We start from the raw sequence: 144,179 nt of genomic DNA on the forward strand, positions 1-144,179 counted from the left end.
TCATGTTTCAACTACATTTCTTTAGGCATAACTGATTTTGAGACCTACTTGGCCTGCCAGGTTGGATCTTTCCATCTGTTGTGGATGTTTGCTGTACAAAATCTAGGTCTTCAGCAACACTTGCCACTTACCCATGCCAATATTTGTTATCCGCTTCACTACCCAGTCGGTAATGATGCCAAGCAGCAACATCAAGGGAACACAGGCTTTTCACATCAGCAGTCACTTTGAACTACTAGTTGTTTTTTGCTGTTCAGTGGAATTTATGTTGTGGCTTTGATTTTGACTCTTAACAATACTACAGAATCAAACAAACGGGCAATCTACAAAGACAAAAGAAAAGTATAACCTATGGGTATTCATTTCATGACCAAAGTGGGGTATTTCCCATGCCATTCACTCCTCCCTTTCCCCTCTTCCCCCAGCTTCTCCCCCCACCTTCTCTCTTGTTGAATGAGAAGTTTAAATTCATTGTTTTTATCTTACATAAACTGCTCATCTTCAGGATTTTTTATTATTTTATGGTTTTCCTTTAATACCCCAGATTCCAGAACTTCTGTTGCTATAAAAGGTACAAAGGCCCTTAAGGTGTGCCTTTTTTCAGAGATAAAAACAGGCTTCTTTTCTTTAATGGATGGTCCAACAATGCACATCTACAGAGACATGTCTTAACTTGAGGCCAGCCCTTAAGTCAGTATAGCACTAACCAAGAAGAATCTTAGCAATTCAGAAGATGCAGTCATAGAAATTACTCCTTTAACCAGTAGTGTCTGCAAGATCAGAATCTTACTAACTCCAAACACCCACAATTACATTTATCAGCTTATCATTACCATACAAGAGCTGTCAGAGTGAGATTGCTGCATTTGTCCTCCCTGTCAGCACCACAGCTGGGGTGTGAGAAAACTCATGCCTTCACACTGCAGCAATATAACTTGTCTCTTGTTTTGGGCTGTATCTTATGTGTCAAATCTGGGGCCAGAGAGAATCCACTGCACTGGTCTACTGCCAGAAGCACAAAGCAGAATCACACATTAAAAAAGTACCCAGTTGGAAGGGGCATTCCTTGACCACCTATCAAATGTAGTGGCAGCATCCACTCCTGGGATGCCAAAGGGTACCTTTCACATCATGTGCATAAAGTGTGTAACTTTGAGCTCCAGACACTGCATACAAATGATATTACTGGGCACATGAAGTGTCCTGTGCCAACAGGTTGAAAATATTTTCCACGATAAGTGTCTTCATCAATTATGCATTTTTATCACAGTAAAATTGCAGGTAAAATGATCTTCTCCTACTGTGCATTTTTATGCAGTAGCATACTTTCTATTCATTATGGAAGATATTTTCAGCCATTAATCCAATGCCTTGGAACCTTGCTGAATGCCAGCAGACTTGCCAGCAATCTAACATCTGGGCAAAAAATACATTTCCTTTCCAGAAAGCAGCCTCTACAAGCTTGTTCCCATCTATAAGAAAAATTTATGGAAGAAGGAGAGACAATTTTCAAGACTAGCTTCCAGACCACTCAGGAATCTACTCATCTTAGGAACCACTCAGGAATCTACTTAGAAACCACAATGATGTTGCTGAGTAACTAAAGTTAGTCACTAAATATAACTAGCTAAGTCTAGCTAAAGCAGTTATATTATTTTACCAGGCATAGATTAGGGAGTTTTCTTGTGTTTACTTCAGCCATTTCTGGGATCTTTTTCTCATTCATTCTTCCTTCAAAATCTCTGAAAAGGATACATCTTTACATACAAGAAGGCAGTATAAGTATTTTTCCTTATGTCTTATTTTCTGTTAACATCACACAGTTTATAATGAGAAATTTATATTTTTCCCTTATTTTCTTTTGTAACAGACACTGCTCATGGTTGTGCCAACAGATTAATGTGGAGACTACAGAATGAATATTTTAGAAGTGTCATTTAGGTAAAGCCAAGAAGCAAAGTGGCTCAAGAGTTGTGCAAACAGCCATTTTGACTACAGATTTATAGTCCATAGGCAGCAGCTCCTACGCTGCAGCCTTTCAATCTCTTAAACTGCGTGTAGGTTGTATCAGCACTTCAAAGAAATTTTGCATATTGAGTCCAACAACAGATTGGCAGTAGTTCTTATCACTGTGGCAACTACACAAAATTTAGATATAAGCTCAGAGAAGTGGAAAGGGGATTGAGAAAAATATCTGAAACTAAATTAATGGCTTTTCTCTAGTGCTAGTACAGCAGAGTACATGTCCCAAAAATGTTGTGTGTTCCACTTGAATATGAGGAAAAACTTCTTTACTGTGAGGGTGGTTGTGGAATCTCCCTCAATGGATATTCAAGAAATATCCTAGGAAAAGTGCTCTAGGATGACCCTACTTGACCAGGGAGGTTGGATCAGACACTGTGTTGAACTTCACCCATTCTGTGAAAATCAGAGGACTATGAAAATCACCGTCTGACATGCTCATACAGAATGACACAGACTTTATTTGGCCACTCAGATGTTTCATTACTCTGCTTAAGAAATTCTCTACATCCTTCTCCTCTTTAGGATATGTGTGTCCCACAATAAAAGTTCTGGAAAAGCACACACCAAAAAATGTATTAGATTTAATGTTGCTTAAAGAAAAACAACATAGATTTTTAATTTAATGAAACTGTCAGGCTATTTACTCTTCCAAAACTGTAGATCAGAGAAGCAATATTTGTCATAAGGCAGCAGATTTTTCCAGAAACAAATTATTTAAAACCAATGTGAGAAGAAATATGAGTGTAATAAAGCTCTGGGAGGTACCTCTAACTGGGATTCTGAGCAGAAGTGTCCAAGTCTTACTGAGGAAAGAGAAAAAAAGGCGTTCCTTTGAAGTCTTGCTGAATTTTCTAATCTAGGGAAAGTTCATTGCAGCATTTCCAGCGGTTTTAGCAACATTGGAAACCTTAATGAAGACAGGATTGTTGCAGGGGCAGTTGGTTTTAGCACTGTGTCAATTACATTTGCTCAGGCCAATGGTATTAAAGGCTGGCAGCCACACAAGTACTGGCAATGACAGACAGCAGCTGGGATGGTGCAAACTTAGGAAGCCTCTGAAAGCAGCAGAGACCAAGTGTCTCTGTCCTGTAGCACCCTTATGCTAAGTCTTTTACAACAGTAGTTACCGGTTTTAGGCATGCATGGGAAGCTGCTCTATTATTTTCTTGAGAAACTGGCACATATTCTACTATCATTCTTCATGCTTAGTGATATTAGAGCATCTGAGGAATGAACCAGAAAAGATCAGAGTTTTAGAGTCTGTTCTGCATATAGAAAGCATCTAGAGGTAAAACCCTAACCCAGAAGTGCTGTGGTAATTGTAGCATCTGCTGTATCAAATTAAAAAAATGCAGTGACTGGTTTTCCTGAAAAAGAAAAATTATACTCCATCTCCTCTTTGAAAGAGTAAAAAGGCTATTTTTGAATGTGGAGCAAGAGATACTAAAAATAGTTCATCAGCTTTATTTAAATTATGCAGTGTAATACATAAAACATGAAGATTACAACATCAAGCAATATAGCTGGAACAAATTAAAACTGCTTGTGCATATGCATTATAATTCCTTCTTTAATTACTGGTCCCTAACCGCTTTCAGTGGATGCAGAATGAACATGTGGAATTAAGCACAGATACCTAATAGTGCCTGCTCTCTATTCATTGCCAACTCGTTGCTTCTCTCTGCTTATATTAATTTCCTTTAAGAGCTCTCCTATGAGCTGCATGGTTGCTTTTGCTTGTAAAGCACTAAGATTTAAGAAAAAAATATTAAACGGTGTCAAATAGGACTTGATTTCTTGATGTTGCTCATTATTAAACATGTAGAATATATGGTATATTGCCTGTTGACTTAATTTTCACTAGTGAGCTACCCTAAATGAAACCCCAGCTTCTTAAGATTGGCATTGTGAAAACACGTCCCTCAACCTCTTCACAAAAAATCAGATAAAACCTATGTGTTACATGGCATCATACAGAGATTTTTGAAAAATAAAACTTCGCATCTTACAATTTTTTCAGAATTCTGTAAAGAACTGTCAGCAACCTCAGTCATGATCCTGTTCCCTGCCTTATAATTTTCCTAGAAATTTCCAGGGATTACATATAAAATGCCTCATTTTACTACACAGCTCTGCTCCAAAGTAGAAAAATCTATTCTGTGTACTAAAAAAAAAGGCACAGTCTGGTACGCATGAAGGCTAGGCAAGAAATCTGTGCTTAACTTTAGGTTATAATGCACAAAAAGGACGAACTTGTACAGACAACATATATTATGTGCTGGATGTTGCAAAATCAGTACGACTGCACACAATGTAAATAATTTTCTGTTTCCATAGCACTCCCAGGGCCTGCAGCCTGTGCAGCACAGCGGTTGCCATGAGTTTTTCATATTCAGGCCTTTTAGCACTCAGCATCCACACACACATCTAAGCACCTCAGGCAAGTGAAAGTCAACTCCCATTAGAAAATGCAGGTCGGAAGGAGGCCTCTCATTAACCTCCAGCTCAACAGCAAGGCCAGCTGCGTGGTCAGTCCAGGTTGCTCAGGACTGCATCTGCTTGGGAGTGGAAATCCCTGAGGAACCCACTCCCACGGCCCAGCTGTCCGCAGCACGAGTAACTTTTTCCTTCCACCCTGCCTGACGCTCTCCTTTCACCTCACTCCCGTTGTCCCTCGGCAGGACACTGAAGCCCCTGGCTGCCTCTACTCGACCACGTCCCCACGAGTGCTGATCCCGTCCGCAGGCTGCGGCAGTGCCGACCCTCCAGCTCTCCGCACGGGAGGGTCGCTCCGGCTCCGGCCCCGGCCCCGCCACCGCGGGGATCCCGCGGGCTCCCGGTGCCGTGTCCATTCCAGCCGCGCGCGGGGGCCCTGCTGCGGGGAGCCGGGAGGGGTCACCGCCTCCCCTCCGTACCCGCGCAGCCCGCGGTGCCGCAGGAGCTCATTCCACTTGGAGACACCGCGGGACAGCGGCACCGCACCGCGCGCACGGCCGGCGCCGTGTCCGGACTCGCCCGGGGCTATGGCGCGCCAGCCATGCCGAACCGTATCTCTCCGGTGCGATGCCCACGCTACGACAACGCTCCCGAAGCCCGTCCCGGCCCCGGGCTGGAACCGCACCCCCGACGGGCAGCGGCCGCTGAAAACGAGCCAGGAAGAGCGGGCGGGGGCGAAGCGCTGCCCGCGGAGATTGACTACTGCGCTAACCAATGGCGACGCGGAAAGTGCGGGGGCGCGGCCAGCGCCGCCAGGCCGGGAAGGGACGGGGGCGGGGCGCGGGGGCGGGCGGGGCGCGGATTGGCCGGGGGGCGGGGCCGGCGGGGTTTTCTCCCGGGCTGGGCTGACGGCCGCGGCCGGGAACTTCGGGAGCGTGCGGGCGCCAGCGGCTGTTCGAGCGGCAGGTACAGCGGGAACGCTCCCGAGGGAGCGCCGCTTACGGCGACAGGGGGGAGCGGGGGATGGCGGGGAGGAGGGGGTCGGGCAGCCGTAGCGCTGGGGGCGCTGCGCTGGGGGCCGCTTTGCCGCGTATCCGTCGCCGTTTTCACTGGTCCGCTCCGCTTGCCCCGGGATGCGGAGGCTGCGGGCGGGGCCGGCCGGGCTGATCGGGTAGAGCTGCCCCCTCCCTTCTTCCTTCCCTCCTTCTGTGCCGAGCGGCGGCGGCGGGGCGGGCGGATGGGGGCTGTCAGCGCCGCGGCCGGCAGGGGGCGGCAGCGGCCCCGAGGACGCGCGTCCGGGGGTGGCGGGGGCGAGCGGCTCCGAGCCGCAGCCCCTCCGCCCCAGGCAGGCAGCGGGGCTGGCTCCTCCCTCCCTCCTTTTCCCGCAGCCTTGGGCGCTGCTCCCGGCGAGACGAGCCGTGCGGGGCCGCTCCTCGCCGCTCGGTTCCAAGCCTCGCTGGCGGGGCTGCCTGCGCGGGCAGTGCCGCGCCCGCCGCCTCCGGCCGCAGCTCGGGGCACCCCGGCCGGTGCTCCCGCGGCCGCTGCCGTGCCCGCATCTACCGCGCTCTTGGCTCGCCCGCCTCTGCTCTGGGGCCGGAGGAAAAGGGGTGTTTGTCTCCGAAAAATCTGTCCCGCTGGCTCTTGGTGCCTTTCCCGCACCCGTCGCGTGAATGCTGCGTGAAGCGAAGCGGTTGGTTTCCTAATTTCCTTCCTCCCGGAGCACCACTCCTCTCCTCCTGATAACTTCATCTGTTTGCATCTCGGGCTGTTCCTTTCTTTCGTCTCTAAGTTAGCAACTGCAGAAAAATGAGCTAAATAGGCCCCCGCACTGAGGCTGCTTGCCAAGAATCAGATAGGGGGTGAAATCGAGGAACGCTTCGCATCGCTAATTTCCCTTCTCTTCAGGATTAGGGCAAAAATAACCTCTTATATGGTTTGTGTCTACTGTTTTAAAATAAGGCCCCCTTTCAAGTTGTGGTGACCTAGCCTCTGAACATTATGCACTGAGATCTTAAAAAAAAAATACTGTTATTTATAAATTTAGGTCTAAAGTTCTTTTCCTATTATTGTTCTTTTGTAAGGCTTTGATTACAGTACTCTGAAGTCTGAGTACACTCAAAAGAGCTATTAACACTGTGGTAACATTTTTTTAGCATGCAGCGTTCTTCCACAGGTAAAGATTCCACTGAGTTGAACTTAATCCCTTTTGATGTTAATAGTGTTGTCCACACATGTGTATGGGTAGAGGGATTGCTGATTGACATGAAGAGAGTTGTTTTGAGGGTTTGTCAGCTTAATGATTATGATTTCCTCCTTCCAAAAAAAATCACTGCCAGAGAACAAGTAATAGCCAGCTAAAGTAAACTTAAGGTGCTTTGATACCAGTAATAACTGGCAAGTAGTTGATTTGGTGTGTCTTTTACTTCTTGTAAAGCTCTCCAACGCCAGTTTTTAATTTAAATGATATACTCTATATTTGCTTTAAAGCACATGTATTCATTTTCTTAGCTTTATAGCCTTCTTTTCTGTCTGCTGTCATGGGTGCTTTCAGAGTGTTAGTGTAATGCAACAAGCACAGTTCTACAGAACTTAGCCTTCAGCAAATTCTCATCAACTTGTGTGTATCCAGTCCTGCAGAGGCTGAAATGAGAAAATGCTTCTTTGAGAGACTGCCTAAAAGAAAAGCTGTGTCCTTTAGCATCATGTTTTGAACAGCAGAAAAAGGGAGTCCCTAAGCTAAGGAGCCAACCAGTTAGAGAACAGAAGCAGTTTGGTGGCACCCTGGGTTATGCAGCAGAAGCACTCTGCTTCAGCTGCTGCTCTCCTCCCTTCCAAGTTTCCATTTCTGCTGGCCATGCTGCTTTCTGTCCGCTGTTGACCTCTTGGTGGGAAGTTGAGCTGCTTTCTTTTGCCTAAATTGCAACATTCTGCTGAGTTTCATTACCTTTGGGCTTAGAAAATGACCTTCCCTTCAGTGTTTTCCAAGGTTATTGATCTCAAAAATTTCTGTCAACAGTTTGTACCTGTGGCAGATGAACTTGCATTGTAAAACTATAATTTAAATGGCCTAGACAAGACTTCCGAAAATACGTGTATTCTCTCTGCACAGTTGTTGATAGTGGAGAGGAGGGGGAATTCAAACTTCTTAGCATCCAGGGCTGTGTGGAATAAACTTCAAGCTTCATTCATGTGGAAACAGACCTGTTGTTCCACTTCTAGGACAATTTTCCAGTAACTGCAGTTAATTCATAGATTTTTTTTTTTTTTTTTTAGATTCAAGGGCCAACACAAGTAACATTCTGAAGTTAGTTTGGCTTTCTCAGGTACCGGGGATTCAGTGGCAGCACTGAAGAGCTCTCATTTAGAGACTGTAACGTGAAGAATAACTATATTACTTCTAGTAGCCAATATGATCTGAATCAGTTTGTGACTGTGGATATAGGCAGAACATTCATTTTTCATGGGATCCTGTTTTTCAGCTCCAAAGTCATGCCTTTAAAGATGAAGGATATGGATCATAGGTAGAGAATGGAAAAGTGTTCTGGGAAGTACAGACATGTTAAGAAGGCATTGTGGGTTGTGATAAATAATTTGGATGTAAGTTCTCTTTAAGCTAATGTTCAAAAAAATCAAACTAGGCTTATAAGCAATGTTTAAAATATATGACAAAGTAAAAAAAAATCTGTAGTTGGTGATTGTGGGGCTCCTTTTTGAACTGGCATTTCCTTTTGACATTAATCTGGGAAGCATGTTTTAGTACCAAAGATTGATCTATTTTAGGATTAAAAAGGGAGAGAACAAAATAACATGATTGTGGGTATACCTGTTACATGGAAGACAGCTATGAAAGTATTCATTGGCAGAAAAAGGATTTAAGTGGTTTACATTTTTAATAGTTGTGTCTGTAATGTGTAGCTCTATTCTAATTTTTGAAAGAGAACGTTTTCTACATTTTAGTTTACTGTGTGTAAATCTCAGTAGGTTAGAAGGCATTTTACTGAGGATTGTAGTGTGTAACATATTTGCCACTAGATATTTCTAAAGCAAGGTTGAATGCTTTCCTGGGGAAGATGTGCTAAGTCAAACTGTGGTTTCATTCTGGAATTGGTCTCAAGTAGGGGGGAGTGAGAAGAGGGAAGGTGGGCTGTGTTCCTCATAGCAAGCAAAATTAACCCAAGAAAAGCAGTGTTGGAAAACTGTTCATTGTGTACTCACACAATGGGTGGACACAAGAAGGAGGATGGGAGCAAGAGAAGGGGATGTGGAAGCATCTGATTGTTGTAGTCTGGACTATACAAGACGTCAGACTGTATTGTAAGAGGTTATTTCTGGCCTTCTGTTTTGAAAGCAGACTACTTTAAACTTTAAGAGTGTTAGACTTTAAAGTAAACTGCCACACTTCTATTTTGTTAAGAGACAAAATCAAAATGCAAGTGAAATGATTTGGTGTGAGGTTTCTTTCTCTTCCTCTTTGTCAGGGTGTTCACATTTTCAAAATGTTTATCATTTCAGCACTGTTCAATTTCACTTACCTGGTTCTCTAATTTATTTGGTGGGTTAATTTTTTGATGTAATGTGACTCTGAATTATTCCCTTACAGACAAGCAAGATACTGTGCTGATATCCAGTTGTCATAGTTGATTTCACTCTACAAATCTTCAAGATTCCTACTGGAGTGAAAGGTAATTTGTGCTTTATTTTTTTAGTACAGAAGATTCATTGTGTGAATTTACTAAATAGGCAACATTTTGTGTTCTGTTTCCACTTCTCATTTACTTTAGCTATTGATGTGATAAATTTACATGGCTTGAGTTGTCGGTTTTGTGATATTGTATAGAAAAGAACATCTAGATGATACAGTAAATATTTTGACTTCTGCTTAAGAGCTTTGTGGTGCACACTCTTCTGTGAAGGTAAATTTTACTGGTAACTTATTTCCTCCATAGACTTCACCTTGTCTTTGAGAACTTTGTAAAAATTTACAGACTAAGTGAAGGCCATATCAGTAGAATATTGATTAATTGCTATTGGGTAATCCAAAATAGCTGTTGTTTAGCTAGTGAGATGAGGAAAGTATGTTCCATGTATAGTATGAGATTACAGACTTATGTGTACTGCAGGTGGGACAGCTCTGCAAGAATGCAGGTTTATTTATTTTAATAGACTTGGGGGTGGGAAAGGTTTTTTTGCTGTAGTGTCTGATGTCTTAGAGGCACTACACAAACACTGCATTACAACTCTGTGAGTTAGTGTTGTAACCTGTCAGATGCCAGCCCTTTGCTGTGCACATCACAGCTGCCTTTGATGGCATAATGTTTCATGACTGCGCTAAGGTATGGGATGCTTTCAAGGCCTGACTTAGTGAAGTTGGCCTCTTGTGTAAAAACTGATTATCTCTATGGTTTCTCAGAAGCAGGCAGTAGTATTTTGCTTATGTGTTTCTTTGACTGGATTTTTTTCTAAAGGAGATAAGGTACTACTACTGTTCATCTCTGTAGTGCTTTTATTAATAACAGCATGGCTCATCAGAGAGCTCTTGTGAGGAATTGCAGGAAGAGCATCTCTTTTTAAAACTGGTGACTTGTCATTGTCTAGGGGGTTAACTGGGTGTTTTACTTGATGTTGTATCTACCATCAGGCTCATATTTGTCTGTGTCTTGGTTTCTCCTCCCTGTATTCTTTCTGAAGGGTGTGATAAAGCCTGTCTTTTAGCTTACCTTGCTCTTACTGAGTCATGCAGCCTCTGAGCTCTGTAAGGTCATTGTTAGAAGATCTTGCCATTGAGTAGTAAAATAGGGTTAGCTAAGGACAGTTTAAAGAGAACTGTGCATTGCCATGGTCCTCTAGGCTTGAATCTTCCCTTTTACTTTTAACATTGTGTGTGGTTTTCTGTTTGCTAAGCAGTAGCTCTGGAAAACTGTTTCATAGGAAAAGATGCTCAGTAACCAGAAAATAAAAATAGACTCAAAAAAAAAGCCCCCACGGACTTTCTGAAAGATCAGTTTCATCTTAAATTGCTTGCACTGATGACAAAGCAGAGTTTAACCAAATATTTATTGTTGAAATTACTCTCTAATTAGTAATGTTGTACAGCTAAATGTAACACCAGATTTTACTGTAATTTGCTGCTATCCCCTTACTGTGGGTAGAGAAGTATAGACTATAACTGTGGTATTCTTTATAGTGGCCTGGATAAGAATTTGACTACAACATTTTAAGAGCACAGAATGTTATTAAGAGAATGAAAAGCCTCAGTATGTATTTAAAATGCATGATGTGCTCTCTTACCGCAACGGAAAATTGGAACAGCTTTTCCAATTTGAAATAGTCAGTTTTCCTGTATATGGGATTTGAAATATATATTCTTAATTCAAGTTTTTTAATTCATACTAGGCAGACCTTTGAATTCTAACTGATTCAGCATGTATCCTCCTACTTTGGAAAATCAAAACAAAATTAAAATCTGGTGATAAAAATGTCCGTGGGTTTCACATTTGTTGAAACACTTTTATTGCTTCCAGTTACTCACAAAAGCAGGGATTCATCAATTAAAATATATCAGAATATACCAAGTATCTCCTGCAAACTTCTTTGAAGGTTTCAGTTTTGGATCTGAAACTTTCAATTTCCAAACACAGTGTTTTGTACTTTGTAGACATTATTTGTAAACAATCGATTTGCTGTTTGCTCAGCTGAAAGAAGCTGTTTTATCCCATTTGGCTTCTCCCTTTGAAGTTGCACTTAAAAGCTGTGTTTAAATAATACTGTAACTGCTGCTGTTTCATCATCAAGCAATTAAAGAAATATGCCTCTATATCATTGGTCTTCTCTTAGAGGACTGAATCATTTTTTCTTGTATGGCTTTTTTGGTACTTTTCCTGGTAGGGCATTTCATTGTTTGACCTCAAGTCTGAAATAAACCCAGTGTCTGGGAGGGAAGGAGGTGGAGGGAGGGTGAACAGAGTGAGGAACACATAACCAGAACCAAAGAATGCTGTAGCATTAAATTAATTTTTAAGTCTATGTTTTGTCTTATACCTGCCTTGTCTCCTCTGTAAACAACATTTGTCAAAGATTATCTTATACAATGGTTAGAGGCAGCTGTTTGAAACAAGGCTGGGATTGCTAAGTATCAGTGTTACTGCTCCTTCTTTACAAACCCCAATTGTAAGTGATTTTAGTATTAAACGTGTTTTGGACCTCTAATTATCTCATTAGTTAACTTAAGCTGTTGTATTTGGCCTCACTTTCCCAGTGTGCTTTCTTGACTCTGTGTGTGTGCTTAGGAATAAATTACAGAGAGCAATTAATGCTTAATGAAATTTGTGCACTTACAGATTTTTTTTTTGTTCCCCACCCCTCCCTGCTACCCTTGCATTTGCTTATACCAAGACCATTGTATTTCCAAGCATGTTGAATTTTTTTTTCGTTCTGAAGGGTAAGACATGTTTCTGAAGGCTGAAGTTTCATATTCTCCAGATTTTTTTACTGTGTTGAATTGGCAAGGTGAAACATGTAGCAGATTAGAACTTTATAGGTTTTTGTCACTTCTGGATTCAGTCCCAGTGACATATCAGAAAGTAAGGATGCTGTTTAAGTGTCATGGCATAGCTGCAGAATAATGACTTAGTGTTGAGGCTGAATAGTTGAGGTTTTTTTGGGGAAAAGTTTACACTGTCACCAGCACATTATTCTTGTACTGTAGAAGAAATTAAACTATGTAAAAGTGAAGTTAGGAATACTGCAGCCCTGTGTTGTAGGTGAGAAGATTCTTGAAGGAAAGTGCCTTCTCCATAGAAATGCCATGTAAAATGAGTTCTGTTGTGAGATTTCTATGTTTAAAAACTTAATCCAAAGCAAAAATCAAATTATGCTACAGAACACAGTAATAAATGACAGTGTTCTGACTTGGGGAGAGTGGCAGGGTCATGTGGTCAATCTAGTTTCAGAAAAACACATATATAACATTGCTACCCCTTTCATATTCCCTCATATGCCCACTGGTTTTAGCAAATTTAGTAAATTGACTAAAATAGGCAAATGACCCTACATTCTACTTTCATCTCTAGACCATTACAAGGTCAGGAATCCAAATTTTGCAGTCTTAACTAGAGACCAGGTATTACATGTTACCACTGAAGGAGGAGTTTGTACGATTTTAGCCCTGATATGGAATGATGACTAGAAGCTGCTTTAGTTCTTGTTTCTCATGTATCCTGGATTTCTGTTCCTTTTGTTTCAAAAAGCATAATGAAGCTCTATAAAAACACCCACACATTAGCTGCAGTGTATTTTGCCTGAGCTGATTTGTTTGAAAAATCTCAGAAATCCAACTCTGTGTCTTGAGGTATCATGAGATTCGATATACTGGACTAAGAATTAAGAGTTTTATTTACTGCTTCCAATTGGATTTTTAAAGGCTAGTGTGAGAGAGGCAAAATATGTCCCCACAATACTGGGAGCAAGTTTGCTTCAGCCATTTTTTCGCCTAGATAAAAGTGCAGCTTCTTTGCCTTTTTCAGACGTTCTGCTCAGTTTCCCTGATTTTTTATTTAAAGCAACAAAACAAACAAACAAAAAAAAAACAACAAAAAAAAACCCCCACAATATTTTCTTCAGTTGTATTCCAGGGCAACAACTAGTATGAAACTGGTTGGCTTACCGTAAAATTACTCGGTGATGGTTCATCGTGCCTTGGATAAAGGGCAAGACATGTGCTGTACATAGCATATTAACACTTTGGAAGGGAACCAGATGAAAACAGTTTTTATTGGGTGAACTGTTTAGTCACTGTCATGAGCCCTGATTTTCTGTCTTGAAACATCTTGTCTCTATAAACTGTTGAATTATGTGGGAAGATTAATTTTCCTGGTGGAGTCACTTGCAAAAGAAGAGAGGCAAAAAGGCTGGTGTGTTGTGGTCCACGTGTTCAGCCTATTGAAGTCAAAATCAACCTGCTTCATTCTTTTACTCTGAATGACCTTTGCTTGCTCGTAAAGGATACTCATTTAGAAAAAAAGTCTGTGGATCTTTCCTGTTCAGAAGCTCACAAGCGTCTTCTTGTTTTACTCATATTTAAAACAACTCAGATTTTCTTTAATGATTTTGGTTAAATGTTTTAAGACTTGAGTAGTTATGCTACAGATTTTTCCGCAAGTGTTATTTTTACAATCCTCTGTGGGTTTTCATGTTGTGTTATTCCCAAGGTTAACAACAGTACATAACTCTTGCTGGAAGGCTCAGTATATAAGCAGTTAAACTAACAGCTCAAGACACAACAAGTGATTTTATGTTCTGTGACTATTTTTAGATCTTTGGTTATATCAAGAAGGTGAAAGCATAAGCGCTAATTTCAGGGAAACTGTGTTTTTTCTCTGCGAGTTCATTTGGGTGTTTGGCGATTTTTTGGTTTTTTTTTTTTTTTTTTTTACCTGCCTATCTAATGCTTTGTTTCAGGCAACTCAGGCAGTATGTTTGTATGTGAGCACTGGTAAACTGCGCATGAAGGTAGCAACTCAAATTCAAGGAAAATAAAGCTAATATTATCAGCGACCTTATTTAATGTAACTTTATTAATTGGTTAATTAAAATGAAAGTTGTTTCTGTAGCTTGTCAAATTATGCTTGTTCTTTCATCATACTTCTGTTTTTCAGTATAAAATGGAATAAAGATGATCCCTCTGCTTTTGAGAAACAGAGTTGGTTTGTGTTTTTTTCTGGATGTGGAATTTTTGATTTCTTTCAGAGAAGAGCAGCTTCTGCTGACTGGCTTCAGGTTATGCCTCCCACCAGTTTGTTGTAACCAGTCACTTATCTCCTGTTATCTCTATTTGCACTGCATGTGATTCTGGGCAGACTCTGGTATAGCAGTGAGGCATCCTAAAGAAAGTCTAGGAAGGCAATTCCCCAATTTAGTGTTCCCATCAGAAAACTCCAAACTACGTGCTGCTCACTTACTTCCCCCCCCCCCCCCACCCCCACCCTTTCCCCTTCAGTTGGATAGATAGGAGAATTGGAAGCACAAAAGGTAGAGATAGTGGGTTGAGATAAGAGCAATTTACTGGAAATAGCAATGAAATAAGAAAAGGAGCAGTAAGAGCGAGAATATTAATAACAGAGTGTAGGAAGGAGGTGAAAGAGTCACGTGAGTGCTCCCCACACAGGGCCTGGTGAATACCTGACTCCACTACCACACTGCATGATGTAGAAGGGACTCCTTCCCCTGTCCCCATAAAATGATGTGAGGTGATGTAGAATAATCTTTGACTTCTGGCCAGGCCCCCTCTTGGCTACTGTAAAAGTTAACCCTGTCCTTGCTTAAGCCAGAACATTATCCTCCCCTTAGTCTATACGATCCATGTCATGCACAAATCCTACACCTACTAGCTATATATGTACATATATATACACACATAAGCATAAGTGTAATTTCAATAGTTAATGGCTGTCCCTCCAAGATGTCCATTGAGTTAATTTGGTCCATGACTTTGGGCTCTGTACATCCTAGATGTCTTCCAGGACAGGAGTGCTGCCAGGTGGTTGTGATACATCAGGAGCCTCATGTATCTGGAGCAAATCATATTCATTGCCCATGGTAGTTATGGCATACGGTGGCAGTGCCATTCAGCAGCCAGTGTTATAAAAGCTAATATTACAGGCTGTTCTCACCCAAAAATCAAATCCCTTTGAAGTACGCATTGTGCTTCCCCATCCCTCTGCATTACCCAGCAACTGTTCGAGGAAAAACAGTCACACAGGCAGGTTTGCCTTTGCTTTAGGCAGGACCAATCCAAAGTGATATTCCTCAAATGCACCACGGAGACTTAATCCCCTTCTATGGTAGGTGAAAGTTTTGATTGGGCAGGACCAGCTTGATTTCTGGAGCCTCTGGAGTTAATTAAACCAGGCAGCCTTTGCTAAGTGTAGATTCTAGTGTTTGAAGACTCCATTATCTCCTGCTTTCAATGTGGTTTCTAGCAGCCCATTGTCCTGCTCAGTTTCCCCAGAGGCTGGCATGTGATTGGGAATAGGGTACACCACTCAGTCCTGTGCTCTCTGGTCAGGTGTCTGTGAGACTAATTCTGAAATGAGTCCTGTTGTCCAACTCTGTTCTCTCAGGGGTGCCACGTTGCCACAGGACAAGGCCCAAGATGGTGTTCTGGGCAGTAGGATCAGGCACAGGGTCTGTATCCAGCCATCCAGGCTGGATGTTTCCACCATTGTAAGCATGTAGCACTTGCCTGGTGGGTTTTCAGCAGTGTCATCTAGTCCATATGCAGGGCTTCCCCATGTTTGTGTTGCAACCACAGTCCACCACACCAGAGAGGCCTGGTCTGCTTGATTGCAGCCCATGTTTCACAGTTATGGATAACTTGGGCCATAGTTTTGTTCTGGTTAAGTCCACCTCTTGGTCACATGCCCATCTGTGTGTTGCATTGCTTCCCTGATGATGTGAGGCATGATGGGCCCACTGAGCCAGAGATTACTCACCTTTATGCTGCCCGTCCATATCCACCTGAGACACTTGGCAGCATCATCTACCTGCCCATTGTTGCAATGTTCTTTGGTAGCCCAGCTCTTGGGTACATGTGCATTTTTGTGACATACTTTTATGGCCAACTTCTTCACCTAGGCAGTGATGTCTTGCTACATTTCAGCAGCCCAGATGGGTTTCCCTCTGTGCTGCCAGTTTACCTTTTTCCATTATTTGCCGCCATCCATGAGTCAGTGTAGAGGTTGAGCACTGGTTATTTCTCTTTCAGCAATATCTAAAGCCTGCTGGATGGCTTTCAGCTCTGCTCTCTGGCTTGATCCACCTTGCCCCTCAATAGCTTCTACAGCTTGCTGTGTAGGATTTCATATGGCAACTTTCCATCTTCAGTGTGTGGCAGGAACTGTCAGTAAAGAGTGTATCACTTTTCATTTTCTGGTGGTTGATTACATAATAGGGCCTCTTTAACATGTGGTACCTTCTCCTTTGATTATAGTAGTCTGAAATTTTTACCTTCATGCCAGTTCTTGCTGACTTTCAAGATTCCTGGGTGATTGGGGTTTTTTATTTGAGCTTGCTGTGTGATCAACACAAGCTGCCTACTCCATGTGGTGTCAGTGATGTGATGTGATGTGTGGCTGGGACTTTCCCTTTGAACATCCAGCCCAGGATTGGCAGTTGGGGTTCCAGGATAAGCTGTGATTCAGTGCCAGTCACTTCTGAGGCAGCTCAAGCTCCTTCATAGGCTGCTGGTATCTCAGTTGGGTGTAACAGGCCTGGGATCCCTTGCATCCCTGACTGCAGAAATCACAGGCTTATCTTTGAGTCTCCCTGGGTGCTTTTTGCCAAAGACTTCAGGAAGGACCTTTCTTCCTGGCTGCAGTGTTAAGTACATTTTTCACATCTTGTCCTTTCCTGACTGACCCAAGGGCTACTGCATGAACAATCTCTTGTTTGATTTGTTCAAAAGCTTGTTGTTGTTCAGGACAGCATTTGAAATCATTCTTTTTCTGGGTCACTTAATTGAGAAGATTTACTATCTGACTGTAATCTGGAATATGCATCCTCCAAAAACCCACAGCTTGGGAAAGCTCATGTTTCCTTCTTACTGCTTGGTGGGGACATTGCTACTATTTTGTTGATCACATCCACTGGAATCTGACAATGTCCATCTTGCTGTTTTACTCTTAAAAACTGCTTTCTCAGATGCTTCAAGTATAATATTATTTTAGGTAAAGTATTAGTTCAAGTACCTAACTGGTACTTGAAAAGCTGTGTGGAAATTCTCTTACTGAGGTTTTTGGGTGTTGCAAAGGCTCTCTTTCATAACAGAGCAGTTAGCTTGGTTTTAATCCAGAAACAAAGCTGGAAAGTTTTGCAGTGTATATGTCTTTAATAAAACTACAGAGAAGCAAAATCATAGAATAGCAAATTTGTCATCTGTCAAAGCAAAGCTTCATGAATTTTAAATATTCTTATTAGAACAGCAAGATTCTGCTACAATGGTAATTCCACCTGTACCATTTTCCTAGATGTTTGCTATTACTAGGGTATTAGCAATTTTTTATGAAAGACAATTCTGCCGTTAGATTTTTTGCAAGCCTAAAGTTACAGTTATTTCCATTTTTCAGTAACATAAAGTAAAATTACAGAATTTTTTCTTTAACATATGTTTGCAGAGCATTATTAGCCTGAAATCATATGTAAATTATGATAGCATAGAGGGAAAATGTACCACTGTGTAGGAGTGAATTGGAATTGGGGATACTTGGGATGTTTCTGACTATGATTCATTATTTCTTTGTCTGGTTTGGAGACCTTTGAGTATGGCTTTTGTACCTTTGATCATGTCTATCTTATATGTGCAAACATTTGAACGGCAAATTCAGTCACTAACTAGATTGTAATTCTTTTTTCTTCAATACTGATTTTGAGGTTATTGAAGTAGTGATGTCAGTGGGCAGCTCTGTGTCCATGGATCATACTTTTGAACTATTTGCTCCTATTGTGGAAATTTTAAAAAGAAGAATGCACTTAGTAGGCTGAGTATCTCTAGTCTGTATGGAGGTTGTGTTAAGCAGCAGAAGTTGGGCTTTCATTTTCAGCAGTAGATGTACTGTTGCATGGTTTTTCCCTCTCCTCCAGTTTAAGCTCTAAAGGTCTGGTTCACTGTTTTTTTCTCCCCTTCATCCTTTCAGCTCCAAACAAGCCCTTTGCAACCTCTTCTCCCCGCTTGATTTTCTTCTGTTCTTTTTTGTTTTCCCCTTGAATTAAAGTAAACACTGCTGTTGTTTACAAAGTTCTGTGCTGCTGAAGAGTTGAAGATGGCTTTCGCTCTGCTAGTCATAGCTAAAGAAACATTTGTAGTGAGTTGAGAGTGGTCTCATGCTTACATGCTGTGAAGTTATGCAAAACTTTTTGTCTCTGATGTGAGCAGTAAAATGTTACTTGATCCAAAGCTGTTGTATTTTTAAAATGCAACACTATTTTAGTATGGAAGGCTTCTTGTTGCTTTATGTGAAACTGATCACATTCAGGGCTTTAAGTGGAATTGAAGCGGTTACCTCAGAATTCTTTAATTAAAATAGGCAACATAACTGTTGCTACAGTGAGATAAGCTAATACAGGCCTTACATCAACACTATTGTAACATAAAGACTCTTATGTAGAATCAAGCTAAGTTTAATGTGTTCCCATGTTCAGCCAGTGCTTCTGACCTTTTCTTCTGAAAACAGCTGTTGCTTCTTTCACCCCCCTAGACTAGAGAAGATGCCTGGTAGGCTATTAAGGTGTATCTTCCTTTGCGTGAAAAACTTTCAGTTTTCTGATCTGTCTTTGTACTTGAAAAGCACTGCCATAGGCTACACATACTTATCAATAGTATGAATCAATTCACATGACAGAACTGTCTTTGCTGATACCCTTAAGGCTGGTAATTCTGCAAAGGGCTTGAATAGTCTGCAAGAGTTTTACCAGTAATTCGGTGCTTTTCAGCCAAGAGAGTGTATTACTACTATATTTAGTTTTGAAGTTTTTTCCACTGATTTGTTTGTAATTACTGTTTGGAATTATTTTTACGCTTTGTTGTAGTGCTGCTCTTCTTCAAAACACACTTGTAAATTTTAGCATGGAAGTTTTGAAGAACTGAAAAGAAAGATCAAATTCCTCAAACTCTTAGCTTGCTGTTACGCAGGGAGAAGTGGTAACAAGGGAAAAGTCACTGCATGTAGAGTGCATAGTTACAGGGATCCTGGGCTTTGACTTCTACTAACTTTCCATTTCTGATTGTTAAAGAGGGCTTAACTTTTGTGGTGAGGTCTACAAGAAAAGGAGGAATCTAAAGTAGCCTTTTTTTTCCTTTGGGTCACCTATGTTTTTTGTTCTGCAGCCTTTTGTACCCTGGTAGGATAAGCTGTACTATTTCGCCTAATGGGTTAATGCCTGTAGTCTTTTTCTCTCAGAGCTGGTGGGGCTTTGTGGCTGTTTTTCCAGCTTCCTAGTGCAAGTGGTGATACTTAAAGGTCTGACTCGGAGCTAGTTACCAAATAGCATAAAGTGGAGAAAGTGAGAAGTAGTCAGACTTGAGTCTGAAGTAAAGCAGCATTGCTGCAGGTTTGTGCTTGCAAGACATTTGAGGCAGCATAGCAATGCGTGATCAGTAAAATACTGATTTGTTTCCTGTAAATGGTTTTTATTTCCTCCTAATATTGGGACATTTTGACTTAAGCATTTAACTTGGTCTATGAAGCTAAAATATTTCTAAAACATCTTCACTGATTGTCGATGTTGACTTAATACTCCTGTTTTTCTTATATGGTATTTAATTAGAGGAATTAATCTCTTCTGGTTATGATACTGTCATTACCTACCATATTTTTTAACTGACCTCTCAGTTAAATAAGTTCTTGCATCAAAATGGTTAGTTATAGTGATTTTCTGGAATCATCACTAGCAGTTCACACAAGGGAGGATGCTGAAATAAAGCAGTAGATAGACATCTGGAAAATAACTTTTTGAGAGGAATATAATGTGATGAAAATTATGATTCCTTTATCCTCAAAATGTGGAGATGGATGCATTAAGAGTTTTCTGAATGTTTATAATTATTTTCTTTTTGGTGGTCTTGTGACTGTATTATCTATGTTTGCTCTGTAGCTTACATAAGCTCTGGAGACCAGAGTGTTGTTAAGTGAGGTATCTCCTGACCTTTCAGAAGAGTTTGAGATGCCATTGAGTTCTAAATCAGATCTCTCTAATTCTTGTAGTAAGATATCACAGACCCTTGACTTTTTTCTCTTCCCCATAGAGTCTGAAAAATATCGTCCCTTGATTTTTATTTTTATATTCTACCAAGTTAAGAAAATTAAGTGGTTTAAGTTCTACAAAGCTGGCAAATGAACTTGTCTGATGTATGTTGTGTTAGATACTTCTAACATAGCCTACTGAGCTTGGTATGTTCTTCAAAAGAATATATGGAATTTGGCATAGTCAGTTCTCTGGGTGACACCATAGTGTTTTATATACTGTTTACATCTGAAGGTATTTCTGTCTAAGCCATCATTGCATTTTGAAACTGTCCTTTAGTGTGCAGATTGGAAGTAGATGGACTACCTAGCTGTGAGTAAAGGTTATCTTTTGATTTAGGACATGATACTTCTGTTCCCATGCACAACTGATGTGTTCTTTGCTTCCAGGCTTAAGAGGTGACTATGCCCAGTAAACTGCCACAAATTCTCTGTCTTTGTGATGGGACTACAGAAATGATGTCATGAGTTATTTGTAATCTGAGGAATTGTTGCAGCCCAAAATTCAGGGTGACTCTCAAGTTTTGTGTTAGAGTACATTTCATAACCAGTGTAAGCAGAATCAGTTCGAATACTTGCAAAACCAGCATGAATATTTGACCAAAATTGTCAACCTAGCAGTTCAGGAGAGAGAGTTGGGGTTTTTCAATCTACATCATCCTCTTTGCATTATTAGTTCATACACCTGCAGCAGGCACAGCTTTGCAGCTCTATCGGCTTTTATGGTCAGCTAACTATTGACATGTTTGAGTTGCAGATTCTTTGGGTTAAAAGCCCAAATTAGTTTACTTTCTGAACATGTAATGGTGGTGGATGGGGAGGAGATGGAAGAAACCCAGAATGCAAACTCATAAGTCTTGCAAGATGAATAAACTGGATTTGGAGATCCCATCTATCTAATATCCACTGAAATTGTCTTACATTGCTAGATTTTCTTCTCCTAGCTTATTTCAAAAGATTTTAATAATGATAATAATGTGATAAATGCAAGAGACAAGCAGTAGAATTTTGAGATAATAATAATTTTTTCATGTATTTGAAATATTGTTCCACTCATGTACTTTCTCATTTTTCCTCTTTCCATGCTCTTATGCTTCACTATACAATATTCAGTAGTAGTTAGAAGTAGTAATATGGGAATAATGGCTTTAAATTGAAAGAGGATAGGCATAGCTTAGATGTTGGGAAGAAGTTTTGACTGTGAGTATGATGAGGCACTGGAACTGGTGGCTGTTGCCCAAGGATGTTATGCATGTCCCATCCCTAGAAGTGTTCAGGGCCGGGTTGGATGGGGCCCTGAGTGACCTGGTCTAGTGGGAGGTGTCCCTGCCCATGGAAGGGGTTTGAAGCTACCTTTTAGGTCCCTTCCAACCCAAGCAATTCTGTGAATACTAGAATACTAGCCTCTCAAAGCTAGTGATAGCAAATATGTTGTTGACCTTCCTGTAATCCTCCTCAGCATTCATTTCAGGCTTTCCTTGAAAGCATCAGATCTTTCAGTATTTAAAACTGAGTTGCAGTGGAAGAACTTATGAGGCACAATCTTCCATGACTTTTTCATGCTCTCCTTTATAACAAAATATCAGCTTATTCCCCCTGCCACTTATAAATGTTTGTTCTGTCAGTACCTCTTTTCTTTGTTTTGTTGTATTATTCCCTGAGTACACTTGATGCTGAACCATCCAAATTAACACTAGATAGGTATTTGTTTTGTGTGGCTTGTATGCTCTGACAGTAAAACTAGTCAGGCAAATAAAATAGGTTTACTTATGGGTTTATACTAGACTCTCTTCACTAACTGGGATTTCTTTCCTACCAAACTGGCTTTACATGTCCTGTATAAATTAAGTATTATTGAGACCTCTGGACCATTGCTAAATTTAGTTCAAATTGACCATTGAACTTAAACATACCAAGAAGAATAACAAACAGATGAACAGGCAGTATGATTGCATAGATCTTATTTCTGTAGGAAACCAGGCCAACAACTGTAATGTTTCAAACAGCATTCTTGTTGGAGGTCAATATAATCTTTTCCAACCCCTTCCTAACATGTGGTGATGGTTGATATTTCTTGTTCTCAGTTTGATTAGGTTAATAGGTGGTTTTCTGAAATCTTTAGCCCTTTTGCCTGCTTTTTTTACTTTTAAGAATGCTTAATACTTCTGGTAAAAGTGAGTGTTTGTAGAGTTCCTTTTGCTGTCCAGCAAAGTTGTGCTGCTATATAAGCTCTGTTGTTCATAGGATCATATAATTATTCGGGTTGAAAAAGACCTTTCAGATTATTAAATCCAACTGTTAGGTTAACACTGCCAAATCCACCACTAAACCATGTCCCAAGCACCACATCTCCAAGTCTGTTAAATATTTCCAGAGATGGTGACAACCATGTCTGTGGGCAGCCTGTTTCAGTGCCTGGCCATCCTTTCAGCAAAGAGATTATCCTTTCTGTCCAATCTAAACCTCCCCTGGTGCAACCTATTTTATTTGTTGTTACTCAGGAGGCAGACACTCATCTTGCTTGCAACCTCTGTTCCAAAAACCACGTCAACTGCTTTCCTATCCTCTCTAAGTTATGTTCAGGCTGCTGAATATAATTTAGCAACTGAAGTCTCTGACTTGTTATGAGTGAAAGGTCTTATTTCCTCCTTTTTTTGCAAAGAGGAAAAGATGTTAACTAGCAGAAGGATGTTACAAGTTAGGGAAAATACAGTTGTTATTGTTACCTTAGTAACACTTAAGTTATTTGCTGGGTATCTTTCAGTACTTGGAAACTCAACTCTGTTAGACCTAAATGACCATTTTTCGTCTTTGAAATGCTTATTATGAAAGCAAGAGTTTTTTAAGGGCATTATAATTATTTTTGACATAGTGTTTTAATGCTGTATCAGTATTATCAGTATTTCCTTCACATTGTTTTTGCAACAGATCTATTGAATGTATTGTTAGCTACCTCTAATTTTTCCTTAATGAGGAGTCTTTTGAAATTCTAGCCTTGGTTTGTGTTGTATTTTACAAGTATCATTCATAGTAGTATACTAAATAAATTACTGAGCATTTACCAATTACCATGTTACAGTAATGAAGTGAGCCTGAGAGTCTCAGCCCTGTACTGTTGTCTGTTATTTGATTCCCTGATACACAAATTTGCTTTTCTACTACTTTTGCCTTTTTAAGCAACAGAAGCTATCCCTCAACTTATATATATATATCTGGGTTTCTAATTAAACTTTCTGGCTGAAAAGTTTGTAGCAAATTTCCCTACTCCTCATGTTAACCAAGGGTATTCCATGATTCAAGGGTAAAACCCCTAATCCTTCTCAGGTGTTCCCTTGTTGTTTCCACCCAGGAGAGAAGCTACTAGTACAGGATGCTGTGGAGTGAGCCCAGCAACAACTAGGACCATGTCCACCAACAAATCCAGCCCTCCCACATGCTTTGAAGTGTTTCATGGGTAACATGAGGCAGAGACTCTCTTAGATTCCAAAACTTGTCCGGTGATTGTTATCTGAGTTACTAATAAAATACAGAATATGCTCGATCAAATGAACCTGAGTATTCCAGTCAGAGAATTAACTGAGCTTCTTTTAAATGTGAAAGGTGTGCTGTTTCTTTTTCTCTGGCCTTAAGCATGTGGGAAAGAAGATCATTTCTAAGCAAAGGGAAAAGGAAATTGTCTCATATTTATTAAATCCTTTTCCTATCAGGAAGTATGCATCAGGATTATATGCTTGGCAAGCAAGAGTACATATTTTGGCACATTTTTCTCTTTGTAACTTGAACGGCCTGCCAGCATTGCAGGCAGCACTAGCAGCAGTCTGTGTCCCAGACAGTTTTGATTATAAATCCCAGTCTCTGCAGTGGGGCAGAAAGCTCTGTGGGGATGGGCACTGTTTGGTCTCCTTGGCTCCTTTTCCTTCCCAAGTGCACTGGGGAAAGAGAGGGTGGGGGATAGATGGAGAAGGCAGGATGACGGTCATGCTTCTGGTAACTCCCTCTGCATCCTAGTTAAATATCCTGTGAATAAATATCCTGTGTAAATTTGAAGAGAGTCCAGGCTTGTTGTGATGGAACTGATGGTCTGCAATCTAATTGTATCTGAAAGATCTCCAATAAACCATTGTTTGAGTGCACCAACCCCCAGAATTACAAATGGCATTGCCCACACAGGCATTCCAGAAATTGTGGACACAGTCTTTTCTTGGTTATCAAATGAAAAGTTAAAGGGTAAATATCTTATAAAGTTCTATTGGGACCAAATATAATGTTGTGAACTTTAATCCTCCGTCAGTGCTCAGACCTGTATTGCTAATTGTGCCATTTGAGGTGGCAGTGGCTTCCCCATTTACACAAGAATGAGGGAAAAATAGCTGAGCATCGTTGTGTTTGCTGTGAAGATTTTCTGGGAGAGTGATGGCTGTGCTGCTGAAATAACTTGCATTTTTTAAATAAATAAAACTGAATTGCGAAGGGAGGCAAATGAGGAAGAGCAGATGTCCTTGTATGGGAAAGATGCTGAGGAAAAGGCCGGATATACTACTGTCCTTTGGTTTTTCAAGAGGAATTCAATACCTTTAGTGCTTGTTTATTTCAGATACTCAAAGTGATTACATAAGCATGCTTGATAAGGTAGCTAAAGTGTTACGTTTATACAGTTTGAGTGTTATGTTAACTTCTTGTTCTCCCAAGTCATTTGACTAGAATTCTGTTCTGAAATTTTATGGGAACCTTCCATCTACAAATCCATTTTATCATCATTCTGTGGAATGAATACAGAGAGTAGCAAATCGTGGAATTTTGTGTCTTTCCAACTTATGCCTTCAAGCAACTTTTATTGCATTTAAAACTTGTTTTAAAGTGAGTAAAGCTTACATATTAAAATCTAGGATATTCCTTTCAATATTGAAGTTAATGTTTTTAGTGGATGGGAGAGAAATGTATAAGGAATATTTTGAGTCATTTTTGGATTGTAAACTGGTTTTATGAAGCAATTAAGTTACACATTTGGATTTTCGTTAAGATGGGATTTTTTTGGAGATATTTTTTTAAAGCCAGCCAGTTTCTTCTAACACTAAGGAGATTTAAAGTTAATATCTTAACAGAAAATGGAAGCTAATCTACTGACATTCTTTTTAACCTCATGTAAGATATATATATATGGGGTCTGTTTTTATGGCATGTAGATTTCCTGTCTACCTGTTTGGTTGTGTGAAATGCCTGACACAAATTGTTGGTGCTCTTAGCTTAGTTTTATTCTATCTGTTGGTCTGTGGTTTGATCCCAGATGTAGCTTTTTAAGTCTGGAACAAGGAAAGCTGAAGTTACAAAGAGTGAAAACTTTGGTTTCCATGCATATAGAAGCTACTCTTTGTAATGCAAAGGAATTGGTTTAACAAAACAAATTATTTCTTTTTCCTCAAGGGCAAACTGAAGTGCTGCCAATAAAAGGACTCTTGAAATAACTGCAGTCTTCCACAGTTTCCTTCTATCTGCCACATGTGAAGTGTTTTGTACCTTTTTAGAATCAAAGTATTGAAGGAGACTTTGTCATGAAGAAAAAGGAGAGTTGTTTTTTTTCATCTAGCATGGAATCTGTAATTGAGTTCATAACCTTGCAAACATGTCAAAGCTGTTTCCTGAAGATATTTTACAAGACTAGATTTCTCTGTACAGAGATTCAAGAAGTGGATTCCCAACGGCAGTACCGCAACTTGTCGAGATTGGTCTTTAAATCTAGGTATCTAACTTGAATCATGGATCCTGAATCTCATTTCTGAGGACTTGGTATTTCACAAGAGTGTAACCATAGGCAAGGAAAGAAAATTACTTAAATTGTTACTATTTGTCTTACTGGTATCATATAGATCATTCAATGAGTTGGTGTTAATTAGCAGAGAAGTGTTGTTGTGATTTCCCAGACTGAGTCTCTACTGTGTGTACAGCATGAAAACAAACAGAAAGGTTTGATTGATTGCTTTTTATAATTCCTTTGGCAGCAGTTCTTCGTTTAGGAAGCTTCTGCCACTGTACCCAGTTCTGTATTCTGTCTTTTCCTTACCACATTTACAGACTGCTGCTTTAACTTTCTTCACACATCCTACAGAGATTTCCATTTGCTGTTTAGGTGGCTTCTCCTTAAACAACATACCTGAAATAGTTCATTCTAGATATCAGCTGGGAAGTCACATATTAAACCAAAATTTTGATCAGAAGTTGTAGCCTTACTAGGTGGTACCTAGTAGGAGAAGAGAGAACATCCTTCTTCCAGGAATTGCTGTTCATTCAGTCAGTTAAAAAGTAGCTTGGTTAGGAATGGGCCCACTTGATGTGCATTGCAATGAAAAATTTAATGAAAGAGCATGGTAGATGATTTTTGGGGGGGGGGGGCACCAAATCGGGCTAGATTTAACTGGATGGATACCATAATTTAAAAAATGGTTCTATCCTTTCTACCTATTCAGTCATTGACTTGTTAAGTGTTCCTAAATGAAAGCAACAAGACTTACTGCTATAATAATGCACAGAAATAAGTCTTTGAAATTATTACTGAAAATACTTTATGCCTATGACATAATTCTGGCTAAGCTGCAAAGCTCTTAATGACTGACAGATTGTGGAGAGTAGTGGAGTACAATTTTTAAACACTTAAAGAATGAGCCTATGGCTGAGAAGTGCTGGCAAGTTGTAGATACTGCAGATATCAAGAAGAGTGTTGAAGGGAAATGCAGATGTTATTGCAATAGTTTTTATAATATATATGTATGCCCTGAGTCTCTGTAAAATGCAGGTAGCTGATGGCAGCAGTTCAGTTAAGTATAGCTGAAAGCAAAGGGACAGCTGTAAAGGAATGAAGAGTTTATAGTATAGCTTTGTAGAATAATTGCAAGCTTAATGCAGAAGAATGTCGCCTGAGGCGCTTCAGGAGGTTCAAGTGAAATAATTCAGTGAATTTAGCAGTAGCTGGAAACAAACTAACTTCTTGTTTTGTTTCAGTAGTAGTAGCAGCCTGCTTTCCTTCTATACCCACCCTCATCCCCCCCCAAAAAATGAAGTTTAACTGAAATGCTTTAAACCCGTGAGGGCTCATAGGAATGATTATACAAAAATTTGCCAAACAGCTGGGGTTTTATAACCAAAAGTTAATGTGGAGGGCAAAATCATAGTTTTAATGTTTTTGGAAGGAGGAGGTATAAACAAAATTTGCCTTTGTTATATGCTTTGCTTAACAGCTCTTGTCACTAAATTATCTGTAGGTGGGGCTGATAAGGGCAGCAAAACCTCAGCCTAAAACTAAAGGATAAGATTCTCTGGGTGGAGGCTCTGTTTTTTCTGCTTTGGCACAAAGGCTGAAGGAATGGCTGAGGGTGCTGATGCTGAGTGTGGTCTGCAGCTCACTGTGCCTCTGCATCCTGCCCTGTCCTGCCCCTGGGTTTGTGATTTGTGATGGTGAGGGAGGGTGAGACAACCACGTGTTGTTGCAATAGCTCTCTGTTGCGAAAAGCAGAGGCAAGCTAGAGCAAAGCTTAATTCCTGCTGTATCCTTAGCTCTGTTTCTTTTCTGGTTGAAGGTGGTCAGGTTCCTGGGAAGCTGTAAAGGTTGGTAATTTGGATAGAGAGAAGTCAGGAGCACAACAGCAGTAGTGTGGGTGGGGTTGTCACTAAACTGTGGAAGAAAGGATGGAAGTTGGAGCTGGTAATGGTGCTGCAGCAAAAATGAGTTTAACTGGAAAAACCTAGTACTCTTGGGAAGCTTTTAATTTGGGCTGCCTTGTCCCCAAACTTTGAAAGGAATGGTGTTACTCAGTCATGTGACTGGTGCCTCTTAACAGAATAGACAAAAGCTAAATATTAGCTATGCTTAAAGGTATCTTTGTGATTTGCTTTTGAAAATGCATTCAGAATAAGTGATATCATGCATGTCTCTGATAGCTTTTCTTAAAATAAGCTTCCTTTTTATTCTTTGGCTTATCAGGATGTTAGGATAAAGGGTTGAAGGAACCTTGAAAAGCTTTAGTGTTTCAATAATGTGTACAAAACTTAAAGCGAAGGTAATTTGAGAAATGAGGTGCTTGACCTATGATACTGGTCTAGTTTGCTGTTAGAATTGGAGGAACTAGCCAAACCAGTAAATCCACTGTGTAGAAAACAGTATTCTGGAAAAAACCTTCAACAAATCCTTTATAAATCAAATAAATATGTTACCAACTGTGAAAGTCTTCAGTTTCTCAAAAAAGGGTCAGTGCAGAGTAACCGGTCTTATACTGGAATAAAGATGGTTGTGTCATGGCAATAGAAAACTTATTACTACTAAAGATTTCACTTCTCTAATTCGCATCTTTCTAATATTTCTGGAGGTATGAAATGTTCACCTTTAAGACTGTTTTCTACTTACAGTACAACCGTTTAAAATTCATTAATATTTATTGTACCTGCCAGTCCTGGAATTGCCCTGACAATGAGTTCTGAGATGATCAAATGTATCTCCTATAACTTCTAATGCATGTAGTGCCATAGAAGGATATTTCTCAGTTTCTGCAATACAATATGCTTCAAACTGGAACTGATTATATATTTATATTGTATTCCAAAGGCAGCCATGAGTTAGAGATATTGACAAGCCAGTCATTGCAAAGTAATGTGCTGTGTGTCCTTGGATGAAACAAGTTTTCCTTGAAAATTTTATTTCTATGGAACAACTCTCATTGTTGTGTTGCATAGTCGGATGCAAACCATTTTATTATGTCAGTCTATGCAAATTTAGGAAAGGAAATTGGAAGAATCTCGCTTGGGTATGGATTTAGTCACTTCATTTTTTTCCTTATAGCAAGTATTCTTTCTATTATATTGAAATTTTCAGAAATAGCCATCATGTTAAGTGGACCTTGAAAGTTTGTGGTTTAACAGTCAGTAGAAAACAAAATTGTTCATAGTTGTTTAGTGCCATCCTAAAGCAGCACTGCTGTTGAAGTGTCAGTAAACTTCATTGCTCCATGATTTCACACCAAGATTTTTGTTTGCTGAGAATTCAGGAGTTGCAGACTTTCTAGAGAGGGAAGCATCAGCAGTAATCCATGAGTGGGACTGCTGAGTGCAGTGTGTCCACACAGATTCACTGTTACCTCAGGATGGTCCTGTGATGTCCCTATGGCTAGTGGTGATTTAGGTGACCCTGTCTGCCATTGTGATAGCCTGATACTGATAATTAATTTGGAAGAGAATTCTCTTCTAGGCTGTCAGAAGATACATTTACTGTAGTTGTGGACTGTCTGGGACCACGCTGTTGCTCAAGGGTAAAAGTTAGTTAGTTTCTGTAAGTCTTTATATAAATTTTTCTTATGCTTAAGTCCATAGAGAACATTTGAAAAGCACATTACTGTTCAGACAATTCTGAGACAGAAGATTTTTATGAAAGTAACAACTGGCAGTTTGTTTATAGATAGCCTGTATTAAATATCTGTATAAGGGTATATATAGTGAGGAACATTGCAGTCAGTGCTTTCTGATAGGAAACAGCTTGTAGCTGGGGAGGTAGCAGGGGCACAAAGTTAAACAGTTAACAAACCAATGCTCAAACCACCTTTTTTTGAAGAAGCCTGATAGCCTAAATTTGTGGATGAGATTGCTGGAGTGGACTTTTGTCTTGCTTTGTTTTGTTTAGAATTTACATCTATTAATTGAAAAGTGGCAGAATTACATTTTCAGTGCATGAGTCCCAAATGTGAACATTGCTGAGTTAGAGGTTTTAACTGTGGCAGGCTTGGTGTATTTGCTTATTGAGGCACTGGTGTGTCTGACCTAATTGGGTCATAAATTCCAGCTTTTGTTCTCAGCCTTTTTTTGAGGGCTCATCAGACTTTAATACTGATCGCTGCATGAAAAATTGTTTCTCACCAAATACTCTGGAAAAGTCAACAATGGTAACCTTTGGAGCTTGAAAAGATCTTGGAAGGTAATGGCTTGAGTTAGTTACTTCATTTTTTTTGGTAGTTGCAGTGCTGCTCTATTGCTTTACTGTTTTGACACCTACAAGTTGAATGGTATAGCGATTTGTAGCTTAGTGGGAAAGTAACCAGAAGTTTTGCAATACTAATATTTTTGTGCTTATAAAGAAATAGCTCAAAATTTGTAATTTTCATTTAACTGGAAAAAGTCATATTTCATTATACAAAATATATCTAGAGGCTGAGTTAAATTTCTGTAAATGGGAGAATAGGCATGATGCTCTTCACACCAGTTTTTATGTGTATACATACTCTCTTAGACAACTCTGATATACTGTGGGTTTATTATGGAAGTCACTTATTAACTTCAGTTGTAAAAGCAGTTGCATTCAAAGCACATTTTCTTCTGGAAGCCAAAAATTCACTTAAAGACAAGGAATACTTTAGTAACTGCCTAATACACTGGCTCTGTTAATTAGCCGGAGTGCCTTGTATTATATGATTGAGTGCCCATGTGGAGAATTAAATATACTCTGACAAATCTTGCTGTAATGAAAAATAAATTATCTGTGATTTGTCTGGAAATCTTTTCTGTCAGAGTTAAAGAAATACCTAATCTCTGTATGTTGTGAGAATTGCAATGCTGGCTTGGTCAGGTGAATTGCAAAACACAGTGTAATGCAAATCAGAGCATTCCAAATTGTCAGCATATGCAGTACTTCCACAGTTTTTCTACAGATAAATGTGTGAGGCTTTGGCAGACTGTACAGTGATGTCTGCCACGTCTCCCACATAGGTTGCCCTGTAGCATCCTACTGCTGCCAAAAGGATGGGTGGGTGAGGCTTCTGTAACTTGCCAAGAAACTTAATGGCTGATTGCTTGAAGCAAAGCTTCTTTAGTTGGGTCTCTTTTTAAACTTAGTTGTAGATCTTTTCTAGGTTTATCTGCACATCCTGACTGAAAATGTTAACACTGGAAATCTGGGCTTTTTTAACCACAATATTTTAAATTATATCCTGCTTTTAAAGTTAAAGAGATGAGAGAACTGTAAGAATGGATATTGTGCAAGTGTTCTGCACATGGCACACAAAAAGGTAGGATTCAATGAGTTTCTCTGGTTAAAAAAAATTACATATTTGGTTTCAGCAATTACCAATTAATATTTCTTAAAAGACTTTAGCATTTATGATAATCTGAATGATTTTCTGATCAATATTTATTATAACAGAAATTACATGATGTCACATGTAGGAGGGCATTTCCTGAGGAATCCTTGGCTGGATGGCATATTAGACTATAGTATACAGAATTAAAAAATGGCTGGGGTTGAAAGGGACCCTTGGTGATCACATAGTCCTACCCCCCTGCTAAAGCAGGTTCACCTACAGCAGGTTGTACAGGATCATGGACAGACAGGTTTTGAATATCTCCAGATCTGAGTAGCCTGTTCAGTGCTTTGTCACCCCCACAGTAAGGAAGTTTTTCCTCACACTCGGATGGAACTTCCTGGTTTTGAGTTTGTGTCCCTGGTTATATCACTGGGAACCACTGAAGAGTCTGGCCCCAACTTCTTGACACCTGTCCTTAAGATATTTGTGTGCATTGATAAGATCACTTCAGTTGTCTGTAGGCCAAAGTGTCACAGCTCTGAGAGAGATGCTTCTGTCCCCTGATCACCTTCATAGTCCTCACTTTAACTCTCTCCAGTAGTTCCTTGTCTCTTTTGGACTGGGAAGCTCAGAACTGGATGCAGAACTCCAGGTGCAGCCTCATTAAGGATGAGTAGAGGGGCTGGATCACCTCCCTCCACCTGCTGGGAATGCTCTTTCCAATGCATCCCAGGATAGCATTGGCCTTATTGGCCACAAGGGCACACTGCTTGTTCATGGACAGCTTGCTGTCCACTAGGATCCCCAGGTCCTTTTCTGCAGACCTGCTGCAGGTCTACTCCTAACTTTTACTGGTGCACAGGGTTATTCCTTGCTGGCCGTTGTTGAGCTTCATTGGGCTCTCCCCTGCCCAGCTCTCAAGCTGGTCTTGCTGAGTGGCACATAAACATTTGTGTGCAAGCATTAAAAAAATGTGTGTACTCACGCCCAACTCCTCCATCTTGTTGTAACTGCTAATGCATAGTGACAATTCTTGAATTAGCAATGTCTGGATCTCCTAGAGCTCATAGATGTGTGATACTTGCATGACTTTATTAACCTGGCACTGTGAGCAGGGCTTGTTAAATGCGTGCAGATGTATTGGTCTGACTGCTATTTGGCAACTCCTGATTCTCCTACAGACTGGTAGCTCCCAAGCCTTTCCTTCTACAGCTCTTGCACTTTCCATGGCAGTTGTGCTTTTGGTCTCTCAGCGCAAAGAGCTGCTTCTTTCAGATATCCTGTGAGCTGCTATGATGGGGTTAAAATGACATTTTCTTCCATAAGCACCTGATTTGGATGATATACTATCAGTGTAATTTAATATTAAAATTTAAAGTTTTAATTAGCCTGCTGTGTGAGCATGTTTTGAGGTAAATACTAGTACTACTGCTTGAAGACTTACTTTTGTTTCTCCTGTGAGACTAGGATGATGAAAGACTGTGTGACTTCTAGACTTAGCCTATGGATAACCAGAGGAAAGCAATTTGTTTGTTCACAAACTTTCCAGCAGCTCTGTCATGGATCTCTCGTGGCTGATGCATGTGACGATGTTGCTCATAAATTGACCATGCTTGAGTGCACTGATGATAAAATAAATGAGTGGATTATTTTTCTCAATAGGCTATTATGAATGACAGTGATTAAATTATGAGAGAGTGCAGAACACATTCCTTGAGTGACTAAAAAGAGAATTGTCTCTTCAAAGCAGCAGAGAAAGGACATTGGGTTTCTGTGTTCCTATTCTGAAAAACTAAAGTGGTGCATAAAGGAGATGCTCAGTGCTATGATAGCAATATAAATTGACAAAGTCGTACTTTCAGTTTTGGTAAGTGTTAGGAGGTTTGAATTGTTAGATACTAAAGACTCTGAATAGGTCTCCTGCATCATCAAGAATTGAAAATAAACAACACCTATTTCAAGACTTTGCAAGTACCACTTGGCTTGTTAATCCTGTTGACTTTTAGGGAAACTGGTCTCAAAACCTCATTTGTTTGTTTTATGAAAAAATTCCAAACCACTTAAATTTTATTTAATATAGTTAGTCCAGAAATTTATAACCATTCACTTTTAGATCAGATTTTCTCAATTAAATTGTTTTCAATTTCTTTCCACTGTACCGTTACTATATAGTTCAGATTTCCTCATCCAGTGGTAAGGGAACTCTGAAAGCCATTGTAGCTTTTGCATTGCAACAAACAAATGAGCATAATGTGTGTGTGCTTGCAACATGCTTTCCTTACTCTTACATAATATCAGTTTTATTCATAAGTAATGTGATACAGCATATTCGGTAAGTCAAGCATATTTAGAGACGTCATTAAGAATTGCTACTAATCGCCTTAAACTTTTTCAGCTCTTTTGATCTGTGCTGCCCAGCATCTTGCCTTTGTTATGTTCCTGAGAAGTGGGGGTTGTGTGGCACTCCAGCCAAGTGCTTGGAGCAGAGAGGCTGCCAGCCTTGTGTAGGGCTGTGCTGGAGTCAGTATCGTACGGTACTGAGGTATCATGAGTGGAGGAAGGGATTACAGTAAGGAGAGGAACACTCACCTAGCTCTTTTTGTCTGAAATGTTTAATGTTATTGATAGATCTGATGGTTTAAAAATCTAGTTTAGATATTAATGTTGGGAAAAATTCAAATTGTATTGCACATTGCTAGTTAGGGCGGATTAATCTGGGTGGTCCCTCTGCACTGTGCAGAGCACTAAGCCAGCTAGATTGTTGATTCATTTAGCTGTAGCTATTTCATCTGCAAAAAAACACCAGAAAATCTTAACGGGTAGCAAGAAGTCAGGACAAGACAAGCTTAAAATAAAGGGTTGCTAGTGTTCGGTCTTAAATTCATTGAGTAGTCATACAACTCCAATTTAAAGGGAGTAATTTCTTTGAAGTGTTTTGGCAAGGTGGAACTACTATACATGGTTGTGGACCAAGTTGTTCAGTTTGGTTTTATGCTATTCAGTGGCAGAGTTTGTATGAAAAGTTTCCTTGGAGGGCTCCTGATCCTGAAGTAGCAAGATAAATTGGATATTCATGTGACACTTGCATGAGGGGCCCTAACTGGGAAATCAGTTTATGGTTCTTTTGAAACTCAACCCTATTTATTGAGACATTCTAAGAATGGAAAATTTGATTCTATAATAGTTTAGTAATTATTTTTTCCTTAATGTTTCATTCACCAAGAGTGCATACATGATTTCAAGCATGAAAATAAATTGATGTGTTTAGGGAAAAAATTATGGTGCTGTTCAATTTATTAAACATACCTAAGATAGGAATAGAATAATGAATATTAGTGCCTTCTTCTGTTAAATTTTGGGTTAGAACAATATAGAGATTTGGTAATATATCCTCTGGGGATCAGAACTTGCTGTATCTTTTTTGGCACTGGTGAAATCTAGGTTAAAGCTGGGGAGGGTGTGTTATTTATGTAGTAGACATGCTTCTTAGTCATACTGGAAATAAATCTTAGTTGACTCAGTAAGACCACCTTTGAGTCAAGATTTCAGTCAAAATGCTCTTACTTCTGCCCAGAATTAGTTTCTTTGCCTGCTTGCTGATTACAGTTTTTTTAGTTTCACAAAGGTAAGGAATGAAGTTTAATAAGGGAAATGAAATTGGACAGACTGTGTTTCCAATGGCTTTGTTTACACTCTTTTTTGTGTGTTTTTAGAGTGTGTTTATCCTATGGTCAGAAATGGGACTGCAGCTACTCTTAATGTAGTTAAGGATGAGGTACCAAAAGTGCTGTAGCTTGGGGTGCCAGCCCCAAAATATAACGGGTATGTGCCAAACCAATACACTGAGTATTGCAGTTACTCCTTTTGAACTGTTGCTGCTGGAGTAGTTTGTGTGGATACAGACACATACTTGCTGCTTTGAGACACTGGAGAAAAGCAGCTATAAGAACAAATATTTTGTAGAGATTTGTGATTTTAAAAAGGGAAATGTTGGATAAGAAGTATCTTATCCGTGCTTTTCAGCAGTACCATATTTTGTGATACGGTTAGATGAGCAGAAGTATGTCAAGAACTGAGTTCAAGAAGTATGTCAAGAACATCAGTTCTTGATGTTCTTTAGTAGTTACCAATCTAACAACAAGTTTATGTGCTGATGGATGTGACAAGAATAGCACTGTGAATTGTGAGAGAGCATCTTCTGTCTTAACCTGTATGTAGTTTTGTTTGGGAATTAAATTCTGCCTGTTAAGAATTGATGTAAATATAGATATTTTGGATACCACAATTAAATTCAAAAGAGGGATAGCTCACACATCAGTTGGATACATTTGTATTATTAAAGTAACCCATTGCAAGCTTCTACCACGCCTGGAAGAATTTATGATATGTCTTCTTACTCTTCAAAATATAGTGACAGACTTTAAGTGCCATGGCAGAGCTGTAAAGGATCACTGGAATTTTCTGATAGATGTACAAGAGATTAGGGAGTAGGATTGGAGAAAAGACCTTGCTGCTTTGTATACTGTAAGTGACCTTATGGGTTGACCATGTGTGTAATTGAGTAATCACAACAGCAATGCCAAATGTACGATTACATTACTGCTGAAAAAAAATCCATTTTAACAACTATCGAACAAAAAGAAATAATTTTTTTGAGAAAAATCCTGAAAATACCTATGTGCAGGCATATGCTCATAGTTTGGCAGAACAGTAAGTACTGCCAACCAATTGAAATCAGAGGATGATTCTTCAAGATAGTTTTGTCATCCAGTCGGTACAATCTGTGTGTTTAGAATCCTCAGAAATAATACCCTTCTGCAGACTGTGCTGACCTTTTGACATAAAAGGTTTTTCACCCCCTTATTGATGCACTTGGTCAATGAATACAGGCAACTGATATAAGAGTAGGATATGTAGCACAGTGGGTTACCTGTTCTAGTTGTTTAAGCAGTACAACTTCTCTATTTCAGTATGTGGTCAGTTCTAGCTCGATTTAGAAAGTACCTAAAAGTTAGCATCTAACCTTGGGGGCTTTTGTTGCTTTGCCATAGGAACTTAGGATTCCCTGTTATTCTTTTTAGAAAAAAACTCTGTGAAAGATTAAACTGAATACTTTAGAAGGGCTTCACTGATGTTTCAGATAAAAACTTGAAACTCTTTAGAGTGGCTTTATGGAGTATTGCAGTCACTTCATTAATGGACTTGAAGATTTTAATATTTTCAAACTAGTTGTCAGATCTGTTTGACCATCTGTAATTAAAGCAGCCTAAAAGAATTTTTAAAACACAGGAATATAAATTTCTATACAAAATAGTCTATTTTTTTTCCTCTAAAAGTCTTTTATAAATGTTAGCTTTTTTTAATGAACTTAGTTTCTAAATGTTAACTTCTCTTGGATCATTCTCAAAGTGCTCAGAGCTAGAAGGAGAAAAACGTGCTGTCACAGAGCTTGTTAAAATTTGTTTGCATTCCTTTTATTCTTGCTGTGTTTCCTGAAGGGATTAAACACTAAGTAGAAGAAATATTGCACAGCTTCCAAGAAACTTCAGTATTCTCTCTTTTTTGACAGGACCGTAATGCTAGGAATTAATGAAAAGACAAATGGCATCTTTCCCTCTTACAGTTTTTCTTTTGATAATTGATTTTTGTTCCTGCTGGGTTTATTTTCATTTACTCAAGGATGTATTTATTTTCATATACCAAAGGATTACTACGGATTAGAGCCAATTCTCAAAGTAGTGTCATGGTCACAATTGAGAGAAGAAAAAGACTGTGATGTTTCTACCACCTCTGCAGGAGGTCTGCAAGCAGTAAAACCTGCTCCAAGTTGAGTAATGAAGAATACATCTTTTTGCTAAAACTTTGAACTGGAAAATCTACTCCTCAAATAAACCCAGTCCTCCTTTAGAGCGAAGATGAGGGCTATTCTTTGTCTGCTGGGCAGATTGCAGCTCTCCGTGTCTCTTAACGTGTACTGAGATTAACGTAGGCTGTGCAGCACAGCATGCGCTTAAACCTTGGCTCAGATTGAGCAGTCACAAAATGGATTGGTGACTTAGGCTATTCATCCCAGCCAGGACAGTTTAAAGGAGGTCGCTGACAACGTCAACAGAGCATGCAATCCTTTTCTTCTACACAGGCTTTCCCTTGTGGTTTTTGTCAGGCAGAATCAGAGCTATTTAGGTCTGCCACTTTCATCTCCGTTACTCAGGGGCTGTTCTGGAAGAGATTCCTTATGAAAGGAAGTTTGGTGCTCATTTTTGATACCTGTAATCCCTTCAGTTAGGGAACATGAAGGTTTGGATCAAGAACATAATCAATCCATGCTTTTCAAAACAAGATACTTTGGGAGATGTGAGCAGAAAAATCTGGTGATTTATAACATTCTCAGATACTAGTATCACTTTGTTTAAAGAGTATTTCTGTCACTTCCCCAATTATTTGGGATGGTGAAAACGCTCACTGGAATGTATGTTGTGTTGCTCAGAAGAAGAAAAACCGAATCTCTTCAGCTTCCCAGAGTATCTTTGAGATATGTTGGCTGAACTGGTTTCTAGTTGCTTCAGGAAGAAAGAAAATCCCAATATTAGATTGTAGTATAGTTCTCATTGAAATATTAGCTGCAGAAAGCATTCTTTATTCCTGAAGCTGTTTCATTCATATTATGTATTTGTCTGTGGCTTAATTTGTCATTACTTGAATGGCTTTTAAGTACTACATTTGAAATTTTTTTTGTTTTGATCAGTTGGCAAATAAGGAGATTGACATAATTTTTGAACAGATTATTTTGCTTGTTCTTCTGTGGATAAGATTTGAAAGAAAAATCCAGCTTGCATATTTAATTGTTTGTATTATTTTTGTTCAGGTGAGGTCCTAAACTGTCTGGATGTAAGCCAGGCTCTTGACACAGTTTGGCACCCTGGCTTTCTAGCAATGGTGATGGAATTAAGAGTGGAAGACATAGTACTTAATTGATAATCAGGAATATTCTAAAAAAAGCAAGTAAGATTAAGTGAAGGTACTAGAGGGGAGGGAGAAGAAAAGAGGATGAAAGAGATGCTTATACATGAAACTAATATGAAGTAAGAAGGGTTTCAGCATGTTACTAATGGTGAAACCCACACATATCTGAAAACAGTCTTGTTTCTATGTCTTGGAAATTTTAAGGGATCCGTTTCCCATTACAGGATTATGGAAATGTGTGCTCCAACATGGTTCTTTCTTTGCTGTTTTTTATCTAAATGTCTCTGGATCATATGACTATAAATATATTTAAAAGGCCTAAATATTCATTTTAGTGTTGAGTAACATAAGCTGGTAATACATTTTCAGAATAAGCATTATATAAATAACTTGAAACCTTTTTGTATGGTTTAGCATATTTTCCATTTTATGTGATGTATTGTACTTCACATAATATTTTGTATATTTCACATAATCTTTGTGGGACAAAATTTTTTTTCTTTAAAAATTTAAAACTTTCACTTGGAAATCACACCAAATATGGTGTATTACTTATCTGTATATATTAAAAGAAATGCCTTCAGTTTAATTCTCTGTTTCCCTTTTCCAGTAAGTTTAATATTTTAAATTTTTATCTCAAGTGTTACAGTATATTCTGTAGACATGTGCAGTGTAAAATTCATTCTCCTTTGTTAAAGAAGACAATGAAACATTGTTTTAATTGGCATGAGAAATGCTGCAGCTACTCTGTGCGGAAAGGAGACTGCATGTTCATTTTGCTTCAAGTATTGAATTGTTTCTGTGCAAATGTGGTCATGGTGATTAATGAAGTTGCCGGGAATCATGTGATGACAGCAGTACTCCTCATAGGAGGAATCAGCCAACACAGAATTCTGCACCTGATGAGCATTTGGTTCATTTTGTACAAAAATATGGTGAAATTTAATTCTGTTGAATTAGAATGTGTAGTTAATATTGTCTGTTTTCTCGACTTGAACTGGACTTCAGATTTTCAGTGCTGTCCTACAGCATGAATTAGCTTGGAATATTCAACATGAAAATGTATTTCTTGATGTGCACAAACTTTAAGCTTGTCTGATAGTTTTCAGTAGAAATTAAGCTGGGAATACTTCTGTTCTTGTTTCTAACTTTACAAGTAAAAAAGCTCATTTCATAACTTGTAGCTTTCATAACTCCCACGTAAACCATTCTGACACTCTGTACATGTAATGCAATTTTTGAGCACGTTTAGATGACCTCATGATGTGTAAACAGATCAAAAAGACTTGTCTCCACTTTTTCTCTTCTCTGTGAAGTTAGGAAGATTGCCTTTGCCTAAAGAAAACTAAGCTTCCCCTGTGGACTATCACCCTTATATTTTAGGAGAGACGTGACCTCTGAGTTTCAGCTGAAAATAAGTGAAAGGCTATCATTTTGTCTCCTTAAATGGAACAATTAGAAGTACTTGATGTCAGTGTTTGAGAACAGAGGCCTTGGGAACTATTTTTGTTTTGGTTTTACTACTGTCCTAGTGAGTATGCCTCAAGTATCACTTTCTCCTCGTAGAGCTCAAGTTTGTCTAGCTCTAAAATTTTTTTGCTAAAATCAGAAATATTTATTTAGATGGGTCAGTTTTATAAGTGCTACAAAGCACTTAGCTCATGTTCAGATTGATATTTTACACAGATATTTGGTCTTGGAGCTCTTCAACAGAAAGTAAATGAGATGTAATTCATGATCTGTTTTAAACCAGAACAAAGCTTACTCTGTAGGAACTGGTGAGCCAAAGATGTAGTTGAATTGTTGAGATAGTGTGCCTCTAATCTTGATGTTAAATGGAACAAGGATGTGTAGATAAGCCGGAAAAACAGAAGTGAACTAATCAGAATTCTGTCATTTGATGGATTTGGAGATACAGTAACACAGTTTTTCCAGGAAGTACGACTTTTCACTTGGTTCACTAGGCAAAAGCAAGCATTTCCTGCTTAAAAATAAATACATTAAATAATTACAACTGCAAAGGAAGGAGTATTCTTGTTTAAAGCTTCCAACAGAGGAGCAAGTCTTGAGTCTCATCACAAAATTGCTGTAAAAAAGTGAAGAAGCTCCTCTGGAAGAGGCTTAAAAGTGAGGTGTATGTAGATGCTGGATCTCCTACGGCCTAGCACTTGAAGGACCAACACTTGGAGATCTTGTGGGCTGACCAGCGGCATCTGTGATATAACATAGCCTGTACTGAATTCTGGTGTCTTCCCACCCTGCCCCCTCTCTGGCCTCACTGCAGCTTTTTGGCTATTAGACATATCGTGACCTTCTTTCCTGTTTTGTCTTCAGCGTCTGTTTCCTGTTTTTTCCTCCCCTCCCTCACCCCATTTTTTTTTTTACCCCTGACTTCGTCCAGTGGGGTCTACTTTGTTTCATTGCTAGCTTGATTTTTCCAAGTTCTGTCTTTATAAAAGAAAGAGAGCAAGAAAAAGTTGAAAGCTGTAGCTTCAGTCCTTCCTTTTTAGTCAGTTTTTGTATCCACTTTTTAGTGAATTTATTAAATGTTAATTTGCATGGCATTTATACTCTCTCCCAAAACTCAAGTCTGTCACATGGATGTATTTCTCCCAGCCAGATAGACGCATTTTCTAAGTCCTAGAAGCTTTCACACAGTTTTGTTGAGGTTCTTATGTTTTGGCAGAATTCTGAAAGTAGCATGCCTCAGACTTCATCCAGACTAGAGCTCCAGTTCTTCATCTCTGGCATCTCACTTTGAGAAATAATCCTGATTTGTGAAAGAACATGATGTCATTTTAAAGGGTCATAGGACTGTGACTCTTGTACTTTCTGTTGACACATGCTGTCTATTGCTTCCACACACAGGAGTATGGTCTTGCAAAAAACTCCAGTTGTTAACCAGTATACCATGATCAAAAAAAAATTTGAATTAAATTTTGTCTGTACACTTCACCAGTTTCCATTTTCTTATTGCTTCATATTTCGAAGTACTTCAGATTTTAAAAATCTAGATAGGACAAGGGAAATCAATGACTGTGAGCTCAAACATGATTTTGGATTTAACATTAAATGCATAAGAATCATACCCATAGAGAACAGCTGGGTAAATATGCTTTCAAGCATTTCTTCAGTCAGCATGTAAAATGATGAGCCCAAAAGGAAACAAGAAACCCCTCAGCCAATGCAGACTGGGAGTGTCACTCAAAGACTTTTCAGTGCAGAGTTCATAGTATCGTGCTGTGTGTATTTGTGATAATAAAATTGTAAGATGATAAATTACTGTCATCTTGGAGCTGTGTGTGCTTAGGACTCTTTCAAAGCTTTGAGACTTTTCAGCATGTACAGAATGAGAACTGGAAGTGCAGCCCAAGAAAGCAGAATAAAGCCTCTGCTTGGCCTGGAAGCTTACTGTGACAACACACCACCCCCACTTGTATGTGGTCATTAAAAGGCTTTTCTGCAATGGGTGAGGCTGCTTTGGTAAACTGCAGTTTGTGATGTATATTCTCATATTTATATGTGAGTGTAATTAAATTTGTGGTTTGGCAGGACAACATTCCTTTTTCCTTGTCTACAGGACAGTTCTAAATACTCCTCCCCACCTTGTTCTTGGGGTTCACAAATGAATTATTCTTTTAAATCTTTCTTATCTATTGTCATTCCCTAACTCTCCAAAGAAAAGTTTGTTTAAATAGTTACTCCCTTGGGACTTTCATGCATATCCTGTTATCTGTTTTATATTACAATCTTTCATGCTGGGAATGTCCTTCCAAAAAGCACAAAACAGCTAAAGCACTTAGATGACGAATAAACATGTTAAGTGCTGAAGTCTAGACACAAACCCAGCATTATTAGCATTGGGTTTTGCCTTTTTTTTCCATTAAACTTGTTTCTGACCTCTAGATTCAGACATGAACTAGGCTCCTTTCACTTTGTCTCACCCAGAGATGTTGCAGTGGTTTGGTTGCAGTGTTGTTAGTTGTGAAGCCACTGCCATGAAAAGTAGGAAACTTTCAGAAAGTGGCTCATGTTTTCACTCTTCTAATCAAATACCAGCATTCAGAAGAGCCCATGGGAGTGATGAAGTTTTGGCTGCCAGTTTTATTTGCTCAGCTAAGAGGCATCTCTACTGCTTTTTGTTGCTTGGGTTTGGCAGAGCTAACTCCCACAGGAGCAATGGATGCATACTTTTTAGAAGAGCAGTGTTATCTCTAGTTTCAGTACTTCTTATATATTCAGTACATAAGTATGTAGGAAATAGTTTGCAGTGTTGTGCTTTACATATATTATTTGACGTGAGTTATAATTATTTTGAGTAGGTGGGAAACACTCAGCAAATTGTTTCTGCTTTTTCAAGGGACTACTTCTATTCCTGCAGACCATGAAAGACTCAGTTGGCTTTTGCTAGCTGCAAACATAAAAACTAAAATACCAAAACATGACCTCTCAGGTGGTTAACATCTGAGGTTTGGGGAATGTGGGAGAACAGTCAGGTAATATTGGATAGCTTTTATTCATTGAAGCAGGAAGTGAGAATTATCCTGGTTTTAACTATTGTGTTTTTAAATTGTGGTAGTTGTTTATGGTTTGGTTTGGAATTTTTTTTCGTAAATTCTGTTATACAATTAATAACCTGGTGCTTACTTGCATGTGCATTAAGCTCTCCACAGGTTCTTCAACAGATGAGTCACATACTGGTAACAACCTACCCAGCAAAGACACAGCTGCAACTTTCCAAAAATACTTAACCATATACCTTGAGACATTGCACTTACTTGGAATTTGGACTAAGCCAGGGATGTCGTTTAATCAAGTATTTGAAACTGAATTTATTATTGGTGGAAAGTATGGCAGTATCAATTTCTGTATTATTACTTGAATCCTGATTCAGGAAAACAGACACTAAAAAAAGAATTGTGGCAGGAGATGATTCTCCTGACATCTGCATAAAAGGCTTTACAATTTTATTGTCACTTTTTCCAACTCTGTTTCCCTCAGTAAGGGCAAACATCTACCAGTATTGTTCAAGTGGCTTGCCTAAGAGAACTGTGCCCTCTGTGGTGCTTATATTTGGCAATAGCAAAAAGGAAATGCCCTTTAAAGTGGAAATATAGAACTGATGTGGCTGCCAAAGAAGTCATTTTTGTGGTTATGTTTAGACCCTAAAGCTTTGTAAACATTTGTCGATTGAACTCTGGTCTTGCACATGCCAGAGCAAACTGTCTTAATGCATTTGTCAGTTATGTTTTGGCTATGGTTCCTGAGTTGGATGAGCTGAAATAAAAAGCTAGCAGGCATTTTGAATGTGATCTCAGTAGCATCCACATCTGCATGACATTCAGCCTCAATGTGCTTGTGAAAAAAATTTAATGGTTACATCTGTTTATGAAAATGACTTTTAAATGTGTGTGTACTGGTCTCTGTCTCTACTGAAAGCACAGACTAGTTGCTTCTCTTTTTTCCCTGACATCAAATCCTGGTATTGCAGAGATTTCCCTTTTTGCAAGCTGTTGTGCACTTCCTGAACATGTGAGAGGGTAATAATTCTCTATATGACTTCCACTGAAGAGGAAATGGATACTTGTCAAAACAATGATGTGAATCTGAAATTCCACCATTCAGGAACTTTATTAGACTGGGGCCTTCCAGTTTGCAGTACAAAAAATTCTCAGGTACTAGTAGATTATTTTTCACCAAGTTGGCAAGTGTTTTGATGAACTATGTAATTGTAAGTGCCTTGTAAGCATAATGCATGCAAGAGTGAACATAATGTTGTCAGTATAAAAAGAAGCTGGTTTTAATCTTGCCAATACATTATAAATAGAAAGAATGATAGTTGGAAATGGAATTTTTTTATTGTGGCATCTAAAAATCAATCACCTCCAAATCAGAATAATGCAAATAATTTACAGAACTCAAATGGGGTGTTCATTGTCCACCCCCACCCCCACAGCTTCTTCATTAAGAATTGGAAAAATACAAATATTTGCCTGTGCTTCAGTGAAATTGTGTGACTGTCACAGAGCCAGCCATTTGCCAAGGTGGGATAGAGTGGAAGGATAGGAATGGAGATTGGAGGGACAGCTTTGCTTGGAACAAACAAATACTCACTGCTGGTTTTAATCTCTAAAATTGTGGTTATCATGAGGGTTTAATGTGAACAGCCAAAACCCACTGTGAACTTGCAGAGTTGATTTTAAAAACAAGGCAGAGATTTTTCTCAAAATCTGTGTTGATCTTAGTTTGTTGGACAGATAACAGGAAAACAGAGCTGTCTCTTGACCCATGTTCATTTTCTGTCTGCTGGAATGAATTTGGAACTAAATCCCGTTTTTCCACTTGAGCTTGTCCTTCTCTAGCAGCGTCATGGCCTGGGTGGGGTCACTTGTTCAATACAGCTTTTCAAAGTGACTGTTGGATTCTCATCAGATTGCAGCACTTTTTTCAGTGCTGGGGAAGACCACAAAGCTGTCTTGATAAACAGGTTATATTTGTGCTTAGGTACTCTGGCAAAGACAAATTTCTTGATTTGAATTAATTTGCTATTTGAGACTTATTCTTTGCCTTGATATAGCAGTGTGTTTGTGGATTGAAAATACAGAAGGAACAGATTTCTGTTATCTCTGGGTATGGCAGAGATTGCACAAAGAGAACTGCAGGATGTGTATTTGCTTAAATGTGATCTCAGTTTCCAGTGTGGGCATTGCAACTTGGCTACGTGTAGTATTTATGTTCTGATTTTCTTGAAGGCCTTGGGCTTGAGTTTTACATGTTCCATTGGTGCTGTTACAAACATGATGCAGTTTTCACTGAATTTCATTTGGTTTGGAAAACAGCACTTTGCAACATTTATTTTCTTAGTTTTATTACACATTTTTAGACTGCTGCACATTGTCAGGAGATAAATTTTAACAAATATAGCTTTTAAAGAATTCTTATGAGTTTTCATGTCTTGTAGTATTATGTCTCCTTTCTGGAGTTTTCTTTCAACTGACTTAACCATTAAAACTAAACCTTAAAATTGAATATGGATTTCAGTAACCAAGTTATTCACCAGACAAAATGGAGATGGCCTGTGGCAGGTGTTCTATGGAAAGTTGAGGCACTTGGGTGATAAGTATGTATTGTGCTGCTTTAACAGGAAAAAGGATTTTGAGAATTAGTAATGTTCCAGGATGCGATTTGAGTTTACAGAGAGTAGAGGTGACTTCCCCAGAGTTGCTTTACAGAAATTTGTCAGCATAATAGTTTTATTGTGAAAATATTCTATCTAAACTACAGATACTCACTTCGCAATTTTAGACAGAAATAGTTTTTTCTGTCACATTCAATTTGCTGTCTATATCCTTGATATTTTCTTTGCCTTCGCAGCAATCTTCAGAATTGCACTAGTATTTGCCATACACTGTTGTTTCAGAGCTACCTTATGAATTCTCATCTAGGAACTTGCCAGTGTTTTCTGTGTTCTGTGCATTGCAAGGAATGGTTACACAGCTACAATAATTTTATCATAGTATAAAAATGAGTTCTAGGAACTTCAATATTTAAATAAGGACAAGAATGTTTGGGAGGGAAATATTACATGTTTGCAAGTCATCAAGTGTATGATGGCATGGATAGGAACATGAAAGCTCATAAAAAACCTATTTTTTTCAGTAGTGATGTCATTATCTAGATAGAGGGATGCTTATGTGTATAGCTTCTATTAGCTTAGGGGCTGCCATGACATGCCTGTAATTCCCTGGAAACTAGATTTGCTAGGCATAGGATTGATTCTTTGGAAAAACACCACTGTGTGCCATTTCTACTCTTGGAGATAAGCATAGACATTATGTGAATATGTGAAAGTATTTGGACTCACATTGTCATGGAGTCATGATTCACTGTCTGGCTCTGAAGTTATATTTATTAAAATATGTTATGCTAATACTTCTGTGAAAACATTCCATCACTTTGTCTTAATCTGGGAATTACATCTGAAACTGGAGTATTGTTGACATTTGAAGTTTGGCCTTTGAGATGTGCTGCTGACTTTCAGAGCTGTTATGGCACCATCTGCTGACCAATACACAGAGTGGCAATGTCAGCTTGCTCACCTGGTTACCTCCTGGAGAATGAGCTCCCAGTTTAGGAGGAAGCCAAAACAGAATCTTTAGGAGAAAGGGCAAATTTTTTATGGGTTTACATTTGGGAAAAACTTTTACTAGGAGATATTATTACAAAGGCAATGTCAGAATCAATACAGATTTCATTGTCTACTCACCTGAATTATTGCTTAAGCTTCCTCCATGAACTGTGAAACTTTAAAAGAAGGAATTTGGGGGGGTTTTTTGGCTATATGTGGCACAAGATTGTTCTTGGTAGTCGGCTTTTCAATGTGTTACCTTCTGAGCCAGCAGTGAAGAGCCATGACAACAGGAGATCTGTCCAGGGCCCAGCTCTGGTGGTCTTGTCACAACCTGAGAAGCCAATGGACTGTGACAGGCTTCTGCCCTGTGGCTATTGCAGGGACTCACAAAAAAGCCGAGTCTGCAGTCTGTCTCTTCAGCCTCTGCAGTTAACCTTGATTTTTGTGCACTGTGATCATCAGGGAAGGAGCAGACTGGAGCAGTGCTTGATGTTCGGCGTGTGTAAATGTCTAGGTTTGGGTAAAATTGCTAGATGCCGTCATTGATTAATCATTTAAAAATAGGTGATTGGATTTTAGGTGCATAAAGATAATGGATTATATGTATATATTTTATATAGTCTTTGACCTTTGTATGATCTGTTTTGTTTCAGGAATGTGCTTAAAAATGAATGTAATCCAAATTATTTGATTTAGCTTTCAAAGTATGTTTGTAAGTATAAACACTTCTGTGTATTTATACATACAGAGAAGGATGCAAGTTCCTGTGGGAGAACTGGGGTGGCGTTGGGTTGATATTTGACAATATTTAATTGGGAACTCTATCATGTGAATGTTGCAAATTGATCTAAGCCAATTTTAGAGATGTTTTTGCTTTCTTAAGGATCTCAAAATTGAAAACTTCATTCTTTAGTAGAATTTAGTCCTTGGTGTTCAGAGCACTCCATGTCTTTTCAATTGTAGTTATTCATTTAAATAATGACTAAAAGAAGAAATTTTATTTACTTTTTACTTTGTCTGCTTTTAGAATATGTGCAGGTTATATTGGCACCTTCAGCAAAATGATGCTACACAGCATTATGGTATACCATGAGTTATGTTGTTTATATACCAATGATAAAATACGAGTCTTAAAATTAGCAGAAATCTACAATGAAATTATTTAGTTACTACTTTCAGTGAAATTTAAAATATAAATCATTGTACTCTACAGAAAAGAACTGATTTTTGTTTTTGAAAAAATATAGTTCTAGTACCAAGTTCCTCAGATATTGCATACTGTTTAAACCAGATTCTTCTACACTCTCAAATACGAATAACAGTTCCAGCTAGGATTTTACTTCTTTATAGCTTTTATATCAACAAATCTTACATGTTGAAAGCAGCAAGCATGAATGATGTTTCCTAACCAACTGTGAAATGCAGATCAGGCTTCTGCTGAGCTTCAGATCAATAATATGACAAGAAACAAACAACTTTATTTGGGAGCATTTTTGCTTTGTTTTGGGCAGTTGAAATACACATGACCTTGTTTCAGGTTTTCATGTATATTTTTTCAGATAATAGAATTTTCTTTGATAATTTTCTTTGATGTATTTTTGGAATTTTTTGTGTGTAGCCCATGTGAGATAAATATTTGGAATATTTATGAAGGTAGTGATTTAAAAAATAAATTATTAATACTATGGTGATCCAGAAAATTACCTGACTTGCACAGACACACATTGGCTTTTAGTGCACTGAGCTGTAATTTATTTCTGTAAAAGTAGGTTGATGTTTTTTTCCTTTTGTTTCTATGACATGATGGTTTCTCTGTGAATCGTAGTAGACTGATGGAGATAAGACTATCAAAGCGATTTTTGTTCCTTGAGTTTGCTATGAATTTCAGTCACAAACTGAAAAAGGAAGAAACAAGTTTAGGGCTGCTTTTTCTACTTTTATGTAGTCAGAAAATAAGTAAAATGAGATCCAGAAATGTATGGAGCAAGAATCTGGATTTGTTCGTCTGTGCTGATAAATAGGAAATACTGTAACAGAAGCAGTGAATTAAAGCATCATCAAAGAAAACTTCATTTTATTGCAGTTGTTTTTAATATTGTCTGTGATCTTTGAGCTACACTACTTTTTTCTTCCCCTCTCTTCTTTCCCTTTTATTTCTCTTAAACTTCATGTTATATTTGACATGTCTTCTATTTCTAGTTTATCTGTGGTGCCAGGAATCCTTTTGGTCAGAAAACTATATTTCAGGAATTTATGCTAGAAGCTGGAAGAAAAGTATCAACCAGGTGACCAGTCTATACACCTGAGAGTAAAGAGTGTAAGGAAAAAATCTAGCATCCTTTTCTGCTTTCAGCTGTGAACTTGGGCCAGCACTAAGTTTCTTCTCAGTGCAATAAAAAGAGAGAAGGGATGAATGGAGAGAAGTGAGAATTGTTGTCTTCAGTTGCTTCCTGATCAGCACCCTTGCTTGGGGAAGTTGGTAGAGTTATAAATGGGGCAGATAATTTGCTTCCTGTAGAAGTGGGATCAGTTTTAACAAACTCACCTTCTCTTCAGAAAGTGCAATGTGTTTTGCAGTACTTTTTGCCATCCCACCCCAACCTTCATCCTTGCAGTTTAGGTAGTCATTCAGCTGGCATGAGCCAAGTTTTCAGGAGGATTACAAAAGATACAGCTGTTATCACTTGTGGTATAATGTTTATAGGTTTAATGTCAATTGCAAAATCTACCAAGATTGTTCTTTTCCCTGTTCAGACATTGGTAATCCTTTATTTGAGCATCGCCCTAAGGCTCCTTCTCTTTAGTCTGCTCTTGCTGCAAGATTGTTATTCTCCTTTCTCAATTCCAAATGAAACACAGGATTAATGTTACCTTGCAATACAAAAAAGGTGAGATAAGGAGAACCCTATCCTGCTGCAGTTGTTATAGAGCTTACAAAAGATTATACGGGCAAAAATATTTAGTGTGCTCACTCTACGTACTAAGAATAAATGAGAGTTTACTTGAAGACAGGAAAGCAAGGAAACATGCAGTTGAAGTTGAGAATTTCAAATTTGCAATCTGATTTATTTCTTCCCTGTATCACTTCTGAGACAAATGCTGTCTGCTGCTTGTTTCCATTTGCTTTCTGGTGCACTCTTGGCTGTTACACCAGAGAGCTGTGTGAGATCCTATGAGGTCTTCCCTATGGGCAGCAGGGAATCAGGAAAAAGCCACTTTCAGAAAACCTGGTTTCTTGATTGCTTGACTGTAGTGAAGGGTAACATCAGAGGCTTTACAAACTGCAGTAATACAGAACTCCAGTGTTGTGTCCCTCCCTATTCCTGTTTTTTCTGTGAACTACAAAACTGGAGGATCTGACAGAGCATTGAGATAGGGAATGTGAGACCCAATTTTGTGTTTCTCAAGAGATAGCTAATTCTTGTACTAACATGCAACCCTGGAAAAAAGAAATGTATCAAGCTAATGTGGTAGAGAAGGTAGGTGTTTAGGGAAGACTGTAACTTACACTCTTGGTCAGTGTCCTTGTGTAATTAACTCTTCCACCTCTTCACAGTTAATTCAGAGACTACTGGGGGTATAAAGAAATATACAGGCTCAGCAGAGAGGTGTGCTTCCTTTTGTCAGGTTCTTCTGTCTATTCCTCCTCTCTTCCTCTCCCTTCCCTGCACCAAAAAGCACTAAACTTACAAGCTGAGCTCACGAAAGAAATCCCTCCTGCTGTGGGCATCAAATAAAGGCATTAAGTGAACAGGGACAGACCTCTTCAGACCGGGGCTGTAACCAGTTTCCCTTGCTTCTGCAGTATAAAGCTACGTTCTCTGTATAACTTTGATTATGAAAACCTGGACCCTTGAAGATGCAAAACCTTTCTTGTTTTCCATCGAGCAAGTTTGTACCACCCACTATTATCCTGTCTAAATTTAATCAGTTAAGATGTGTGACTTGATATTCTCAGTTTCTTTTATTGTTAGAACAATATCATAGGGATGTGTTTCTAGGGTGACTGATTTTGCTTAGCTCTAAGGAATTTTCTGGAGATGTCTCCTTTTTGGCTATATAATCAAATTGTGATATTAATTTTGAGAGTGGCATATAATGATTTTTTTATTAGTTTGTTCATATATTTCATTAGTTTGTTCATATATTTCAAACAAAAAAGCAGGAAATATAGTGGCTTCCCTATAACTTCTTTGAAGATTTGTATATCAAGTATTATAAAATTGTTTCAGCTACCTTTTGAGAAAAAGTAGGTTCTTTCAGAGATGTATGAAATAAAAATCACCACCATCTCTGTTACTTATGAAGCCTCCCTTATGAATTCATTAAGCAGTGTGGATTGTTATTCTCTGATCAGCAGAAGTTTCAATTTTTCTCAGGGAAAGTTGAGTTTGGTTTTCTAGATACTGTTCATTTTTCATTTTGATAATAAAGTTTTACATTATTATGTGAATAAGATACCTACCATTTGGAAAGAACAGGAGCATTTCTGTATGAGACACAAAGGTGATACAAAATGTAATTTGATTAGTAGCAGCTTGAGAACTAGCATACTAATATATGACTTTAAATAGCAAATTCTTTAATCTCAACAGTCAAATGGAAGCCTGCCTTTCAGAGGCCTGTTACCTCTGAGATAAATGGTAACTACATAATGTGTAATACTCTATCACAAGCTTTAATAGTAGTATTGAAACTTGAAGGGTTTTATAAAAGTGGTAGAAATTATTACATAGTAATGTAGTGTACAAGTTATTACATAACTCTAATATTTAAGCTTGACATGTATTCAGAAGTCTCTAGTGTAGCAGTAAAGGTACTGACTTTTAATTTATTTCCCCATTGGGGAAGGCTTTGATTTTAGATAGTGAAGTGCTAAGTGATGAACAAAAAGCCCCCACACACCATTGTAGCTACTTTGGTCTCAAGTTGCCTAATGTGAATTTGTACATAGTTCAAGGTTCCTACGTGTAGGCTTTTTAGTAAGATAACTGTCAAGATGGTGTTTCCTTTGGCTCAGTTTTGCTCTTTTTGGCCAGAATGGCTTTTCTTGTATATTTAGGTCTCTGTTTCCTTTTTTTATTTCTTTCAAATTGGGAGTTGGTTTAGGTTAACTGTTTCTGACTGCTTATGGATGTGCTTTGGAAACCTGGAGGCAAAGTGTTGCTGCTGCCTTGTGATCTAAACTAGTTCTCAGTTGGCTTCAAATGCAGTTTTAAGTGCTGTGCAAGTTAATTGCATCAAGCCTGTGCTTGATAACCTGCTTGACTCTTTTTGGGCATGGGTGGGAGCAGTGGAGTTCAGCAAGAGCTGAACTAAGAGCCTCTGTCTCTTATGCCACGTATTGAAGATAATCATAATGGAGAAGGTTCCCATGTTATAAAGATATAAATGTGATTGTAGCTAACTGCTAAATTTTAGGCCAGAAAAACAGATCATCAATTTAAATTTAATTGTTTTCAGAAGATTATAAGTAAATACCCATGATGAATAATGAAATCTAACCATTATAAACTTTTGTTGGACCCTTGTATGCTTATTTTTGTTGGCTGATGTCAATAAATTGGAAAATAGTAGTTATACTACATTTTAGAGCAATGCAGCACAGTACAGTGCCACACAGATAACATTTTTTTATTCTAGTTATATTTTTTTTCAACAAATACTAATAATGTTAAGTTGAAAGGTTATTATTGCATATCCTGCTGTTACAGAATTGTGATTTTTCTTTAATTTCACTGAAGGAAGACTAAGCAGAAGCAATGAGAATATAAGAGTTACATATGATTTTATGTTGATTGGTATGAACTTATTCAGAACCCAATTTTACCTTAATTAAAAATGTATGCTCCCCAGCATTATTAGTAATTTCAACAATATCACTGACTTACAATTTCACAATTTTTTATACTCATTATCATGCTCACCTTCCTTTTGTACTTATTCTTTGGTAATCTTGCTCTTTCATTTCTTCCAAGAATTTATTTAAAGTTTGTAAATGTCACCAAATGCTAGGGGGGTTGTACCTACCAGTTCTACTAGAGAAGGTAGTTGCTCTTCTGAAAATTCATTTTCTAGGTCTGCTAAGGAGCTCAGTAAAAAGAAGACGGAAGTTACCTCTGAAATAATCTTGGCCAATAACATTAAGAATACTTTATAATAAAACAAATGCCTTTCAGTGAGCACACTTGAAATTTTATCAAAGAGAAGGAAACCGTAGATCTTTTATCTGCAGAGCACTAAGTTTTAGCTTACTGGTCTTACTTGTGAACTCAAAATTTGAAAAGAAGTATGTCTTTAACCCTACTAAATTTAATACTCTACAAGAGTTTATGAACGACTACAAATAACTGCAAATAATTAGTCAGTAAAAGTAGTGATGCTGCGTATCAAAACTATTTTTATTGTTGCTTCTTTTAGTGTCAGTTGTGATAATGACAACTGAAGTTGGTTCAGAGACTGAAGTCAAGAAGGATTCTGAACAGCTGGGACCAGACAAAGCCAAGGACAAGCCTGAAGAAACATCAGAGACTCCAGGAGATCAAAAGTCCAGGGAAACGTCTTCTGGAGAAGCTCAAGATTCTTCTGTCCCAGCACCAACCAGCCAAAGTAGTCCAAGTAGCCAGAAGAAGGAGAAATCTTCACCTGAAAGCAAGGGTATTTCTCGTTTCCTTCCCCCTTGGCTTAAGAAACAGAAGTCCTACACCTTGGCAGAGCCCAGAGATGAGCCCAAGAAGAAGGCCACAAGGGAAGAGCAAGTAGTTGAAGAAAGTGAAAGCCAGGCACCAGAGGGGGTGGCTCAGCCGAGAAGGAGCTTGGAAGAAGCAACTGAAAACCGGCAGAATGACAAGGAAAAACACTCTGTTAGCAGTGCTGAAATACAGGTACGTGTGGGAAGGCTCACAGGTACTTTGGAGTAATTTTAATGGAACCTGATTAATGAATTATGTAATTCTTGTAAAGCTTTGTTAGGATCATATTGGGGAAAAAATGACAGCTATTCCAGTTGCTAGGTTCCAGTCCTGTTTTCTGTGAAGTTGCATGTCAGCTCTTAACATTCATGTTCTAGGTTGGCAAAGGCAGATAGAGAATGTTATGGATGAGGAGGGGCTGGGACAGTTGACAGTGGTTAGCCTGAGGAAGGGGAATCTTACCAGTATGTATTAATACCTGAATGGAAGGAATGCTGAGTAGCCAGACCTTTCTCAGTGGTATGCAGTGGTATGAACAAAGGCAAGGTACCCAAATTAAACCCATGAAATTACATCTCAAATCACAAGAAATCTTTTTTACTCTGATGGTGGCAGGACCTTTCCTTGGCAAGGGACATGGCCAGGTGGTGGTGGTGCAGATTATAGTCCTCCTAGAGTGGTAAGGGGGTGAGTCAGACATTGAAACAGACAGCCAGAGATATTGTAGAGTCTTCCCCTATGAAAATATCCAAACCCAACTGGATATGGTCCTGGGCAAATTGCCCTCTGTGACCTTAGGGGCATTGGACTAGATCTCAAGAGATCCCTTCAAACCTCAACCATTCTGTGATTCTGTATCACTTGGCAATCATAAGCACCAGGGTTTGGTTTAGTATAACTCCTGGAGCTTCTTAATAAAATTGTTTCTCTTTGGAAGAAAGCCAATAACTCATATTAAAAAAAATGCAAATCTTACTTCAAGGAAAGGGGAAAAAAGGCACCTCCTCTTTTTTGACAGCAAGAATATCTGGTCCCTAAAAGAAGACTTTAGTGCTTATGCTGGTTTTTGTTTCCAGTATGTGCATACCTTTAATGAATGGTTACTGACTTAGTTATTAGTAGCTTATAAAAGGAATGGACAAGTGTAAAATATTCTCCTTCCTGAGTTTGTTTAACTGTGTTTTATATAGCCTTCCAAAGAAGATGGTAAAGAAACAGAAGTAGAGGAAGTTGCAGAGAAAAAGGAAGAAACACAAGAAGAAAAAGAAAAAAGGGAGACAAAAGAAGTGCAGACAGCTGAAATTAAAATAGATAACATTCCTAAGAAGTCTCCAAAGAAAATCAAAACTGTGCAGTGTAAGGTGATGCTTCTGGATGGCACGGAGTACAGCTGTGACCTAGAGGTAAGGCATCAAATCATTATATAAAGAGCATTCTCTGTAGGGAAAAGAAAACTTGCTTTCATTGTACCTAGTGTTTAACGCTATCACTAGGACTAATTTAACATTTCAGTTTAAGATACTATCTTTAAAACCATATCAATTTATTCTTAAAAATGCCCTCTGCAGTACATTTGCTGATTATTTGACAGCTCAAACTTGATTATTTTTCTAAAACATTAAGGTTTTCCTGAAAGTAGTGGGACATGTGCTGATAAAGTTTTCTTAAGTTCATTAATTTTTTTTCAAGTTATCTCAGCTGGAGATAATTTCTTTTAACCTTTGAAGTTTAAAAAGTTTAATTTTTTCTTCAGAAAGAAAAATTCCATTACAGCTATAAAACCACATATTCAACATTCTGTTCTAGTTCCTCATTTTCATGAAAATTAACTGCAGGGTAGTAACCCTGGAGTAGTTGTTGGTTTGGGATTTTTTTTTCCACATAAATGAGGATATTTAAATCTGAATGGCATCCCTGTTTTAATTAAAGGCTGTGTGAGTTTGATCGTCCTGGGCTTTTTCCCCAACCTAAAATGAGACTTAAATGAAGTGGTGGCTTACCACAGATCTAAGAATATGCCATTTTGTATTTATAACTCAGTATTTTAAGTATGTCATGATCCAGTTAAGTCATTTGCCAAGAACTAAGTTTTCTCATTATTTGCGGTAAGAGTTTCCTGTAAGAACAATAGTAAAAGTGATTTAAGAGGGGAAAAAGTTGGGAAGAAACAATTTGTTTTATATGTTAATTTGAATTATTTATAGGACATGAGCAGTGCTGACTGCAATTTTATGGATGAATTAGTGTTCTTAAATACATGTAGAGTTTTTTATGCTCTACTACCATATCAAAATACTTAAAGTCTCAGAAAGCCATATCAACTGAAAACTGAAATTTCAGTTTGTGCTTTCTGCAAAAGATCCTAGTATATTTCTGATACTCTTTTTTAGTCTTCCTTCAATATTTAGTGTTTGGGTAAATGCTGGTTTATTTCTGCTTTTTCAAAGTTACTGAAATGATATAAGAATTAAAAAACAAAGAAACAAAATTTTTGCAGTCAAAGTCCAGTTTACTTTGGTTGACTTCCTCGTACATCAGGTTTAATTTGGGGCAATTGTCATGATTTTCACATTCCTGATGCCTCTTCCAGTATACTGTGAACTGTAAACCAGCTTCTTTATATTTAAAATATATATTCTTGCTAATGGCAAAGTAAAACTGAAAAATACCTTGTTTTCATTGCTGTTATATAACAGCTTTTGGCAGAATCCTGTCCTTTTTCTAATACTCATTCTAAACCTTCATAATAATCTGTAATAAAATCTGAGCTAATACACTATTGGGGATTCTTCTGTTTGATTTCCAATTCTATTCCTTTTTCCTTTTAGGACTGCATCAACTTGTATTCACATAAACTAAAATGAGTGTGAAAGAAAACAAAATATGAAGACAAAACCTCATTAATTTAGTCTCTGTTAAATTTTGCCAGTTGTTCATTCTTACTATATATGTCTTTGTATAAGGCAATAACTGGGTGCAAGCATAAAAGGAAACAAAGCCATGGTGCAGTAGCTTCAGTTTCAGCACACAGATCAAGGCTGATCAGGATTCTCACCAGTAACTAAATACTGAGCATTTTGTGCCCAATTAGTAGATATAATGTTATACAATTAATAACAGTGATGAATCATGATATGAGGACTTAATACTTGAGTTCAGCTATTGTATACCTTAGATTCACTAAAACCGAAATAGAAAATCTTGAATTAATAGTAATGCTTTGTTTCTTAAAAAATAAGTGTTGATGCATTATTCTTAGAACATAAGCTGTTTCAGTCAGAAAAACTTTTCCAGCTTGAGTATGTTCTAATCAGTAAATGGTTAATGGCAAAAGTTTGGAGATGTGATTTGGAAACTTACGGAAAAAGGGAGGGTTATGGTTACATGTGAGAACATTTGAGCTGGAGAGACAAGTCCCATGGGACCTTAGAGAATACACCCACCAGTACTCAGTGAGCTGGCTGATGTTCCTTCAAGGCCAAACTTGACAGTATTGGAAATGTCCCAGCAGTTAGGGGAACTTCCTGGGATTTTTTTTTCTTTGGGGTGGGGGTAGCAAATGTCATTCCTATTTTCAGGAAACTTTTTTTTAATGCCATCTTAGGTGCTTAAAATTCATAGTTTTGTGTATGGCCCCTTTAGCAATATAGTTAGATCTCAGTTATTTATGCTAGGAAAAAGCAGTTGCATAAAACCTCACCTGTTTGTCATGGTTTTCCAAGTACCTGCTTTTCTCTAGGTTTTTGGTGTTTTTTTTTTTTCTTTTAAGTAAGATAAATCCCTAAGTAATTGAGAACTCTTAGGCTTGTTCTGCACTTGTACGATTACAAGCCTGCACTTTAAGACTTCATACTGTCTGGAAGGGCAGATGAGTTCAGGTATAATATCCCTAGCATTTCCTATTAACAGCTTCTAAAATAGCAGCTCTTTTGTTACTGCTCATTGAATTCCATTATATATGCCAGTCTGACACCTCTCTCTTCATTTCTTTCTATTCTCCCTTCTTTTAAAGAGCACTCTTTGTGTAGATTGAGATGCTAGATGAAGAGTTCTGACACGTTTTTATATTTCCATTCTGTTTTCTGTCCATCCTGTTCATAATTTTCCTGATAGAACAGAATATCCACTGACAATAGTCTGTGTGCTTAGGAAGAAATGCCATTTCAGTAGACCAGAAACTGCTCTCTGAACTCCTGTCCACATGATAGTTAGATTTCTATCCTGCTTATATTCCCTTTTGCTTTGAGCTTAATTTAGTTTTAGACATGTTTGTGGTTATGTTTCTTCAGCTCCAGTGATTTAAAACATTTCAACATACTTAAATTTTTATAACATGATTTTGAATTTTGAATAGGGAAAGAAGGAAACACTGTTTTATATAATGTTTTGTACAAAACCCAATTTTTACACATACCCAACCACCCCCTCCCCCACTTTCCATTCCCCTCCAATACTGAAGCTGATTTTATTTCTTATTTTGCAAAGTAACATTTGGTACATCATAAATTAGAATGATTTCTCGAAGATAACTGGAAGAGATTTTTTTTCAAGCTTAAAAAATTGATTCAGGAAAATATTGGTGAGCTTTTACAGAATATGTATAACAGTTGTATTAGAAAGGAGGCTATAGTTTTTGCTTAAGGTTGGTGTTTAATGACAGTTCATCTGGAATTAGTTTTTCAAAACATGTATCATCTCTGAGATTTAGACTAGGCAGCAAAAGCTTTATAGAGGTTTTTCTGAACCAGACTCTCCATGCTTCACTAAACATTTCTAGAAATTTAATATTTACCAAGTGACAAGTGGATATCCTAACTTGCTGTAACTTGAGTTCAGCTATATTCTTAAACATTTAAGTTCTGTAGTATGAAGCTGAGATAGGCAGAGGGATTAATTTAAGTGAATTGGTGAAGTCCTGTAATTGTCATGTGGCTGAAACAAATTTGTGTCTGTTGACGTATTTGTTTTCTGTCCTGGCTACCACAGATTGGTTTGTGTAATAATAATCTTTATATTCTCAAGGATCTTTTTGTCTTGGTATGGCAAGATCCCCTGTAAGCAAGAGGTTAATGCTGCATTATTGTCAGCTGAAAAGGACACAGGTGGAAGTAGGTTTTGGATAAAGAAATCTTATGTCACTTTTTTTTTTTTTTGTACTATTTGTACTCTGGAATTTTCAGATGGGAGTTTTTGGAGCAAATATATGTAAGAAATGGAATATATATGTACTATTTAAGAAAAAAATCCAGTTAAAAATTTAATTATAGCACTAAAATTTTGCATGTATGTGCATTTTTTTCTAACTGGAACTAGATTAGTTTATTTTGGGTGGATTTGGTGCATCTGCAAAATCAGAGTGTTAATAAAAAAGGAATTTATTACAATTTAAAGTCTGGTTAGTATGAAATTGATGTAGCTTCTTCCTAATGTGGCATTTTCTTGGAATCTGTATTGAGTTAAAGCACCTTTTGGAAAAAAGAAGTATATGTGACATACAAGTTGCATTGAAAAATACATCAGAGTGAACAAAAACTGGTTTCTGTGACAAAATATTCTGAAATTGAATTCCTGTGGTGAGTGGTACAGAATAGAAATGGGTAGGAGGTGCTCACATGGAAAGAATATAGCTTTAAGATGTTGAGATAGTATACTTATATATGAAATTGTGGGGAAAAAAAAGTTCACTCCTGGTGAATTAGGATGTTTTTAATGGGATATTAAAACATCTTTGCAAATGACTGTAATTTGATGCTATTCTTCCACAGTTCAGAATTTGTCCTTAAATATTGCTGTAGGAGTACAGGTACATTTGAACCTTTCTTGTTTCTTTGCCACTTGGGTTTTATGTATCGATAATTACTTTAAGTTCTTTTTTGCAGCCACCTAGTGTTATTTGGCAGTGGAGTTATTTCTTCTGGCTTGTTTTTGCATGTCTTTCACATTGCCCCAGGCATGCCTGACATGGTTGATTTTTAGATTTCAGTATAAAGCAAATCTCAGATATTTGTCTTTTTGATGTTACTTTGTAAATTAATTTATCGCCTCTGAGAGTCATCTACTCTTTCCCTGAGAACTCTTTATTTTGCCTTAGTAGATCTTTGAGTGATGTGAACTTGACAGTTTGAACTTAAAGTCAGTAATCCTTTATCTGTGGAACTGTTTGAACAGGTATTTCGGTTTCTTTTGTGATTATTTCTTTTTACTTCTCACCTGTCTTTGTACTTTCATTACTTTTGAAGATGCGAATTTGAAGGACCTGGTTTGTAATCTTTCTGGAGTATAGCTTCTCCAAATATCCTTGTCTGAATGCCAGTATAGACACAACACCCAAGGTACTCCACTGTTGCCTGGAGAAGTCCATGATGTGAGAGCTAAACCTTGTGCTAGGTGAAACCTGTTCTTCAGTTCTTTGTAATTTGAAATTCTCACTGTAGTGTTTTGTGGTTTTTGATCTTTCCCAGAAATGAACTGCATTCAGTTCACCAGTGCAGAGATGCTGATTGTAATCTTGCATGGTTGATGAAATGTGGTCTGCATCTTGGCTGCTTGCTCTAGAAAATTAAAATTTGAGTGGAAATAGTGTTACAAACATTTATACAAGCCACTCTTCAAACTTGCTTTATATTGTTATTTTGGAACCTGTAAAGTTTTATAAGGCAGCAAAAATATCCTCCATTACAATGTTATATTAAATTCCTTTACCTTTAGTATTTTAGTTCCTGAAGTCCATAGGCTCCTTATTAATAAAATAGATTGATTTTCTGTGCTCTGTTGCTTTAAAGGAATCTTCTGAAATAAATCACAAAATAATATTGCATGCAAGTACTTTACTAAACAACAGGAGTTACATGTACACAATATGGGCATTCATAGAGCATGAGCAATTAATTGAATTATTTTAAGCTTAAAACTATTGTAACTCTTAAAGATAACACCTACTTGGCCTCAGAATCTTCCGAGTAATATGTGAATACCTGGAGAGATGGAAAGAGGAAGAAGCTATTGTTGAATAATTCTGGGGGAGCATGACTTAAAACAACTTTCACAGGCTGTGAATTGTTAAAAAACTTTCCGTTACCTTTTACTACTTTAAAGAGACTTAAAGGAATAGCAGCCTGTTAGTTTATCACAGGCAGTTCTCAAGGTACTGAGGATGAAAGCTAATGAGCAGTATTTGCCAAAGACTGTGACTGAACATTTGTGCTTGCTTGAGATGACAGAACCATATTAAAGGATAAAATAACCTTAGTTCATGATTCAGTGGTGTCATATTTAAGATGTGATGGCCAGTTGAGTTTTAATAGCTTGAATGTGCAGACTGTTGTAATATTTAAGACTTAATTTTTTGGAGCAATTTTAATTTTTTTAGCACAGTGCAAATGATGTCATTTTGACCTACTCCTTTCCTGATAATTGATCTCTGTGGGAGGTATAAATTACTGATGTGTTACTGTGAACTACATGTATCTCCTGCTTTTGTGGAGGAAATAAACTTGCTTTTTTCCTCTCATTCTGTGGTTTTCTAGAGAGTTGTGAAGAAATTCTGTCACTGAATTTGGGATCTGCAGTAAAGACTGGTTTAGATTTTCTGTTTGAAATATAAACTGTGTTTCAGTAGAGAATAACACAGTTCAAAGAAACAAAAAGAAGTGCTAAGTGCATAATGATTGCTAGTTAGAAGCAAATGAAGATCCTTTTGGGTTTGTTTACTGCATTCAGTCAGTGGTCTAATTAAATATTTATGACAAAAGGCATTTAAAGGATGCCAGCACTGACCGTGTTTTATGCACGTATGAACAAGTGAAATATATTAGAGTTGACACAGACTCTATGGTTACTTACAGTTTGCTAATACAAAGTAAAAATATGTTTGCTCAATGTACAATTAAGATCAGTCTTTAACCCTGAATTAAGAAAACTCTGAATGAAGCTGATATGGAACAGATGTTTAATTGTAGCAGAGTTTTGATTTGCAAATCTTTTTCTGACTGCTCAGATGTCTAGTCTAGGTTTATTCAAGCACTAAGTGGTCTGTTTAAAGTATGACATCTTTTATTTAGAGAAAGGAAAATAGGGATGATGTTAAATTTGGCACATTCTTTAAATATTTGTCTAGATACAATAGACACCACCAAAAGTAATGTTTATGAGTGAACTCATCTCAGTCCCTGGGGATTTTTTGCCTTCTTCTGCACCATTGAGCACGGCTCCTTGCCAAGGGCTCCTTTGGGCCATTCTGCCTGTATTCTCTCCTGCTGCTTTGGTGCCTCCAAGGCACCACTCATGCCCTTCCTCTCTGCCTTTCTTTGCCACTCCAAGTTTGTAGCAGGAGTGAACTCCTGTATTCCCTTGGTTTGGTTTTCCCCAGGGTTCTTGTTTGTACAAGGCACTCTGGTTTGCTGCACCATCAGGAGCTGGCACTTTTCAGCTCTCCCTGTATGAAATACAAGTGCAGGCCAGGCATGAGAGCACTTTTCATGCATCACTGGCCAAGAAGCACAGCAAAGCAATTTTTTGCAGCCAAAAAAAATATGCTTGTCATTGATATGCATCATACATTTGAAAACAACCCAGGCTGTTGCACATCTCCTCCTCTCTTCCATTTGACCAATCCTTATTCTTCAGGTCTCAGGAAACAGGGACTGCCTGGTTCATATTCCAGCTTCTCCTTTCTGTGACCTGGCCTTTGCTGCAAAGGATCTTTTGATTTTTTTTAAACAAAACTGGGGAATGCTTTAGCCTGGGCCTGGCTACAGAATTGCGTTGTGTTAATGCCTGTGAGCACTGGCTCTTAAACCAATTCAGAAAATAAAATGAAATTCAATCTTTTTTCCTCCTGTAAATACGTGTCTTTGAAAATGTTTTTGGAGCTGAAAAACTCCTGGCGTTTCAGGCAAATACCAGTCTCATAGTTTGTCAGCTTCTGGATACTGCTCCTGCGCTGGCCTGTAGACATTTGTGGTTAGTCACTTTGGAGATGGACCCTTGCTCTCATGGGGTACTGTTGTTCTCAAATGTAATAAAATGTTTTATTACATTTCCCCAAGGGAAATGGCGCAATCATTTCTAAAGATGAGGACAAGAAGAAAAAAACATCTCTGGGGAAATAATAGATATTGAACACTTCAAAAAGTCACTGGGTTTGGAAGCATGCCCTGCATTCGGCTAAGGGTTTGATCTCTGAAGAGATATATGGAATTCTGCCATTCTGTGGAAACACAGATTAACTGAATGAACACAGGAAACTTCAAAACTGTACTTGTTTTTGATGGCTTTTTCCCCCCAGATTTCTTCAAATGGTTACATAACTTTGAGATAATCCACATCTCTCAGACCCATCAGATGGTACATGCCTCCTCCCCACACAGAGACATTTAGTGCCTAGGCTGGGACATGATTCCCCATTCAATCCTTTCTGCTAGTGCAGGGCTGGGAAGAAATGCTGAGATTTCCCTCTGCCTGTACTGCTACAGAAAGGAGAAGGAAGGAAAAAGAATAGGATAGATTGTTTCAGGTGGAAAGGGCCTCCAATGATCATCGAGTTCTGCTGCCTGATGGCCAACCCTTTAAGGGTAAGGAAGCACCCATGCCACAAGGGCTGACCTAAAGGTCATGTCCAAATGACTTTCAAACACTGACATGCTTCGGGCATCAGTCACCTGATGCCCTGAAGCCCAAAGTCCTAAGCCTGTCCTCATAGGACATTCCTTCCAGTCCTTTCCCCAGCTTTGTTGTTGCCTTCTGGACATATTCAGGGACATTCACATCCTTCTTAATTTGTGGGCCCCAGAACTCTTTACAGTACTCGAGGTGTGGCTGTACAAAGCTGAGTGCAGCAGGATAATCTCCTCTTTTGTCTGAATGGTTGAACACAGGGTTTGATGCATCCCAGGATGGGATTTGCCCTCCTGGCTGCCCGGACTCTCCCTGCTGGCTCACACTGAGCTGCTGCTGACCAGCACTCCCAGATCCATCTTTGCAGGGCTGGTCTGCAGCCCCTCCTCTCCCAGTTTGTGCCTGTGCCCAGCATTACTCTGTCCCAGGTACAGAATCTGGCATTTGCTAAATTTCCTGCCGCTGACTGCACAATGCTCTGATCTATCCACATTGCTCTTTAGGGTTTCTCATCCCTTAAGGGAGTGAGTAGCACCTCCCACTTGAGTATCACCAGCAAACTTGCTAATGGTGCATTCAACTCCTGCATCCCTATCATAGATAAATGTATTGAACAGAACTGGTAGCTGTGAATGTTTATATTGCATCAGTGGTTGGCAGCTCGTATATAGCCAAACAGATCCATGATATCCTAATTCCCAGTTGCATAGAAATTTCCATTGTGTCTGTCAGATGCAATTGCTTTGCTCTGGTTTGCTCTTTTTTTGAAAAGGACAGAAAAATGCTACCTCTGGTTTTATGAGGTGGTTGCATTATGAGGTGGCATCTGCAGAGTCTAAATACAGGCTTGAAATGGGTACTAGAATAACCTTGGTTACATGTGTTCTTTTTATGTTCTCACTTAAAAGAAAGCATAACTTGGCAGCAATACAGAATACTGCTGATCTGAGTACTCTTGTGTTTTAAACTGCTTGGCTCTGTGAACATCTCCTCACTTCTCGCTCTCTTGATATAGCTAGGTTGAATGTGCTCCCCTTTTTGTGGAAGCAAGGATGGATTTACATTTTTACTGATATTTCTGCATTATAATTTTGGAACAGGAATATTTGTTGTGCCAGAAACCCATGTGTGTATATATGGATGCATAAATATATATGTATGCATAGGTATAATAAGAATAGTGATTATAATTTACACATTGGTTTTTATTATCAGTTGACATCTCAAATACGTGGTAGAAAATTAAATGGAATCCATTTTATAAAGTAACAAACTGTGCAAACCATGATGCTGCCTTCTTAAGAGTGTCCTGCTCTACTAAAATATTTCTAGCTTCTGAACTGACTAGATCACAACAGTTATCTTCAGTTCAAGTTAGAGACATTCTACTAGGTGCATGAATTTTCCCAGAAAAGTTATGTTATCCCATCATTGAAACTGTATAGTATTGCCTGTCCCCAAATGGCTTACAAAGAAGTTATGCTTGAAAAGTTTGGTTTTGCAAATTAAATATTCTTTTAGATTTTTAAAACTTTATCACTGTATCACTCTATATATATAAACACACACATGCACACATATATATATGAAATAACATAGTCTTTCAATTCTGCAAGTAGGATCTTCTAATGAAAACCATTGCTAGTAGTGAGAGGCTTCTTATGCTTTTGAATCCGTAACAGAGCTCTATAAATACTAGTTGCTGATGGTATAATGTCTTTTCATTTTGCTGCTGTCTAGAATGTAGACTCATACACTTGGGCTTTGTGACATGGTAGTGCTTTTCCTTATGTGGAAGAACCATGAACTGGCAAAAAGATGTTTAAAGATACAACGGACACTGCTTAGTGTTTCCAAGTTCTTTGTTTATTATGACTTCCTAATAAGAAGCTGTGCATTATTTTACAGTTATACTTGCAATATATTTCCTGTACATTTGCCTACCTTATGTTTCTACATGTCAAAGACTTGATATTAACTGTGGGTTTTAGTATATAAACTTTATACAAAAGCATCTGATTCTAGATGTGGTCTTGATATGATAGCGTACATTATTTTGCACTAATCTGTAGATTTCCTTTACTGAAATTTGTATAACTGAAACTTGCATTTGCAAGGTATGATCACTGACCTGCACCTCAACTTTGGAAAAAAAGTGGTATCTATTACATGCATCTAAGATTCTTTGAACTCTCTCTTGCTTATATTTCTTCTTCTTTCAATTTACCACTTTTCTATATTGATGATTTTTCTTACTAAACTGAAGCTGTCAAGCAAATTAAGTGGTTACTTCAGATGCCTAGAGGAAGTAGTCATCTTTCCTGAGGAGTAAGATTTTTTGAAAGTACCAAACAGACTTAAAATTCCCTGCTCCCCATTTCAGAAGTCACTCTTGACTTGCGCTTTCTTGATTTAGCCTTGCTACTTGGGCTACTAAATGTGGTCGTTTTATAATTTTGCTTCTGTGAAAGCTTTCTGATCTTCCTGAGTAGAGTAGCTGCTGGACAATGCGGTTTTGAATAAAGCTCTGGATTCTCGGGGGAAAAAAATCAACAATGCCTTCCCTCTTTGCTCAGTGCATGCCTTCTTTTCTCCTCTCCCTCCGCTCTTGGCCTTTGCCGAGCTGCGGGAGTGCCGGAATGGGCCCCTGGAGTGCTCCGCCACTGTCTGCGGGGACAATGGCCACAGTGTCACCCAGGCCTACACAGGGGCTGCCTATGGCGTTTCTGTGGAATGGCAGTGGTGTGTGGCATCTACTGAAATCTGTAGGATAAGCAAATGCAAAAATTCCTATAAGCTGGCAGACCTTTGAAAAGGCCATGTTGTGGCCTCTATGATAAATGCCACAAACAGCAGAGCTGTCATGAAGGAGTTGGTTCAAACTGGAGGCTGCATGCCAGTCATGGTCAGATTTTAATTGTGGAAAGAACTTCTCATCTCCTCACCCCTGAGCATGTGATGTGAGCCATCTGCTCTAAATCCTTGTTTCCTGTCAGCAGGAGACAAAGATTTTCCTTAAACCTGGCTCACAGAAGTAGAGCCTGGACCTGTTTTCATTACTGGCACTACAGATTTATGGAATGTTTACATTCCCAGTTTCAGGTACAAGAATCACAGAATGATAGAATGGTTTGGGTTGGGAGGTACCCTAAAGAACTTCCAGTTTTTAAACCCCCTGCTTAGTCCAGGACACCTTCCACTTGAGCAGGCTGCTCAGAGCCCCATTCAACCTGGCCTTGAACATTTCCAGGGATGGGACATCAACAGCTTTACTGGGCAACCGGTTCCAGTGCCTCACCACCCTCACAGTAAAGGATTTCTTCCTAATACCTAATCTGCACCTACTCTCCTTAAAGCCATTACCCCTTGTCCTGTCACTACGTGCCCTTTCCTTCCCTTCTCTCTTCAGCCCCTTTTAGATGACTGGAAGGCTACTGGAAAGGTCACAAGAACAGATCAAACTTCAGGAGTGACTGCCATTTGCTTAAGCTCTAGTAATCCTGAGCTCACCAAGTGAGCTTGAAAGTGGCCATTTTAAAATGCTTTTTAAGAAAATGGTAAAATGATCATCAGTCTTCAGTTACTATATTTATAAAGCAACAGACTATAATACATAAGCTAACCTCAAATATAACCTTCAGGTTTTTTTCCTTTGCTACTGACTTCCAAAAATAATATTTTCAGGAAAAATAAACTTCTTGAAGATTTCTTATTATTTATCTAATTAATTTTTTGGGTACTGAAATTCCAGAAATACATGGATAGAAAGCAGCCATCTTATTTTCTGCCCCTTGAAACAAACCACTCCAGTATATAGACAACTAGACATGTTGCATTATGTTCAGCTTCTGCTTGCATGCTGCTTCTGCTGGTCTGAGCATCAGCTCTTAGTGGTCTGCTTTTTCTTTTTGTCTTTTGAAAATAACACACTTTATTTTTCAGTGCATTCATATAATGGGATTCATAAGTCACTGAGATGTATACCAAAATTATAAAAAATGCTGAAGTTAACATTATAGAAACTATATTAATTTTTAGAAGATAATACAGAAAAAGTTGGCTCAGATAAAGAAGCCTTCTACTATTTAAAAAATGAAGATCCAGAAAAACCAAGACTATTTAGTGACACTTAATAGTGCAAAATATTTAAATTTTTCAGGTATTGAATTTTTCTTGTGTACTTACATTGTTGTTGTTTCAGGTTTTGAAAAAAACATTAATATTTCTCTGATTTTTTTGTCAAGGATATGTATAGCTTTGAAGTATGGTGAACAGTCTTTGTAAGAAAGCTTATTGTTTTATAATCTACTTTATGTATATTTTAAATTGTCCTGAATAATATCATCGAATAACAGTACCTGTAATTAAGGACCTTACTGATTTACTTATCTTAATTTTCTTTTTTTTTTTTTCTTATTTTTCCTTTTTTTTTCCCATCTTTTCCTACCCTCCTACCTCTCAGAAAAGAGCAAAAGGACAAGTGCTGTTTGATAAAGTATGTGAACACCTCAATTTACTGGAAAAGGACTATTTTGGGCTGTTGTTTTATGAGAATTCAGAGCAGAAGGTAAGCCTGTATGAGGGTTTTGTTTGTGATTCATCACTGCCACTCACTTCAGTACTTCAGTGAGGTATATTCTATTAAATGTTTACCATTTCAAACACTTGAGTAAATTTTGCTGCCTTTTCTCATGGATGTGTAAGAATGCTTTGTTTGTGAACATGAAAGGAATCAAGCCTGTAAGTCTGTTACAACTAGACCTTTGAGTTCCTTTATTATTAATTTTAAGTTTTAAAGAAAATTTTTGGCCTTTGTAAAGAGGCTGAAGGTGGTCCATTACTGGTATTGGATGCTAATTTTCAAATGAATGGCATTTGAGATGACTGCATTTGGAAGGATTTCTTAAATACCATTTGGTAACTTCCATCTTCTTTTGCACTTGCCTTTTTGTTGGATGGTTGAGCATATTTAGATTGCTCAGCTGAGGAAAATCTTAAATCGTTCAGTGGTGAGTGCTCCATTAATTACCAAAACCCAGGTTATCTTTTTAACATCTTAACATTACAGGTTTGGGCTGGGCTGCCTGTTGCTTCTCCATGAACTAAAGATTTATGTGTTGTCATCTTTTTCTTCAGAAAAAATCAGATGAATAATTACAACATGAAGCTGGAAAATTGTATTTCTTATTAATCTGTATTTGCAGTAAAAGCATCATTACATCATACTGCATCTAAAAGTTATTGCTTTTTTCTGTCATCTTCCTCTTAACAGTATTTTAAAAAAAAATTAAGTGTAATTTCCTGATCTGAATAGATCTGAATTTCTAGCAACTTCCATTCTGATAAAGCTTTTTTCTAGAGTTAGTTGCTTTGGTGCAAAACTTTCTGTGCAGTATTGAGCAAAATACTTAATTCCTCTATATTAAAAATCCCCATATACAAAATGAGCTTGTTATAGTATTACTTAGATATTTAATTTTTGTTCTTGATTTCTAAACCATTTCCAGACATAAGAATTTCTTTGGTGTAATGATGAAGAACATATCTGTTGATCTTCTAACTAATATCACAATCTTACCTGTTATTTTCATTTGTTGCTTTAATTGTGCTTCTCACTATTGAAAAACTGTACTGTATATACGCAACAAAATAACGTAAAACAGCAGTCTGATCTCTGGCAAGAGAGAAAAGGTCTAATACTAGACCTGGATCCTTGACTTGTACCAGAAAATAGCCCACTGAGTAGATCCTAGGAGATAAAATACAGAGTTTCAGGTTTTTTGAAAGTTGAGCAAAAAAGTCTGAATTGGTGCAGGGTTATGTCTTTTTTTTTTTTTTTTTCTTTCTTCTAGTTAGACTAAGACTTTCTTGATATTCTTCAGTCATTGGAATAGGGAATCTGAGGTCCACCCTTAAAAAGACCCCATCTGTTTTTTCATGTGTCTTTTTCCTTGGAGATGCTAAAAGCTTGACTGGATATGAACCTGGGCAACCTGACCTAATTCAAAACTGGCTCTTGAATCACACTTGAACCGGTTATGTCCAGAGGTCTCTTTCAGTGTGAATGAGTCCTTGAATTCCTTATCCATTGACTCTGAGGGTGGTACTGTAGGAACAGTCATAAGTATTTACATAAATTAAGAGGTATTTACATAAATTGAGAAATATCTGATAATGGAGTCCTTATTCAGAAGCAGAATAGATTACTTCTCACAGAGTTATGGATAGCAGCAGGCTTCTATTTAAAAACTTCTGGAGAAATCTGGTTCTTTTTGTTACGAAAACTAAACAACCTGAGTTGCTGGATATTGTCTTCTTCATACAAATACATTCCTAGTGTTATTTGGAGAAACTTAAAAAAACCTCTTTCCTAGCAAATTTATGTTTCACATCTCCTACTTTCTCAGAACTTTTGCTGGGTTTAGGGAGCTCTTTTTTGTTCACCTCTGTATTAAGTTACTTTTTAATTTGGTACCAGATCTTTTTATTTCTCTGTTATGACTGTTGCCTTTTTAGATTAAAATGCCACAAATCCCTGACCTCCAGGCCAGTCAGTACTAAGTGCTGAATGATGTGTTTTTCCCATTCTTGTGCACTTATCACAGCCACCCATTGACGAGCCAGCTGTTGAATGCAGCGGCAGCTGTGGCGTGTTGAATTAGAGCTGTTCCCCAATGCACCATTGGGGTACCATTGGAGGAGCAGTCCCATTAACTCTTCTCCATGGGCGTTCTGTGCAGCTGGGAGAGAGGTTATGGCTTCCAATCAGAATAATTTTTGTTGGCTTTAATACACATTTCAAAACTGTTTAGGCCAAATTAGTAATTAATGATTTCTTTCATTTTTTGCAAATGTTAAATTTATTGGGCTGAAGTTTATTTAGAGATTTCATTGCATTGCACCCTCAGAAGTTCATGAATGCTCCATTCACACTGTAATTGGTCTGCAGAAGTGTTAGAAAGCTTCTGCTCTTATGTTTTGGGTGCCAGCTGGAAATGCTGCTTTTCTGGATTTGTACAAAATACTTTTGTACTGGTAGAGAACATTTTGTTCTTTGACAATGCATTACTTTGTCCATCTACCATTCACAAATTAAACAAATAGATTTCTGCCTACTGGAGCAAAGTAGTGTGTATACACTTTGTCTTTTGTTTTGAAAGACAGACCTGTCTATTCTTCATTAAGAGCTCTAATTTACGGTAGATTCTTTTGTGGTGTTTGTTTTTATCCATGACAAAAGGCACAGATGCAAAAACCCCCACCCCTGTAATTGTGCCTGTAAATGGAATAGAAGCATCTGATTTTATTTGACAGAGCAGTAATGAAAGTTGCTGGCTACGTGTGCTTCCAAAAGGCTTGTTTCAGGCTTGGAAAAATCAGAAAATGAACTTTATAACTTGTGTAAAGAAGGGATTATTCTTATCATCTTACAGCATAGTCTGTATTGTATGTTCTTTTCTCCTGCTTTGTAGTGATAAAAGATGAAGCACTGAAAGTATTATGTACTCAGAAATCCTATTTTTCTGTTGTAGTTATTCTATGCTATATTCTCTATTTATTTAGTTGATGCTGTGTCTAAAATGTAAGGATTTAAGATACTTCTAGTTATTATAGTTGCAAGGATATGGCTATGGGTAATTTCAGAATGGATTCCTTGCCAAAACTGAAAACCTAGGATGGTGGCTGTAGCTGAAGTGCATCTCAGTTTATAAATTACTTGACTTACGTTGTCTTCCAAGGCCTTTCCATGTCAATGTTCTTATAACGAGAAGACTGACTTAAGCATTATAAATGGTATCCATGATTTTGTAGAAGTGCTTTCTAACTCCACTTTTGTAGAAGTGCTTTCTAACTCTTCTCTTCCTTTGTAAAAATGTTGTGGACTTTGCCTTCTCTGGAAAAATTATCATATCTTTGGAAAAGTAGAGATCCCAGACAAAGCAATAACTGTGAAATTACTGTCTTTCTTTAAACATTACAATTGTAATAAATTATAAAAATGGGGGTTTGATTTTCATTTGTAAATAATATTCATCTAATATACACATGGTTCACTGGTGATGAAATCTACCTGGACCAAGCTCATTTACAACAGACAACTTGGTGTGCTGGTCCATATTCATAGGAGGCACATTCTCTGTCAGCAGGGGTAATCTATGTTAAAAGTTTGCACTACTGCAGAAACAGAGTTGCACATCCTCCTAATTCACACAGATCTGCAAAACTAAACTAGCATTTTTATGTCCCCTTGAGAGAAGATGGACTTTGGGTGCAAAAGTCCCTAATAGAGACTGGGGGATATGGTATTGGGAAAGAGTGTTGCATGTGGAATTTGCTACCATAGACTGAAAAAGGTGGGTCACATTATACCCAGGATGCTCTGCTTTGCTGAGTTAGGTGAGAAACATTGATAGAAATAAGCCTTTGGTAACATTTGTGCTGGCACTGAGGTATTCCCTCAGACTTTAAAACTGCAAGTACCCACAGTGGCCTGTGACAAAGCAGGTATTTTCCTTGGCCTCACAAGGCAGTATCTAACTCTTCCCTGCATTTCATGTCTGTCTTTGAAACATTGCAAGACATGCTGTCAGGCTGGCTTTATGCATGTTTCTTCCATGAATGTGCTTGTGTGTGTGTGTGGCCATGGGAAGTAAAGGTTCAAACTCAGTGAAGGAAAGTCTCAGTAATTGTAGTGAAAAAGTTTTTGTTTCTAGTCTCTTAACCTGTTTTATGTATGGGTAAAAACAGTAAACAGGATTGTCTGAGTTACCAATGAATATATGTTACAGATTCCTTAGTCTCGCTTCCAAAAGTTAATTTTTGGATGATCAGTCGCAAAACAGTCTCTTTGCACACATCAGTAGTAACTGAAATGTAAAAGCTAATGAATATGTTGCACAGATTATATCAAAGTATTTTTGGTATTGAGGATTTTAATTGCTGGCTGTGGTTTGCTTGTTCATTTTTTTTTTCAGAACTGGCTAGATTCTTCGAAGGAAATTAAGAGACAAATTCGAAGTAAGTACTTCTATATTCAGATGTCATGCTCCCTTTTTTTCCTCACAGAAATATTCTTCATAAATTTAGTAGCCTGGATGTTGATCGCTTACAGCTTTAAAATAATTTCTATCTGATAGTGATGTATTCATCTTAAACCAGGAAACAAATCTTCTATTTCCATCCCATGTCCAAGTAGAGGAGAGGGAGCTGCTCAGAATTATGCTGTAGAAGTTAATGATTATACTATATTTTATGTTATTATTATACCTCTATATTATAATGATTAATCATTATATTATATTGGAAACTAATCAAATATATTATTGCCCCCAAATTTTCTCTTGTTATGTGAGTAATAGTTGGTATTTTTGCATCCTGAAACCATAGATGTTTTTCAACTTTGTGCTGATTGCTGGTTATTGGATGGAGAATGCGATCATGCAAAGATGGTCATGATTGTTGTTGTAGAACTTCCTTACTTTAAAGAATCACCAGAAGAATATGAATCTACAAAAAGAGAATTAATGTTTTATAGAAAATGAATATTCTTCAATACTGATCAGTCCACCATTGACTTTTTTGATAATGTCCATCATTTTTAGAATGGAGATGGCATAGAGAGCATAATCTTGGAATGTCTCACTACAATACTTTTCAGACTGAATCTGCTTGAAATGCCTTTCTATTTCCTATACTCAGTACATGATGAGTATTTTATTTTACTATGTTTGCATAAAGCTCTGTCAAAGCTCTTCACTAGCTAGGGAGAAAATACAGAGTAAGTATGGAGAGTAAATCTGGGTGATAGTCTGCCTGAGCCTACATATCACAAAATTAGAGGCCACTAAAATATGCTAGACAGCCCCTGCCCTTACTGAATGTATTGTCATTGCCTTACTCATTTGTGGCCAAACTAGGGTTTTTGTTGTTTTGTTTTTAATGGAAACCTTTTGGTAGTACCTGATAAGAAAGTGGGGAGAAGAGGCTGATGATAATATTTACAAGCCTAGACTTACAACACGAGAATTTAAGCTAAGAAACTGACTGTACTTGTAATTAAGAACAGCAGTGTGTTATTTATAATGACAAACAGATAGTTTCTTTTCTGCTATTAACTCCACATTTTAAGGCAATACTTGTTTTTTCCAGAAGTCATAGTGGTATTAGTTCCTTTTTCTTCACATCTGTGCCCATTGATAAAATCCCTTAATAGGAAGGTGTGGTTTATATTCTCATTATAGAAATAAAAGTTTCAGAAGCATCCTTGGAAGCTGTTTTTTTGATCTAACATGCTCTTGTGTAAGCAAATTAGACCTATTAAAATTGTGAATGTACTAATATGCAAGTAACACCCACACCTTTAATTAAGGAAAAGTTACTGGTATTTGAACTTCTGCAGGTCTTCAGTGAAAATCTATTAGTTGCCCAAATATGCAGGCTAAAGGCCGTTTGGGTTGGTTTTAATAAACAACAAAAGATGGAGGATGTTGCTACTTTTTGTATCAACTTTGCTGATACAAATGTTGATATATTCTTGTATTTTGTAGCACTTTGCATGTTATCTAGCCTACAAGTTTGAAGTGTAAGAACTGACCTGAAAATTTTTTGGATGCAGTAGACAAAGTTCTTTTTAATACTGTATCGTATGCACTATAGAAATATATGTTAAGGGGGTTTGATTTTCTATACAGCATGAAGACCTACATTTTATACTGGAGAGGAAGTTGATTGAATGTTATTGAATGAGGAATCTTGATGGGATGGTTTTTTTTCCTCTGGTCTGTAGTATTTCAGAGTTGATAGGCATAATAAAAAAAAAGTGAAGTAAGAACCTAACTGTAAGGATTTTAAAATGATACTTGCTTACACCTATGTGCAAGTAATTAGTATAGTGTTAGTTGTGTTCCTCAGCATTAGTCTATTAAAATTTCCAGATATTGGAATCTTACTGCAGGCACATTTAATCCTCCAGCTACAAAAGCATCAAGTAATGAGACTTTTTTCAGGCTTAATTCTAAAGATATTTGTCTTTAATCAAGAATGGAAATCCTCTGTACAAAAATACTCATTACATTTAGGATACCTGTAAAACCTATCAGTGCATTTGAAATTTGGAAATTACAAAACTCTTGAACCTGATACTAGCTCAGTGGGATAGAGCCTGGTGTTAAAAAACAAGCCAAGGTTGTGGGTTCAGCCCCCTCTATGTTCACTTAAGAGCTGGGCTTGCTGATCCCTTCCAACTCTGAATATTTGGTGATTTCTTTTTCTATTGTATGGCAGAAACTCAAGCACTAGCATGCTAAATAAGTGTATTTGGATAAGTACATTGATCTGAACACATAAAGGTGACACTTTCAGAAATGTAGTTCCACACATTAGTTTGCAACATAATATTTACAACAATCTCTGTCTCTCTTAAATGTGAGCCACACCAAAACTCTGCACATTGGGGATGTATGTACCACCTGTGACTGGGAAAGATGAAATAAGAATCCTGTAGTCTTCCCCAAGTCCTGTTCTGCAGGCTGTCTCTTCCTGTGTCACAGTCCTCAGCCCCTCTGTGAGATCTCTTACTTGTACAGGTTGGCCTTTGGCTGGGCAATTATGTTGGATCTCAGCAATTACTGATGTTACTTCAGCTAATGAACATGATCCACAAATTACTGTCTCTGTTCTCAGGGCTACAAAGGTGACAAAAATCTTGTTTGCTTTCAGCCAGCCTGATCTCTTCAGGAAAATGAATTCTTGACTTTTTTTAACTCATGTACTTGGCTATCCACTGGCATGTGTTAAAACCTGTAATTACTTCTTTCAGGGACAGGTAGGTAATTACATTTCTGTCACTATCTTTTTGAAAATTGGTACATCTCAAGTGGATTCAGGCTTTTGCAAAACTGAGAATCACAGTTAGAATACTGTGATGGTGCAAGCAATAGCAAATGACCTTGAAATGGTCAAATCTTAGATTACAGAGGGTGAGTTGGGTCACCCTTATGCAAAATTCAATTTGAGAATTTATCTGTTTAACCCAGAGGTGAAATTATGTCAGTTAAATGTTTTTCTAGCCTGCAGTATGGTTAGTACTTTTACTGCAAAAAATACTTCCACATCACATATTCTGTGTTCTATATCTTGTAAGAAATGAAGAGAGTTCAGATGTTCTGAGAACAGAATAGGCTGGGGAATTAAGAGAAGTTTTAATTAATTAGGAAAGAGCATTTGCATTTTAGGTGCACAACACAGACTGTTTGATTTTAATGCTAAAACAATGTATGGGTATGCTCAGGCGTCAAAATATGGTGGTCACTTTATGCAGGTTCACTTTATTTTGTATCACTCTATTTTATAGGTATTTAGCTATATATCTGTTAGAGTTGTAGCTAATTTTCATCTAAGCTGATTACACTAGAGTGTAGATTGTTATTGTTCAAGAGAACTAAGTACCTGTGCCAAGGGAAGGGTTTTTTTGCAAAAGCTGAGATACGACATACAAGAGATCACGAGTAAAAGCCAGAAAAAGCCTTTACTGGTAAAAAACCCCTCACTGATTTTTCCCAGTTGAAATAGGATGAATCATGGTAATTGTATGCTGCTAGCTGGTTGGTTATATTGCATTCTTTACTCTAAGAATGGGCCTAAAGTTGCCACAGAAGCATTTTTGATGTAACAAGCTGGCTAGAAAAATTTTTGACATTTCTGTAGCCCATACTACTGAAAATCAAAACAGAAAGCCTTATCAGGGACGGAATACTAAATACAATTTTAAATCAGCTTTGGGGTTGATATTTTTGTCTTGGCTGCCAACTCTATGAAGAGCCAGCAATAATGTGCATTATTATATGAGGACAACTATGATTATATGCCTCGTTTGTGCAGCTATAAAGTCTGCTTTAGTGTGAAGTAGAAATATAGACTGTGCACATTGTAATAAACTTGCTACTCTTTATTTAGGGGATAGATGTGCTTTCAGCAATCAGCTAAAATACATGCTCACCAGCTATCTAGAAAATATTTAGTATAAAATCAACCTCAACATTTCTTCAATAAATTAGCAGTTTAATCAGTCTAAGTAGAGATATGATTTTTTTTACAGAGCTTACACACTCAGAGGATTTATGCACTTTTTTTATAGAGAAAAAGTTTTTTCAGGTTTTTTTTTCTTCAAACCATACCTAAGTCTCCTGTCTGCAGTGCTTTCTGAAAATTAGCTGCAGAAATGCTGACCAGAAAGAGCAATAGTTAAACAGGAATTGGTATGTGACTAGTGTAACTGCAATTTTAGACCAGGAAAAACTTGAAGGTTGAGTACTGGTGTGGAAGGACACATCCTTCATCCATTTCTCCACAGCTCTGTTAACATGACAGCTTTCCTTGGATGCTTTTTGTATAGACATTTTGGCCCTATTGCTCATACTCATCACTTTGGTTTACCCAGTATCAGCATCTTTCCATTAAATTATGCTGATTCCTTGTGAGACGATGGAAGTAGGTTAATACGTTCCATCTTTAACTATGTTTGTTATGCTGTATGTATTCATTATTGTTAGACTTTTTTTTCCAAGGTATTTTTTGTCTTAATTCTGTTTTGCACTGCATTGCAGTAGGCAATGCAATGATAAATGAGACCTCATTTAAGAGTCCTGCCTTATTTTGTACACAAAATTGTACAAAATCTTGATAACTGGGAATGTTAAGATACGCTAAAACCCAGAGCTCTCAAAGAGAAATAGTGGCTTAGCAGCCAGGTGTAGAATGAGGTTCACACTTAAACAAAAATTGAAGTGCTTCAGTGAATAGCCATGTATGAAAAACCAAAATAATTTTTTAAATGTTGGAAGACATTAGAAATTCTGACACACCTCTTTACCATATTAATATATATGGAATTTCAAAAGAGTTTTGGTTTTTTTAAGAAAGTAGCCTTAAATAACATCAGCACTTTTTTCTAGCATTGTGTTGACAGTGGCATTTTGGTCTTTTTTTGTTGCTGTAGAAAGACACATTTTTCAAATCATGATTTATCTGTGTAATACAGATTTCTAAAATAATTTATTATCCAAAGTACTAACATTCTGAAAATGTATTTTATTTATTGATGTGTGACTTAGCTTTCAAATCTTAAAAATTTATTTAAAAACAGAGCTATGACTAAAGGCAACATTTTATGCTTTTTCAAATTATTAATCTAGTTTTAGGCATGCTTTTGCTTAAAAAAAATGCATATGTTATTAACAATTCTAACATATGAAAATTTAAATATCACTGTTATTGTAGTTGTTTAATCTGATGTTTACCAGAAACAAATTTTAAAGTAGGATTGGCTAATATTTCTGTCTTCCACACATTCTCAATGAATAATTTATTAACTTTGTTATATACAACAACACAGAGCTCATTTTGATATCATGTCCACAGTTACTGTACAGTCTCTCAAACTGAGTTTAAACAGAAAGAGACTGTTAGCCTTGGAGGAGTTGGAAATAAACACAAATTCAATGCAAGTGCCTTTGAACACATAATATCTTAGAATTGTTAATATATTATGGTCTTTTTCAAATTAAAAATGTCTTCTGATATTTGTGTAACTTACTGTAAAACATTTTAAAATAGTTTTTAACATGCTAATCTGTGGGTCTCTCCCTGCCAATGAAAATAATCTATGCTTCTTAATAATGTACAATAAAAAACAGAAAAAAGTTTCCTTCATGATTTCAGCAATTAGGATTTATTCTACTTTTTAACATTTTTCAATAAAGTTTTTTCTTTGCTTACTTGAACTTAATTGAGATTAACAATCAGATATTTCCCATCTTTAGGTCTACCTTGGATATTCACCTTTAATGTGAAGTTTTATCCCCCTGATCCGTCACAGTTGACTGAGGACATCACTAGGTATGCACAGGTCCTAATTTTAAACTTTAAATTACTGTTAGCCTTATTTAAAAGCCACAGAGAAGTTCTTCTTCAGTTTCTGACTACTGTACACTATAGATATTCTTACATCAACTGCTTTTTGGAACAAGGTTGAAAAGGTGAAATGAAAACTTCTGGAAAAACCCTGAGCAAGAAGAATTTAATGTTGAGTGGGGATATGATTTGGGCAACAGGTAAGATGTGAGTGATAGTATGTGAAAGAAGCCAGTGGTTTATTGTCAGATTGCTGCTTTGTTATGAAACAAATGAGAGCATGGGGGTCTTGAGCAATGCGTAAGGGATCCAAGATACTGCAGTAATAACCTAGACTAGGTGCATGAAAATGTGGATTTACCCGTGTGCTTTAAATAAAGCCATAAAACATAACAAAACCTGAAAATAATTATCTTCCAAAGTTCTTAGATAGAAAATACTTGGAATATGGTGGATACTAAGCACCTAAAAGTAGCATTACAAGGCTATGATACTGGCCATTGATAACTGGGGATAGAGTGCAGGGAACTGATTCATTTTTCTCATGAGTTACAGGAAACCTAAATACTTTTGTTTGGAGTAGCTGACTCTGCTGTGGCAGGATATGTGTTACCTGTTGCATTGGATCACCCTTCTGCACAAAATAAGATAGCTATGCAAGAGTGCAGCTAAAATGTTGCTGCAGATAGGGATTTGTAGCATCATAAAAGATGTTGAGTACAGAGTGTATTTACAAGAATTTGTGTGTGTTTCATTTGAAAATTTTCAATGAGTTGGTTGGTTTTCCTATTGCGTGTTCAACTCATAAAAACATTTTTTGGTTATATCTTCAATCTAAGTTTCACTAGTAAGACTTTTTTAAACATACATTAAAAAAAAATCTCTGCTAAGGTGGGCATGTCTGCTGATGTTTAACTTGTTAAATTTGGTGGAATGCTGTATACAGTACCTGAAATATTGAATTGTAATACTACTTGGTTTAAGAAAGGTAATTTTGGTTTCAGTACTAAACTGGATTTCTTTTCTGTATTACATGACATGATTAGCTTGTGAACTGCAAGGGATATAGAAGTTGGAGGGAAATGCCAAAGAAATGCATAGCTTATATTTTTAAACCATAGATACCTACAGGCTACAATGTGAACTAAACAAGTTCCTAAGTCAACTTTTGTTTAAAACTAAGTAGCTTTTTATTAATTTATATTGGAAATCAGATTTTTTCCTGCTTTTCACATTTTTTATGAAAGTAATATTGACCCTTAAAAATCAAGTGAAATTTTCTGTGTCATAATACTGCTCAAATAATATCAGGTCATTATTAATGCATTCGCCTACTTTAAAACGCATTTACCTTACATGATCTTGATCATCTCATTATCTGCCGTGGGTAACCCTTTCTTTGTTCTTCTTTCTCTTGGGTTTTTTCTCCTTTGTCTTGCAGGTATTTCTTGTGCCTACAGCTTCGCCAGGATATTGTGTCTGGCCGACTGCCATGTTCTTTTGTGACTCACGCCCTCCTTGGTTCATATACCCTGCAGGCTGAGCTGGGTGATCATGACCCAGGGGAGCACAGCAGTGATTATATCAGCGAATTCCAGTTTGCACCCAATCAGACTCAAGAAATGGAAGAGAAAGTGGCTGAGCTACACAAAACACACAGGTATGTCAGGTACAGTGGGTTTAAAAGAAGTCATCTGCTTTGTCACATTTGTGTCAGTTCTCCTAAGAGTATGCGTAAATCTGCTGAGGTGAACTTATTGTTACTTTGGAAATAGTTTCTTATGTAACAAAAAACTCTTTGGTGTATTTAGGAAGTTGAGTTTGAAAATAGTAGTTGCACTAAGGTCTTGGTAAAGAACTTTTGTAAAGTATTTTTATATTAATTCATTTAAGCAGTATACATCTGTTTGAATGAGTGAAGGTGGAAATCTGTACTCAAGTAAAATAATGTGCTATGAAAGAACACTTTTCCTGTCGAGCAAAAATACTCTTGATGCCTTATAAACTGAAGTTTTTCTATCAGTCTGAATTCCAGGATTCCACTCAGTTTTGACACTCGGTTTTTTGCCAATAAACTCAAAACTTGTTCAATGGTTTTAGGGGCTTGACTCCAGCACAGGCGGATTCCCAGTTCCTAGAAAATGCTAAGAGACTTTCCATGTATGGAGTGGATTTACATCATGCCAAGGTATCGGGGATTGGGTTTGTTTGGTTTTGTTTTAGGATAGACATTCTAAGTATTAAAGAAAATACTATATATATAGCTTATTTTTTTTAAAGTCATGTGCTTAATTATTGGCTGTAGGCCTTTATCTCTTGGTTATAATAATTACTTAATTTACAACTCTAACATCAGTAGAATGTATATATAAGTTTATTTAGTGCATAAATATATGCAGCTTGGAAATAACATTTTACTCCTAAGAGCAAATAAAGACATTTAAAATGTCGTATTTTCTATGCCAAGGACATGTAGTAAAGCCTAAAAGAACATGTAATTATTTTCATAGTACCTTGAGAGTTTAAAAAAAATATGGCAGGAGGTCGTGGGGGGAATTTTGGTGCTTTTTCCCCTTCCAGGGTTAGGGTTCCCCTTCCACATCACATTTTCATTTCAAGTGGGAATTTTTTTTTTTTTTGTTAAAACCTCAGAAGACAAACGAATCACTTCCTCCCACTCCATCTCATAAATCCAGAATCTCAAATCATTAGGAAATTTAAGGTATTGTAAGCATATCAGTCTTGCATTTAAAAAAGAAAACCAAGACTTTTAAGTACTGGAGAAACATGGTTAAATGTTGTTTTGTTAGTTCTGCCAGTGAAGCAACTCTGTAATGACTGTGTTGGCATTTGATGTAGTTGATCAGTTGTTGGAGAGGACATGGGATTCTGCTGTATGGTGTAGTGTATCAGTAAGTGATTAGTTTTGTGGCCTGTAAAACTTGCATCAAATGCTGTTAGTGAAAGAGAATGCTCAGAAACCTGTTCATTACCTGCTCTATCTTTGCTGGAATAATATGTTACTGTAAAAAATCATCTTGATCACCAGCTTGTTCAGACTTCCACTGACTGCTTTAAGTGGGACAGGCCTGCTTTTCATTTTTCTTCTTTTAATATTTATTGAAATTATTGCTAGCACACACACTGGCTATACCTTTCCTGCTTTATGTTGTTAACTTAGTCCCTATTACCAGAATATTGAAGAATTTCCCAGAACTGTAGCATATGAATGCCAAAACCATTACTTAGAGTCCAAATTCTTACCTATAAAATTTATGTACTTGGCTATTTCTGATTTTAGAATCTCATTGTCAGAGTCAGGTTTGGATATGAAACATGTCCCAGTTTCCCAATATTCCCTCAAGGTATGTCAGCAATAATTACTTGTTTGGAGTGTTATTGAAGTGATTGTTATGAAATTGTCTCATACCTGGTAGGATTCTGAAGGTGTGGATATCATGCTGGGTGTTTGTGCCAATGGCCTGCTGATTTACAAAGACAGACTCCGGATCAACCGCTTCGCTTGGCCAAAAATTCTGAAGATTTCCTACAAGCGAAGTAATTTCTACATCAAAGTCAGGCCAGCAGAAGTAAGTAGCACCTTTCAGTCTTGTTTCTTTTATGAGTTCATTTCTGTCCAGCAACAAGAAAATATCCTCATTTTGTCCACAGCTGTCCTTATAATCTTATGATATATTCAAACAGAACTTGTGAGTGTTTTTTCCTCTTCAGATTCTAATGATTGTATTAAACACCTGTCTGGATAAGTAAAGGCAAACCAAGAAGAAGATATATTTTATTTAAGTATAATTCTTTTAAAAGGCTGGAAATTCTGATATTTTTAAAAAAAATTTAAAAAATCTTATGAAGTCTTATGGCAGGAGTATTACAACTTGATAGAGTAATGGAACTATCTGAACTCTACCTCCTAATTAATAGCTAGCTTAAGGAAATGGATTAATTTATTTGTGGATTCTTTCCAGCTGGAACAGTTTGAGAGCACTATTGGGTTCAAACTGCCAAACCATCGGGCTGCTAAAAGGTTATGGAAGGTTTGTGTGGAGCACCATACTTTCTTCAGGTAAGTGATAATTCTCTCCTTCCCCCACTTTGCAAGGTATACTCATATCTTTCTTTTAAAGGATGCAGAAAAGTAAAGATTTCCCCCTTGCAGTATCACCTCTTAGATAGAAGATACCCTGACAATAATTGACCTCAAATTACCAATTCCTAAACTCTCAAGTACAATTAACTGCTTTATCAAAACTTTCAGAGTGCTAAGAGGATGGAACTAAACAAGTAGTCATGGAGCACTGGAGGTATGCAAGAACTGTCTGGCCTCAATCCTGAGCCATGTGCTTTGGAATCACCCTGCTTGAGCAGGGAGGTTGGACCAGATGACCCACAGTGGTCCCTTGTAGTCTGATACGTTCTGTGATTTGTGTTCAGATTTCCTGAGAGACTGACTTTTCAGAATGAACATGTAAAAAGCCCTTATACGTCATCACAGAAGCTCTTAGGGCTTGACAGTAATCTTCATTCAATTAATTTCAACATTGTGCTGAGTGTAAATGCTTCTAGCTGAACTTTTCCTTATTTATGAACTAGGTTGAGTTCACAGTCATTCTTCAAAAACCAAAATCACTCTAAACAGACTATTTGTTTATGTAATAATCCATAATATCCTATGCATTTTTTTTCTCCAACAACTGAGGAACACAGAATTCTGAATTGGTCATTGAAACTATGATCTATTTGTAAATGAGCACCTTAACAAGAGGTCAAGAGTTGTTCCTCTGTCTACTTCCTTCACTGAAAAGGATTTTGACATTGTTTGATTTTTATAACACACATTCCATCAGTGTGTACATATGTCCCCTGCAGCCTAGGAGTCAGATTTAGGCTGAATCTCCTATGAATTGGATAGGCATTGAATCTGAGTTTTTTCTTCAAAGCACATTACCTAGGGTGTGTAATGGTAAGCTTTCTTCTTCAGCAGCCTGTTTGTTTTTTAAAAAAACTGGTTGTGTTTTAAAGTAGATGCAGTCTTGTTGCTGACTATAATTGCTAGACAGAACTTCAGAGAACTTGGGGACCAGGAAGCCTAAGCAGATGATTACTGGAACTGTCTCACTGGTTTTCAGTATTCAGATTTTCATTGATTGTAGCATGTTCTTGAATGCAAAGGTAGAACTTATGCTGAAATTGCCAAATCTCAGCATAAATCAGTGCACATGCTTAATTTAGATGCACTTATTTTTTAAATCTTGATTAGAGATTTTTTTTCATGTTGATAGAATTCATTTATTAACAGTCCAGCATTCAGTTCTTATTGAAAATTTGAAGTCTGCTATGGCTGGTGGTGTCTATTACCACAAATAGCATGCAGTTCTGTCCACAGTGAAAAGTTTATTAATACTCTTCAAATAACTCATGCAGTGATTTGCTTTGATTTCCTAGTTTTATAGTAATAAAATAGATCTGAATAAGGAAAAAGCAAATCTTATAAAAGTAAAAAATCCTAAACTGGCAACTACCATTTGCAAGTCTGAAAGCTTTCAGAAGCATTAATAGCTATGAAATAACCTTACTACAGAAATACTGACATAATAAAAATAATTGGATTTTATTCCAATCAGAAGTGGCTTTTCCTAACCAGGAATGACATTATAACAAGAATTATGTAACAAATACTTGAACTGTTCTGTAAATCTATATACTCCACTGATGTCATCAGGGAGAAAATCCTCAGAACCTCTCATCCTGATTTAAAAACAGTAAAATAAAGCCAGCTCTATCTCCCTTCAAAGATAAAAAGCAGAAAGCATTTGCTGCAGTCCAAGAGACTGTAGCTCATCCAGAGCATGTGTAAAGCTTGTGTATGATGCCACAGTAAATTGTGTACAGTTTAGATGCATATTTATAGCTTCCAAATCTCTTAGCATGCCCTATATAACATGGTAAGATTCCTTGTGCTGTCTTATGTAATGTTTCAGTTTATCTCAAATAATCACATTGAGATCTGTTTTCTTATAATGTATAGGAAATTCACTAGTATATGAAGGTATTTTTAAAAACTGTAATGAACTATATTGAAAATGACTACCAAAGGGCATTGTATTCACTTGTTATCAGCTCACACTTAGAGGATTCCAGTAGCATTTTCAAAGAGCAGCAATCTCTGTAAAAAATGCAGTCAAACCATATATCTACATAAAAATTTTGAGGTAAGCTTAGTCGGCAGCTCTAGATCTTAACCAGTGCCTGCCGAAATGTGCTTTTATTTCTGCTTTATGATATTTTGACATTTTCATGATTTTTTTCAGCATCTCCTCAGAATGTCTTAAAGTGGTAAAAGCACAGTTTCCAGTTATTTATGTAATTAAACCTGTTATACAAAAATCCATTCAAATGCCCTTAATCAGGAAGTAATTAGTTCTCTTGTTTTTCCCACATTAAGAGATTAAAAGTTTATCTCAGCAGGGTGCAAGATAAAAACAGCTGTTAATGCTGCAACCTTGCCAAGAATGGAAAATCAAGAACTGAAGGAACCTTGGAAAAACCCTTTTAGCCTTCTTCCTCTTATTACCTAATGCACTCCCTCTTGGAAATAAATGGGAGAAGAACTAGACTTGAATTATTTTCTTTATAAATGTTGGAACAAATTAAGATTTCAGTGCGTGCATATGCATCTTAGACATGGGGAATTGTATGCTTCTGGCTAGTGCCCTGTAAACATCACCTCTTAGGGAAAAGGGGGAGAGGTGTCTTTAAGATTAAGGTTTACTTCTCATTTTCTACTCTGATTTGATTGATAAGAAATTAATTTATTCCCAAGTCTAGTCTGTTTTGCTTATGAGGGCAATCAGTGAATGATGTCTCCCTGTCCTTATCTCACCCATAAGCTGCTTGTTACATTTATCTCTGTCTTTTGTCCTGCTGAGAAAGGGGAGTGTCATTGGTGGGGCCCTGTTATCAGCCAGGGTCATCTCACTGTTCTGTTTGCTAGGTATCTGAAAATTCTTCAGTTTTGCTGAAACACATTTAGAATGATTGTTGTAGTCTTCAGAACCCAGTACTGGATACTGCCTTAACATATATTGGATGAGATTCCACTGACAGATATTTCTGTGCAAGTGCTCAGAAGAGGAGAACAAAGTCAGCAAGTTTGAATTCTTGCTTGCCCATCTGTGCCACTGTCAGTAAAATGGCATGTGAATTGCTGGTTCTGCTTGAAAGAAGTTGACGTTCAGTGAGCTGCTCATTCTTTGCAAATTCTCAAATCAAGAAGCTTTGTCTGCAATAATCTGATAGTTTTATACAGAGAGAGAGTAGGCCATGATGGGTGAGCATGTATTTGCAGTATTATATTGATCCAGGAAACAACTTCAAAGGCCTTTCCAGAGAAGCAGGGACTGAGAAGAGTTCTTGCAGTGATGACTGTTTGTCTTCTCAGCAAGGATGGCAGTGGACCCTCAGTGTTGCAGTTGATGGTCAGATTTCAAAAACAAAGTACAGGCAATAGGATTAGATGGGGATAAACTTGAAGTCCTCATACTGAAGGAAATTCAGGATGTAGAAAGGACCTGTCTTCAAACTCACATGATGGTGGTACAGAATCACAGAATCAACCAGATTGGAAAAGACCTTGGAGGCAGTAGAAGTGGAATGTATAGCTTTTACCATAAATAGCATTCTAAGGAGAGATCTGAGAGGTATTCTACATGACCTTTAGTGTCTTCAGCTTTCTACAAAAAATTAAAATTTAACCAAGGTAACACCAAAAGATAGGAGTCCCAGATGCTTAGTCATACTGTGGAAAAATGTGATGGTTATCAGCATCACTCCAAGTGCAAACAATAAATAACATGCATTATTTGAAAGGTCTTTGAGGAGCTCACAGTAGAATCCTTTCTTGGAGAGCACAAATTATACACTGTGAACTGAAGCTGAAGTACAATAAGTAGCTTCAAATTGCCTCATTAAATACTTAAAATTAAGCCTTTTAAACTGACTTTCCTTGTATTTCCCTTTCAGACTTCTATCACCAGAGCAGCCTCCAAAAGCGAAGTTTCTGACCTTGGGTTCCAAGTTCCGCTACAGCGGCCGTACGCAGGCGCAGACCCGGCAGGCCAGCAACCTCATAGACAGACCCGCTCCGTACTTCGAACGCACTTCCAGCAAGCGTGTTTCCAGGAGCCTTGATGGAGGTATGGAACTTGAGTCATGTTTTCAGTGTTGTGATTCATTATGTGTTGTCACTCTGAGCTGACCAACGCTTGGAAATGTTAATGTTACGGATGGCCAGAAGGTCATTTCACAGATTTATGAATTTCAAATTCTAAAGCCACTTTAGGTAGTTGTCAGTGTTGGGTGACCTAAACATCAAGTTCATTCACTGTCTAAATGGTATGGCACTGTTGTGGGTATATGGAGTTCGCTGTATTGGGTATGTAGCACCTGTATACACTAATCATACCTTTTTGAAGGCATAGACACACGCTACAAGCTCTTAATAAAATTGTTTGGTCTGTGGCATCTTTTGAGATCTGAGTTGGCCTGAGCATCTCTAAACAGAAAAGGCTGAATGAGTTTGACCTTCTCTGAGCAGGGGTTTGGGCTAGCTGACCTCTGGATGTTCCTTCTGACCTAAGTTACTCTGACTTAGCCAAACGTGTGCAACCTGAGTGATGTATACCCAAGAAATGCTCTATTTGCCACCCATGAAGAGATCAGAGGATTAAGTTGCAGAACTTACAGAGGCTCCCCAAAAGCCTTGCATCCCAAATTCCACATTTTCCATTAGCTGGTCTTGGCTTAGCGTCTTAAGGGCGTCTCTGGTGTGAAGCTTAGACTTTTCAAAAGAGGATATCCCTCAAAGGTACTCCAAGAAGCACCTCTCCCTCTCAACTTTCTGCACCCAGCCTTTGTAAAGCCAAGGCATATGGAGGTATTACAGAACATTACTAAATGAATTAAGTTTTTATCCAAGTTGTGTTTATTTAAACTCCTGCATTTAAAGAATTCTCTTCTTTTTCATTACTACTATTTTGATTAAGCCAGTCATCATGATTTAAAAAGAGAGCCATCCATGCTATGCTGAGCCAAATAAGAGGAAGATAATTTAAGGCCTTTCACTGTCTTGTGCTTTGACTACATTCAAATATACATGCTTAGTACTTCCCCCTTCCAATTCTGCAAGCATATAGGGAGGAAAGTTCTTACTTTCACTGAGCTGTTGGTGCAGTTTTGCTAAGGTTCCAGTGAAAAATACTGTGACAATTATATGCATAGTTATTTCTAGATTGCACTAAAGCAGTCCTCTCAAATAGTGAATTTCCACAAAATACTCTTTTCATATTTCTCTCTCTTTTTTAATGGTGATTCATACACCCAAAAGAACAATACCTTCAATTTACCTTCCAAGATTAATCAAGAAGTTGATAAATACTTGTCTGATACAGTGAGGGTCTTTTCCATACATAATAAGTGCAAGTTTTATGACCGGCTGCATGGCTGTTCATATCAGTGCAATGGGAACCACAGATTTTTGTAAAGCCAAGAAGCTGAAAAATACTGTATCACTCACAATGTATTGATACTAGCCTGTATTGATCATTGATGATACAATTCAATACAAAAAGTGCTTTTCCTAAGAAGATTTAAAACCAAAATGTTTCAGCTTATCCAAATTAGCCAAAATTATTTTGTTCTATAATAGCTCCCATGGGTATTTCAGACCAAAGTCTTCTAAGAGACTTCTCTGCTACTGGAGGGCAGGCTGCTGGAGATAAAATCATTGATCTTGAAGCTGCTGGTCAGGCCAAGTTAAAAGATGGTGGCAGAGAAGAAGATGAAAGTCCACTCAAAACTCCACAATTAGAATTGTCTCAGGATGGAAAGGTATGTCTGACTTTCACACCAAAATTATTTATTCATGTGAATGTGTGCATCCATGTGAGGTTATTTAGTGTCTTATCAGTTCTGAGTATCATACAGAACACTATATTAAAATATTAAAGGAAAATTGTCAAGTGCTTTCTGTGTGTTTAACTTAATGTAAGCATATGTAAGCAAAAGAGAATACAAACTTCTAAATGGCACTGACCTAGAGTATCTTTTATTGCTGTAAATCTAATTTAAATGTTCAATAAGCTTGCATGAGTTCTCGAAAAAATGTTTCAAAAGGTAAATAATGTTTTATTGGGTCTCTTAGTTTGTTTAGACTTGAATAAAAATGTTAATATACCATGGTTGTGTACACGCTACAAAGTTTGGTATATTATGATTGAATTTAATTACCATAGGTAACAATTTTGTTTTAGTAGCCATTACTGAATTATTTAATCCTTTTAAAACTTTTATGCTGAGGTGTAGATTTCTGTGAAAAGTTGAGTACTGTGATCCGTTCCTGTTGCAAATGTTTGCTTGTCTTTTTTGTTTGAGCTACTGGGGGAATAGGTCAAAAAATTTAATTTATATTTTGTATGATTTGATGTAAAAGTTTCCTCCCAAAGGGCCAGGTAAAATCTGCTGCTCTTTCTTTCTTGGAGATCATTTCTTTTTCAGCAACTCTCCAGAACTTAGTTTAATATTTAAAGAGTAATTTTGTCCTCAAACATTTTTGCAAGTTAGCTACCCATTTTATTCTTGGTGAGACTGCTGAGTTTCTCTGTGCAGGTCATATGTTCCCACTGCATTCAAGTGTAGGAACAGAACAAATACCACAGCTGCATTTTTTTTGTTTGCTGGCAAGTTGAAAGAATTTTGAAATAGATGAGAAAAAAGACACATGCAGTTTCTTTATGGGAGAAAAATGGTAAAATGAATTACTCTGTTTTGCCTTTGGGCTTGTTAAAATGGTGATTCCCCCTTGTTTTCAAAACGGTGTATTTTTCAGTATTTTAACCAGAACAGTGGTGGAGGGGAAGGCAGTATTTCAGGATGTTGTTCCAGGAAGCTGTTCAGTATAGTTTTATTACACATGCTTATTCTGTGAACAGCTTTTCCTCTTTCCCCTAGTGCAGATGCTTATTTTCCTTTCTGGTTCTCTTTAAATCTTAGAGAAAAGAGTTATAAACCCAAGTGCCAGCTTGTCTTTCGTGTACTGCACTGTCCTCTGACCTTTCTGCCAAAGCTCTGAATGTCTGTCTGCTTCCATCTGTTTTAAGTGACTATTACAGTTCAAAAGTGCACAGTTCTTTACAGCCTCAGAACAGAACACTTGTAATGGGTTCCTTTCATAATCCACAGAAGTAAACAAGTTGGATGCTTGTAAAACACAGTGGGATTTTTATTTTTATTTCTATTGCATTAGTAAAGCTATCCCTTCTTCTATGTAAAAGTTTTCACTAACTAATAATTTCTCTTTTTTCCCCTCTTCATGTGCCTTCAAACTTGCATTTTTGTTGTGCTTTCATTTTCCACTGTGCACAGAATTTTTTTCTTCAGCTCACTCACGTACACCCATCACCACTGCCCATCCATTCTGTGTCATCCCATCTCACAAACTTGTCACCTGTCCCTGAGATCGACACGCTTTCAGATATTTCAGAGGAAGATCCCTTTGAAGAGCCCTTCCTTACCATTCCAGACATTTCAGAGTGCAATTCCATGGAACAAACATCAGATCATAACAAAACCAGTACAGCTTCACCAATTAATACCTTTGAACCTGTGAGACCCCTAGCTAGTCGAGGCTCCCCAGCTGTTGAGGGAAGAATCCATGGCAGTGACTACAAAAGCACTGAGTTGTGCGTCTCATTCAGCTTCTTCAGATGCCTTTCTTTTAGTGTCCGTTCGCTGCTTGATGAGGATGGCTATATTACTTTACCTAGCCTTCCTGATGTTTGCATTTCTTTCCTCCCACCTGGCCTTCAGCACTATATTCCTATTACCTCTCCTTCCTTCATCCCTTCTTTTCTCCTTGTCTTTGTCCTGCTTCTGTCTGCTTTCCAGTCTATTCCTTTTTCACTCACATTTTCCCTTCCTCTCGCTCTGTCCCTCTGCTACCTGGAGCCTAAGGTGACTTCCTTTAGTAGCTCTAATGGCAATGACCTGAATGACAAAGCAGAGGAAGAGGAGGTGTGTAATTTTGCTGCTTAAATGTTGGCACTTGCACATTGCATTTATGCTTGTTCTCAAGAGGCTTGCTCAGTTTTGCACACTTCCTAGTTTAGAGGTGTGTCTGTGTACATGCCTGTACATACATATATAAATACACAAATGCTCTTGTGTATATCTGTATCTTTTTAGCATTTCTCTTTTGTGAAAAATTGCCATTGTAGGATTTTTACTCAATAGACAGCTCATGGTTTTTCTGCCTAATTTCCTACAGCATGCATAATCTCATTGAATTTCACAGATACTGAGCTGCAGCTGGACTTGCATTGTAGTTCAAAATGTTAATGAGCACATAAAACTGAATACTGAAAGTGCTCGGTGTAACAAGAGAGATGTTATTTGATACTATTTGCAAGTTCTGTTTGCACTGTCAATTGGTTTTAAAATGCTTGTCTCCTGCATGCATTGACTGGAATGCACATCTCTGAAGTTCTGTTGAGATCTGAAAAATGAAATTCCTAAAAGCTGAATTCAAAAACTGTGAATACTTTAAAATCAGTGTTTTGATTTCAGATGTTTCAGCTCTACAAGGGTGTGTGCAAAGCTGAGTCTGTCCAAGGCACTTTTTCTTTTTTTACATGTTTTGGTTAATCTCTAGTAGCAGTTGAGACTGATTTTGTTCATTAGCTGGGATTGCAGGTTATGTTAGACTGTGTCACTGAAATCTGAGCATTCTTTGGAATACACTGCTAAAGTCTACAGAAGCCTCAGTCACACCAGTATGTTGCTGTGATCATGTGGAGTGGCTGACAAACTGCCTCCTTTCCTTATGTCTGCTGCACATGTTACAGCAATGCCACTAGAAAAAGGTCTTCTATTTTGATCCTCAAATAAGATATTAAAGCAATTATTATAGAATCAAAATAGAGGCAGATCTGTTTAATGTTGAATTTAACAAAGTTTGCTAAATCAATGTACGTATTAAAGACTTGCTAAATATGACACAATGCCATTATAATACCAGTCTAAGTATAAAATAATGAAAAACATGACTTAGGATTTTCTCCATTTTTCCATAGCCTAATCCGATCAATAATTTTTAGTTCAGTTACAGAAAACAGAACCCCAGATGAGTCAGAAATTAATAAAAATGTTATACGTACCATATCATTCACACAGAATCCAAAATGCAACAGTATGAGCAGTAAATCCATCTTCAAATTTATGGATTTGCACAGTGTTGACTTGTAAATGCATCTTTTCCTAACATTGCCACTTGATATTTGTACTTGTGGAAAGATAACTGTGAAGTGGTTCACCTTTTAAAGAATGCTGTTCCTTAAGGCATTCAGAATACTTGGAGATAAGATATGAAGATTAGCTACAGAAAATTGCCCACAGAATGAATTGCAGTTTAAGAATAAATATATTCACTTAACGAGGGGTGTATGTGTGTGTGTGCAAATAATTCATCCCAAGACAACAACATTCCTAAAATTTAAGACAGTTCATAAATACAGTGTTTAAGTGTTTGACTTGAACCCTAAACTCTTTTCCCAAAATAACTCCTGGATTAGATTCCATTTTCCCATCAGTTTGTTAGAGAATTTAAGTCACTTATCATAGAAATTATGCATATCATTTTTGTTTGTTACTCATTCTTAAATTTTCACCTGGTAAACAATAAAAAGTGCAGCAAGAAAGGGACAGAGTGTGAAACTTCCATTTTTCATGCCACTTATGCCAAAAATTACTTCAGCCATTCTACAACAATGTAGGTGCAAGAAGACCCAAGTCGCTTAATTTCAACATCTGGGGCCGAAAAAGTAAAGGTCTGTAAAATCCAGCACGCTTTGCAGCATTTACAAAGAGATGAAGCCTCTGTGGTAGTCTGTAAGCCAGTGTTAACACTTCCTTTTCTTGGTAATTTGTCATGCGCTCGCACAGGTGGAACACGAAGAGGAGGAAGCACAGCAGAAGGTGCTTGCTTGTTCTTGTACAATTGAACCTGGCCGTGGCTGCCTGCCCTGTTAGCACCCTAAATTTGCTGTGGGTTTTGTCTGAATAGTGCCTTTTCACCTCACCATTTTATTTCCTTTATTTAACTGTCTGATAGTAAGGGTCCTATTTTATTTATTTGCTGGTCCATTTTATGTTCTTTTGTTTTGTTTTTGTTTTCTTTTTGTTTCTGTGGCTCAATTTCACAGATCAGTTCCTTGAGAGTAGACGGGGAAAATATTTATGTCAGACATAGCAATTTAATGTTGGAGGTTTGTATGTAATACAAAAAGTTCTCTCCATTCTCACGGGCTGCCAGGCTGCATGGGATGGGAGGTCACCTGCAGGCTGTTATGGTCACACTGCATGAAGTGCATGGGGAAAACTGGCTTGGAAATGTTGCATGTTGCCATTCTAGTTTCTGAGTTTAAACAAAACCCAAACAAATGCAAAATACCCACAACCAACTCTCAGCTAGAACACTGAATGTCAACTTGTGCATTTTTGCTAAATGTTTTCAAGGTGACAACTGGGAATAATAGCCCTGTTTAGATACAGCAGACACATGGGTGCAATTCATAATTCCAAATGGATTTTTGTACATTGTACCTCAATGTTTGCATAATCAGATGAGTAGAGTTTCCAGCTTTTGCCAGTTTAATCAACCTTCCTCAAATACATTAGCTGAATAGAGTTAGTAAGGGGCAAGCAGTAGAAGTATAGGAAGCTAATTCTGGTTCTGACACTGGTTTTAGGAACATTGAAAAATGATGCAAGGATCAGATATTCAAAGGGAATGTTTGGATATCTTTGGAAATATTTGCTGGGTTTTTTTCCTTTTCAAATGAAAGTAAATTTTGCTTCCTTAAGGTTGGTTTTCATTGCAGATGAGCAACAGCAAAGAGCTTTGAACAGTATATTCATGTGTAGTGCATTGTCACTGAAGTAGAGATTTTTTTATTATAAGAACTTTCGTATAGATTGCTGATCTCGATTATTTTATCCATCACTGTAGTTGTTATTAGTATCATTTAACTTGTGGTTAATAACTTAAGCTAGTAACTGAAGATATTTTAAAAAATCCTACAGCTGTCTTTATTTCATTCGTCCAGATGGGGCTATAAATAATTCCCTTTGTCACAAAAACAGTTTTTAAAAAAATCATTTGTTTTGTTCAATAATAAGATGATGTGTGGATCACAGTAACCCAACTAATGTTTTATGGCTTTTTGCAGCTTTTTGATCACTACTGAAACTTTGCTTGTGTATAACTTACTGAAGCACTGAAAGTGTGCATTGCATAACTGTGCTTTGATCAAGTCCAGGAAATGTGCCTTGTGTCAAGCCAAGACAGGTCTCAAAATAATGATGGGATTGTTACAAGCTTCATTTGTATAATAGAATGCCTTTGGCATAAGATTTTACTTCACTTAGAAAATACAAACTTTAGGGGGACATATTTTAAAGTCTCATTTGTTAGTCCCGGATGAAAAGTGGTCCTGTGACAATACAAACCTACAGAGTTGCCAGAAGGGGAGAGGTTCAAATGTTCAAAATGCATGCTGGTTTATCCACAAGGTTAGGAAATGGATGTACAGCAGCACCAAACCCTTACTGGGGCTGAACATGCAAGTGAAAAGAAATGAGAAACTAAGGAGTTTGGGGTGTGGGTTTTGCTTGATTTAATGTGAAGCATCTTTGCATTGCAATCACTGACAATAAAAATCCTAAACCTAAATGGTAGATTTTAGAACGTTCTGCTAAAAAGTATTTAAAATCCTTGTAAAAAATCCAGATTCTTTGCCTACATAATTACTTCTGCTTACATTCTTTTGAAAAAGCTTCCTTAATAATTATGTCTGCATTGATAATATTTCATGTCAGTCTTCAGTCTTTCAGTTTTTTACTAAAAAGGGATCTGAGGCTTAAACTTGAATATTACTATGGAAAACTACTGAAAAAAATATTCTTGTGTTAGAGTGAGCATAAGCAACATGGGCTTTTCTTGAGACCTGGAATGCTGGAAAGAGGACAAATGTGAAAGCAGGGTGAAATCTGCTTCTCTCACAAAATCCAAGGCATTGTGTTTAGAAGACAATGAATTCATAAGAAAGCTAAGCATATATATTTTTGTCTGGTTACTAGAGCAGTTACATTTTGGCATAGCTCTTGAACTTTACTTCTGCCCTGTAGCTGGTACAAAGTGAAAGAAAACCTTGTAGTTATTTGATCCAAGGTGCTGCAGTTTGGCCTCAATGGTCATGAGAAAATCCAGTTCCCACTGTGGTGTCCCCTTTGGGGGGGACTGGTCTATGGAGGTGCAATTTAGATCATTTTCCTGGTACTGGCATGCACAAAAACTATTCGTACTTGTCTGTCTGCTGTCAGGTTCTTAAAAGTAGAATTGGCAGGTAACGGGTTTTAAGCCTTTAAATCTGATTCTTCCAGTAAGTTTAAGCCTGCATGAGAGGCACGATGATGTTGTGTCTCTGAAGCTAAGCAGGTGTTAGCTGCTTGGATATTTGGCCTTGTAGTATTGTGTTCACAGATGTAAGTATTTTTCATGGAGCTCGTAATATCAAAAAAGATGCATTTTTGTTCTCTTTGGGTCAAACTATTCTTTCTTACAGCTGTGCAGTACCCTGAAACGCTTGTGTCTGGTCTTACAAATTTTAGGCAAAAACAAACAGCTCCTGGAATTTATTGTTTCAAAGGACTAGTAGTGTCATGTTTTGGATGAAAGTAGATCTTTGCTAAAACCATGTACAGCATTATTTTCCTTTGCTTTAAAACATGGAAGAAACAGTACATGAGTAAGACCTTCACTACGAAAACAAAACCAGAAAATCTCGATCCCTTATAGTCTTAAACATTTTTATTTTGAGGCACTACAAAGGAGATGCCCATTTCAGACACAAGGCACTTTTCTTGGTTTGGCTGCTTCTATTTCTTTTTTTTTTTCCAATTAAGTTTGCTTTTGTTGTCGTGTTTTGTCCTACTTTGTTTTATGTTGCGGGTTGCTAGGACCTGGATAAGACCCAGGACGACTTACTGAAACACCAGGCTAGCATTAGTGAGCTCAAGCGCAATTTCATGGAATCCACTCCCGAACCACGCCCCAATGAGTGGGAAAAGCGGCGTATCACACCTCTGTCCCTACAGACACAAGGGGTATGTCACTGCCCACACCTGTCTGCATGCCTTCCCATACAACCCTCCATGTCATACAGCAAATGCAGTTTGTCCTTCAGGTTAACACTTTATTTGTCTGATGTAATATTTGTTTATACTAAGTATACATTAACTTTTTTACCATTACTATTGGACCTGACTTTAAAGAGTGGGTGGAATTTTATTCTTCTACATGAACAACTGAATTAGAAGAAAACAGTAGTGATGGCAGCATTTCCCTGTCTGTTAAAGGTATTTTAAAATTCATGCTGATTTACACAGATTGATAGAAATAATTTTTCAGTGACAGTAGAACTTTTCCTTCCTTTTCTGTATCTTTATCTCTTCATAGACAGCTTGTGCATAAATACACACTCAGTCTGTTTTTTGTTTCAGAAGGATTTGATGTGATCAGTTAATTTACAGTGTTGACTTCAGGACACATTTAATGTAGTTGTTAAAATTTACCTATCTTAGTCTTTAAAAGTCTGTAAGATAAATTCATCTACTTCTCTCTACCTCTCCTTTCTGACTGAACTTTGAAACAGCAGTGTGGAATAGAGTTTTCTACAAATATTGCCCTCAATGCCTGTAGCAAGAAACCTAGCCAAAATTCTTATGCTGTTGTCAAACTTATAGTTCTGTTGGGTTATTGACTGTTTCTTTCATACAGTAGATGAGTACATCAGTCTTTCAAAGAAATCAGTTTGTTGTGCTGTTGTCCTTGTCTATCACCATGGTTCCCACCTTTCCTTCCTTAAATGTATTGTTGTCCTATCCCCTTAAATTCTTCAGCTTTCTTTTAGTCCACAGAAAAGTGAGCTTTCAATTAAGCAGGCCTGATGCTACAAAATTATTTTTGATAATATGACATTATTTCAGTAAGATCTATAAGCTATCCAAACTGTGAGTATGTACATACAAAGAACAACAACAATTAACTATGCATCACTTCTTTAGTTTGTTAATTTGTGGTTACTGACAAGAAATTCCTCAAATTTCTGAGTAGTACCTTAATATTTCTACCTATAGTGTTATATGCACAGGTACAAATGTTGGTCATAGATTGAAACAGGCATTCATATAAAAGTGTTTAAGTTAATTTTTATTATATGGTTGTATGTATTTTCTGTGTTGATTTCTTTCTCTTGAAGTTGAGGCCCCTGCAAGTTACTTTATATCTGGTGGTTTGGTTGGTTTTTTTTTGCTCATCTAGTATGTTCTGTCACTTCCAGATGATTTGATTTTACGTTTATGTATAGTGTATATCTGTCTCATTGCTTGTTGATTTACACTGGCTTTATAAAATGAAAACCAAATAGAAAAAAGGAGACCACATTTTCCAAGTGAAAACACTGCCTGGGAAGGAAAAACAATGGATTACAATGCCATGGACTGCTGGAGCAAAACCAGAGGAAACCGATAAGGTGGCTGCCCTGAAACCTGCTGCTCTTTTTGCTGTATCTGCTGTGGGCTAGCTTGGTGGCTTGGGCACTTCTTTCTTTTTTTCTTTTTTTTTTTTTTTTTTCCCTTGAAGGAAATAATTTTTTCAAGCCAGTACTGAAAGGAGAATGTTGAGTTGTAAACCAGGATCTCTCTGTATATGTGCATAGATTCACATATATTCACATATATATGAATGCCAGCAATGTTTTACTTAAACATCAGACTAACCATGAAGTTCTGAATGGCCACTGAAAAAGAAACCTAGTGTTTCATTACTGTTCAGTACTGGAAAATTGCTGTATTTGATGTGTCTAGGATGACAGCAAAACATGTATTTTCTTTCTATACGGAAATAGTTGCTTGCAGTTATTTGACACTTCACACAAGAACTTTTGCTTTGTATGTTCACTATGTAATGATTATTCAAGTCACTAATGCTGTGTAAGCAGCTTCATTTCAAAAGCAACCTGTTCTGAAAACGTCTGCACTTCTGTACCTCTCTTTTTCATTAAGGAAAAGAGGAAGGCTTTGTCCCTGATAACATCTATGCAATGAAAAGCTCTCTTACCAGTGGGACTAGTAGCAGTTGATAGTGATGATGAGCAATTGTGATGTTCCTTTTTTATATCACTTTTGGTCTATTAGGTTAATGTGAAGCTGGCACATATTTCACTAACATATATAAATATGACATTTGGGGAATTGTGTTTCCATCCTGAATTATTTGTTGATGGATGCCTGTTAATCCTTGCCTGTCCTTTAGGATAGCTGAATAATAGATTAGAATTATGCAGGGATACCACTGCTAATGTTCTTTTTCTTCTTTTGCTTCAGCGAAAATGCTTACAAGTAATTGTCTGTGTCCTAGAAATGTTATTTTGAGTACATCTCATTTGTGTGACTATACTTCTAGATCCACCACACTCCTGCAAGTGCACAGCATCTGTGACTTAATTAAACAAAAACTGACACATTGATATGTATCGCAAATAGAAGAAATATTTCTATTTTATGGATACCCAGAATATTTTTTTTCTTTAATCCATCCCCCACAGCTTGTAAACAGTATTTCATGTTGGACTGTATGACTTTTTACAAGAAGAATTTGCCACGAATTTAAACACAGGCTAATACAAAACTGATGAATTCTATCTATAAATTTAATCCTTTTTATTAAATGCTCCAGGGAACAGGGGTTACATTATGAAACAAATTGTGTGACTGGGGTTTTCATTTTGACAGACTGGAAGACCCAGAAAGTTGAAGGTGGGAAAATGCTGAAAGATGGATGATGATATGTGCCTGTCTTTAGTTTTATATATATATGGGGCAGCAGGGATAGAGATGCACACAGACCACCTGCCACACAAAGATTTTGGTTTTCCCCTGCGGGTTTTTTGGGTTTTTTTGCTTCTTTTTACTTTTTTTAGCGATCAGAAAGCAAGGTACCAGAGTGCAATGAAAAGAGGATCATGAACATTTTTGCTTTTTGATGTAATCTGTTAATAGACGAATGTTTCTTGGGTGGAGTAATCTAGGGAAAGAAAGTAGGAATAACAAATACATCCCCCTGTTGGATATTCAATGTTGCATGGAGGCAGATTAAAAAACTTGCATTCCTGTTAACTCTTCTTAGCCACCATTGAAATAAACTTTGAATTTTAGCGTAGGAAAATTAAAAACCGAGTTAGGGGTTCTTTTTCTTTTCCCTTCTCTGTTCTTCTGCATGCCATCCGCGCTGTAGTGTCCGTAGAGTAGCACGGTGTAACCTCTGTCAGTTCACACTGCCCATCCCTGCTGGCACGGGCAGCGCCCAGGCTGTGTGCATGGCACCTTTCCTCTGGCGCCTGCTTCTGGCATGGTTCTCTGCAGTGCCCTTCGGGAAGGCTGAAATGCATCTCATGAAATGTTGTCAGCATGTCTGTTTTGTCCATGTTACGCATTTGTACGTTGTTGGTTTTTTATTTTAACCACTTTTACTTCTAACTTCTTACCAGAGCTTGTGGAATGAAATCTGGAATAAAGAATTGTAGCTTTTTCAGAGTCATGTACCCACGTGAACTTTCAAAGTCTGCTTAACCATACAGATTTCTAGCCCTACAGAAAATAGACCAGATTATGAACATATGCTTTAAAGCAATGTGTCACCTTTCATGTATGTTTGAGAAATACAAGTTTTCCCACTGAAATGGGAAAGGCTTTTTCAAAACAGATTTTTAATCAACATGAATTCGCTTAGCATATTTAAGTATTAAAAAAAAATATATATATATAATTTGTTATAAAGTAAGAAATATTTTATCATTTCAGCGCTGTGGGTATGTATTCTAAGCAAATATGTCTGACAGCCCTACAGCTCTGATCAAGTTGGGCTTTAGAAGGTATCAGAAATGGATTTTAAAAGGGGAAAAAATCCCAGTAGTAAATACGGAGTTACCAGCTAAGTAAACTGCGCTGTGTGGGGAGTCCGTGTAAGTGTCGGTGTGTAAGTGTCGATGTGTTCCGTTCGCACGGTGTGTTGTGCGCGCTGGAGGCGCAGCCCCAGCTGTGCTGTGTCCCCGCTGTCCGTGCCTCTGCTCCTGCTGTCACGTCTCTCTCTTGCAAAACCTCTCCTCTGTAGGTGGCTGCCGCTCCGTCCGCCGCTGTCTAATTCTGTCCTTTCCCTTCTCTGACCCGTCTAGAGCCTGGAAGAGGAGATAACCTCCATTTTGTTTAGTAAGGAGCGCTTCGGCGCCGGCACCAGCGGGCCCTTCGCCGCCGCCAGCCCGGGGCCAGCAGAGGGCGCTGCGGGGGAGCAGACGGGCGCCGCCGCGCCGGGGCCCCAGGTGCTGCTCGGGCGCGGGCCGGGGCCCGCCGGGGACGGGACGGATCCCGCCGGGACAGGGACAGGCACAGGGACAGACACAGGTCCGGGCTGCTCCCCTCCGGGCTGCTCCCCTCCGTCCCGGCTGCCTTAGAGCGGCGTGCCTGCCTCAAAGCGTAACTCTGCACCTGCAGCGCGCCAGAAGCAGGGAGGAATCAGTGCTGGGCTAAGCTTACGCTCCGTAGGTGCTGCGCTAGGTAAACAGCCATAAAAGCTAGGATTAAGTCACAGATGGTGTGTTGGTTTTTGTATGCCTTTCATTTGGGCTCTTAATTTTGCTGCAGACTGTTCACTAAATGTATGTTCGAGTAAAAAAACCTGACACCTTAATACATCATTTACTGCGGGCTTTCAGATAGCTGTCATTATTTTGTTATGGAACAAATACTAGTAAAGCTGCTTTAATATCATCCTTTTAGCTCCAAACTGAATTCTTATAGGACCTTCTTTTGTAATCATGTCTTGCTATTCTGACAACATACTACCCTAAGCAGTCTTCCTCTCATTATCTATTAAGTTGCATAAAGTAATAGACCAAAGACAAACAACTAATAAAACCTTGCAGTAATGCCCTTCTACTGTTTTTTAAATTATGGCAAACTGGTAGTAGAACATTATTTTTTCTGTTTACTTTTGTTTAATATTATTTATTCTTAATTCCTGATTTAACTGAGAGAAATAACTGCCTCGGTAGCATCACTGGCTACTACATTCATGCTTTTTATTTTCAGGCTTTCATAATTCAATTCTTACACCAATAATAATTTCCATAGTTCTTACCTACTTTTGATTGAATATTTAGATGAAGTGTAAGGCAACTAGCATCTCGCAGTGAATATGTAGCATCTCTCTAGTATCATGTGTACGCATTCTTAAAAGCTTGCTTGGAGGTTGTTGCACTGTTGAAAAGGGTTATGCATTGATTATTGTCCTCTGATTGCTTTTTGTTTCACAGAGACATGCTTCCAGAGCAGAAGGGCCTTGTACTGGAGTCAGCGATGCTGATAAGGTTCTGCAGATTTTTTCCATGACTAAATTTGGCTCTAACTCTTCCAATCCATCTTCATTCTTTCCTTCTTTCTTTTTTCAGTTAACCATCACAATCATCTTTTGTCTTCCATATGACATGAACCAGCTATTGGCTAATTTTATTTTCATCATTTTAATTTATTCATATACTCTTCTTTTGTTTATCCTCATCCATGTTTTTTGTGCAGAGTTCACATGAGACTCTGGACATAGTGGAGGAGAAGAAGCAGGCAGAGTTTGGGATAGAAGAAACACTAGTCGTAGACGAAACCAACAAAGGGAAAATGCAAGTTACCACTGATGCTGGGGAGACATGTAAGGTGGAGCACGTGTCAAAAAAGGACTCTTCGTCATTGCCATCAGATAGTAGCAGCAGCAGCAGTAGTAGTGAGAGTGAGGATGAAGAGGTGGGAGAATACCATCCACATCATAGGGCAATTGAGGAAGTCATCAGGGAAGAACAGGAAGAAGAGGAAGACATGAAAAGGAAAGAACACGAAGAAAATACGCAGCACGTGGAAGCCATACCAGAAGGCAGTAAACTAAATGTACCAGTTGAGCACACACAAGTTACAGCTGAAGATTTGGTCCAGGAAAATACAGTTACTGTAGCTACAGAAGAGAAGAATTTGTCAGAGCAAATTAAGCAAGATGTAGGTGAAGAAAAAGAGGAGGAACAGCTGAAACTCAATGGAGATGTGTCTCATGTTGACATTGATGTTGCACCACAATTAATTTGTTGTTCTGAGGTAAATGGTAGAACAGTATAACAACTAGATTAAGCAGACCTATTTCTTGGGGTGAAAATATGCCTGCCTTTCTTCTCCTATTCCTCCACGTCTTCTGGCATCCAACAAGATTCAGATCATTTGGAAGGGGAAACCATTGATGAGCAGTGAAATTCTGTCTCCCTCAGTTATGGTTTCTGACTTTTTGCTAGAACTGAGTGAAAATCACCAGTAAAGGCAAACCTTCCGAAGACTGAGATCTCTTTTTTTATCTCCTCCATATTTTATATGCACATACGTAATGTGTATTTATTATTTACGTGTTTCCAGTGTTTTAAGTCTTGTCTTGTCTATTTGTCAACTGTTTTTGACAAGTCCATGACATGTAATTGTGATTGGAAAACTATTGCAAATTGAAATTAGAAGGCACCTGTCAGAAATTTTTGTTTCTTTTTTCCGCGTACTCACTGACTACTTTTCCTGCCTTTTTTCCCCTCATTCAACAAAACAGTATGGATTTGTAGGTTAGAATATGGATGGCTAGAAATTGCAGAGGGTGAGAGCACTGCACTGTTAAGTGGTGAGGCTCGTATCACAATGTTTCTCTGAAGTCCTCTAGTGCAGTAGATATTTAGGAAGCATGCTTGAGTTCCTGTCACAACCAGTTGTTTTAAGCCAAACAAGGTTGAAGAGTTCCTTACTGGGCAAGTGATAAAGAAGCAGAAAGGGAAAAAATGAAAGTCAGGCATGTATGCCTTTATAAATTTATCATGATCTTCTGCTGAGTTTTTCACCAGTTTGGTGAGTTTTTTTGTAGTTCTCTACCTGCTTGTTCTTGTAATGGTGGCAAATTTTTTTTCTTCACTTTTTTAATTGAAACAACTCACATTCTTTCTTTTGTTGTCTTTTGCCTACATAGCTGTTCTGATTAATGATGTGAAAGAATTAGTTTATCAGACTTTTAAAATTTACAAGTTCCCACACTTCCTAAAAGCATAGATAGTTTGGAAAAAGGGGAAGATGGGCTGCTGTGTGTGCAAGCACAAAAGGGTGTTTGGGTTTTTTCCCTGGGATTTTGCCCTATGTGTATTCAAAATCAATATAAGATAGAAGCTGATACATCTAGAAAAATATCAAAAGGCTTTAGTTCTTAAATCTAATGAAAATCTACTCCAATAAGATAAGTAATGAGTTCACTAGCTTACAGACCCCCGGTTAATTGCTTTGTTTGTGATATTGCAGAGAACACCACTAGTTTAAATTGTTGAAGTGGCATTTTAGATAGTAGCATCTTTGTCAAAAGAATTCATTGACTTAGAGAAAAATTTAGACTGCTTAAAATCCAGCTTGCAAAAGCTTTTCTTTTCCAGAAGTAATATATATTAAAAAGTTAAACTTTTATGGAATTTCTAGTCCTGATTTGCAGACTGAGGAGTGATAGGTATTCTCCCAGATTAGTTCTAATACCAAGTTTATCTGTCTGATCTAGCTGTCAATTTCTTTATGCAAACTAAGATTTCTATTTTTTTCTTAGTGATGCTTTTACACATTTTTAGTACACGTGTTGCAGCTTTGTTTTAGCAATTGCTCTTTGGTATTTACTGTTGGCTGAAACACTGAACTTTGACAAGGTTATTAGAAGATTAACTTTTTCTAGAATGTTATGGATATCCTAGAGGGCTGATGTATTAATCTTCATTTCATTTTGCTTATTTATTGCATGCTTTTGTATGGGAAGTCAGTCGAATATTTATCTTACTGTTATGCTTTTCTTGAGCTTTTGGTTGTGTTTTCTTGGTCCACTTTACAAGTCTTCTTCTGTCTTTTGAATTGATTGTTTATTTCTTGCATCACAGCCTCCAGTAGTGAAAACAGAGATGGTAACCATTTCAGATGCCACGCAGAGAACTGAAATCTCCACTAAAGAAATTCCAATTGTTCAAACAGAAACTAAAACTATCACATATGAATCTTCACAGGTATGGTGATGGGTTCGTTTGCAGTCTTCTTTTTATTACAGTTATGTAGATCAACATAGATAATGTCCAAAAATGCTTTTCAAAAGCATATAGTTTTTTCCTAGCAGATAAGATTATACTTTGGCTATGAATTAGCTAAGTGCAGTGTTACAAAATCATATTACTTAAGAAGTTTTAATTTTCTTTTACTATATAAAGACTTAGTTGCTGACTACAAAAATATAACTCACTTTAATCCAGTTTTGGAAACTTATTAAAATATCTCATTTCTCTTGAAAGGAACACATAACTGTGAACATGAATTCTCCAAAGGAATGGGCCATAATAATGGCCTAACCTGACTCTGCAAACTTGGCTGGGTTCTGTTTAGATTTCAGTTCTAGCTGAATTAAAGAATGTGTTTAGTGGGAAAACTGGCCTTTTTTCCTGTGAAAACAAAGTTTTTTAAATGCCAATATACAAAGATACATTTTTTTTTGATAGCTTGATGGAAATGCTGCTGGTGATGCTGGTGTGCTGGTGAGTGCACAGACAATTACATCAGAGTCCATTTCTACTACCACAACTACACACATCACAAAGGTAAATTATATTTCATGTCCTAATTAAAAAAAATACACCGGACCCTCAAAATACAAATTTGCATGAAGTTTTTTGTATATCTGCTAATTAATGGAGGAGAACTAACTTGAAATGGAAGAGATTCATTCCAGGCATGTGTGAGAATTAAATCTTTCTGTACAGGTTTTGAAGACAGAAGTCCTAATCAATAAGCAGGAATAGCTGGGAATAGGACATGTAGAGGGGGAAAAATATGATTAGTGGTTTTTCAGTAGTTCATATAGGCCTTATTTCTGTATTGGACAAATGAGTATGTAACAAAATTTTTACAGGTTCAGCCCTGTCCTCACCCACTGATATCCTGCAGAATCTTTGCTAGTGTAACCAACTTGTCTGAGGTCCACAGGAGACCTGTTAATGACACCAAGATGAACTGAAACAATGTTTCCCAGACTCCATGTTCATCATCCTTGTTCTTCTAGGTTTAGGGTATACTTAAAAACAGATTATTCTGTCAGATTACTTTGCAAGCCTGTTTGGATGCTGAATTATTTCCTCTACATTCCATGCTTGAAAAGGAAAGGAAAACTCAGTCTTAACAGGACATCCCATCTCTTTCATGAAAACATGAAACATGGAATGTTTCGTGCCAGACTGTGTTAGAACTACCAAAGCATGATGATGATTGTTGTTATTGCTAATTTATGCAAATATTTGTCAAATTTTAGGCATGCCTAAATAACACAGTTTTCAACTCCTATTTGAACTCTTAGCATATTTACTAAGAAAATTATAGAAAGCATTATTTATGGTAAAGAAAAATGGAAAAGGGAAACAAAGTGTGAATTCAGGATACTCTCCCCTCCCTCCAAGATACAGAAGTTTTACAACATGAGAGAATTGAATAATAATTCACTGCTCACTGGATATATTTTGTAAAGATTTAAATATTCTGAAGATTGAAAGTCATATGCACAAAATGATAGTGGAAGAATGATGTTAGAAAGTGAGTCACATGAAATAAAGTAAGGTCAGAATTAAAAATACATATGTTAAAAATATGTTTGTTATAAAGACTAGTCGAAAGATCCTTTTCAGACTCCTGCTCCTTTTGGGAATCATTAAGGCATTACAATTTTAGGAAAAAATATTTCTTCAGTGAATTGAATCACAGTTTTGACTGGAAGTGTACATTTTCTTGTCAAGTTCAGATGTCAAATAGTCTTGCTTCTTGGAAGGAGCAATTAAAGAAAATGGTTTCAGTCTTGTCTTCTACTGAAAAGTTACTGGAATTACCATGATGCAGCAGATCCTTATGTTTTTTGAATAAAACATACTGACTGTTGATAAACAGTCAGTAACAAGATTGTTTGAATTTTCTAAGCTGACTTTTTATTTTATATTGCAAACTGTTCATTACTGATAAAGGAACCTTCCAAAATAGTTTTACTCGTCTAATGGTGTTCCTAACAGAGTCATCTTGGCTCTTCCCTGGTCAGTGTAGTTTATTCTTTTCTCATACTCAGCCTGATTTAAAAGGCAAATAATGTTATTTCTGTGAGAATGTTTTTATAAACTGAGGTGTTTTAATCACATAATCACTTCTTCAGAATAAGAAGTGAAGAATAAAAGCACAAAACTCAGCAGTGTGAAATACGTTGAAAATATCTGATGAAGGTCCTTGAATGACAGAACTGAAAACCAGATCATCTTTGTATGATGATGATTATGACTATGGAAAGGCCCATGATAGATGGGTTGAAATAAAAGAAGACTCTTGGAATTTCCACGTTGCCAGATTTATATGGCAGAGGAAGCTGGAATTATAATTTGCCAAACATGGGCTCTAGTAACAGCAATAATTCTCTATTGCTTGATTTTTATCAAGTTTACAGTTACTAGAAGGTGACCAACTGCATAGCTGAAAAAGGAGAGGATGATTTAGCACTGAACACATTTACTACTAATTGCAACTCAGACACAGAAATCTATTTGCTTCAATGGAACAGAAGCAAAGAATGAAACAAGAAGGCTGTGCTTTGTGAAAATACAGAATAATTACAGGGATGTTTTCCTGTTTGTTTGGTTTTTATTTTTTATTTTTCCGACATCTGTAGATGGTAAAAGGTGGTGTATCAGAAACAAGAATTGAGAAGCGCATTGTCATTACTGGAGATGCAGATATTGACCATGATGAGGTGAGTATGCAAACTTAACACTTAAAATGTGGGTTTTGTAGTCTGGTGAGATCTAGATGATGTTTCAGAAATCTGAAGTAAGAGAAAGGTAGAAAAATTGAACAAAACTATAGAGAAAGACCCTGAGGCTGTTAATTGTGGCATAGTTATTAAATAATTGTGTTTTGCCATTAAGAAACGTTTTAAATATATGTGAAAGAAAAACAGCATTTGTAAATTTGCATCATAGATCATGTGAATGGGTTTTTGCTATTTTTAGAGGGATTACTCTGTTTGGAAAAGACCCAGTTTATTTAGTGCAGCTTTTGTACTGGGAGGAAAAACATTACTGAAATAATCTTATTTTGATACACTGATCTGAATAGATGGGAGTCTCTACTGCATTGCTTCAGCAACATCTGAATGCAGCACTCATTTTGATTGAAAGTTTGAAATACATTAGAACATTAAATGCTTGAATGTAAATATTAGGTTTTGGCCAATATTTGTAGAATAATGTGTAACAAAAGTAATCGTTGATCTGCTGTAATTGTCTGTACATTTTATCTCCATCAGTACTAAAGCAGTATTTTACAATATCTTAGTAACTAAGGTTAAGAACACCTTCTATGTGCCAAATTAATAAGGCTGAATTTGAGCACTACACAGGAAAAGAATTGAGAAAAGTCAATTATCTAGTCTTTGTAGTGATGATTACACAGGGTTTTTTAATCTAAGAAACTATAGTAACAAAGGCAATCAACAGTCATTGGTTAATGCAAATGGAAAAGCCTACCTTGCAGTGAAAATATTTCTAACTTCGTGAAGGCTTTTCAAATTAACATAACAGTTTAACTTTTGAATTGTAATATAGTGAGAATTTTCAAGGAATTTATTTTCATATTTTTCTTTGTGTCCAGGAAGTGTATTTTGGCAAGTTGAATCTCTTCTTGAAACTCATAATTAAATGACAGGGCTGCTTAGCGTCAAGCATGAATGGATCTTGTTTGCCTTGACACCGATTCAGTGCACTTCAAATGTCTGGAAAGGTCACAAAACAGCTGTAATATACCAGACAATTCTCAAAGCCCTTCTTTTAATTGTGATCAGTGAATAATGAAGCAAAAAATGAAATTATAAAAAAAGGAAGTACAAAATTCAATTTTAATCACTGAAGTTTAAAACAGCAGTGAGCAGCTTTTAAGAGATTGAAGAAATATCTATCACTTTTCTTAAGTGAATATGAAGCTTCTTAAATGCCCAAACTACATGCTGGATGTTTTTTTTTTTTGTCTACTAGCTCCCTATATTACTAAAATAGTTTTCAATAGGAAAGCAATATTTCAGTGTCGAGTTTTAGAATATGAATGTTTTTATTGTTATTTACCAGATAGAGTCTTACGGTTTTTTAATTGTTTATTGTAATGAACAGCAAATATCAGTATTGTACCAATACACATTATGTGTCCTGTACATATTCCCTTAGTAGGATTTCAAATTCAGTGTCACATAGTAGTTAGGGTGCCTAATGCTGGTGTTTTCAGTCTCTCTTCAGAGGTAGTTATATCTTCTCTCACTTAATACATGTAGCTAGCTCAGGTAATAATAGTCACTTTTCTAAATTATGATAAACCTTTTTGTTGCATTATATTTTTCTTGCTCCTTCTAGTATTTTGAGGGGTTTAGTTGCATTTGGCGTTAAGGTGAGCAGGTGAACTGTTGCTTCTGAGCACCTTCCCGTGTCTTCTGGTTTTTTTCTTGTGTTGGGTTCCATCAGTTATACAGCTCACTGAAATAAGATGTGTAGTAAGATGTGGGCAAGAAAGAGAAAGCCCCAGGTGCTGTTTCACCTGTGATGATTCAGAGTGTGCTCTTATGTGGTTGACTATGATGTAGAATGAAATATTACATTTCAGTTGTAAGGGACTTATGATGGTCATCTGATCCAACTGGGTGTATTGGTACATCTCTTAAGTGATAAAATTTATTAAAATGGGGAGGGATTATAAGCAACTGAATGATATTTGCATTTACACTTCCCTGAATTAAGCTGGAGAAATTTCTCTTAAACTAGTACAAGGAGAAAAATGGGATTCTTGTGCTGAGAAATTTGTTATGATCTTATTCCAGAGTTTCAATACCACACTTGGTGTACACTCCAAAGTATCTTTCTGTTTTGTTCAGGAAACTGAAGGGCACACTTGTTTTTCTGTACTATCCTAAACTCTTGTTCAGGGGTATTTTTTAGATCCTTTGCAGAAATTAAAAAAGTTCTGGGATATAGAAATAATTTTTTTTAACGTAAAATGAGCTAGAAAGTTATCTTAAAACTTTATGGTTACTTTGTTACTTGTTACTTCCTGTAAATCTTGGTAAATTTTTTATATGGTGGAGTGTTTTTTTCTTTATTTTGGGTTTTCAGTTTTGGGAATTGGTTTGATTTGGGGGTTGAGGGATTTACAAGTTCAGGGATTTACAGTTCTGAAAAATTATAACCAAATTTTACAAAGGTACTCTCCCATTCTCTGGCCCCACATGCATGTCCTCTTGGTTTTGTTAAGTTCTGTGTTTCAAATACCTTTGCAGGCCCTGGCACAGGCAATCAAAGAAGCCAAAGAACAGCACCCTGACATGTCTGTGACGAGAGTGGTGGTGCACAAAGAAACTGAACTTGCTGAGGAAGATGAAGACTAAAGTCAGAAATTCTCTTGAGCAAATACTTCAGGTAAGCTTATGTAGATAATTAACACAGGAAAATGTGGCATCAGTTTGCTGTTGCAGTCATGTCTTTTCACCTGAAAAATATGGGGCATCTTTAAGATAGGGATTCCCAGAAGGGTGAGTTGAAACAGGTACTAATGGAAGACTATTAGTATAAGAATTTTTATGTTAGGTCTAATATGACATTAATTTCAGTTGCAAATGTTCCTATATATGTCTCCCAGTATTGTCACAGTACTCTCACAGCATTTTCTGCAATGTCTGGTCAAGTTGTTATAGTCTGTATTGAGGTGAGTTTGGGCTATTTCTGCAAAATATGAAGGATGTGTCACACTTTTCTGTTTACCTGCACACTTATAGTTCTTGCCTAACATCTTGCTTGTTTTGTGGAAAGACTGTGTAGTTTTCAGTAGTGAAAGGACACCCTTGGATGTTTCAGTTTAGTCAGCTAATCCTTAATCCTAAACACACTGAAATTTTTGGCCTTTTATCATTTTCCCAGGCAAGAAGGTAAATGTATTGGAAGCTCAAGTTTTAAAGCCTTTTATCAGTTGCAAAAGCTGTTTGAAGTCATGTTAGTTTGTTAGGCTCTCCTTTCTAGGTTGAGGGGAAAAAAAGGAAAAAAACACAATATGGTTCTCCTTCATGTATTCAATAGAAACAGCAGGATGAACACTGAATAAATCTGCTCTTGCACTCATTATAGACTAAAGTCTTAAACCTCTGTAACCATTTGGGGGTGTAAAGCTTCAGGTTTCCTTTGCTTGTCACTCTGTTGGTATGAGACTAGAGCTTCAGGTTTTTTCAAAATTGATGGTTTTGTTAATGGTAGATTCAGATTCAAGAAAAAGATTTTGTTAATGGATAAATGGGTATATCAGTGGGAGAGATTTATAAAGAAATGTAAAAACCAGTAGTTTAAACCTTCGTTAGGAGACCTCTGATTTTTTACTGTCCAGCCTCTGTATCTGGCTAGAATAGCAATGGTGTTACTGGAACATCTTAAGGAAAATTGTCTTAGTACATCTTTGAGCTTTTAATATGCACTTTGATCAATGTTGATGTAGGGGCAGACAAGGTAGAAGAAATGCATTTTACATGTTATAAAGAAATGCGAGTAGTCATGATTCTTATCCCCCCAGTTTAGTATTTTATACAATGGTGGTTGTGGCCCAGGGACAAGAGACTTCTATGTCCTCTGCAGGCAGGCGTTCCCTTAGTATTGAACAAAATTCTTTACCTAAGGAAAGTAGCCATTATAAATTTCAACCTGCAGCTGTAGCAGACTTGAGCACAGCCATGAAGTGCCAGGAATATATGAAAAATGAGACGCTGACTTGATTCCAAATTTGGTGTAAGCTACTAGAGGGGAGAGTGTTTTTCACATAATCCTGATAATCTGTCGTGTTAAAAAGATGAAATTTATTGCTGTTCCTGAATTGCCTAAAAGCTGAAGATATAACTGTTGAGCATCACTTCTGGGATCCAGAAGAGAAAAGATTCAAGTATCAGTTGAGAGGATATGAAGTGCATCTATTGAATGCTGTTCCATGGAGCATGACTGTTGTCAAGGAATTGGACTCTTCCTGAGCTAGTCTGATCATAGATGCATATTTTCAGCTGAAAGACATAGACTAAAGCTTTAGTTTATTTAATGTACCTACAAGTGTTTCTTTTCTTAACAAGTGGGTAGTAGTGAGAGTGCCTGTGTGTGGATGAGGAAGGGGAGAGCCAATATCCATTGCCAGATGTTGACAGGGATATGGTCAGTTAAGAGACTACCCGTGGTGGGGGAGTGTTGGGGCAAGAGCTTTTCACATCTGCTTGCAGAACTCTTGGATCTCATCACTGTACACATAACCCTCCTGAGAGTTTGTCCTGAACTCCTGCTGTGTGCAGTAGAGAGCAGCAATGTTGAGTGCCATGGAGAATATGGGGATGAGAGTAGGATTGCCTGCCCTCTGCCTGCAGACAGGAAGTTTATCCAGCTTCTCTGTCAAAATGGTTCCGATTCCCTTCCTGACCTCGTACAGATTGTGCTAGAGCTGCAATGTTTGTGTTGGTCATGTGTGTTCAGACAGTATTTTCTGGCTAGTTTTCCTCTGTGCTTCTCAGCATGTAAATTTACATAACTTTTCAGGATGTAAAACACAGTAAAACTGAGTTGGTCTGCCTCCAGAAAATTTCTTCACATTTGGTCAAATTATTTTGTGTTTGAAAAAGAAATTAATATTTTTTTTCATAAATGTACAAACCAGGAGAAAACATGGGTGACGTTCTGAAGTGCTAGATGAGCACTCACCTGGATATTCATGTAGTAGCATTAATACTTTTTAAAATTGTTTTCACATTGGATAATGTTAGAAACGAAAAATAACACTGGAGGTGGAGTTGCTTGTGAGGGAGAGTTGGGGAAAAGCACCAAAAATAAGAAACACTGCACAAATGCAGTGTTTTTTGATTGTACCTTTATTTCAGCATTCAGTTGGGTTTGTTTCATGCCTTTGTTGCTTAGTGACACTGAAAATGAGTATAACATGTATGCTCCAGTTTGAGTTTAAAAGCACAGGGGAGGACAGGGAACTGTACTGAACTGTGGGATGGGGGGGGTTGATGAGTCCCCACATCACATAAATGTTCTAGAAGGCTTGGAAAAATGCACATGAGTTTTGTGAGAGCTGTTTGCAGTAAGGAGAATGCCTGTGGTACACAGGTCCCTTGGTACACAGCAACATTAAACGTGCATACTCAAACCACCCCTTGCATATTTTCAGCACTTCCATCACAGGATCGAAGGTAGAAAGATACACTGAGACAGCAGAACAGATGGTTTGGATTTGCAGGGTTTTACTAGTCTGTGTGCTACCATCACATTTTGAATTCATTATTAATCAGTGTGAATTTAAAGGTCTTGCAAGCAGGGATTGCCTCTTCTCTTATATGTGTGTAGAATGTGCCAGGTTCTTCATGCTACCTCAATCTTCAATCAGTGTTCAACACAATATATCCCATAGAAGTAATTACATCATTTTAGAGGGGACTGGATCATGGGAGGAAAAAATTATTTTGGCAGGTTTGCACCACGTTTCTACATTAGTGACCAGCTGCAAAGTTGATTCTGTTCCTTCATCAAATATTTAACTACTTTGTAAAAATTTTATTGGGGGAAAAAAAAAAGCATTCAAAGAATTCCTTCCATTGTCTGAGGGGCTTTTTTTTTTTAATTTTTGAGAAAGATAGATATTGTGGAATGGTTGTTTGCAAAGGAATGGAGTGTGTCAGTTGTTCTTGTCTGAGTTTGTCAATTGCTTTACAGGTTCCTGGTCTTCAATGCTTGTGAGAGAATAAAAGAGGACATTTCTCCATGCTACTTTTGTGTCAGACATGGAGACTTGTTTGACTGATGCCTTTCAGTTAAACTTTAGGGGAAAAATTTAGTCATCTAAACAAAAGAAAGCCCCCTGAATTGCCTTGACTATCTGTCAAGAGCCTTTTGCTCTCCTGTGCTAAGGCAATGGAGCCATGCAATGAATTTTGCATAGTTGTTTCTGAGGCAATGAAAGCTCTGATGACTACAGCAGTATTCTTGGTGTAGACTTGTTTTCTCTAATAAAAGTAAAATATATTGCATTCTGATTCTGAAGAATTACTGATTTGAAAAAGTATCTTCCTTTTTTATTTATGTTCTAGGTTGTGGATTAAAATTTTCAGTAAACTGCCAAGGGTTTGCAATTAAAATAACATTAGAATTTGGGAAGAGAAGAAATGCTCTAAAGCAAGATGAGTACTTGGAAAAGCTGTAGTACTGTATGCCTAATGACTGAAGGGGGTTTTGGTCAATGCAGCTTTTTTTAAATTAAATAAACTTCCCTTCTTGTAAAAAAAACCAAAGAACCCTGCATTGAGAAAGTTACTTTCTGATTCTGATGTGACACTGACATAGTATCTGTTAGAACTGTTTATGTAACCTTCCATATAATTTTTTCTTCCAGAAATATAAATGTCACTGACCACGAAGAACTGTAGTCATTCCAAGTCATCATGACTCCACTGAATCCACCAAGCCTAGCAACAATGACCAGATGTTCACGACTTAAATGCCAATACCAAACTCCTTTTAACATCTTTGGTCTATATTCCCTTACAGTCTTTCTTGTTTATTTTTATAACCACTTCTTAACAATCTTAGAGTTTTGTTTTTTTTTAATGAAGTTCTAGAGGGTATGATCTTCTTTTGCACAAATACTTGTATTTTTGGAACTGATTCTTAATTATATGAAAGTGAACAAAAGAAGTCTGGAAATCATTGTTCACTGGAGTAGGTAATAATTGTGCAGGAAGGAGGATCTTTACTAATTTAGATATAGTTTTTTCAGATATTTCAAGTGAAATCTCTTACTGGAGTAATTTACAGAATTTTTTTCAGATTATTCAGGTAAATATATGATATCACATAATGAAGTTTTTTATAAAAATAAAACATTTGCTAAAATTTGAAAAAATATATTTCTTTGGATAAATTTTATACTGGTATCTCTGTAACTCTTTCTTTTCCAAGGTTCTCCTCTCTGTGGAGCAGAGATGGTGTGGCAGTCTGTAGAGGAGAAGGAGTTGCAGACAGATTTCTTCTGACTGAGCACTGTGTTCTTTTTGCACTTTGGTGCCAATGCTCAACTTTTTGCAGACTTTTTGCTGTCTGCAGCATTCCAGATAAGGAAAGAAGGAAGAACAAAATATCTTTCTCTTTTTCCAACAAGAGATGATCTAGGCAGCTTAAAACCGTAGTGCTTTTTTTTTCTTACCGTGTCCCAATTTCAGTACTTCCATTGTTTGGATACATGTGTAGAATGCTCGCTTGCTATTAAACCTCACTGTGTCTCCATGTTAGAACTGACATTTCTGTTACAGAGAAGGTATATGTTTCACATGCTTCCTCTAATGGTTAATGCAGGTTTTTAGGCTACTGAATAAAAGATGTAAGATGAACTCCACTCATGAAGTAGTACGAGAGTACCATCAGTTGAGACTGCCGTGGCAAAAACCTGTTAATTATATTGGGGTTTATTTTTAATTTGTTCTTGCTGGGGGGTTGTTTGTTTGGGGTTTTTTTTGCTGTTGACTCTGTGTATAGTGAAAATGCCAAATTAGATTTATAGTAGCTTAAAGTTGTATTAAGTGATATTTTGCTTTCTGTAATTCTGTTATAAAATAAAGTTGTTTATTCTCTGTATGGCTTTTGGCACTCAGACATAAGCTTGGAGGATATTTGAAGTGAGCAGATTACTTCTGAGAACTGCAATTTTAGAGGTCACAGAGCCTTAAAAAACAGGGATTAGTGCAAGTGGTCTGCAGGGCTGCCAGAAGGGTGGCACAATTGCCTGGTACTTAAGTACCAGTGTTTTTTAAACATTTTCCAATAAAGTCCTGATTTCTGTAGTTAAAAGAAGAATCTTCAGCTGCCTAAAGAGAGGAGATTTGAACATCACACTGGAAGTTGAAATGCCCCCCAGTCCACAAGTGGTTCTACCGAGTTCATTGAGATAGGATCTACTTTGGTTTTCAGATAACAAAAAAAATCATAAGACTTCTCACTACATTTTCCTTCACTTCTGAGCAGTGTATTTTTGGTGCTATTCTCAGTTTAGACGGCTGCCATCTGTCAGCACGCTTGTGTGACAGAAGTTCTCGTTGGCTTTGGCTCTGCGTCGTTTGGGTAACGTATGACAACAGTAACAGAGATGGTAATTTCTGTTCATGTGTAGTCATTCTCAACTGCATCCACATTACCTGGGGAATTAGCAGGTAGCAGTCTTACCTGGTTTCCTTCAAAACCAGAGATATTCTTCTTTTCAAAAAGGGGGAGAGAGCCTCATCCAGTTTGATAACAATGACACAATTCTGCATGAGTAGGGAGGTTGTCAAAGAAGTGGCAAGTTTGGGATATGTAAATGTAGGTCAAAGTGGACACACATGCATTTACAAGGATGTCTCAGTGGATTTTTCCTACAAAAGTGTAAGAAAAAGCTATATAAAAATCTTTAAGGTATTTTGATATGGTGTAGTGTTAGTTGCAGATCTCATTTGGTGGGTGGACAGCATGTTGCTTGAATTCATTGATTTTGGATTGGTCTGATTAGTTAGTAGATCAATATTGGTTTAATTGCACTGGTATTTAATCCTTAAAACTGCAAATATAATATTCTTGAAATAATATTATTTTCACTGAGATATGTCTTTCTTCAAATACTAATAGAACCTTTTGTCAGTTAAAAATTAATAGTATTTTCAGGTCAGCATAGTTTGTGCATAGCTGTCACTTGCATTGATTAAATATGTACTAATTTAACAGCCATTGTCATACAGAAAAGCCTAAGCCCTAAGTGTGATCAGTCATAAAAATAGTCAAGGTTTACAGATTCAGGTTGTATGTAATTATTCAAATTATCTGGAATATTGTGCAATTCTGAAGTCTCATTGTTACCTTTTTATATATAATATACCTACAGCAAAAACTACAGCATGCAAAAAAAGAAATTGTTCTCAAGGCACTTCACAAACCAGCTTTATAATACATGGGCAATTTCAAATACAATTACAGCAATTAATTCTGCTTAAATACTTAGAAAAGTGAGTCATGTGGGTCTTACAAAAAAACACTTAATACATCTTCATTTTTAATAATGATAACTTCAGGGTTCATAATAAATGTTGGACTCATTCTACAGATTATTTCTCAGATAAAGCTTTTGTAAATGGCAGGTATGCAACTCCAATGAAAAACTTTAAACAAAAGGTTTATTGCTCAAAGCAATGAGGAACTATAGTACAAAGTGATTCTTGAAGTATTCTTCTATTTGACAGTCCAGCTGAACAGCAACTTTTAATTGGGCCACAGAAGACATCAAACAGATGGAATAAAATATTGACTACACCTCTGGAAGATGTGAAACTTTTGATTTTCAGGCTGCTCAGTTGTTTGGGGCTTTCATACTGCACTTAAAAAAAAGATAGCGCAGTAATATTAATACAAATTACAAGCATTGGAAATGCTGTGATAATTCCTGTAGTGTTAAAATATTCTGTTTGGTTTGAGGCAACTCCTACCAGAGTTTTTGAAGGTGAGTCTATATGAATGTCTCTGCTGGGCCAGGCTAAGTGACTAGCTCTCCCAGATCTCTGAGGCTACTGGTATTTGCCTTGGGGTGTGTGTAACTATGATTGCTATATTAGAAAGCAGCACTTTCCCAAATATTCTTCCAGCCTCGAGCAATTTTTGAATACTTGCTGATGTATCAGTCTTTATCAGTATTTCTCTGCCTCTGGATTTTTATCTGATTGCTTTAAAAAAATTTCCTCTGGCAGGCATTTTAACCCTTCTGTGTGTCTTAAGGAAAAAAAGAACCAAAAGCACTTTTTGTGTCTTTTCAACCTGCACCTGCTCTAGCATCCTTGGACAGCATCACTGCAGACTTTGGAACAGACACCTATCAATCACTCTCTTCAGTCATTCCCCAGCCAAAAGTGCTTTCTCAATTCTTTGTCACTTTACCATCTCTCTCAGAACCTTTCCAGCTTAAATGTTGAGACCTGAAATTCTTTTCTGGGAAGCGAAAGGGGAACAGTCACAGGCAGGAAGGTTTTAAATGTGCTTGCTGGTTGTAGGTGGAGTAGAGTCTAACTTCACATTATTGCTAGAGACAGGAAGAGAGGACTCTTCAGTGACAGCAGTAATTGAAGATAAGTTATTTCCTTGCAATTACTCTCCATATATGTTTGGAGAGTGCTTGTACAGTTTATCTAGACAAAGATGTTGTTCTGTGGTGGTACTTAAACATGTATTTTCCCTTTTTGAAGGAGTTGTATGGTGTGTTTTATGCTGGTAGCATGAAAACATATTTCTTGACACTTTTCAGTAATGGAACTGAAAACAACAAGGCCTGAGAATTTTCATTGCATGTTGCTAAGTCGTGAATGTCAGATCCTCCTACATGTTAGCAGTTACAGTTCAATAAGCAGTTCTGTCAAAGGCACAGAGTCTATGTATATAGTATTGTCTTTGGTATCCATACCACTATTTTACAATGAAGTGCTATTTAAGAGTGTTACCACTTCTTGACATATCAAATCTCCCCATTCTCAGGCACACTGTGGAATTAACAAAATCAGTTTTCATTCTGTATTTTTTTACATGTTTTCTTGGGCAGTGAGAGAGTGAGTGTTTGGGATTCTGTGTGTTAGAATTCCTTTAGCATCTGATCAATATCCCAGATCACTGCTTTAAGAAGGCAGTGTCCTCCTTAAATGTAGAAAGTAAATTCTTTGCAACAGCTGTCTCAACTTCCCTGCAAAAGATTGTTTCCATTTCCAAACACCTCTTTCACCTGTGCAATGTGTTCTGTGTTATTTGCACAGATATAAACCAGTGTGATGAATTATGTCTTTTTTAAGTTGGGCAGTATTAAAATGGGGGAGAGTGTGTAAGGGTACTTGCTGTTTAAATTCCTTTTTTCTCCACAGACTTTGATAAATTACAGTGTTTTTTTAAACCTGTGGTCATGGTTCTATTAAGTAATTCTATAAAATTATTCCAAGGAGTTCTTAAAAGTCTCTGAGAACTGAAAGTGTGCAAACCACACATAATCTCAGAAAAGGCATTATCCACTCTCACAGGATGAGTAATGATAAATAGCTTTTTTGAAAGGTAATTGCAGACAGCAATCATTAGAAGACAGAGACAGTAAACACTGAGGACAGTAATGACAGTCACTTCTCATTCCTTGCCAGTTTGGGTTTAAACTTGAGAGTCAGAATCAGAGAAGCTAACAGCCAGTAGTACTTGCAAACCATTTGAGTTGCATCGTTGTGGGCCATCAGCCACAGGCAATCTGAGATGCCCTTAAAACTGTGCATCTACAGCTACAGGGCAGCAGGAAGGAAGATTTTTTTTTTTAAAATGCATGTCAATTTACACACAAAAAACATAATTCCATGCTTCTGCAGTTTATTTGCAAAAGTCATCCATTTGATTTGTCCTTAAAGGAGAGTAATAGCTGTTTTACAGAATACTGACTAAATCTTTCCATGGTTTCAAAATTCAGCATTTTTGGTCAGCAGAGAGAAATCCTTTTGTTTCCCGCTATTGTTACATTTTGCTTCCAAATTCTGCGGAAAGAATACTTTACAAAACCCACAGTCTTTCCTGAAGTGTACAAGCTAATAAATGTCAGTTCCCCTTCAAAACCTTTTTCAATTTCCCAGATGTCGGTGCTTGATATCAGCTTGTTACTTATGCATCTGGATTTCATAAGGCTGCCTGCCTTGGATGTGCCAGCTCAGCTCTCTCAGGAGCTTGTTATATCCTTTCTCCTTGGTAGGCCAGGGAGGGGCTGGTGAGCAGGGCTCTGTCCCTGCCCCCAAATCCTGGGTCACACAAGGGAACCAAGGCAGTTCATTGCAGAAGGCCTCTGGTCTCTGCTGGGCTCCTCAAAGTGCCGCTTGCAAGAACTCTGGATGGCAGCAGCTGTTTCATTAGGATGGCACAGCACTGGCTTCTCCTCTCCAGTTTTGTTTTCATGTGTGATATTTATTTACAGCTGGTTATTGTTAAGCCTGCAGGGCTGAGTACTGGGTTTAAGCTTGCTTCCTGAGACGTGAAGCTCCCTTCAATGTCCTTGAGTTCTTGTATCTGCTCTCTTTTTGCCTGGATCTCCTGGGTTTCTTCCACTGGCCACAGTGATTCATGAAGGCATTCCTAGAATCTTGTGCCATGGCAATTTCGTCCTCAACTGAAAAATAATCCAGACAACACAAAAATTCCTTAAGAATATGCTGATTTCTTATGATGAGTTTTTATAAAGAAAAAGAGCTGGCTTATATTAATAAGAACTAATCTTGCTAAGGTGAAGGTGTCTAAAGTGTACACTGTTATTAGTTGGTCCATGATCCTAGAGGAGAATCTTCTGAGTGTAAGTCTGGGGCTGTTACTATGCCCAGTGAAGCACTAGCAGGAATTATTGACATCAGCAGAAATACTCTGTTTTCATTTGCCTCCACAGCTTTCAATCAGAATAAAACCCTTAAACAACAGCAAAGAGCATAGTTAGTTTACACTGGCAATTCATGTTCTGCTTTACACAACTGTGCTGTGAGAACCTTGATCTGGCCTGATGCTCCTGATGCTGCCTGTGGTACAGACAGAGCAGAAAAATGCTTGCTGCCCACATAACTGGACATCTTCAGAACATGACCATGCTGTTAGAGGTTTGGAGATTATTTAAAGAAGGATGGAGAAACAAAAAAAAAAAAAAAATTAAAACCCCATAAAATGCTTGTCATTGCTAATTTTGCAGAAGAAATGTGGGCTGTTTTTGTTAGATGATTTGGTTTTATTTATAAGGTATTTATATATTGATATATTTATGCAGAACTCTCTCGCTGCACAGAGAAAAATTAACTGTTTATTTAAAAATGAAGCAAGGCAGCCTTGATTTTAGTAATAAATAATTCTCTCATTTTTTCTTTTTTTTCTTTTTTTTTTTTTCAATAAAAGAGATCTAGGAAAATAGGCAGCTGAAACTTGCATAATTTCTGTTGTTTTGTAGGAGAGATAGCATTTGAAAGAGTCTGTTCTCAGGCTTATCTATCTCTCTCACCTGATGGTCTTAAGCTAAAGCTGGCTCCACTTGCTTGTACAGGGAGAGCTGCTCAGGATGTTTTGTGTAAGTTGGCTGGAGGCCAAAACAGTAGGTTGGTTCTGACAGCTCAAGAAAAAGAAGATCTTGGAGACAGAGCTGGGAATGCAATGCCTGAAGTATTACACAGACAGGAATTCATCTCACATCCTCTTGAGAATCCCAGCCAGAGCACCTGTGATCTGCGAACTAAAGTGTCTCCTTTCCTGAGGCATTGAAAAGCCAGATGATTCCCTTCAAGCATCCTTCTTGGTTATGAAAGAGAGAAGCACAGCAGCAATATTCCTTTGGCAAATTATTCTGCCAACTACCTCATTCACCTCTCTCTTACACCCTTGATTACTAATCTCAGAAAATTTACAAAACCATTGCTTGCTTAAACTCATTACAAATCCAAGGCTAAATTTTCTGTGCTGTAAGAGAAGCAGAATTTAACATCTGGTGCTGTAGATTATTTACAGACCTGCAGAAAGTGTATCTAAGGAGGATATGAGTGCTGTGAAAAAAGGCAGGACAGTCTGTTTCAGCAGTTGATCATGCATCACGAATGCAAATGTCTGTGGGTTTTTTTCAGATGGGTTCATCTGGCTTAATGAAAGTATTGTCTGAGCCCCAGCAAAATACCTGAAGTGATGGGATCAGTAGCCCACCTGCTTTTCCTGGCTTGCTTCATCCTAGCTGGAATAGAAAAGTGAGAGCATCACCAGGTAACAGGGAGTTCAGTAGCCGCTCAGTATTATTTCATAATAACTAATGTCTGACTTTATATGAGCACAGAGCCCATATAATTTACTGAAAGGGAAAATATTTTATCTGCTTTTATCTGAAGTCAAATGTAATAATGTCACTACCTTTCATTTCAACCACTTTCAAGTAAGAAAACTAATCTCCTGTTACTTAGCCTTCCTGTTTCCTCACAGATACTGAATTGCACAATGTTTTGGCATTGCACTGTTTATTGTTGTTGTTTTATTAGCGTGTGAAAAACCACCAGCACCTTGCTCTAAGAATAATCTATAACCCAAGGCAGGGCTGGGTTAGGCATGTGGAGCAGGCTTCCCTTGCAGATTAATTCAGCATCTGAAAGCACATCTTGAACAGGAAATGTTCAAGTCTTAGCAGCCTGAAGGTAGCTTGAGGTCTGTGCTCGTATGCAAACACCTTTCCTCTGTTAAAGCCTGCCTGGAGACTTGCACAAAACAGGAAGTTTGTTTATTTTACATTTCTGGCTGTACATGACCTTTCTTATATTAAGTGGCCAAATTTTCATGATAGAGTAAAATCTGAGTGCACAAATAACAGTGTTTGTCTTGTGAGATTTCTAAGTGCGATTTCTGTCCTGGCCTTGCACTGGTGGGTAAATCCTTCTCCTGCTGGGCTGGTGCACCCCAGGCCAGCTCGATGAGAGGCCTCAGGAGATTTGCAGAGCCCTGTGGACAGGACTGGCCTGTCTGCCCTAGCCTGCTCTGCCAGAGCTGAAACCTGTGGTGGGAGAAGCATTGTGAAACATTGTCCCAGGCAGGGTTCTCACCAAGCTGCATCAAGAAGCATCTGCAGTTTACAGAGAAAATCTGGGCTGTCCTCTTAGCTCTCCTGACACTCCGTATGGATAAAATGATCAAAAGACAGAGAATCTGAGGAACAAGATTAGGCCAGTGTCAGCAAGAGTGCTTTCAAAGAGCTGCAGGAAAGAATGGCTGAGGCCTCAGGTTTGAATGTGCCCCAAGGCTGGCTTTGGCAGCTGGAACCCTAAAGCAAGAGCATGTGTGGATCTGCTGCTGCAGCTGGGACCCGAATCTGGAGGGCATGAAGATCATCCCATCGAGACTGGATGGTCTGAGGTACAGGATGCTGCTGTCTAAAAGAAACTCCCTACACTTGGGCCCAGTGAGCAGCCTTAATTCTCAGTACACAGATGTGTTACAGTCACTGTACATTTGCACTGGGATCAGGGTTTGGTTTTGTTTTACTCAGAAGATGGATTTTTGAAGTGAGTTTAAGCTGATTTAAAAATAGAAAAGGCAGCATGGCAAATGTGCCCTTAGGTACAAAGTAAGAGCAAATACATACTTTTGAAAGAATATTAGACACATTCTCAAAGCCCAATTACTTATAGGGTGTAACTGCTGCTACCTGTCTCACTGAAGACTTGCACAGTGTAAGCACAGAAGAAAATGATCTGTACTTTAAATGCTTTTTTTGTTGTTCTGGTTGCCCCTTCTATAGTGTAAAACAGTAAAATATCTTATAGTATAATATAGTTTATAAAACTATTGCATTTTAAATGAGGGTCAATTCAAGTTGTAAACAAATACCCGTAAACAAATACTTTGTGTTTTTCAAACAGGAAATGGTCTAAAATACAGTACAACTTTATAAAATTGTTTCTGATCATAGTTGTCTTCAGTTTAGTTAATGGTATAGGCCTAAGTTTCCTGTTGAATGAGAAGGTTTGTCTCCCTCCCAGTCTTTGTCCCCAAGTCCTGACTCACCTTCTCTTAGTTTGATCCTGAAGTAGACAATTAGCAGCAGCAGGAGCAAAGTCACGGGCATAAAGATCCCAGCAAAGAGAACAGGACCAGGCAGCTCCCTCACAAACACTGACAGTACGTAACCCACACTCATTTTCCTCCCTGGAAACCGTGCCAAGCCAGATCCTTAAGGTCTCCAAGTCTAGACCTTATTTATTCTGCTTTCTTCCTTTTCCTCCTGATGGACATTCTGCCCTTTGCTCAGGCCACTATCTCTTTTTGGACTTTGGTTTGTTTGTCTAGGTCTGTGATCCCACAAGTACTGGAGTTCACTCACAAAGTTACTCAACAACAAAGTTTAAAAGTATGTGCTGAAGTAATGCAGGGCTTTGAAACCTTTGGATGTTGGGCTGGGCAGGGCTCAATATGTGAGGCTGCTCCTGCCTTTGGACCAGTGTGGGTTCTGTCATCTGCTAACACTGTACAGGCCATTCTGAATAATAAGCACCTTCTTCCTAGATGTATTATTAATTTTACAGTAGATCTCAAATTCTCACTCAGGGTGAGGACCCTGTTGTACATTCCACACAGGCACATGTGGTCTCAGCTCTGAAGAGTTTTCAGACCAAACCACTGAAGCAAGAAGTTGTGGTGATGTGGTGCCAATAGCATTCTTTCCAAAGAGCAGCTGTGGAACAGTGAAACTCAGGAAAGTTTCTTTCTTAGTGAAGTTGAAAATGTATGATTTTGGGAGGGCAGATATGCCAGAGAATTCAAGAACCTTTTAAATGTTCAAGTAGTTCCATTTTTCCCATCCGGTCACCAGCCTATGGCAAAACTCTGCCTTACATGCACTGATCTTCTTAATCAATTTTTTAAAAGATGATTAGTCATTTTATAGCCCTCTACACCTTCAGATTTGCAACCATATTGTAAGCAGTTCTGTCCAAGCATCCAGAAAGACTGTACAAGGTTTGCTTCACTTATTGGGTAGGTGGGTAGGCTGGAACTAAGGGGAAATGCAGTAGATTTTTAGGCTTTCAAGAGAAAGAGGTATTTCTGTGTTCACCTTGTTTTCATCACATATTGTTTTCAAGAGGCAAAAAACCTCACCTAAAAACTTTTGAAGATTTTCGAACTGTAAACTATTTGAGGTCCTGTCTTTTTAAGAAGTTATGGATAATATAATGTTTATAGGCAAATTCCTTGTTTTTTTAATTACCTGCTGTTGTAACTGATAAAAGAGCAAATGGAGTGTGTCTTATTTCTTGCTTATACTTGTTCAGCTTCAGCTTTGTTGTATCTTATTCTGCCTTTTCCTACAAGATGTTTGACCTCATTCGTAAAGTGCTTTATGAACTACTGATGAAAAGCATGGATTAAAAGCCAGATGGTGAAGATATTAATATTATTATAGGCCCATCTGTTGCCAGATAATTTCTTCTTTGAATAGATACCTGTCAGCTGTGATCAATAAATTCCTTTAGACTTTTTTTCTTTGTGCATGAAAAGTTAATTCCCTTTTTTTTAGATGATTGTGATTGTTGTTGTTCGGGTTTGCAAAACAGTTGCAGTGTTTGATGAACACTCTTCTGGCACATTTTTTTAAATTCCTTCCTAACTGTGTTGTTATTATATAAAAATATGAAGAGTAGTTAGAAAGCTTGGTCTTTGAGAGGGAAGTCTGTGACTGAATTCTGAGCACTGTGACATTACAAAATGGGTCCAGGGATACTTCTCTTTGATACACCTGATATGGACCATAATGACATTTATGGGCACTAAATACCTGCATACAAGGGCAAAATACTTGGATTTTTGAAATTGGGTTACTCTGTGTGCCTGTGACACAATTTCTTTCTGTCAAATGTGAGTCAGGTGGGGTGAAATAAGTAGCTTGACTCGCTTGTCACACCTGCCTCTGGTGGTTTCAGGCACCTGATGGATTCAAAGTGGTTAATTTTTGCTGGGGAAGAATAAGAAAATTCTCCACTCTCCACATTTGTACAACCTCCTTGAGAAACGGCAGCTGCCAGCTCTGGTCTCAGCAGTGAGGAACAAAACTTGGCTCGTGGCTGCTCAGGGTGGCAGACATGTAATGCAAATTTCTATATTGAAGCAGGAAAAATGCAGTGGAAACGAGGTCAAACACATTTTTGCCATGAAGGCAGTTGATTTCTCACCTGGGCTGGCTGGGATGGTTTGTGTGAAGGCAAGGGGAGCTCTGCTGCTGGGCAGGCAGGGTTGTTTGCAGCAGCAATGCCTCGCGTGTCGTCTGCCACAGCCAGAGGAAAACTGGGAAATGTGGGCCAGGCGTGGATTACTGACACAGGAACATATGGTTTCCTGGCTGATCTGTGGGGCTTGGGTGTATTTGGGAAATAGATGGATTCACAGGCTTTGTGAACTTGCCACTGACTGTTCACGCACTGGAAAAACAGAACTGATTGCTTGTTACCCCTAAGGCGCTGCAGGGTGGGCCTGCTCAAAGTTTGCTTTATGGTTAACAGGGGTTTCAGCCATTTCAAAGTTTTCATTTTGGCTTGAATCAGAAACCTAATTTCCTGTGAGAAGGAATTTCAGGAACATTAATTTTACAGCCAATAAAATTCCTATTTCAGCTGTGTCATTTTGATTATTTGAAAGAAATGTGAACATGAATGAATCAATTCAAACTTCAAATGATTTTCTATTTTCCAAACTTGCCAACTAACCCCAGAAATTATGAACATCACACCTACCTTGTTGGAAGGAATCACTTTTACTGCTGATCTGTGTGTGTGTGTGTGTGTGTATGTGTTAAGGACACATATTTTCACACACGTTCTTGTTGAATATTTTGTTTCAATCACAGTTTCCAAAGGAAAACGTTCTCTTAAAATTTCTAGATGGCTTTAGTAGGGAACATAAAAAGGCAAAGAGGTACCTATTGATGCTGAGGGGAAAGAGGAAGATGTGCCTGTGAAGACTGAACTACAATAAATAAAGAAAACCTGGTTATTGCAGGTGCTCAAGAGCCGTGGCAGAAGCCAAGGTGCTCAAGTTTTGTACGGGCAAATTGCCAACATGCACAGCAGGTGATCTGGCAGAGCTGAGGTTGCTCTTTCTTAGAGAAGACACTGAAAAATTTGCTGTAAGACTGAAACTTTTTGTCAATCAATGTTTCTGTCATTATGGTGGAAAGAGGAAGCAGGAGTTGGGTCCTGGCTCAGTAAGGACAGAGCCTTCCAGCACACACCAGCGGGTCAAAACTCTTATTCCTCCCTGAGCCAGGGTTGGAACTGGCCCCAGAGGACTGGATATTCCCAGAAGTGTCCCTAGCCCAGGATGAGCATTGGTAAGTTGGATAAGGCTGTTGGTAAATTAGTAAGTTTACACTGCTCAGAAAACACATTTTGGATGAAAAAGGGCTTTAGTTCCTGGGGCTATCAAGGCACAAGGTTTCCTGAAATGTATATTAAGGTTATTAAATTTAAATGCTAAATGAGCATTTAGACCTATCTTTATCCTGGATGTTCTGCTAGAACACCAAAACAGTCTGTCTCCTTTCCAACATAAATTCAATAAAGGTTATTAGATCGGGTAGTTTGATATCTTTATTATTACAGGCAATTTCATTTCCTTCCATGTCCTTTGCAGAATCCAATAAATTGATTTGGGCTTGTTTTCCCAAAAAGCACTTAGCTTTTGTTTGAAAACATCAGGAGACAGAGAATCATCTGTCCCTTTCCATGCCTTGTTCATGATTTAAAAACACCCACTTCATGTCTGGTTTAGAGCTTGACGTGGTTCTGCTTTCAGCCACTTGTTCTGCCTGCACCTTCCTCAGGGCATCAGGGAGGTTTGGGAGATCTGTTATTTTTCCCCTGTGAAAGTAGTTATGCCTGGAAGTGTCATGTCTCAGTATCTTTGTGTTAGGCTACCCATTCTGGTCTCTTAATTCCTCCAGGAAATATGGGGGTTTTGCCCATCCTTGACACTTCCTTGCATGTTTTCTGTGCTTTGTCTAATTTTTACAGGTGTCTTTTGAAATGTGGGCATCCTGACAGTTGCATTTTCATAACAGTTCCACCTAGGACACTCCTAGAGGTATATTCATGTCTCTATTCCCACTTGCTAATCAGTTTTTCACTCATTGGGTGGGCTTGTGAGGCCCTGATTGGTAGAGCATTTGGAGGCACTTGAATTACACACCTGCTTGCTGTCTTAGTCCTCTTCAGGATTGTTGTTGCCCAGGGCAAGTTTTGGAGATGACCTTTTAAGCTTGTTTCTAGACGGAAAATTTTTGTTTGGAAATGTTTTAATGGCTTGTGTCATGATAAACCCAACAAAGGATCCAGATCACACAGCCTCACTGCTTGTCACTTCTTACTGCTCAGCATCAAGCCTTTGATGATCTGCACCTTTTAGAAGTGCTGATTCTATACAAATTTCTACCTGAGGGTTTTTTCCCCTCTCTTACTTTGCTGATTTTCTACTTTGTTGCTTTTCTAATACAAGTATTTGTGTCTGAATGGTGTGAACTGCTTCAAGTTATTGATGCAGCTGAAAAGCTGCATAAGCTGTTTCTGGGCTTTGAGGGAAAGTGTTAATGAGATTATTGTGAAACTGGATCCACTTTCTGGTTGAGTTTGGAGACGGCTTTGCTGCCAGATGTGTAACCACTGCCTCACCAGGAGCATTGCAGTAGCTACCCTGTGGATATCACTTTTAAGATCCCTGCAGCAATTCCTAATTCATTACTTGTGTGCTCTATTCATATAGAAAAGTGATTACTTTTTAATGAGCCCATCTTGTGCTATTGATTCAAGTGCCTTAGGACTTCTAGGTGTATTGAAGCTGTGGTTGACTTTATCAAAGAGACTTGTAATCTCATTAACAAAGCACCATCTATTTTGCATAAACTATGCTAAGTAGCTTATTTATATTCTGATTTTCTATCTCTTTGAACAATCTTTGCATTCTTCATGGCTTGCATTTAGTTTTTTTTACCTATAACTAGGCCAGATCATTTGAGTGTTGGCACAAAAATAATGGGTTTCTAGGCTTCTCAATATTATGGTTAAGATTTATGGAAAATTAGCTGAAGTGGAAAAAATGCCAAAACCTTCTTGGCCAGCTTCCAGGGCTCTTTCAGGCTTCTTGATTTTCAAAGTTCAGTACAGGTTATTTAAATTTCAGCTTTGTAGTTAATCACCTGTACAGGTGAATAGTAATCTACCTGTGCGCAAACATCTGGCAGTGGTACAAATGGATGAGCCTTTTCTTTGAGCACAAACCAAAATATTCATTGAAAGTAACACATTCTATACATTATTGCTTAAACCCCCCTGATATGAGCTGCTGTCAACATCTCTCTTGCTTCCTGCACAATTTTGAAAGAATAAAAAAATCTCATTGTTCCCAATCCTCTGACCACAGCATTTTCCATAGAGTCCATGTTTTATATTCATGGCTTGTCATGCTTGTCCTTGACTTGAAATATGGCTCAACAGAGAGACAGTAAATTTTTATTTTGGAATTATTATTTGTATTTCTGTTAAATACAAATTTTAAAGTGTGTCAGATATTGTAAGTTAATAAATATTTACTCTCTCCATTGAACAATTTTGCTAAAAATTTTGGAAATGGGTTGATTTCTATTACCCACTTTAGAGAGTGTTTGTGTGTGTGTACAGTTTCTTGTTCAAGCTGCCCACTGTTCACCTGTATCTAATGAGCCTGGCTCCCAGTGACTCTGTAACCAGCTGCTCTTCACCAATCCAGCACAGGGACAGGACTCTTTCAGCTGTACCTGGCATAGCCTAGTCCTGCAGCATCCCTCCTGACAGCTGAATCCCTTTCTGTTGGAAGACCATGGATCTTTAGGAGCCAAATGATGAATGTTCTCTGCGTGAGACTTCAAGCAGTGTATTTAATTGAGGGGTATCTTTTTCTTTTTAATTAAACACTGCAAAACAAACTGAATCTCTTTCTGTCTCATCTCTCAGACAGCTCATGGCTGCCTGCCAGTGTGCTTTTCTCCTTGATTAGTAAAGATAAAATCAATGTAACCTTTAGGCAGTGTAGAACGTTGCTGCTCTGATATGCTGGAAAGGCAGAGCCAGGCTGACCTGGGAATGGTTGTACAGTGGTAACACAGGGCTGTCTTTTTGTCTCACCCATATCCCATGGCCCCAGCTGTGATGGCAATTTGCTGTATCACTGTTTGCTCATGCCAGCTTGCTTTTCACACAGCAACCAACAAAGCACGAAGATGTGCTTCTAGAAACTAGAAGAGGCTCAACTTTCATTTGGTGTCCTGATGCATAACTGATCCTGAAACTACTATGTAAAGGTCTAGAGAAGTGATCACAGCAATTGTAAAATCTAAGCTGACTTTTTTTAGCTGGTTTGATTTCCAATGTGATGTGCTGTTTGTTATGTTTCAATTGAATTATGCCATTTGTTGCCTCTTGGTTACCTAATACCTTGTGATATTACTTTACAACGTCTGCTGCCCTAGTGTTGCTACCCTACCATACCTCAGGGAGTTTTAAGTCACCATGTAGCTGTGGAGTAATGCACCGTGTCTTTTCCCACTTCCCGATAGGAAAAGCTTATGGATAGCAGGCTACAGTGGCAAGATTTACAGCTGTGCCCAGCCAGCTCAAGAGGCTGAACTGGAAATGCTCCAGATTCTGCTTCTTGGGCAGCCTGACCCCAGCCCCAGCTGATTTTTGGGGTTGTCCTGTGCAGGGCTAGGAGCTCAGGATATTCCATGGTTCCATGATCCAGCATGGGGCTGGGGCAGCTGCAGTGTGGATAGTGAGGGAGGCTGCTCAGCACCACAGATAGGTTTTGAACCCTGTGAGCAAGCTGTGGGGTGAGACTAATGCAGAAGCATTTTATTTGGTGGCTAAACATGCACAGATATGTAGCTGTACTGAATTTGAAGCATGGCTCTGCAAAGTATAAAAGTGGTGTCTTTCAGATCAGAGTGATTTCTAGGGCATGTAGGCTTATTTGTGCCAACTTGTGTGCCCTTAGTCACTTGAGCCACTTTGCAGCTACTTCAGCTACTTTGCAGGACACCTGAGGATTTTGCAGTATCTCTCTGTGACTTTATTAGACATCCTTAAGAAACAGCCCAAGTTTCATAGAGTAGATAGAGCTGTAGACAAGTCGAGATCCACACTGAAGGTGTCTGTGCCACTGTTGCCAGTAAGCCAAGTTGTTTCAAGTTGCTCATTACAGGTTGGCAGACATTTTATGTGGGTTTTCCCTGCGAGATTCCCTCATAGGAAACTGATCTGGAGCTGCCTCCTGTAGCACAGGCTCCTTCTCTGGAGACAAAGGGTTCCTGCATAGAGGGATCCGAGCTGCTGGTTGGATACGGGCAATCCAAAACTTACTGGGCTCAGGCCTGATGTAACCTGGGTGAAAATACCTGACAGTGAAATGAGCAGAGCACTGAGTTCATCAGCAGTGCTGGGGAAGTGAGTGTGTGTGCAAAGCTGCCTCCTCTGTCACATCATCTGGGAGGAAATGAAATCTCTGTGTGAGACAAATTTTCAGCTGCTGCCAGCGAAAGCCATGGTTAGTTTAACACATTTTGTCAGCTATCTAGTACTCAATTAATGTGACATGAAATGAAATGGCATGAGCACATATCATTCTCTGTTATGTATTTCTGGTGAGTGCTAATTGTCATTCCACTTTCCACACTCTACATTTACACAGTAATGAGTTGAAGCCATCTGCTGGCATGAAATGATCTTTTTTTTTTTTCTCCTCTTCCCAGAAAGGAGATAGACAGACCACCTTTCATGTTTTTCCTTATACTCTAACATATCCAGAAAACCTTATGCTTAATACTGACATTGGCATCAACAAATGCTAATTTACACATGGAACCATGTAATACCAAGGAAAGAGCTTTTAATCCTGCCTTGTTTGATGATTTAAAATAATTATTGTGGATGTTCTGTCTTGGGGAATTTTATGTAGTGTTTTAAGAGAGCAGCAACTGTGGTTTTTTTCCCTGAATGAAGAATCCATTCTAAGGTCTTTTACTGATGAAAATGATAAGGCAAAGATAATCCATCCTCATCAGAAAACTGCTCCATAGGCAGCAGCTTCTCTGTCATGAATGTTAAACCATGCAGAGCCATGGAAGCAGAAAAAAGGAGCTTCAAACTGGTAAAATAGAAAGAAGGGGAGAGACAATAATTCCTGTTTGAAACAGGTACGGCTGCTCTGAGCTTCTGCTGCCCCAACTTGCTGACTTTTCACATTGTATTGACAATGCTGATAGACCCTGTAAGACTTCACTGATATGATGGCCAGTATGTCTGTAAGAGGGGGCAAGACTCTTAAGCTGATTTTGTTCAGGTACTTCAATACATTGATTGCACAGTCGACCCTGAAGTGAGAGAATGAAATATCTTTTGCTTAAAATAGCAATTTTACCAATTTGCCTTTTGTACTGGGGTTCCCAATGTCTCTTGTGAAACTCATTGTGGTTTTTACATCCTCAAACCCTGAGACAGCAAGACAGTTTTAAACAGTTATCCACTACTGTTGGATAACTCACCTACTTCATCCTTGATTTCTCTTAGAAGTCCTCAGGGAATAATAGGGATACATAAGTGTGCATTTTCACAGTTAGTTCAGTAACTTTGTCTACAGCCACTTCAAATTTCAGCTATTTGCTCTCCTTTATTCTCCATCCAGAAATTCCAGCATGGGAGTCTCCCCAGTTTATTCCAAAGTGAATATTTACTAAAGGAATTCATTAAGCTTCCCTGCAATGGCTTTGCCAGGGATTACCCTTGTACAGATGTCTGATCCTTATTCAAAAAATACATTTAGTACTTTGACTCCTTGAAAAAATAGAAGTCACAAATGTCAAGAGAATCAAATAAAACAGATGGGCAGGAAGAGCTGCAGTTATGTTTAATATATCAAACACACTGAGAACTCTACCTCACAGTGCTATCAAGAAAACTTTAGTTTGTATGGACTGAAAAGTGTATGAACACAGAGTATCACTTTGACTACTCAGTGGGTATGTGCCCCCAAGCAGATTTTCACCTGTCCTGCCAACATGTGGTGGCTAATCACTCCTCTGGTGAGCTTGTGCCTGCCTGGGCAGTAATCAAGGAGTAGCTGAGAACTCATAGCCTACACTGCCTGGTGACATATTTTTGTGTTATGGTGTGTGCATGCCTGGATCTGAAGGCTATGATTTACCAGTCTTGAATATCTGGGCAGTTTTATTGTTTACAAAAACAGAAACAACATGGCATCTGCAGAGCTGCAATCATCTGTAATTATTTTTGCAGCATGCTTCTTCTTTGGTAGGTTGAAAGGCTGGAGAGAAACTAGCGAAAATACACTTTTAAAAAAGATTTTTGATGAATTTTCTTTTCCAATCACCCACACACTGTTTCTTCCATTCATGCTGTTTTTACCTTGGTGGCATTATCTGTTTTCACTTACAGTCAGTTGTGTGACAGCGACCTGCTGATTTTTCAATGGCTTCCAACAGCACTTATTATCTAGCACTCTTCTTCAATCAGTGGATTGCAGAAGTACAGTGCACTCAGGGATACTCAGATAATGGATTACAATCAAACAACGTTAGAGAGCTGCGATCTCCTGTCTTTCTGTAGTGCTTATTTGCACATTGGGCAGAGCCATGATACTGACATTTGAAGTTCTAATAGGGTTTTCTATCTGAGGGTCCCCAGGCATTGTGCAAAGCACTGATGGATTCACTCCCTTAAATGTGCTGGGACTTCAGCACCTCCTGGGGTTGTTGGAACTCACAATTCTAATTTTGCAGCAACAGAAGTTAAGATTTTTACCCTATCTTCACAAATTTTTAGTAAGAAAGCAACTGCTTTATCTTCTAAGCATTTCCTGAGGTCACCTCGATGGAGGATGCACAGGGCAGCTGTAGTTGGCAGATTTCCTGAGCTGGATGAAGGCAGAGAATCATCTCATTTAATCAGTAGCAGAGTAATTTAGTGTATCTTTGGTCATACCTGAAGAACTAAGAAACATCTTCCATATCACAAATCAGTGGGAAAAGGTGGGATGGCACTTGACAGCAAAGAGCTGGGACTTTCTCTGGGCTCTGAACACAAGGGAAGGTAACGGCTGCAGGTTACTGGGGTTGATGATTTTAAATAATTATTGTGAATGTTCTGTCTTGGGCAGTTTTGTTCTTCCTCTGCCTGAGTGAGGAAGAACAAAAGCAAAAGGCAGTAGGCAAACTGGGGAGATGAATTAGAAGAAATTTTGGTGTCTTAAGCCTGAGAGAAACTGTGTTAATGGCGCTGTTGGCTACCAAGAATTTGGAAAAGCAAAGCCCACTTATCTTTTGATTACTAAAAAGGGTCATGTTTCTCAAAAATAAATAAACAAACATTTCTATCCCTACTTCAGTTCTCTAAATAATAATGTATCTTGGAAGTGTTTACTACCAGCTGAAGTGTAAAGAGACAATGTCTCCTATAACCTATTTGGTAAAAGAGGATAAGGAGCTCCTGTTAAATCTACTTGCTGGGAGTAAGAAAACGGAGTTTAAACCCTAACGGCAAAAATTATAAGGGAAAAAAACCAGTAAAAGTGAAAGCAAATCACTTAGTTTGCTGCTCTAGCCATAATTTGGAGTTACTGGGAGAAGTAATACCAAAAATGTGGGGGGATTACTCTGTTACAGAGATTAGCAATATTCCAGTATAACTTAGGGAAATTCACCTAAATGCCAAGTCTTCTGTGACTGTCGATTGTGTTTAACAAAACTAAGTTAGCATCGTCGGGCTAAAAAAAGACTTAATTGAAGTAATTTTCTGTACCATTAGAAAAGTTCACAGAGTATTGAAAGGCTTTCAGGCTACAAGAGTATCTTAGAGAAAAAAATTTACTCAGGAACATTAGGCTTATTTTGAAAACACTCTTAAAAGGTGGTATTGTTACCTTCTCACTTGCTTGTCTCAGAGAATGTGAAATACTCTTCTCTCGTTATGAATTTACTGATGGTGCTGAAATAAAGATCAAAGACTCTTCTCCCGATTGCATTAACAATTTTATGGAGGTAGCTGCTGAAGGGAGGCTGAGATGGACATTCAGTTTCTCTAGTAACCATTTGGAAATCTGCTCTTTTTACTTGCTGAATTATTTTGTGCTGCCTGAGAGTATTTCTTCTTTTAACTCCTTCACAAACGCCCCAGATGGTCTTTGTCATTCACTGTCCCTCTGCTATGATCACACAGATAACAATCTCTGGACAGCTATAATTCTCGCTGTAGGTATTTTCCAGCATTTGAAAGTAAGACAAGAAATCAAAGAAATATCACGGGAAAAGTTTTCAGAAAGCTGTCTAGCCAATACCCCTCCTCTGAGGCAGGGTCAGGAGCAGCTGTGTCTCTTGAACATGTCAAAATAACCTATCCTTAAATCCTTAAAACCCCTTGAGGCTGAGGTTCCAGTAACCTCCTGAGGTGCTGCTTCCCTGGGGCACCATGGAATGAGTGCTGTGCTGAGACTTCTAGGCTGCTGTCTAGTCTAAGTGGCTCTTGCTGCAAATTAAGTGATTTATTGTTCTATCTTTCAACAGCAGTCTGCTCCTATCCCCTTTTTTGACATCTTCTGTAACTTTGTCCTCCGGTTTATGTGTTCTTTCATTCCATTTATGGGAAAAGCCATTCTCCATCCCCTCCCCCCAGCCATTTTTTGTTGTTATTTCCCTACCTTATTTTTGAAAGATTTATAGTTGTGTCTGTTGTTCTCTGAATTATGCCCAACCTTTTGAGAATAACTCACTCAAACTCCAGCTGGAGGTCTCAAGTATCCTCCAGACTTTAAATGCTTTTTTTCTCTCTGGCAATGTTTTTTTCTCATATAGGTCTTACCCAGGACAGAATTGTTCATTTTTTTCCGTGTCTCTTTACTTTCAAGTTTTGTGCCACAAAAGCCACCAGAACTGGAACATATCTTGGCTATTTTCCACGGTATATGTGTATCATTCAGTTTTACTTGGCATGGTCCTTTGTACTTTGAATTTTATAATTTTCAGACTATCGCTCCAATTGCTCATATTCAAGTCCTAATCTTTTCATCTTAGCACGACCTACATGCCAACTCATCACCCAAGTCATTGATAAAGGTATGAAATAGATTTGTCTTGGGACAGACTGTGTGACCTGACTTGAATGACCCTCTCATTTAAAGCAGATAGTCTAACATATAAATGTGCCTTTACCTTATAGGCTTTATTTCAAGCTCTTTTCTGAGAACAGAAATGGGACTGCATCAAAGGCATGCTAACATCAAGACATACTGCATCAATAGTCTCTTTCCCTACATGAGACCGTGTTCTCTTTTTTCAGAGAAAAAGATGAAAAGGTTTCTTACAGCTTGTTCCTGACAAATGCAGTGCTGTTGAGGAAGGACCTGCTTTTGGGGTTGGAAACTCTGCAGTGACATCAGTCACAACTGCAGAGCATCAGCTCCCTTGATAAAAAGATAGTGGGTTTTTTTCTTCACTCCTATCTTTAGACAGATGCAGTTTTGACATGCTCTTTCCATTTAATTTCTTGTCAGACACAAATGCTAGCTGAACTACAACCATTTTGTGAATAAGTTAGCTAGCCCGCTGACATTAACGGGGGATTTTCTGTTGCCATAATTGGCCAGAGGCCTAGCTGGCTACAGCTGAAAGCAGTCTCCATGCCAGCACAAACAATAATTGCACTCAGCAAATATTACATCCTGGCAGCTGCAGCTGACCCCGTAGCTCAACTCTACTTTAGCCTATATGGGTCCAGTTAATAGTTATTTTATCTTGTGGTAATTAAGGTGGTTTTAAAGCTATTTGGCCTTGATATTAAACCACATAAATAATACAAAAGAGCTGAAAATACACATTTTTATATTAGAGCTATTCTAGCAATAAAAGCAAGTAAGCAAAGAATTAAAGTAACTTTACATGCTTTTCCTGTTCTCCATTTGCCCATGTGATAGCATTGGCTGTCCAGTTTGTATGGCAGGACGCAACATCAAAGCCCAGGGAGTTTTTAAATATAAAAATATATTTTCCATTCACCTTTTCATTGTTGTTGTTTAGGGGTTGCTTTGTTTTCTTTTCTCTTCCCTTCTGCTGTCTTCTCATCCTCTTGTTTTTCAATTAAGTGCATTGGCTGTGGTGTGTTCTGGTCTGGCACAGTGGCAGGAAAGGAAAGTAATTATTTTTATATATTTTTATATATATATTTTTATAAAGTAAAAAAAAAACCAAAGAAAAAGGAAGTACCAGGAGCTGGAGGAATGGCTCAGCTGGCAGTAAGGTTGCAGGGTTTATCCTACAGCCAGTGGAGGGTGGAAGAGCCCAAATGCTCTAATGCTCTAGTGCATGTTGGGGTTTGGATTGCTCTCAAAAGGGGTGCAACTTCTTCTGGCCCCTCTGGTGCGGGAGCTGGCTTTTGGCTTCTCAGGGGCTTTCAGGGCTTTCTCATCACTCATGGGTGTAGGTACCATCTGGTCACCATCTGTGTTTCCAGGGGGTGTGAATGGACTGGAATTATGTGGTATAGGTCATTGGCGCTGCAAGTTAATTGCACATCCATTCAACCTCACTTTGAGGTGAAATATAAAGTCTGCAGTGTGTTTGTGTGCTTTGGAGGGCAACAATGTCTATATTCAAAATAGGCCTAAAAGGTGAAGCTCAGGTACCTTGTGAGCTTTCCTAGGCAAGGCTGAGTTGCAGAGCAAGCCTATATAGCTGCCAAAGAGCACACTGCTGGCTGGAGTGCCTCTTGTTTCTCCTTTCCCTGTGGGTTGTGTTACTGTTATTCCGTCCTGCGTAATATTCACCCTTTGTCTGCAATCACAGTTGTTAGGAGGGACATTGGCCTGCCAACAACACATTTCACAGCATAGGATGCTATAAATCACTTAAATTAAGTATTAGTATTTGCAAGAACATAGAGTGTACTCTAGTTTCTAGGCCTCCAGCTATCCCCATTGTCTCCCTTTATTCATCCCTTCATCGGAACACTGGAAGGTTTTTTATTAATACACTGGGAATAATAATAAAAAGAACCTGAAGGTATAATAATAGAAATATGTGGTGTAGCTTATAAAGCTCAGTGAATTTCAAACTTGGGATGGAAATGTCCCCTGCAAATAAAAAAAAATAAATTTGATTAGGTATTTCCATATAGGCAGATGGTCACCTTCTCTTAAAAGCCAAGTATGAGACAATTGTGAGCTGAAACACTGCCATGATATCCAACATCTGGTAAAATAGTGAGCAGTAATGTAGTAATATTTTATTGCTTAATTTTCTTTATTGGGTTGTTTTCTATGCATGGATTGATTCCCTTCTCAGTTCTTAGTTTCATAGGGATCCCCTTCTCAATTCTTATTTTCATCTCTTTTTGAAATATGTGCTGTGGGAAATGGAGTGTTTTAGCTTTGCTCTCCAATATTGTAAAGAAAAGAGTTCTTACCCAAAAATAGCAAAGCTTTACTTTTTAAAATCTTCATAGGTGGATCATATTGCCTTTTTACACCAACACCAATAACATAGCTCAAAATGTTAGTCAAAAACCTTCTACTGCATTGCATTAATCTACTGCCCATCATAGGCCATATGTACATAGCTCTGGAAGCTTTAAATAGAGCTAAATGCAAAAGCAGCCTTGGGGACTGCATAATCCAGGTACACAGCAAAAGAAAAAAAACCCGAGTAGACCATAAAAGTTAAAGTAATAATCAACAAACTTAGCTCAGAGACCATGGCTTGTGGTAGTTGTCATAGCAAGGAAAGTTTTCAGAAGTAATCTGAACTCAGTCATTGAGGCCCTTTTAAGTTGCTACTTTCTGGTCACCTCCCAGACATAAAAGTGCAGTAATTTGAAACTCAGTGGGTATGTGATACAAACTGGCAGCGTGAGCCTCTCAGTCTCTTGGTGTTGTTCAGAAAAATAGGCCAGTCGGGTGGGTCAGAATATGGGAAGTCCTGGAAGAGAAAAGAAGTAGTCAAGACTGGATGCTCTATAGCATACAGAAGCAGCAGCATGGATAGATTGAAAGATGAGGTTCCAAACCGATGGCCTAGAAAAGCAGATTTTGCAGGTGTGGACACAAGCAGATGGAGAAGAGGGCATGGCTGTGCCTCTGAGCCAGGGAGGAGGAAGCTGCAGAAACAGAGGCATGGAAACGAAAACCTCTCCCTTCCAGTCCTGAACACACACTTACAAATGCCTAGTTAGATTTTCATGGCTTAAGGTGCAGACTTCAGATTGTGTCAGCAATCTTTCATGGATTAAACCACTGTCACCAGGGAGGCAATTAACGCCAAGACAAGCTCACAATGTTGGATTCACGCTTTACTGTTAAATCATACACAAGTTGAGATTTCATAGTGGGATATTTTGGACTTTACCCTTAAGAGATTCACAAAGAAAATATCTCTTGACAAATGTAAATAATGCACAATATCTACGTTCTTCTGCGAAGCAAATTGCAAAGTTAATGCTAGCTTCCTGTGTTATAGATTTGTTTTTCCCCACAAGATACAAATATTTCTGAATGAAATACTAGTAAAAAAGTGGCTTTGGGGGCTCCCCTAGAATGAGAGGAGCTAATTTCACATTGCACTTTCCCCCTAAAAGTTCACCAACTGCTGTGCTGAAAGGCAGCACGTATGGTAGGAAGGAAAAGAGCCCTCCCTCTGTCTGCTCTTTGAAGCTGCACCATCTGTGAAAAAAAAAGAAAAAAAGCTTTGGGAATAAAAACCCCAAGAATTAAAGAAAATTTGCTATTAAGTACAATTTCTGATTAAATTCCTGTTTTCATGCTTTTATTTGGGTAATTTTGTCAGCTCCCACATGATGTGCATATTGCTTTCAACCACCAGCAGAGCTTTTCATTGCCATGCAAAGAACTTGGCAGTAATTTATTGAACTCTGACAATGTGCTTTTTTATCTTTATCCCAGTGGCACCAACCTACTTTACTACCTCTAAAGTCAAAAATGCACCACAGTTAATAGAGAATTTCATATTCATACATACAACTGGTAAAAAAAAGCTGCTTTTGCAGCTTTTATGCTCTTCTAAGGTAGTAGCTTAAAACAAACACCTGTCTGAAAATCTGCATTGACCTAATATTTCCAGTGATGCATTTTGGAATGGATACATGTCCTGTCTCAGATTATTGACCTGGATAAAGTATAAAACAGGTGTGAGAAGCTGAAAGTTAAGACTTTACTTCATGGTATCCCTATGCCAAAATCTTGAATATAAGTATTGGAACAGCAACTACTCCCATTGTTGTCACATCAGTCAGTCTTAGAGGATATAATATCAGTCTGTCTTCCTATGACTATCAGAAAATGTGTCAAATCAAGAGGCAGTTTGGGAGCTTGATGTTAAGCTCAGTTTAGCTTCAACCACTAGTTACTTTGCATAGGCTTCCAAAGCACTTAAAATGTTTGGAACAGGAACCAAAAAAAAAACCAAAAAAAAAAACCCAGTAAAACTTGGTAGGAATTCAATGAGAGGGAAATTCAGCACACGTCTCTTCTAATTGATGCTCTCACAAGTCAGGCATTCAAACATATCTTTGGAATTTTCTAAATTTCTGGAAACCACCACTTTGAGACATGAGCTTGCATATGATGAAATGATCAGATGACATGAAAAAACACTACACAATTTAGTACCACTTTTCTGAGCATGTTTGATGTTTTCCTTTGAAAAAATCAGTGCCCAAAACTCTCAAGAATATATATAGAGTTAAATATATAATTCTAAAGTCTCTGCTGAATGGCCTTATTAAGCAAGGTTTGTCACTTAAAAAAAAAAAAGGCATTTTGTAAACAAACTTGTGAAGGAAATTATGGAACTCCCCAAGGAAGGGAATGGTTTTGCAATTTTCCACACTGTTAATTAACTGTGGTTTTAATATGACAACAATGTCTTGGGGAGGGTCCAACAGAGTTGGGGAATTCTCCATATTAAGCAGTAAACAGCTGTCCCATTCCAGCTGCATGAAGGACAGAGAGCAGAGAGCAATATCTGAAGGAAAAGGAAGCACTGCTATCTCCTTTTAAGTGCAATGGGCTGGGGGAGGGAGGCTACAGGGCTGGCCAAAGGTCAGATGGGTGGGCCTTAGTGAGAGCCAGAAATAGAAGCACGATGGCTAGACCATCAAGTCTCAAGGCCATCTGTGCTCCCTTATAACCCTGATTGCAGCTAAGGTGCTTGTTTGTTACATAAGAAACCTCAGAAAGGTTGGTTCAGATAAGAATTCATTCCTCTGAGAGCTTATCTCAGCCTAACTCAAACTTTCTGACTCCTCTGAGCCTGCAAAGGGAGTGTCTTGCAAGAACTTTTTAAAAAATATGTTTCTGTATTTTAAAATCCAGTTGGAAGCAAACGGGAGAGCAAGCTAACAGGGAGGAAAATTAAAGATAATGTGAAGTGGATAAACTAAATTTCAAATGCCAATATGATTTGATCTGTCGGATTTTGGTGAAAGTCATTGTGGTTTCACTTTTTTTATTTTCCCCCCTTGCACTGGAAAGAAATTGAGCTGTTCCCCTGCCCCTCTTTGGTGAGCTGTTGCCCTCCTTGGCTTGTAAAGTACTGTCCAAGATGTCTTGGTGGGATGTGGGAGGAAAGGTTCTTTCACCCAGTAAAGGCCAGCATGCACTAGGGATCCGATCCTACTGCAGGATGCAGCCACCAGAAACTGTGATGTGCTGAGCCTGTTCTGTGCTGTTCCAGCACAAAGCAAAAGCTCACATCCTGCTCATTGGTGGGTTTGAACTTAACTTTCCTACCTTGTCTCAAAACATCCTCACCCTTCTTGTTAGGCATCAGAAAGGCCATAACAAGGTCTGGAACATAGTTCTAAGGCAGACTGCTATGGAGGGACAAGACAAAAGAACACTTATGAGAGAGATGCAGAGATGAGTTGGTGTGTGTGAGTGCAGCATCTGCTGAAAGAGGCTGTCCAACATGAGCCATTCATTTCCCATTGCTGCTGTTCATTTTCAGCTGAACTGCTCCTGGCAGGACTTCCTTCTCTCCCCGTCACTACAGGAAGAACTGGGAATCTCTCTCTGATTTCTGGGTAACATTAGCTCAGTCCACTTGTCCAGTTCTTATAGACCTCTTCCTCCTCACCCGCTCGTTACCGTTTGCCTCATACTTAGTGATAGCTAGTGGAAGGCTGTGAGTTTTCTTGGGTAGGGATGGGACTCTGAGGGACTTTTTGTCTGCAAATCTCTCAGGGGAAATGTCTTGGTCAGGAATGGTTTCTATATGTGGAGAACATGAATCTTCCTCCACAAACCCTTGGGGATATTGAACTGAGATGTGCTCTAATGACTGCTTTTTCTTTACTGTCCTGACTGAGCACTGGCCTTAAAAATAACCTTAAAATGCTTTCTTGCCTTTTCTGTCCTTTGAATGTCAAGATCTTCTTTGATTATCTCTGAAATATCTTATTTACTTGACAGTTGTATTTCTGGGTACAGACTTTACAGGATGTTAAATGCTCCTTCTCTGTGGTCAAGGCCCCATGGTTTGTTGTAACACAAGTACATTTAAATGAATAAAACCATAAATTCTTGCCATGACACTGTATAAATACTGTTTGGAGGTTGTGAGAGACTGTACTGGTAATGGGTAATGGCTCAAATCAATCGCCTATTTGTGAGGGCCCCAGGGTGCTTTGCTGAGGCCAGGTTTGCATTTGTGTAAGACAGAGGGGGCTCTGCAATCGGGCTTTGAGGCTGATAAGAGGCAGATCCTGCGAGGTGGGAACTTTTCTCTCTTTCTTTCTTTCTTTCTTTTCTTTCTTTTCTTTCTTTTCTTTCTTTCTTTTCTTTCTTTCTTTACTTTCTTTCTTGGTTTTCTTTCTTTTCTTTCTTTTTCTTTCTTTCTCTCTTTTCTTTCTTTCTTTCGTTCTTTCTTTTCTTTCTTTCTTTCTCTTTTCTTTTCTTTTCTTTTCTTTTCTTTTTTCTTTTCTTTCTTTTCTTTCTTTTCTTTTTTCTCGCTTTTCTTTCTTTTCTTTCTTTTCTTTCTTTTCTTTCTTTTCTTTCTTTCTCTCTTTTCTTTCTTTCTCTCTTTCTTTCTCTCCCTCCCTCCTTTTATTTCCCTCCCTCCCTCCCTCCCTCCCTCCCTCCCTTCCTTCTTTCCTTCCGCCACTTTCGCCACTTCCGCCACTTCCTTCGTTCCGCCACTTCCTTCCGCCACTTCCTTCCACCACTTCCTTCCGCCACTTCCTTCCTTCTCTTTCTCTCTTTCTTTCTCCCTTCCTCCCTTCCTTTCTTCCTCTCTTCTTTTCTTCTCTTTCTTTCTTTTTCTTTCCCCTTATACATTTTCCTAAGGATATTTTTATGCTTTCATATTGCAATATTGCTATACATAATAATAACCCAAAGGTTACATGCTTGCTTTCCATTGCAACCAAATTGTTCTAAAATAAGCTTTACATATATATATATATATAATTTTAATTTTTTTTTAAAAACCCACAAATCATTAAGAGTTGTTTCACTCTAATCTGCCCCAAGGGCTCTATTAACAAGAGCCTGAGTTACCCTCACCTTCTGGTGAATATTTGAAAGGAAATACAACACTCTTTGGCAATGACATAACAGCTGTAGAACCTCTGTCCCCTCTATCTTGGTGAGCTGTTGCCCTCCTTGGCTTGTAAAGTACTGTCCAAGATGTCTTGGTGGGATGTGGGAGGAAAGGTTCTTTCACCCAGTAAAGGCCAGCATGCACTAGGGATCCGATCCTACTGCAGGATGCAGCCACCAGAAACTGTGATGTGCTGAGCCTGTTCTGTGCTGTTCCAGCACAAAGCAAAAGCTCACATCCTGCTCATTGGTGGGTTTGAACTTAACTTTCCTACCTTGTCTCAAAACATCCTCACCCTTCTTGTTAGGCATCAGAAAGGCCCATATGGATTTTTTTTTTACATTTAAAAAAATCCATAGCATTTCTGTGTTTAAATAATATCCTTTGCTTCAGACAGGTGTTAGCAATTAGCATATCTCATTCTTCTGATGTATCTCCTGAAGAGCAAGCAAGGTTATTCACAGACAATTAAGCAGTCTAGGACTAGAGTTTGACTTAAAAAAGAGATTTATTTTGCTTAATAAGTTGCTGTTAGACAGATGCTTTCTGAATCAGTGAATAATCCCTTTGATTTTTTTCATGACTGCAGTGAAAGCTGAAGCTCATCATCCCTTAATAAATTGTAGACCCACAGAGATCTGTTCTACTAAAAAGTCTGCAACTCCAGTGTGAGCTTCCTAAGGGGAGCTCTGCCCACAGCTATGTGTTATCCTAATCCAAGAGAGAAGCTCCTTCCTCTGGCCTCTGATCTAAGAGCTGTCAGATGACACAGAAAGTTGGTCTTTGAAATCATGCCTTGGCACAAACTATGAATCACATGTCCTGTATGAACTATGAAACTATTTTTATTGCTGTTGAGGAGTTTATTATGTCTTTATCAGCAGCAATAATTGCTTATTAAATGTTGCTCCAGCTTCTAGTTATTTTTTGGGGGATTTACATCAGTAATAGAAAGGTAGGCTAACAAGAAGGCAGCATAATTATGGGAAATTCCAACTTAACAAAACGTTGAAATACTATCATGGAGGTTCCTTAACAAGCTACAACCTGGGAATGCAGCACAAAATCTCATATTTAGATCACATTAGCAAAGTATGTTTATGTTGTCTCTGAATGTGTTTTGGGTATCTATCAAAACTCAAAGTGGTCTTGAATGTTCTTACTAATCCTCCTATATGTACTGAGAAATACAGCACTGAAGCAAGGAGGGGGTTTTGTGCAGGAAATATGACTACCAGCTGTTAATTCCATCTTACTAACTATTGCCCAAGACCTTTCTTGCTTTGTGTACCCCTCTTTGTGCCCATGCCCACCCCATCAGCATCTTAATGCGACAGTGTACAGGGAAAATGTGCTATAGGCTCTGGAAAATCAGCCCTTGAGAGCAGAGCAAATACTTTCAGCCTGAGAAGGAGGTGCCTGGAAGCTGGATGCAAAGAGAGCTCTGGTCCTCCATTGCCCGTGCTTGACCCTGCTCTGAGCCCTGACTCTTATGGCAAAGTTTTCCTTTCACTTTGCCCTAACTTCCTACTTGTTCATCTCACAGGGAGATCCCTGAGACGATGCTTTCCTGGGCTGTTTTCAGGCTCAAGCTGAAAACTGAAAGCAAAAGTCAATATATCCAAACACCTCCATGCCAACGAACCCTTGCCACTTCAGTGGCAGCAGCAGTCCTGGGCATTCTCTCAAGTCCCCTCCTTTGTCTCTCTTCTTCTTGGTATCTCAATTGCCTGGGGGAAAAGCTGCTCTTAATTTACCCATTTGTTTCACTTTAGCTTATCCAGCAGCTCCCAGCAGCTCTCAGCTGTGCTCTGTGTGTGGGGACAGGAGATCTTGATGTGTTCACTGCCCCAAAAATGGCATAGCTCATCTCTGCAGTCTCTGTGGTCTCTTGGTGAACCAGAGATGCTGCATGGCACAAGGTGTATGTGGGGCAATACAGGAGCAATAACTCTGCTCTCTTTCAAAAACTCCTGCTCAGAAGGATCAGACCCCAAGAGGAGCCCAAGTGACCTCACAAATCCATCAGGATTAGTGAGGAGATGAGTGTCACACTGTGGTCTGAAAACTGAGGAAGGGGAATTTATTCTGCTGCTGTCACAGCTAAGTGCCAAAAATAGCAATGGATGCATGAACTGGTAAGAATAACTTTTTCCACAGAAAATGTAGGGCTCTGTCCCTGAAAAAAACAGCTGTGTATTTCCAGTGTATTTCTGCTCTGACCTGCGAAGTTCTGCCATGTGTAAGAGTGCCTGGTATGTCTTCCAGGCGTGCTGTTGGGCATGGTGACTTCAAGGGAATATGTGATTTGTCATCATTAAGTAGTATAGAAAATACTGAGGGGATTGAATGCTGTTATAATTTCCTTGCAATGATCACATTGCAAATTTTCTTTTAGTAGTTCTGGGCAAACAGGTCACAGTGTCTAAATAAATTTAGAAAGCTGTAATCGTTGCTCTTATGCTTCAAATAAATTCTCAGAGCAACATTAGTACATTGACATCTTAGTTTTGAGTTAATTTGGGAAATTTACCATGTGATATGTAAGCAAATGAAGTCCTGGAGTAATGCAAAACCTGTTCTTGGATCCAGGGAGTGATAGTGCCAATATCTGTAAGAGAGCTTTTCCACAGAGGGCCTCTCTGGCTGTATTCTTTATTACAAAAACTACTGTGAAGCAGACATGTGTCTGTAGTCTCGTGTGTTGATCCAACAAGGAGGATGAAATGTGTGTTTGAATGTGTAATCCCTAATGATGGTCCCTAAATTTGACTCAAAGCTCAGTCCCAGGGGGGAGAGAATCTCCCGTAGCCATTAAGGGATCTAAGAGATCTGCCCAGCCCCCTTAATTTATCCTTAGTGGAACAACACCAGGTAGAGTCACAGCACAACTCTGTCTTCAACCATTTTTCTTCTTTTCAAGACTTGTTTTCAAGATATCAAAGTGCAACCACAACAACTTGGCAAACCTAAGATGTCAACCTCCTAAACGTGCTTTGAAAAATAAATTATT

General features: G+C 38.1%; 1 protein-coding gene across 6 annotated transcripts; it reads left to right on the forward strand.

Moving 5' to 3' along the window:
• Positions 1-5,356: 5,356 nt before the first annotated feature.
• On the forward strand, positions 5,357-113,583 carry EPB41L2 (erythrocyte membrane protein band 4.1 like 2). 6 transcript variants are annotated; one of them, XM_054280526.1, is made up of 25 exons: positions 5,357-5,427; positions 9,062-9,143; positions 52,821-53,284; positions 54,283-54,495; positions 67,170-67,274; positions 71,683-71,725; positions 77,527-77,602; positions 79,059-79,277; positions 79,718-79,805; positions 81,055-81,207; positions 81,601-81,698; positions 85,655-85,827; positions 87,339-87,520; positions 89,054-89,701; positions 91,628-91,660; positions 94,703-94,849; positions 96,172-96,276; positions 98,977-99,120; positions 100,114-100,167; positions 100,376-100,936; positions 102,772-102,894; positions 103,378-103,476; positions 105,573-105,653; positions 108,219-108,357; positions 112,346-113,583. In XM_054280526.1, the coding sequence occupies exons 3-24, from the start codon at positions 52,835-52,837 to the stop codon at positions 108,324-108,326; spliced, it is 3,903 nt and encodes a 1,300-aa protein (XP_054136501.1). In that variant the 5' UTR covers positions 5,357-5,427; positions 9,062-9,143; positions 52,821-52,834; the 3' UTR covers positions 108,327-108,357; positions 112,346-113,583. The 6 variants fall into 6 exon arrangements, with proteins under 6 accessions (XP_054136501.1, XP_054136498.1, XP_054136496.1 ...); XM_054280523.1 differs by lacking the exons at positions 89,054-89,701; positions 91,628-91,660; positions 98,977-99,120; positions 100,376-100,936 and adding an exon at positions 91,888-91,950; XM_054280521.1 differs by lacking the exons at positions 89,054-89,701; positions 91,628-91,660; positions 96,172-96,276; positions 100,376-100,936 and adding an exon at positions 91,888-91,950.
• Positions 113,584-144,179: the final 30,596 nt, after the last annotated feature.

Source organism: Melozone crissalis, unplaced genomic scaffold, assembly GCF_028551555.1.
Source record: "Melozone crissalis strain CALT ecotype California unplaced genomic scaffold, PUWL_Pcris_2 ptg000027l_1, whole genome shotgun sequence".
Lineage (NCBI taxonomy): Eukaryota > Metazoa > Chordata > Aves > Passeriformes > Passerellidae > Melozone > Melozone crissalis.

Excerpts from the sequence above, each read along its gene's own strand:
- EPB41L2 (XM_054280526.1), top strand. The coding sequence starts at position 52,835 with ATGACAACTGAAGTTGGTTCAGAGACTGAAGTCAAGAAGGATTCTGAA. Across the intron at positions 54,496-67,169 it reads AGTACAGCTGTGACCTAGAG|AAAAGAGCAAAAGGACAAGT; the intron begins GTAAGGCATCAA and ends CCTACCTCTCAG. Across the intron at positions 71,726-77,526 it reads AATTAAGAGACAAATTCGAA|GTCTACCTTGGATATTCACC; the intron begins GTAAGTACTTCT and ends TCCCATCTTTAG.